General features: G+C 38.1%; 4 protein-coding genes and 1 pseudogene across 7 annotated transcripts in view; 3 read left to right on the top strand and 2 right to left on the bottom strand.

Annotated features, from left to right (window-relative positions):
• The window catches only part of HSP90B1 (heat shock protein 90 beta family member 1), a 16,191-nt gene extending 924 nt beyond the window's left edge, over positions 1–15,267 (top strand). The window contains exons 2-18 of the mRNA XM_063075452.1: positions 161–263; positions 1,073–1,214; positions 1,739–1,855; positions 2,908–3,239; positions 6,234–6,345; positions 6,573–6,689; positions 7,483–7,599; positions 9,376–9,513; positions 9,596–9,673; positions 9,799–9,864; positions 10,512–10,781; positions 11,046–11,291; positions 11,702–11,838; positions 13,292–13,370; positions 13,464–13,619; positions 13,977–14,099; positions 14,970–15,267. Coding sequence (XP_062931522.1) covers positions 161–263; positions 1,073–1,214; positions 1,739–1,855; positions 2,908–3,239; positions 6,234–6,345; positions 6,573–6,689; positions 7,483–7,599; positions 9,376–9,513; positions 9,596–9,673; positions 9,799–9,864; positions 10,512–10,781; positions 11,046–11,291; positions 11,702–11,838; positions 13,292–13,370; positions 13,464–13,619; positions 13,977–14,099; positions 14,970–14,999 — 2,363 coding nt within the window. The 3' untranslated portion in view covers positions 15,000–15,267. The remainder of the gene's footprint in view (positions 1–160; positions 264–1,072; positions 1,215–1,738; positions 1,856–2,907; positions 3,240–6,233; positions 6,346–6,572; positions 6,690–7,482; positions 7,600–9,375; positions 9,514–9,595; positions 9,674–9,798; positions 9,865–10,511; positions 10,782–11,045; positions 11,292–11,701; positions 11,839–13,291; positions 13,371–13,463; positions 13,620–13,976; positions 14,100–14,969) is intronic.
• A 16,721-nt stretch (positions 15,268–31,988) lies between these two features.
• Positions 31,989–101,887, top strand: TDG (thymine DNA glycosylase). 3 transcript variants are annotated; one of them, XM_063075229.1, is made up of 10 exons: positions 31,989–32,200; positions 46,310–46,452; positions 48,640–48,881; positions 49,858–49,927; positions 51,074–51,209; positions 51,409–51,491; positions 51,572–51,666; positions 54,618–54,789; positions 55,387–55,512; positions 101,801–101,887. In XM_063075229.1, exons 1-10 carry the CDS (start codon positions 32,178–32,180, stop codon positions 101,806–101,808), a joined length of 1,098 nt encoding a protein of 365 aa, XP_062931299.1. In that variant the 5' UTR covers positions 31,989–32,177; the 3' UTR covers positions 101,809–101,887. The 3 variants fall into 3 exon arrangements, with proteins under 3 accessions (XP_062931299.1, XP_062931298.1, XP_062931297.1); XM_063075228.1 differs by lacking the exon at positions 101,801–101,887 and adding an exon at positions 55,933–57,825; XM_063075227.1 differs by lacking the exon at positions 101,801–101,887 and adding an exon at positions 55,930–57,825.
• On the bottom strand, positions 40,107–40,796 carry LOC134360916 (ferritin light chain-like; annotated as a pseudogene).
• On the bottom strand, positions 58,822–75,644 carry GLT8D2 (glycosyltransferase 8 domain containing 2). Of its 2 annotated transcripts, none has more exons than XM_063076150.1 (9): positions 75,626–75,644; positions 73,252–73,344; positions 68,393–68,579; positions 64,933–65,050; positions 63,679–63,763; positions 62,950–63,062; positions 60,869–61,035; positions 59,941–60,053; positions 58,822–58,991 (listed from the first exon to the last, which is right to left on the bottom strand). In XM_063076150.1, exons 1-9 carry the CDS (start codon positions 75,642–75,644, stop codon positions 58,822–58,824), a joined length of 1,065 nt encoding a protein of 354 aa, XP_062932220.1. The 2 variants fall into 2 exon arrangements, with proteins under 2 accessions (XP_062932220.1, XP_062932221.1); XM_063076151.1 differs by having other exon boundaries at positions 68,393–68,564.
• Positions 101,888–105,425: 3,538 nt separating the features above from the next.
• HCFC2 (host cell factor C2) lies at positions 105,426–143,742 on the top strand. Its single transcript, XM_063075136.1, has 15 exons — positions 105,426–105,602; positions 107,086–107,234; positions 108,400–108,560; positions 117,571–117,779; positions 118,555–118,639; positions 120,249–120,355; positions 120,466–120,654; positions 125,602–125,769; positions 126,312–126,364; positions 131,054–131,231; positions 134,335–134,538; positions 135,196–135,269; positions 137,200–137,337; positions 139,043–139,228; positions 140,102–143,742. Exons 1-15 carry the CDS (start codon positions 105,440–105,442, stop codon positions 140,414–140,416), a joined length of 2,379 nt encoding a protein of 792 aa, XP_062931206.1. The 5' UTR covers positions 105,426–105,439; the 3' UTR covers positions 140,417–143,742.
• The last annotated feature ends 437 nt before the right edge of the window (positions 143,743–144,179 follow it).

Raw genomic sequence — 144,179 nt, 5'->3', positions numbered from 1 at the left:
AAACTTGAAAAAGAAATATACTGACTTGAGTTTACTAAAGTTGGACATAATTACCAACCGAATTTTGCAACCCCTACCCTTGCCCTGTTTGATCACACTGCTTCTGAGAAGTAAGGAAGCAACAAGTTTAAAACTTTCCCGGTGTGAAATCTTCCTTCAGGGTCGGTCAGAGCTGATGATGAAGTCGATGTGGATGGAACCGTAGAAGAGGATCTGGGTAAAAGTAGAGAAGGCTCGAGGACAGATGATGAAGTAGTACAGAGGTTTGTGTTCATTTGAAACTAAACAGATAAGTCCTGTGAACGCTGTGGGATATAGTGGCTCCTTTTGTATTTAAAGGTCCAGATAAAGTGTAGCACCCCATATTTAAATACCAAAAAAATGATCAGAAAATGTGAGGGGTAGCTAGTTATGTGCATACAGATGGATCTCCTAACTTGTTCCTAGAAATGACTGATAAAAATTGAATGAATTCCTTTGAAAACTATTTTGATAACTACATTATTGCAGAATACTAGTGTCATAAACTAAGACCTTAGAAAAGACTCAGTTGGTTTTGAACTCGTAAAGTGTGTACACTTAATAATTTAAATAATCAGATTTCTGTCAGTTGAGCAGTGTTTTAAAATTTGGCCTCTTAGGACTTAGTGACAGTTCTGAAGTTCTTACCATGGAGCATAAATGAGCATGTCTTTGCTTTTTAGCAGAAAAAAGTTGGGTTTACCTTTTTGGCAATTTTAAGAGCCAAGTATTTCCAACTCAATATTAAAGGTAGCCTACTGTGGTAAAATAATAATGTAATGGTATATTAATAGTATTTTATAAAGATTTCAATTTTACCCTTAAAACCTCAAGACAATCTGGAGAGGCCACTTGTGCTTTCATCACAGAGCCTGCGGGGGGCAGTGGGGGAGGCGCTGGCTTGTGCAAGAGGGGGGATCCGAACCCTTGATCTTGGTATTATAACAACAAACTCGAACCAACTGAGCTAACCAGCCAGCCCCAGAGCCTGTATTTTTGAAGGGAACTAAGTAAGCAATGCAGTATTTGCTTATCTAACTGATTTTCTTAGAGAGGAAGAAGCTATTCAGTTGGATGGATTAAATGCATCGCAAATAAGAGAACTTAGAGAGAAATCTGAAAAGTTTGCCTTCCAAGCTGAAGTTAACAGGATGATGAAACTTATCATCAATTCGTTGTATAAAAATAAAGAGGTAAGCAACATGTGGTTAGAATAATATTTTGTCTCTGTATGGTGGCATACTTGTTTACTTCCATAGTAAACTAAGTAAATTTAAGTAACTTAGTAATTTCAAGTAAGTAGTTAGCCAAGTTTAAAAACCTGGTATGTACGAGAATTGCTACTAGGTACCTCTAGGGGTGGGGGTAATATTAGACTTTTTCTTTTTTCCTCTGCCTTCCAAGTATGTTCATGGCCTGCTAAATAGTTGAGAATCTTAATGGCATTCATACAAACTAAACCTCATGTATCGCATACCCAAAGATCAGTGTTACTCCTTTTACCGGTTCAGGTATCCTTATAGTTACTACAGTCCTTTGTGTAAGGAGATGTACCTCCTTTTGCTAAGAGAGTAAAGCCACCCCTATACCTAAGTCTTATTCTTTAACAAGTGTTTTTTTAAGGTATAGAAGGGAAATAAAATGGCTTCGACATTAAATTCAGTGTCTTATGTATCTTGAAGCTAATCTAAGTATATTAAATCTGGCTTCCATTTAGATTTTCCTGAGAGAACTGATTTCAAATGCTTCTGACGCCTTAGATAAGATAAGGCTAATATCACTGACAGATGAAAATGCTCTTTCTGGAAATGAGGAACTAACAGTCAAAATTAAGGTAAGCTGAAGACTTTTTTTTTTTCTTTTCTCTTTTAAAGAAAAACTTTACCTATCAGTCAAGTTAGGGTAGGTTATGCTGCATTGACAAGTAACCCCCAAGTCTCAGTAACTTAACTCAGGAGTCAAACTGTGGCCTTTGGGCCAATCTGATTTTGCCTGTTTTTATAAATAAAGTTGTATTGGAACACAGCCATGCGCCCCCCCCGCCCCCATTTATTTGTATATTGTCTCTGAGTATTTGTGTGCTACAGTGGCAGAACTGAGTCATTGTGACAGACTGTGTGGCTCACAAAGCCTGAAATATTTACTGTCTGGCCTTTTTCAGAAAAAGTTTGCCAACCCCTCCCTGGCTTATGTTGTCAGTCAGACTGCCTGTGGCCTTTGCTCTCCCTCATCCTTATGCCAGGACACAGGCTGATTGAGCAGCTTTCTGGAATATAGCTGGTTGCCATAGTGCAGAGAGAGCTCAGAGGGTCTCACACCAATTAAAGGCTCAATCCTAGATGCCGCACTCAAAACTCCCACTTGCGACTCATTAGCCAGAACTAGTCACATGACCTTACCCACCCATAAATGGAGGAAATACAATCCTACTATGTTCCTGGAAGGCAGAGAGACAGGAGAACATTAATGGTCACCACAGATTTGAAATACAAGAATTAGTCAAGTTGAGTCCTTTTGTTTTCTATCAAAGAAATAAGAAAGCCATAAAATTTCATTCTTTTTTTTTTCATTCAAAACGTGTTTTGTTTTATTTAGGTTAATCTCTGCCTTTTGACATTTAGATCAGTCTCTGCCCATTTTGTACTGATACTTTCTCAAATACACCAAGCTTTAAAATATTCTTTAGAAAGAAAGATACTTGTACTTTAAGATGTGTACTTTCCGAAAAGGCCATAAAATACTACATAGAGGAAAATAGCTCAGTTTTGTTTTCTATATTGGAATTGATGTGGCCCAAAGCTGATAGTTACTCAGTATATAGCTCAGTATTTGCTTGGCATAATGTATTAAGCAAGTATAACTATCTGGTTTTCATCTTGGTTTTAGTGCGACAAGGAAAAGAACCTGCTGCATGTCACAGACACCGGTGTAGGAATGACCAGAGAAGAGTTGGTTAAAAACCTGGGTACCATAGCCAAATCTGGAACAAGCGAGTTTTTAAATAAAATGACTGAGGCACAAGAAGATGGCCAGTCAACTTCTGAATTGATTGGCCAGTTTGGTGTTGGTTTCTATTCTGCCTTCCTTGTAGCAGATAAGGTTATTGTTACATCAAAACACAACAACGATACCCAGCACATCTGGGAATCTGACTCCAATGAATTTTCTGTAATTGCTGACCCAAGAGGAAACACTCTAGGACGGGGAACGACAATTACGTGAGTATTACTGATTCCTAATAAGAATGAAGTTATAATGAGTATCTTGACTCTAGTTCTGGCTCTCTGAGCAAATGGCTTATTCTGGACCTTAATTTTTTTGCCTATAAGATGAGGAAATTGAACTGTTCTCATCACTTGAAGAAATATTTGAGGACATGCAAAGGACCAGGCACAAGGGGTTGTAATTGCTGCTGCGCATGGACAGCATTAAGTAGGAAGTATTCGCATTCCCAGGGAAGAAGGCAGATTGGAGGCTTCACAGAAGAGAGATGGCTTGGTCAGTCTTCAGGTTAGAAAAGTAGTTTATGTCTGTGGAGCATCATGGATAAAGGCACAGAGGCACAGCATGTTCACAGGATTAAAAGAATTCTTCTCAATAGGTGGCAGTTAAAGATTTCTGAAGGTGGTGTAGAGAATGGCAGGACTGGATGGGAGGAGACCCATTGAAAATATTCAAGATCTGGTAGTAACCGGGGTTGGAGTGGGTTGGAGAGAACAAGTAGAGATAAAGTGCTTAAAGAAACTTAATGACAGTTGTGTAAGCTCTTCGGAAGAAAGTGTGTCATTTGGGGATAGTTACAAATTACTGAGTTCAGATTAGGATTCCTCTTAAACCAGTAACTATTGCTTATATAGATGAGACAGATCTTATACCCAGTAGCTCTTGGTGCTTGTAGCACTGTGAAGTAGAATAGCTTTTTGTCTTTTTTTTTTTTTTTTTTCCGTCTTAGAGATGAAATTCCATTTCAGAGGTCAGTTGACTTGCCCAGTCCTGTCAAGTGAGTAAGATAATGTGCTTACAGGACTGGCTGCTTAGTTCATTTAGTTATAGCACGGTGTTAAATAACACCAAGGTCACAGGTTTGGATCCCCATACCAGCCAGCCACCAAAAAAAAAAATGTGCCTACAGCCTCAGTTTTTCTACTTCAGTCTTAAGTTTTTTCAACATTAAGGGGTTTTAAGTATTCAAGTAGGAAAGAAGCATATACCTATCATTTTGGCCAATTTTCTTCATCCCAGAGGGTAACGTTTCCTGTCTTCACAGATGTTCCTTTAATGAAGATTAGATGACTGCATTTAAGTAATTTTGCTAATTTATGGTTCCTAATTTACTTTTGCGTGCCTTTGTTATTAACATTCACATCTGCAGATCTTATTAGGAGGCATCAGTAAGAGTTATACCCCAGTGCCCTCTCTGTTTATGACACTGTGCTGGATGTTAGAGGAGGGTAGGTAAATTGTTCCTACAGAAAGAGACAGAAAATGGTGTCCAAAGAGGTGTTTTATGTTTTAGGGTGCTAAGAGATGGGTGGGATTATCTGGATATAAACCCCATGAAAGCAAACATTTCATTGGCTACTCCATTTCCAGATCCTAACACTTGACTGGCAGGTATCTATGAATAAGGGTAATGGGTATAGTTTCATGCAGATAGTATGGGTGGTTTGATCAGTAAATGAAACTTTACAACCAGTTCTGCTTTCCCTGGGCAAAACAACTGTTTTCCTTAAAGTTCTCCCACCCCCTACCATTCACTCATCAGATGCTCATTTGAATGCCTATTACATGCTAGCTAGGTTTAGGGCTACAGTGGAGAATAAGATAGATGAAGTCCTAGCTTTCACACAGGGCTCATTCTAGTGAGGGGTGAAAAAAAAACATGAAGTAATTTCACAGCAACAGTTGCAAGAAAGGAAGCTAAGGGACACCTCCCTATTTCAGAGAATGGGACTCGGAAAGCCTTTCTAGAATAGTTCTGTTAAACACCAAGGTCAAGGGTTCAGATCCCTGTACCAGCCAGCCGCCAAAAAAATAAATAAAATAGTTCTGTTAGGTTCAGATATTTTAGGCAGCAAATGTGGCATGTTTGAAGTTCCAGAAGCAAGAGGGTATGACCTGTTTGAGGAACTGAAAGTCCAGAAAGGCAAAGGAAAAAGGAGAGAAAGCCAGGTGACAGGGTCAAGGTCCTGCCTCATTATATGACTTCGTCTTATATTTGACCATAACAGAAGCATCAGACAATTCGGTTTTATACCACTTCTGTTCCTACCCTAAATTAGCTACTACTGTACCTTTATGAGATTTTGTGTGGATTAAATGAGATCATAAAATTATCATTTGATAAATGCTAACTGATATAATTACTTCTGTCCTTCCTACTACAGTGAGAGAGGTGTTCTACATTTTTTCCTAAAGCTGGTCCCTCTGCTTCTGTTCTATTGTGTCATCCTGCCTCCTCGGAGACTAAGTATAAATTAATCCCTTTCCTATCTTTTAATTCTTTCCCCCAGTGTCTGAATGTTCAGGTCCCTGGCAGGGAGGAAAGGAAGGCAGGTAGTGCTATGCCCCTTCTGCTGTCTGGCATGTGCTCTTTCTTCTCTACAGTTGAGCCACCAGCACATGTGACTATTAAATACTTGGAATGTGATAGTGCAACTATGAAACTGAGCTTTAAATTTTGTTTAAGTAGTCATGTGACTGGTGGCTCCCATTTTCGGTAGTGCAGATATGAACAATAATGTTAATTTTCTAGTTTTTAAGGAACATGTTTTTACTAATTAGGAATTTCTATAGTGTTATCTACAGTAATAATTTATTTCCAGCATAACAGTAAAAGCTATGAGAATGCATATAATTCCATTTCTCTTCAGAATATTTCAGTGCTTTCTCACCTTGAGATATGAAAAAACCCAAAATATTCAGAAGGTTGGGAATATTTTCATTTTCTATATGAAATTAAGGGTATTCTCTACTTGAGGGAATGCAGGGGAGACTCTTCCTTTTACCATACCCATATGATACCCATACGTGGTATATTTAGCTCACAAGTCCTTACTAGTAATAAAGAGTTCTTAACTTGAATAATAGGGACATCTTGGGTTACACAGAACTGCTGGCTGTTGTTCCTATTATCATAAAGGTATTTAGACAAATTTATAATCAAATCTTCTAAACCTTGGCTGTCTCTAAATGTCTTATTTTTCTTGCAGCCTTGTCTTAAAAGAAGAAGCATCTGATTACCTTGAATTGGATACAATTAAAAATCTCGTCAAAAAATATTCACAGTTTATAAACTTTCCTATTTATGTATGGAGCAGCAAGGTAAATCTATATTGATAAAATTTATATGTAGTATCTTGTCACAAACTGAAATGTTCAACATTAAAAGAATGAAAGTAAAATATGGTTCTTCCAGTTAAGGATACTCTTGGGGTTTTCTTACTAAAGACCTGTTAATTTGAGCTGTGATGTTATTATATATCCTGTAGACAAAATCAGAACTATTAAATAAATGAGTTTAACCATAATTCTACTTTCAACTTCAAAAGACTGAAACTGTTGAGGAGCCCATGGAAGAAGAAGCAGCAAAAGAAGAAAAAGAAGAATCCGATGATGAAGCTGCAGTAGAAGAAGAAGAAGAAGAAAAGAAACCAAAAACTAAAAAAGTAAGTTTGGTTCATCTCCCCACTTAAATTATTTAGAATACGTAAGAGAAAACATGAAAATGCAGGTATGCACAGGGTGATTTAAGGTATGCTTCAGTTCTTAAAGTTCTACTTTTTCCAGGTGGTAAGTCCATACGCCCAGCTTTAAAAACAAGGCCTTAGAGTGTGTGCGTGTGCGTGTGCGTGTGCGTGCGCACGCGTGATCCGCTAGAAAGTTTTAAGTAGCAAACAGGTCATTTTTATGAAAAGTTTTCTGACTTCTATATATTGCCTAGGACTGCAGCTTACATGTTGAATTTTGAAGTCTTAAAAAGCGTTCTGCATCCTCTTGTCCTTTTATGATGTAGGGATTATCATTTAAGAAATAGTTCTCTGGCTTGCTCAGGTAGCAGAGTAAGTAGAAGAAGAGTAAGGTGGTGGTTGTTGTGGTGTGTTTATTATAAAATGTTGGATTTCTTTTAAGTCGTGACATAGGAATTTATATGTGTCTTTCTAAATTCAAAACAAATATTTTCAAGAAACATTTTAGCTAGTTAAAAATAACAATGAAGAAAAAACCTAATTGGATTTTTATAGGTTATTGTCCAGTTGCCTTTTTGTATTAAATATTGGCTTTAAATATTGAGAGAAACACTTTGCTTTTAAATTTTTGATCCACTTGGCAGGAACCACACTAGGTAACAGGTATCCTTTGGTGCTTCACGTATCCTTTCGAAGTCTACTGAAGTTGGGGTTACTGCTAGGATAACTATCGATGACGGCTGAGAGGCTAATCAAATACTATACACTTCAGGTTGAAAAAACTGTCTGGGATTGGGAACTTATGAATGACATCAAACCGATATGGCAGAGACCATCAAAAGAAGTAGAAGAAGATGAATACAAAGCTTTCTACAAATCGTTTTCAAAGGTAAATATTATTTTAGAATTCCCTGGCTTCAGGTTATTAATAAGTAGACAAAGTATACTGTTTGTTTAGTTCAATATGGTATGTGACCATGAGTGAGATGGTTCATCTTCATCTTTCCTAATAAGATTCAAAAAAAAGAACTGTAGGACAACCAGAATATGTCTGGTTCTAGGAGTGTAGATGAAATAGTCATGTTTCAAACTAAAATATAATTTATTGACTTAATCACAATTAAAATCATGTTTAAATTTTACATGAAACTTTCGGATTAGTGTCTCACTAGACCGATTGGTTTTCACTTAAGTTGAATTATTACACTCATCAGTACTTCAAAATTGCAGTGGTTATTAGAATCAGTGCTAGCTGTTAGTTAATGTGACAGTGAAACATTACAAATTCAAAAATGTTTTAAGACAGATCTGTGACTTTCAAAACACAATTGGTTTTCTTTTTAATCCTGTGTATTTTCTTTGTATGTGTGTGTTTTAAATTATTCTGAGGAGTCTATAGGCTTCACCAGTTTGCCACGGGGGGTCTGTTACAAAAAAAGATTAAGAACCACCTACATAGGTAGATGTTTGATTTCCACCTCATAACCCATTAAACATGAAATCTTGTTAGTGAATGGTTTATATGGCTTGCTTACAAAATCAAACATTTTATTGTGAGGTCATAGGCCTAAGAATAATTACTAAATCTGTGTTTCCTTTAAAGCCTGTCTTTTTTCTTTTACTGATCCCTTCCTGTAACTCTTAAGGATCTAAAACTAGCATTGACTAAGGTTGTTTCAAGTTAATGTTTCCCCAAACAGTGTTTTGTACAATTGTAGAGTACTGTAATAGACTTAGCATAGCTAGATAAAACTTAATTCTATGACTGTATTTGTTCTTTACTCTTTATACCATATCGTTTAAGTTTCAACTCTTGAAACTTTCCCTTGTTTCTGTCTTCCCTTTTTTCCATGAATTCTAAAGTCCTAGCATATATAAACTTACTTTGCCGTAGGGCAACTATATTAAAAAGATAATATGAAAAGTGATTTTTAGTTTTTTAGAAGGCACATTTAGAAACTGGAACAGGTGAAGTCAATTTTACTAGTATAATTTATTTAACCCAGCATACCTCAAGTAGTATTGTTTCAACATGTAATCAATATAAAAATTAATAACGAGATATTTTACATTTTTAAAAAAAATCTGTCTTCAAAATGCATTTTACCCTTAACTGCACATTTTAATTCTGACTAGCCACATGTGGGTGGGTACAGTAATGGATAATACAGATCTAAGGAATTCCTCACTTTATGCTTTATAGGTATTTACATACCTCTTTATATATACTGCTAGAGACCAAATTCCACATTAAGAAGTCTGTTCTTGAGTGTTCTTTGTATATAGTACAACACTACACTCATGAAATGTATATAATTTCGTCACCTAGACAGGCTGGTGGTGGTTCTGTCCTGTTTGCTGGCACGTATGGAATCTGTTCTTATTCATCCTTCTCCAAGTTTAGGAGATCCAGTAATGTTATGACAGTTATCATCAAAACAACCATATCTAGCCAATTAAAATTGCAATATTAGTCATTTCTTCTTCTCTCCATGCTACTCCCACCCTTTTCTTTCTTTCTTTCTTTTTTTTTTTTTTTTTTGTAAAGGAACTTTTTTGTTAGTTAAATGGTAAACTGAATGTGTATCAAGTAGTAAATTGCTTGGCCTTTGCACAGCTTTTTTTCCTGTGCCTTTTGAATGACTGAGATACCGACTTTCCATAGGAACGTGATGACCCTATGGCTTACATTCACTTTACTGCTGAGGGGGAAGTAACCTTCAAATCAATTTTATTCGTACCCACGTCTGCTCCTCGTGGTCTGTTTGACGAATATGGATCTAAAAAGAGTGATTACATTAAGGTAGGTGTTTAAGTAGTATAAACTGAGTTTAAAATTTCAAAGTTATAATTTCCAGGAAGTGACATTTTTGGTCTCTTTTTAGCTATATGTGCGCCGAGTATTCATCACAGACGACTTCCATGATATGATGCCTAAGTACCTTAATTTTATCAAGGGTGTTGTAAGTATCTGAAGATTGGGGGAAGTGGGTGGCATTGGGGTCTGACAGTTTTGTTTTCTGTTTGTTTGGCTTTGCTTTTTTCCAGTGTTTTTATTGCTTACCGAACTTTCTTTTGCCATCCCAAGGTGGACTCTGATGATCTCCCCTTGAATGTTTCCCGTGAGACTCTTCAGCAACATAAACTGCTTAAAGTGAGTGTCTCTGCAAAGAGACTGGCCGCTTTGCCCGTTGGTGGGGATTCAGAGGACAGGTTCCATTAGTGGAATGACGAGAGTTTGAGTCTAATCCTTGACTATTCAAATGAAGAACTTCCTTTCACTCTGGGATTATCAAAGCCTAAGAATCTGATTCTTTTTCTCACAACATTTAATAATAAAATTTCAAACATAAAGAAAAGTTGAAAGAATTATACAGTGACACCCATATATGCCCACTACCTGGTCTGTGATTAACTTTCTGTCAATTCAGGTTTTATCACATAGCCACCCATTTATCAAACCTTTCATTAAATCTTTTCCCTCCATAATTAGAAGCCTCTTCAGCTTTTAAATTTAAAAGACTTTGAAAGTAGCCTATTCACTTTATGTAGATCCTAGAAAGGAGAATTTGAGTTCTAAATTTAGAATATAAACATTAAAAGCAATCTTGTGACTATTTCCACTGACAACTTTTTTTCTTTAGCTCAGTCTGACATAGGAATGCTCCACCATTCCCTGCCCCTTGCTTAATGGCACTGATGATGCCCTGTCTTTATATCTTTCAACACTACTCCCCTGGTACCTTACATTCTCAAAAGTTTGAGATCAACTTCTCTAATCAGTTATTTAATTTTGCTTAGGTGATCAGGAAGAAGCTTGTCCGTAAAACTCTGGACATGATCAAGAAGATTGCTGATGAGAAATACAATGATACTTTTTGGAAAGAATTTGGTACCAACATCAAGCTTGGTGTGATTGAAGACCACTCAAATCGAACACGTCTTGCTAAACTTCTTAGATTCCAGTCTTCTCATCATTCAACTGATCTTACAAGTCTAGACCAGTATGTGGAAAGAATGAAGGAAAAACAGGACAAAATCTACTTCATGGCTGGGTCCAGCAGAAAAGAGGTAAGATGAACTCCAACTGTCACGGATCCTCATATGTAGCTGGAAATTTATAACCAACTCTTAAGGAAGAAAGGAAAACTTAATTGTGTGACTAGAGTAGTTATGAGGCCTAGTCAGTCATTGATAGGAAAGTCACTATATTCTCTGCACCTCTTAATTCTTCACCTGTAAAATGGAGTTGTTAGTACTGTATAAACATAGCTACCCGAATGAACACATATGCAAAGGCTAGACTAGGAAAACTCACTTCCCTTAATTTTGTAGGCTGAATCTTCTCCATTTGTTGAGCGACTTCTGAAAAAGGGCTATGAAGTTATTTACCTCACAGAACCTGTGGATGAATACTGCATTCAGGCCCTTCCTGAGTTTGATGGGAAGAGGTTTCAGAATGTTGCCAAGGAAGGAGTGAAGTTTGATGAAAGTGAGAAAACAAAAGAGAGTCGTGAAGCAGTTGAGAAAGAATTTGAGCCTCTTCTCAACTGGATGAAGGACAAAGCCCTTAAGGACAAGGTATGCTTTCGAAAATCATAAATTGATAAAATTTTAGCACCTGTATTTAAGAAAAAATTATTTTGTCAACAAATTAAACTGCTTTACTTTACCCCAATATAATTCAATTATTAGGAGGAAGAACTTAAAACTTAATGAAAATTTTCTGTAGTTTAATATGGCTTTTGTAATAACTTTTTACAGGTTAATTTTAAGTTTTATATGTTTTTAAAAGTTTGCATTTATTTCTGACTGAAGAATTCAGATTATTAAATGACGATCTCCTTAGAATTCCTAAGCCTGAATGAAAGCTTATGACCTACCCCTATGTTTATGATTTCAAGTGACAAAGTCTTTGTTGAAATACAATTACTGAATGACCTTACCTATTGATATTAATACATATGTAATTTTTTACTTATTATCCTAAGATTGAAAAGGCTGTGGTATCTCAGCGACTTACAGAGTCTCCGTGTGCTCTTGTGGCCAGCCAGTACGGGTGGTCTGGCAACATGGAAAGAATCATGAAAGCTCAAGCATACCAGACTGGAAAGGACATCTCTACAAAGTAAGCATCCTCAGGAAAGCCCCTGCCAGGGTGTTAACTCGTTCAACCTTCCTTTAGGAGATAATATCAGATTCTATACAAAGACTAATTTTGTATTTTAAGTATCCACCACCATCTACTATAGATTAGGTAGACAACAAGTTTACAAAGGGATTCCTCCCTATATTAAAGGGCTTTGACTCCCGATTTTATTTTATAGTGTTTTATATACAAAGAGAAATTTTCTTCATTTGTTACATATATTATCTTTACTTTTGCCTTAGATTATTTATATGCTTGGCCTGGTATCTGGGCTTATTTTACATTTTTAAATATTAATAGTTACACATGAGGTTAATGACAGTAACATTTCTCAAATGAGTTAAGTTCTCCCTCCACACACACCCAGTGCATTAAATTATAGGTACCCAAACAGTATGTCCCACAAAATAAAGGGTAAAGGATCTGCAGTTAAGTATTTGAACTCAAGGGCCAAGTACTAGAGGTACAGTGGGTCTTCAGTACTCTTTATTTTCAAGAAATATAATATTTCAAGTTTATATTTCAATGTTACAGCAATGGCCTTGAAAATGACTTCTTCCCTGCTTTTATTTTGTTACATCTGGAATATCTTTCTGATTTACTACATAGTCATCATCCTTTTTTTCCTAAAGCCTTGCTTAAGGAATCTGAGAACAGTGTTCTGTTTATCTTATACCCCATTGTAACAGTGGAGTAGCCATTCAAAACATGTCTACATATCAATTTAAATGAATGATTAATTAACAGGTAGTTACCTTCCGTTAGACATTTGAGCTCTTACTGTGTCCATACCCTAATGCTCAAGGGCACAAAAAGCTCCTGTCTTTGTGACACTCAAACTAGTCAGGATGACAGGAAGACATAATCTAAACCCTACAGAGATAACAGGTATATGAGGATAGGGATAGATGTGGTTCCTCCCTGTCAATTTGAAGCTATAGGAGGGGAATAGTCACAACGAACAGTAAAAGGCTAAAGATTATGAAAGTATATTCAGAATGCACTGAGAATTGAGCTCAGATAAAAGAAGTTAATTTTAATTAATTTAATTAAAAGAACTTAATTTTTCTTGGAACCATATTGGCGAAGGCATCACAGAGAAGGTGTTATTTGAGGAGCAGCACTCAGGCTGCAGAGACTTTTCAGAACTCAGAGGGAGACAGAGCTATAATTAAGGACAAACAAGACATTAAATCAGTTCATCCACTCAGCTGTGCCCTAGGTAATTGGAGCTCATCAGTAAATAAAATACTTCCCTTTATTTCATCTTTTCATCCAACCATGCCCAACCCCCTTTAAAAGGGAGCAAATGTAAGAACATCTTGATTTTTTTCAAAGCGTATTCTCTGTAATTATGAAAGTTAGAATAAGGGAAATGTATGAACCCTAAAATTGATATGTTTTGTTAATGCTCATTTTTCTTCCTTAATAGTTATTATGCCAGTCAGAAAAAAACATTTGAAATTAATCCCAGACATCCACTGATCAGAGACATGCTTCGACGAATTAAGGTGAATAATATTACAGCCATCATCTTACTTGTTTTTTAATTTGAAAACTTTGTATCTTTTAATATTAATCAAGTGCAACTTCTTTCATCTCAGGAAGATGAAGATGACAAAACAGTTTTGGATCTTGCTGTGGTTCTGTTTGAAACAGCAACACTTCGGTCGGGGTATCTTTTACCAGACACTAAAGCATATGGAGATAGAATAGAAAGAATGCTTCGCCTCAGTTTAAACATTGACCCTGATGCAAAGGTTTGTATCTCCAGCCTTCTCACCTAGTCTGGCTTTCTTTTTCTTTCTTTCAGAATAGGCTTCTCATGATTAAACAATGTGACTCTTAGAAGTTTGCCTAGTTTCTACTTTTTGGAATAATTTATTGAATGTTTGAGTCCCTGTAGTGTCAGGTACTGCACTAGAAATTAGTGACAAATTCTCCTTTTATTCCTCTTTCCTTTTTTGCCTGCGTTAGCTTGACCGTTAACTCTAATTAGAGGATTTACTCTGGTTCGGAAAGAATAGAAGTGATGTTAATTACGATATTATACATTTAAACGAGCAAAGGGAAAAATAGATCCAAGGCATTAACAGGCTCATAAATGTTGCCCTTAGGTGGAAGAAGAACCCGAAGAAGAACCTGAAGAAACAACAGATGACACAACAGAAGACACAGAGCAAGACGAAGAAGAAGAAATGGATGTAGGAATGGATGAAGACGAAGAAGACACAGCAAAGGTATATCCAATCAGGAATGGGGCTTAGGGCCGGCCCATGGCTCACTCAGGAGAGCCTGGTGCTGACAACACCAAGTCAAGGGCTAAGATCCCCTTACCAGTCACCTTTAAAAAAAAGGGGGGGGGGCCGACCCCGTGGCGCACTTGGGAGAGTGCGGCGCTGGGAGCGCAACAGTGCTCCCGCCGCAGGTTCGGATCCTATGTAAGGATGGCCGGTGCGCTCGCGGTGCGGCCGGTCACAAAAAGACAGAAAAAAAAAAAAAAAAAACAGGGCTTAGGGCTGGCTGGTTAAGCTCTGTTGGTTGGAGCACAGCCTTGTAATACCAAGGTCACAGGTTCAGATCCCCAAACCGGCCAGCCACCAAAAAAAAAGGAAAAAAAAGGGCTTGCTTTTTTAGTTCTTACGAAATTGAGTGGAGTTTTGGTTATGGCAAAGTTAGGATGTATAATTTACAGAAGTCAAACTGTGAGTCTTAGAGAAATCTGCGTAAAATTAAGATTCTAATATCAAATTCCAAAGTTTAAGCAAATCATTTTGTCCTTTAAAAAGTATGTGATCCTCTTCCTTTATTTTAGCCAACCATTCTTGTTGTTTAACAGATTTTTCCTGAGCCCACAATATTTCTATATTCTGTGCTACTTGCTTCTGCCTTACTGTATAACAATATTAGGCTATTTTAAATTGATTGTGTTCAAGGGCCATTGATCTTGTGAGTTCTAGATTGTTTTGAACATAAACAAGATCATGACTACAGCAGAAATACTGGAAATAGGCTGGGCCCATTTAAATTGTTTGTTCTGTAAATGAACTTTCTTTAAGCTAGTATATTTTTCTTCTAGATTTTAATATTTGATTTTCCTGTTTCCACAGAAATCTACAGCTGAAAAAGATGAATTGTAAATTATACTCTCACCATTTGGATCCTGTGTGGAGAGGGAATGTGAAATTTAAGTCATTTCTTTTGGGAGAGACTTGTTTTGGATGCTCCCCCCAGCCCCCATCTCCTCCTGCACTGTAAAATGTTGGGATTGTGGGTCACAGGAAGAAGTGGGTTTTTTAGTTGAATTTTTTTTTAACATTCCTCATGAATGTAAATTTGTACTATTTAACTGACTATTCTTGGTGTAAAATCTTGTCATGTGTATAAAAATAAAAAAGATCCCAAATACCTGTTGTCTTGCCTGTGTTTTCATAACAGATTGCCTAGAACTACCTGATACTTGGCTGATTTATTTTCTTAATTTTTTTTTTAATCATTTGTCTTGGGTTCTTTTCTCTACAGATGTGACTTATGCTTATAGAAGAAAAGTTTTCTTTTAAAGTCAAAGGTTTTAGTTGAAAAACCAAAGATTTTTTAAAATTGTCCATAGGGAGAAGAGATTATCTTATAGACGAATTCCACAATGTAGATAACTCGCCTTCTAGAGCTTAATCTTCCTCTCCTTTTTCAGTGTGGGCTAAACTTAGTGACTCCTTTCTAAAGAATAGTGTATGGAAAGGAAAAAAAATACTAACTTTACAGTGGAGAATCCTGGCAAACATTACCTTAACCAAGTGATTGAGGTTCTTATCACCGGTGATGTCCTGTATGCCCCGATAAGATGTGATGAGAGGGGTACTGCACCTGTGATATTCTTTTCAAAAACCCATAACATCAACCTAATGAGAAAAACAGACAAACCTAGAATGTGTTCTAGTATTCTTCAAAAGTTTCAAGGTCATGAAAAACAAGGGAAGACTGAGAAGTAGCCACAGATAGCAGGAGACAGGATGCATGACAACTAAATGCAATGTGGTATCCTGGATTGGATCCTAGAACAGAAAGAGGACTTTAAATGGAAAAACTGGTGAAATCCAAATAAGGTCTGTAATTGGAAGTAATGTACCAGGACCAGTATTGGTTTCTTAATTTTGATATACGTACGTCATGGTAATTTAAGAAGACAACATTCACAGAAATGGTGCTGGGTGTACGAGAACTCTAACTGGTTTTTCTGTAAATATAACCCTAACTCCAAAATTGTTATCTTTCAAAAATATTACCCATAATCCTACCACAGAGATAATCGTAGGCACTGAGTGATGACCCTCGTTGAGCTATCGTTATATTTCTTTTGAAATGTGCTCTTGCTCATGGGAAAAACAATTTTCCTAATTTCACAAGTCTTAACAGCCATCCAAAATGGTAGTCTAATTTTTTTTACTGTCGGCTAGGGAGAGAGATGTCTTGTTCAGTTACATATTCAAAGATTATGTATTAAGGGCCGGCCCGTGGCTCACTTGGTAGAGTGCGGTGCTGATAACACCAAGGCCACGGGTTCGGATCCTATATAGGGATGGCCGGTTTGCTCACTGGCTGAGCGTGGTGCTGACAACACCAAGCCAAGGGTTGAGATCCCCTTACCGGTCATCTTTAAAAAAAAAAAAAAAAAAAAAACAGATTATGTATTAGAAAATTCTGTGAAACCTAATTTATGTACTATAAAGTTTTACTACAGACTTCATAATTTTCCCCATATTCTAGTACTATACCCTATTATGGGGTTTTGTTTATTGTTGGCTTTTTCTCTCCTATCTTAAATATTTTTCTAAGATTAGTTTGCAAATCACTTCGACGTTTCCAGCTTCCCTGCTTGAATGTACATCTTAAAAATCTGCCATGCTTCTTTTCCCATTATAAGAGAATGGCAGCTCAGTCACAGAAAAGCATGCTATAATTAAGATATATCCTTTCATGATACCGTGTTAGGTTAGTTGTGAAGTTTGTTTCCAGTTTTTTGGCCACTATGATTTACCATTTTTAATAAATATGGTGTCATACTCCTAGAAGTCAAAGCCATCAGATTGCATTGAACTAGTGACATCAGACAGTTTTGCTCCTCAGAATCCTACAATTACATATTTCTAAATTTCCACTGTTTCCAGCATGAAGCAGAAAATGTATATTCCCTCAGTTTTTGGTAAAAGCAAGCAGCTCTGTCATACATATCTTGCACAGAAACTGTTCAAATGGCCCAATTACCAAACTGATCTATCTTGGGCTTTTTCTTTTTTTAATTAAAAAACAGCTCTATTAAGGAATAATCTATTATTTTTGGTTGTGTGTGTGTGTGTGTGTGTGTGCGTGTGTGTGTGTGTGTGTGTGTGTGTCTCGCTCTCTCTCTCTCTCTCTCTCTCTCTCTCTCACAGATTTGGTTCTCCAGGAAGAACTGGGATGGACTTCAGTACATAGGATGTTTAAGGAAATGGGATTGAGCAGAAGGAGAAGCTGAGCTGCAACGCCAGTCCAAAGACAACGTCAGTAAACCCCAGGGAGTTGTGGAACTAAAACTCTGGCCCATCAGAGTTGCACAAATACCCCAGTATCATGCCAAAGCGGCCACCTAGATCAGTCATTGGCTATGGGCCCCTTCAGAAGGCGTGGCTTTGAGCAAGGCCACTGTTGTAGCTGAGACAATGCTTGCAGGAGCCGACAACTGAAGACTGCTCACTGACCACATTCCTAGCGCTGAGGTGACAAGCATTTCCTTGGGGAATCTGGATGGTGCATTTCCTCGGCCACTGAGGTGTATGTTTTTCACAATGGGGGTCAACTTCAAAAAAGGAAGAAAATATGTGTCTCGGTAAAAATCACTTAAACCCAGAACTTTCTAAAATAAAGATGACATTTTTACTTTAGCTAGATTTTTAATATTATTAAATTTATTTCTTACCTTCATGAAGTCATTATCTAGTAAAAGACTTGGGTTCAAGCCATGTCTCTTTCCCTCAGTAGCCAGACCGTTTACTCTGTACCTGTAAAAGGAAGGTATGGGCATGCTTCTAAAGTATGGTCCACTGCATTCATCCATGGCACGAGGGTCCTCCCTTTGTGCACAAACTGGCCCTGAGGGGCAGGTCCTTTCTTCACACAAAAAGTGAGCAAAGCCCCAGCCCTGCATTCTGGAACTTGATCACTGGTATCTGTAAAACGCATTATCAAAGCTCATCAATTTGGTGTTCATATACTAATTAGTGGAGAACTAGAACTTGGAAATACCAGTTTAGCAATGAGAAATTAAAACTCCACTTAGAAAATTCAACTGATGAAACTAGTTCAGATTTAAAATCATTTTATTTGTTTAATTTTTTAATTATTTTTTTTTTAAAGATGACCGACCAGTAAGGGGATCTTAACCTTTGACCTTGGTGTTGTCAGCACCACGCTCTACCAAGTAAGCCACGGGCCAGCCCTAAAATCATTTTATTGTTTATTCATACTAAATCAAGACAACCTACAAAGTATCCTTCCTGAAACCTTTGGGAATTTCAACTGTTGGAGGAAGTTAGGCACCTAGACTTGAATTACTGAATCAGTATTTTGGAAACCAGTTTCTAATTCCGTTCATTAAAAAAAAAAAAAAAAAACATTGTCAAACTTCTAGTCTAATATGCTTCACCATTTGTAGAGTACACAACTTTTTTCAAGAACAAAGTATTCAATCATGATGACAACTGTGAAATTTGATCCAGAGAAGGTAAGTCTCATGCACAAGGTCACAGTAAATAAAATAGCAGCCAACAGCAAGCAGTCTCAACTCAAAATTCCATCTTCTGCCTTAGAATCTCGGCCCTTGCACCAGGGTGGGCTCACATTCATTTGTCACGGACAGATCAGATATACTCTCTGTGCTAGAAGCATCTGCTAAGGTACCAAGTGACATAGAAGTGGGAAACAAAATTTTAAATGTTGTATATAGGGCTGGAAATAAGCCATTTCATTTAGCTGTTTTATATTGATAAACTGAAAAGAGCATTGACTATGGAGAGTGATGGATTTTGGCTGTGTTGTCCCCTCCAAAACTCATGTGGAAATTTGATCTCCAACGTGGCAGTGCTGGAAACTGATTGAGTCATGGGGGCGGATCCCTCATGAATGGATTAATGGTCTCCCAGGGGGAGGGGGTATAAATGAGTGAGTTCTCGCTCTATTAGTTCCAGTGAGAGCTCGTTGCTTAAAAAGACCCTGGCACCTTCTCTCTCTCTCTCTTGCCTCCTCTCGCCATGCGATCTGCTTGTACCTGCCGGCTGCCTGCCACTTTCCACCATGAGTAGAAGCAGCCTGAGGCCCGTGCCAGATGCAGCTGTCCCAGAATCGTAAGCCAAATAAACCTCTTTTCCTTATAAGTTACCCAGTCTCGGGTATTCTGTTATAGCAACACAAAACATACTAAAACAGAAAGTAAAACAAAAGTTTGGCTTGCATTTGATTTGATATTTAAGATTTCAACATTGACCACAAAGATCCATGTCATGTAGCAACTTGCTAACTGGCTAAGAAAGTCAGCCTAGACATCACCTTTAAGAATGCAGAATTCTGAAAAATTTCTTGTGGAAAAAGCCCCAAACAGAAAGTGAACTGCTCTATAGATTACTTTTGACCTGTATCTATAGACTCAGAAAAGGGTTGAAATGTTTGTATTTGTTTCCTAGGGCTACCATAACAAAGTACTACTAATCAGGTGGCTTAAAACAACGGAAATTTATTCTCTCATAGTTCTGGAGGCTACAAATTTGACCGGGTATCAGCAGGGCCATGTTCTGAGGCTATGGGTAGAATCCTTCCTCACCTTTTCCTAGCTTCTGGTGTTGGCCCTCAGTCCTTGGTGTTCCTTGGTTGGCAGCTGCTTCACTCCAATCAATGCCTTTGTTGTCACATATATTCTCCCTGTGTGTCTGTGTCTTTACATGACATTTTCTTCTTATAAAGACAAGTCATATTGATTAGGGCCCACCCTAAGGACCTCATCTGAACTTCGTTACATTTGCAAAGACCCTATTTTCAAATAAAGTCATATTCACAGGTACTGTTAATACAGTTAACAGTTAGGACTTCAACATCTTTTTAGGGAACACAATTCAACCCATACAATATTCATTTAAGTTCTTTAGTTATTTTTAAATATGTTTTATAAGAAAAATTAAATGCCAATTTTACTTTGGTTTCTTAAATTTGGAGGGTTTCTCAAATTTGGGGATAAGGAACTTGTGACAGACCAAGTCACAAATATTATAATTTTGTTATGTACACAATTCCAAAAGAATTTCAAACTTTAAATATTTTAACTTAATACAGTTTAGTACAAATAGTACTTTCCAATATTTAGACAAATATTAACTTGACACCATAAGTATTGTCAATATCACTTTTATTATGCTTAATTTATAATTCCCACTTGCTATTATACTCAGGCATATTCATAGAAGTAAACCAGAATTATAACAGCAGAGGACAGTGCAAATACTCTTATCTCACATAACAGTCAAGACTAAATATTTTCCCAACCACATTCAAGGAGCTGATGATATGCATTTTGGCAGTTTTCAAGAGAATTGTTGGTCAAACCATAATTAAATTTCAATGTATCAGTTAATATCGAATGAGCAGCTCCTCTTGTAGTTATATTGGATTAGGTGCTTACAGAGAAGCAAGTAGTTAGACTCAATAAATTTAAAAAGCACATATTTAAGATGTAATATTATTCACAGAAATCTTGGCATAGTTATATTACAAAGTTTCTACTGCGGAGAAATTGGAGGTTCCTGTTGTCTCTCTTTCAGCCCCAAAAGCTCTGTTCTGAGTTCTCCAGGCTTTGGTGGAATTTCAGGTATTGTCTACAAACAACAAAACAAAAACATAATGTCAGTGCTTTCTTGGACTGTAACTTAACATGACCTGAAAAACTTTAAAGAGTAAAGAAGAACAAAAAGTCCCCTACTTCCTACTCAATGAGAACCTCTGCTTGACCTAAGTCCCTTTCAACCCTCTATTTATTTGATTCTATCTTCGTGGCAATGTCTTAAGTACTCCAGGACTCACAGAGGGAGAGTTTGCATCAATGTCAATTGACAGACTCACAAATTTGAATAAAAGTTTCCACATTTGGAAATTCATTACTGCACTACTCACTATTTACTGACTCTCCACATGTGCCTGGCATAGGAAATACGTTTAAGGAATTAATTCCTTTATTCAAAAATAGTAAGTGCCTATTATGTGCAAAGCATGAAGAAGTAAGCAACAATATACAAAATTCCTGCCTTTAAGGAAGGTGGTCAGGAAAGGCATGAGAAGGTGATTTTTTTTTTGGTAATAGCATTATCAAGATATAATTTACATAGTATATCATTTGCCCACTTAAAATGTACAATTCAATGGCTTTTAGTATATTCTCAGAGTTGTGTGCCGATCACAATAAATTTTAGAACATTCTCATCACGCCCAAATCATCATACCCCATACCTGTTAGGAGTCACCTCATTTCCATACAACCCTCTCCACCACCCCTCCAGCCCTAGGCAACTATTAGTCTTCTTTTTGTCAAGACAGACTTGTCTACTTTGGACATTTCATATTAATGGAATCATATAATACGTGGTCCTTCATGAATGGCTGCTTTCATGTAGCATGTTTTCAAGGCTCATCCATGTTCCAATATCTCCACATCCTTGACAATATTTGTTATTATCTCTTTTATTATTGCCATGATAGTGGGTATAAAGGGGTATCTCATTGTGATTCTGATTTGCGTTTCTCTGATGGCTAATGATGCTGAACATCTTTTCATGTGCTTAATGGCTGAGAAGCAGACTTCTGAACAAAGGCATGAGGGAGAAAGGAGCCAGCCACACAGTTTTCTAGGAGGGTTTCAGGTTGATGGAACCACAAGTGCAGAGGACCTGAGGCAGCAATGTGTCTTCCTGTCCGAGGAAAAGCAAGGTTGTCAGTACAGCTGATACAAAGTATTCAAGGAGAAGTTAAGAGGAGACAATGTCAGAGGAAAAAGGGGATGTGGGGAGATAAAGTTTTAGTGGCTTTTACTCTGAAACGGGAGTTTTGAGAAGAGTGACATGACTTGACTTAAGTGTAAAAAGATGACAGCGTAGCTTTGTTGAGAAGAGACGGTAGGGGGGCAAAAGTGGAAGGCGGAAGACAGGTCAGAAAGCTACTGCTGTAATTGAGGTGAGAGATGTCTGACTGAAAGTGGCTTGAACTGGGTAGCCGCAATGGAGACAGTGAGAAGTGGTCAGCATCTGGATGTACTTTTCAGATTAATCCAGTGGGATCTGCTGATATGTGCAATATGAAAGAGAAACTAAGGATGATTACTAGGTTTCAGCCTGAACAACTAGAGTAGTTGTCTCTTTTGCTATTCTAATGTGTTGAGCCGAACAACTAGAACAAAGCACCCTTCACAGTTCTTCCTTAAGACAACACAGAGCACAAGCCCTAGGCAGCCATCATCGCTCCTCTGCTCTGAACTCTACCCAGACTTTTTAGCTGTCAAGACTGAATGACTTGTGCTCAGGCTTTCTTACAAAAACAAGTGGTTGGTGGTTGTTGCTATAGTGACAGTAATTGCTGCAACAATACCAAAAGATATAGGTAAAGAACATAAATTCCCCAAATGTTAATAAAGCACACAGCATCCTACACACAGCCAATCATCCTGGCCTTCACCCATCCCTACAGCAGTGCCCCACAGCCAATGTCACCACCCAGACTGAGGTGGTCTGAGACCCTTCAGTATGGCCCCTAGTAGAGACTTCACGCTGCCTCCTCTCCAGGTACAGGTAGCTGCTGGTAACAACCCTTACACACTCCCAATTATAATGAGATGAGTGAATCAAAAGGTCAATTATCAGGGTCAAATCCCACACATTCCTTCTTTTGTAAGGCCCAACTGATGTCTATTCCTGCACAAGCTAGAGCCTAAACTGCATTTCTGCGGAAAGTTCTTGCCGCTTTCTATCTCCACTAGGTATCCTTGATCCTTCACTAGAACCCTTAAAAGATAAGCAGACTGAAGTGGTAAGAAAGAGCTGATGCTGCCTTGTCTGTACAAAAACTAGATATCACCTAACTGTCAACAGAGGACTGATTAAATATGAAATACAATGCAATGGTTAGAAAGAAGAAAGACTATTAATATAAACAAATGTCTATTCATGTAGATCTTAACTAAAACAAGCAAGTTGCAGACAAATGTATATTTACTCCTATTTACATGGGGAGAAACATTCCACAAACCATGTGTGTGTGTTTCACATGCATGCAATCAACAACAGTAAAGAGTCTGGAAGGATATACACCAACCAATAGCTGGTAGTTATGTATGGGGAGTAGACTGAAGAAAGGGTATTGTAAGTGAGAAGATTTTCCTTCAGATCCTTAAGACAATGCCTCATTAAGCCATATGACTTTGGAAAACCATCTTCACTCTTCCAAACCTCAGTTGCTTCATCTGAAAACACCTCTAAAATTGTAGTGACAATTCACCGAAATTAGAAACACAAATGGTTGGCTCTCTGCAAGTGTTACCTGTCCAGGCAGAGTCCAAGCAGAAATGACTGCTTCCTGCACTGTGTTCCAAACCACTCTACTCATACCTGTAGTAGAACAGCAGTCATAATCCTTTGCATCATACCTTCTCACTTCCACCTCCCCAAGACAACAATTCCTGAAAAGCACCTTTAATTCCCAGTTCCTAATTCAATGAATGTTTATTAAAATTAACTTAAATTTCTTCTTCCTTTGAATACCTATATTCACGCATTCTTCATTCAACAAATATTTATTGGGCATCTACTGCATTCCAATTTTTCCAAGGGATTGAAGTACAAGAGTGAACCAGACACAGTGCATTCCTGGAGCTTACATTCTAGTGGAGCAAAACGACAAAGAATAAGTAAACAGACAAAGAAATAAAAATAATTGCATTTTTTTTTTTTTTTTTAAATCGCGAACTACAACAAGTGCTCTATGGAAACAAAGGACTAAAACCAAGTAGGAGAGGAGGAATCCTTTGGGAGCTGGCCAAAGGGCCCTCTTTGCTGGAAGGGATACTTGAGCAAAGACTTAAAGTTTTGAAGAAGGAAACCAAGCCAGGATGTGGTAGAAAAGTATGCCAAGGAGAAGGAAAAGAATGGCCTCGAGGCGGGGATAGGTTTGAAGAGTTTGAGAAACAGCAAGGAAGCCGGTGTGGCTGCAACAGTGGGAACAAGGGAGTGGTAGGAGATGGGCCAGCGGGGGGTAGCGGCGATCGTGTAAAACCTCACAGGCCATGCACTGCTCTAGACCCAAGGGAATGCCATCAAAAGATTTTAGGCCCAGGGCCGACGTGATCCTAATTTCCTTCTGCTGTGTGGAGAATGCAGTGGTCCAGGAGCGAGAAATGGGCACCCCTCCCCCGCCACACCCCGAACTCACCAGGTCGGGCCGGTAGTACCTGTGCACCGCCTCCGCGCCCGCGAACATGGCCAGGAGGCTGGCCGCCAACATTTTCAGGTAGGTGGATAAGGGCACGCCCGCGGGCATGGTCGGCCGGCTGCGCGGGGAGGGAAGGGGCAGGGTCAGAAGGTGCCCAGCTAGCAACTAATCCGCGTCGGGCCTGGGGCGCTCCACTCAGCGCTGGGAACAAGCCACACAGCAGCAGAGCGGGACGGTGGGGGGTCACTTGAGTTCTCTTCCATCCCCGCGTCTCGGCTTCCTCATCTACGACACGAGGGAAAGGACAAGCCCAGCCCTCCCTCGCTCATGAGTGTGGGACGCTGGACCTACAGACGTTAAAGGCAGCGCTTGCTGAGCAAGCGGAAGGCCGACACCGGAGGGTCTCCCCGCGCCCTTTCCACCAATAGGAGGGGAGGAACTCCAGACCGCAGTCCCCCCATACCCCCGGAGACGCGACCCGGGGAAAATAATGTACCGAGAAGTGCACGGGCGCTGGGTAGAGGCGGAAGTGGGTTCAGGGGCCCGCGCGGACGGCGGGCGGGTCGGACCGGAAGTGGAGGGGCTGGGGGTGCACCGGACAGCAAAGCTGAGGCACTGCCGGCGCCGGCGCAGGCACGTCACCCGGGACAGTTGGGACGCCGGGAGGGAGCCGGCCGATCTCGCTCTCTCTCTCTCTCTTTTTTTTTTTTTTTTTAAAACAATTCCAACACCTTTCCCATCCCTAGGCTTCTAGCGCCTCATCACACTACCTGTAGTTGGTTTTTCCCGGCAGAGTCTCGGTCTCGGCTCCTAATTATTGCGTCATTTGTCCTGTCCCACACACACAGGAAATTTCACGCGTTTACACCTTTTAGGAGAGGTGGAGATTCGCACACGGAGCATTTGCGTGCTGTTACGTGAGATCATCCTCCAGAAAGTGAAGTGAAAAGCACTCAGTGTCCTTGTGCCAGGCGTCCTTTGATACTAGAAATAGAGCAACACCCAGACAGCTATGCCGTTGTGCTGTGGTGTTACTGGGAAAGAGGAAACCTGAAATCGACACTATTTAATCTATACATTTTTAGATTGTTTGATTGTAGGTTGATTTTTGTTAAACTAAATATTAGTGCAAGACAATTCTGAAGGATTAAGGTTGTATAGCGCGAGTCATGATACACTCATATTTTCAATTTTATGGACGTATACTTAAAATAAATGCACATATTTAAAGTATACAATTTGATGCGGTTTGACATATGTGTATACCCGTGAAACCATTACCACAATGAAGATAATGAACATATCCAGTACCTTCAAAAGTTTCTCTGTGCTTTTTAATCACTTCCTCCTACACTGCCTTATTCCCTGAGTAATTGCTGACCTGCTTTCTGTCACTATAGATTAATTGCCTTTTCTAGAATGTTATATAAATGGAATGTATAGTATGTACTATTTGGGGTCTGGCTTATTTCATGCAGTAGTTATTTTGAGATTCATCCACATGGTTGCGTGTATCAGTAGTTCACTCCTTTTTATTGCTGAGTATGTTTATGCCACAAATGGTTTCTCCATTCACTTGTTGGTGGACACTTGGGTTGTTTCCAGTTGCTGGCTAATAGAAATAAAGCTGCTATGACCAGTAAAGTATATGAGAAAGACTTGCATACAAGTCTTTGTGAACATATGTATATTAGTCTGTTTCTGTTGCTTATAACAGAATACTTGATATTGAGTACTTCATAAAGGAACAAAGTTTATTTTTTACATTTCTGGAGGCTGGGAGGTCTGAAGTCCAGGGAACACTTCTGGTGAGGGCCTTGATCTCCGTGATGACTCTATAGCAACACAAGGTATCACACGGCAAGAGTGGGAGCTAACCTTCTCATGTGATCTCCTTTTAAAAGCCATCAGAAGCATGCCCATTACTCCATTAAAGGATTGATCTGTTCACCAGGGCACAGTGCTCACAAGCTAATCACTTCTTAAAGGCCCCACCTTTCAAATACCATAATTGGATTTCCATCCTCTTAACACCATTATAATGGAGATCAAGTTTCCAGTACATAAACTTTTGGGAGACACATTTAGCCCATAGCAATATGCTTCCATTTCTTATTGAGTACAGACCAAGAAGAAAAATGGCTGGAGCATATGGTAGGTGTATGCTTAACTTTTTAAGAAATCAACAAACTGTTTTCCTACGTAGTTGTACAATTTTGCTTTTCCAACAACAGTGTATGAGAGCTCCAGTTCCTCCACGTCCTCTCTAACACTTGCTCTAGTCTAGTCTGTCTTTTTAATTCTAGCCATTCTGATAGGTGGGTAATGGTTTCCCATTTTGGTTTTAATTTATATTTCCCTCATGATTAATAATTCATATAAGTACCACGCGCTAACCGATTGCGCCACTGGAGCTTCAATAATTCATATATCCATATGCAAAACAAAACAAAACGAACTCGGACCCATACCTCATACCACATAAAAAAAATCAAAACGGGGCCGAGCCCGTGGCGCACTTGGTAGAGTGCTGCGCTGGCAGCGCGGCCACGCTCCCGCCGCAGGTTCGGATCCTATATAGGATTGACCAGTGCACTCACTGGCTGATGTGCCGGTCACGAAAAAACGACAAAAAAAAAAAAAAAAAAAAAATCAAAATGGATCATAGACTTTTGTATGCTTGTATTTCCATGTACTAAATATTTTCCTTGGTAAAGTATCTTTTCACCAGATCTTTTGCTCATTTTTAAATTGGGTTGTTTTCTTATGAGTTTTGAATGTTCTTTATGTATTCTGGATACAAGTCCCTTATCAGACATGATTTGCAAATATTTACTCCCAATCTATAGCTTGTCTTTTTTCTTTTCCTCAATAGTCGTTTGTAGAACAAAAGTTTTTAATTTTAATGAAGTCCAATTTATCAATTTTCTCTTTTATGGATCATGCTTTTGGTATTGTATTTAAGAAATCTAACCCAGGGTCATTAAGATTTTCTTTTATATTTTCTTCTAGAAGTTTTATAATTTTAGGTTTTACATTTAAGTCTATGATCCTTTTTTTAAAAAAATAATGTGAGTTATGGGTCCAAGTTTTTTTGTTTTGTTTTTGCATATGAATATCTGAATTACCTTTGCAGCTTTCTTGAAAATCAGCTGATCAGTTGTCCGTGTATGTATATGTCTATTTCTGGAATCTATTCTGTTTCACTAATATATTTGTCTCTCTTGATGCCTATACCATGCTGCCTTGATTACTGTAGCCATATAATATTTCTTAAATCAGGTAGTGCTAGCCTTCCAATTTTGTTCTTTTTTAAGATGTGTTTTGGCTAGTCTAGATCTTTGCATTTCCATATTAATTTTAGAATCATCTTGTCAATTTCTATCCAGAAAAAAGCCCACCTGGATTTTGATTGCCATCATATTGAATCTATAGACATCTAACAGTATTTGGTCTTCTGATCCATGAATACAGTATATTTCTCCATTTATTTGGTTCTTAATTTCAGCAATGATTTTCAGTTTTCAGTATACAGATCTTGCACATCTTTTGTCAGATCCATCACTAAATATTTCATATTTTTTGATGCTATCGTGAATGGTATTTTTAAAATTCTTGTTAGTATGTAGAATACAACTGGTTTTCCTACATTGATGTTTTATCTTCCAACTTTGCTACTCTCATTTATTAGTTGTAGTACCTTTTTTGTAGATCCCGTAGGATTTTTGATGTAAACCAGTATGTGAACTATGAATAAAGACAGTAGGTTTTTTTAATAGATGTCATTTATCAATCTTGAGGAAGTTCCTGTTGTAGATTGATTGAATTGTGTCCCTCGAAGTTCATATACTAGAAGCTTAATACCCACTGTAAATGCTGAGGTTGGGAAATCCTATTATGCCTTGAAGAGGTGATTAGATTGTACGACCCTGCCAGAATGAATGGATTAATAATGGTGGTCAGGGGCGTGGCTCTGAGAGCTTTAAAAAAAGAGCACATGAGAGGGTAGATTGGTCATAATCCTTTTTACGTATTGTTAGATTCAATTTGATAAATTTCGTTCAGAATTTTTATATCTATATTCATGATAGACATTGGTCTGTAGTTTCTTATAATGTTTTTGTCCACTTCTGGTAACAGGGTAAGGTTGGCCTCATAGAATGAGTTGGAAAATATTCCTTCCTCTTTAATATTCTGGAAGAGCTTCACAGGATTGGTTTCATTTCTTCCTTAAATGTCTGGTAGTTCACCAGTGAACCCAGCTGTATCTGGAGTTTTCTTTGTGGAAAGGTTTTTAACTACAAATTCAGTTTCTTTAATAAATGTATTCAAGTTATCGATCCATCCTCGAGTAAGTTTAGTAGTTTGTATATTTAAGGAATTTGTCCATTTCATCAAATTTGTTGAATTTATAGAAATAAAGTTCTTCAAAAATATTTATTATCCTTTTAATATATGTAGAATATGTAATTATGTCATTTTTTTCATTTTCATATATTGTGTCTTCTCTCCTTTTTTCTGTTAAGCCTGTTCAGCCTTTTTTTCTGTTGAACATGAAAATGGTGAAGCAATTGCACCAAAGTGGTTTATCAATTTCATTGATCTTCCCTAAGTATAAGCTTTGATGGTACTGATTTTTCTCTATTGTTTTTCTGCTTTCTGTATCACTGGCCTTACATTCAATATTTATTATTTCTTTTACTTTCGCTTACTTTGAATTTAATTTGCTCTTCATATTCTAGTTTCTTAAGGTGGAAGCTGGAGCCATTAATTTGAGAACTTTCTTCTTCTCTAATGTAGACATTTAGTGCTATAAATGTATGATGACCAGCACTTTGGGCTTTGAATATCTTTCTTGCTGAAATCTTTCTGCCTCCTCACACTATTCACTAAATACATAAGGCTCACATGCAGCCCTGAGAGGGTAGATTCTGGAGCCAGACTGCTCTGGCAATAATGTTGACACTGCCACTTAATAACTGTGTAACCTTGCACAAACTATTTGACCTCTGTATATCAGTTTCCTTGTCTGTAAAATGTAGATATTAATAGTAGCTACCTGTGATGGTTACTTTAGCCATGGTGCCCAGCTGTGTGATCAAACATTATCATGGATGTTACTGTGAGGGTGTTTTTGGATGAGAATAATGTTTAAGTGGGCAGACTCTGAGTAAAACAGATTCCCCTCCATAATGTGGATGAGCCTCATCCAATCGGTTGAAGGAATTCTCCAGCAGATGGGCTTTGGCCTTGAACTACATGCCATGGACTAAATGGTTATGTCCCCCAAAAATTCATATGTTGAAACTTGATTATCAATATGATGGTATTAGATGAGACCTTTGGGAGGTGATTAGGTCATCCCTTTTGGGATGAGATTAGTACCCTTATAAAAGAGGCCCCAGAGAGCTCCCTGGCCTCTTTCACCATGTGAGGACACAGCTAGAAGGCACTGTCTATGAACCAGAAAGCAGGCCATCACCAGACACTCAATCTGCAGGTGCCTTGATCTTGGACTTCACAGCCTCCAAAACTGTGAGAAATAAATTTCTATTTTTTATAAGCCACCCGCTTTATAGTATTTTGCTATAGCAGCCTGAACAAACTAAGACACAACAACATTGGCTCATAGGGTTATCCTGAGGATTAAATGAATTAATACATGCAAAGCATTTAGAGCAGTCTGTGCACATATTAAACACTCAGTAAATGTCAGCTGCTGTAATTACTATCATCACCATCATCACCACCATTATTATTATTCTGAACATAACTACTGTCTTTAGCACCCATTCTCCTTGTTGCTGTAAGCTACTCGTCTCCAAGGCCCCCATATTCAGTAGGGACACTGGCACCCACATATGGATGAAAATCTGCAGTTTGAAAAACCCTGTAGCAAACCTTGTTGACAAGATATAACTGACTGGCATAACATTAGCTAAGAAGGAAGCCAGCTTACTAGGTTTCTGAAAGGGAGAGGAGGCATTAGGAGGAAAAGAAAGAAAAACAAGATGAGATGACTTGGCCCTTCTTTTGTCATTGTCCTATCATTTGTCCTATCACACAAAGTCTCTCTGAAGTACAGGCACATTTGGCAAAGCTAGGAGAGGGACACTTCTGGTGGGCCAGGCTGTCTTCTAGACTCAGATTCAGGGTGGTGAGAGATACTGATGGGATAGAAGCCACTTTGCTGCAATTGCTTCACTATTTTCAGGTTCAATGTCCTGTTCCCCAACAACCCCTCCCATAATCTTCCTTTTGCAAAGCAGAACTGAGCAGAGGCCCCAGAAGCACAGTACCTTACAGTGAGGGAGATTCTTGCTGCCCGGGGGTAAGGTGAAAACGTCCCAAGAAAATTTTGTAGCTCTTTATACACACTTTCAGTCACCTGAATTCTCTCTCTGAAATACCGGAGGCAAGCCACTTTCTTTAGAAGTTTTCTAGACTGTGGTCCTAAATCATTAGCAAAATCATTAGAGAAAGAGGATGGACTTTTGTTCACTCATTCTATAAATATTCACTAAATATTTAACCATTTGCCAGGGTCTGAGTGGTACCGACTAATGGGCAAAGTATACATAAAAAATTCTATAAAGTTTTAAAGTATTAAAAGTTTATGTGAACTCTAAGCAATTGGCGCTGGCCAGTTAGCTCAGCTGGTTAGAGCATTGTGTTATAACACCAAGGTCAACGGTTCAGATCCTTGTTCTAGCCTACCACCAAACAAAACAAAACAAAACAAAAACTTTAAGCAATTGACTTAATACAAATCTTTCTGTATTTACCCACGGAAGCCTTTTCCTGGATCCCAGAATGAAGATAACATGGAGCACAGAGCCACAGCTATCTCCCAGCTCATGTCACATCAGTGAGGAATAAACCTTCGTTGCTGTAAGCCACTGAGGGGTTGGAGTCATTTGTTATCCCTGGCATAAACTAGACAAAACTAATACAGAAGCCATGTTTTTCATCATGCAAGCTATAAAGAATCAGAAAAGCCTGTCTCCAGTAATAGTCATTTAAAGAGTCCTTGTACAAACACCAGTGACAGAAGTTGAGAACTAATGAAAGAAAAAGAAAAAACTATAAGAACCATTGAGCAATGAAAGAGGGATTAGTCTATAAGGTTATGAGGAGGAGGTGATGCTTGACTGGCAAGTAGTATCATAGACTTCAAACGTTAATATTTTCACAATACGAAGTAGACAATAGTTTATGTAGAGCTTCACATTTCACAAAGCAGTTTTAAAATCACCCTAGGCCTCTACTCCCAGGTTTTCCATCCCAAAGTCTCTTCTTTCCCCCACATCACATTAAGTACCTGATAATACAACACACTGTTTTTAATCAGGATAAAATTTGGGGTGGGAAGGACTGGACAATGCTGATTAGCATAATCTCCCCACCCACACAGCACCCCCAAAGGCATACCACTCGTCCCTCCGGGGGGACAAAGGCTGACGTCAGCCGACCCCCTCCCCATTTTGTCCTCCGCCCTTCCCGACAGGGCTAGCAGTGGAATTGCGGAAACTCGAAGAGAGGGCGAGCGTGATTGGTGGGGCCGCCGTCACGTGACGATCACTACGTGCATTGGCCTCGGAGGAGCCGGAAGTGCCCCGCGGAAGGGGTGCTCTTGGTGGGGTCCGGGTGTGGGAAGGAGTTAGAGACTTGGGGGAGGAGCCTGGGGCCCAGCTGCTGTCCTGGCCCTGCCAACAATCGGGCCCAAGACTCTGGTCCCGTAGTGTCGCCGTCCATACGCCGCTGTACTACAGAGACCAGTCGCCCGTCTGCCTGGCAGGAGAAGCCGCCCGCGGAAGCGGCCTCGGAGAATGGAAGCGGAGAACGCGGGCAGGTAGGCCGAGGCAGGCCGCCGCCCCACCCTCACGCCCCTCCCGGCGGGCGAGTGCGCACACGCAGGGGTCTTTAAATACCGCGGCCCGAGCACAAAGGCCGGGGCCGCGCGTGCGCACCGCGGGGCTGGGTGGGCCCCTCCTCACCACGCGGGCGGCCGGGGCAGCGCCGAGGGGCGCCGTGTGCGGCTGGACCCGTCTTTTAGTTCTCCTGATAACCTGCTGGCTTTAGAATATATTTGCAAGCAGTCAGCAGTCTCTGGTTAATATCTCTTTCCAGATGTCGTTCTTGGCCACATTTCCCTTCACCCTCCATTACCGTGCAAAGAGCTGTAGAGATCGAGTGTCACATGTATCCAGCTCCAGTTTTCACTTTAAAGTTAGTAGATTTACTGTGGCTTCTCCAAAAGTTTACCAAAAGCAATGTTAAGGGTCACACGATAGATAATATCTCTATGGGAATATGTATAACACTCTTCGACAAGTCAATCTAAAAATTGTCTTTGAGGGCCGGCCCTGTGGCTCACTCAGGAGAGAGCGGCGCTCTAGCGCCGAGGCCGCGGGTTCGGATCCTATATAGGGATGGCCGGTGCGCTCACTGGCTGAGCGTGGTGCGGACCACACTGTGCCGAGGGTTGCGATCCCCTTACCAGTCGAACAAAAAAGAAAAATTGTCTTTGAGTTTTCCAGTGGTTTGGGGGACGATCTTAAGAATCAGTGTCCTTTGGGAGTGTTAGATAAGTTAAGAGAAAGGTTTGCAAAAACAGAGATTTAGAGATTTGAACTCCTGGCAGAAAGCTAAATGAGAAAAGTAGATGTGATGACAGAATCCTTAAAAAGAAAAGGAGTGATGGTTTACATTGAGATAAAATACTATTAAATCTAACTAAGAGTTATCCTGACTCTGAGTGGCCAATGGATGCTGAACTTAAGCAAGACACGACACTTCTATGAATCTGCTTATGTCTGTTAAAAAAGGATATCTCGAATTTGGTTCTGACATGCTGCAAATTGGTGTTGTCTGGATAGGACAAGGGCTACTGCGAGGCTAATGTCTCAAATCCTACTCACAGCGCCAGTTGTCTAGCTCTTAACCCTGTTCATGATGCCAGTTGTAAAGTTAGGTGACCACGCTAGTTGTCACGGCTCTTTTACCTGCTGGTAATCCTGCACCGACTGAGTCGATTGTTGAGCTCGGACTCAATTCACAAGCCCATTCACAGACTGGGTCACAAACCCTTCACATGCCAGGCTGGATCACCAAACCCCTTCACGCAGGCGTATAAGCTAGGCAACCAGCCACATAGTCCTTGGAAGCCGCAGGTCTAGAAAAACATGGCCGTGCAGGGTGGGCACCCGAGGCAGTAAAACATCAGCCAAAGTGGCACCACCTTGCAGGCATACTTACTCCACCCACACACATACAATGTTTACGGAACCACCCTGAACTGGCTCTGAGGCGAGGGGAGCCTGACCATATTGTTCCATTTTTCCAACAATCCACCCCTTCAGGGTCCCTTGCCGTATGATCTACGTGTTCAGAATCTTCCGCAATGTTCCCTTAGCAAGGGTAAATGACCCTTACATTTACATAACCTATTGTCTGTTCAGTATGCCATAAGGCTTGCAGGTCTGTCCTTTTAACTGTCAGCTGCATATGTCCAGTTAGTAGTAACCATTGGTGTGATCCTCCATGCAAATCATGTAGTCATACCGATGGGCAGTTCAGTGCATATTCAGCAGGCCGATATGTTGATTACATGGCTCTGGTGTAGTGCCTGCAGCCAGAACACTACAGGCGAAAAGACAGGAGAGTTATTGGTACCAATAGGGGAAGTTCTCGCCCCTCTGGTAAGATACATGCCAGTTTGCCATCCTGAGAAATTGCAGGAGTAGGTATCTTACCTGGCTTATGATACCATACTTTATCTGCTAACACTGTTGGATCTGTAGGGTCTACATGTAACAGTATAGGGGGACTCATAATTGGCCATAATGATAATACAAATGTGCCCTTTGGAATAGAGCACTCATCTGTTCCAGGCCATGTCACCTTTACTCAAGGAGGCCAGGTACTTGTCACCCAAGGTGAAACTTGCAAGCCTTCCTCTAATCCTTTTCCCTAAGGTCCTATTAAACCTACCCGGAATATATGGGGTCTTTTATTCTGCAAGGCCATTCCCATTGTACTGTCTGTCCCTGTTGCAAACAGGTTGGGGCCAGTAAGAGAATATTTCTATTCTTGCCATATCCTGGCTTCAAAAGCTTATCTTTAGTGGTAATTTGCAGCTGTATAGGTGCTGCAGCTGTGTGCGACAGAGCTTCCACTGGGGAGTCCGCCCTTGCAGGGTCTCTCGTTTAGAATTCTGACTGTTGGCCATAATTGCCGTGCCCTCCCCTTCAGGGATGGGGGTTGGGTAGATAGCCTTAGTCCCTTTTTTAAAAGGCCTTCGTACATTCAATCATTCCCGCTGCCTGGGGATAATATGGCACATGTAACTTCCACTGAATGGAAAACTGTAGCATCCACCTCCATGGGTAATGGTTGTGTCAAAGTTTCCTCCACAACCTCTGCTAGGCCTAGCACAGTTTGCAGCTCTTTGGACAGAGGACTCATTGACACAGTGCTCCTTTGTTCTATATATGCTCCCCATTTAGACAAAGTGGGAGTCTGAGCTATACCTCTTTGAGAGTTGGTTGCCCATGTGTGCAGCCAACCTATTATGGGGTATGTCATCCTTACTAGGACTTTGGCAGTTCCTGTGATAGCTTCAGTGGCTATCAAGGCAGAATACACAACTGCTAACTGCTTTTCTATTAGGGTGTAGCGCGCTTCAGCACCCTTCCTGAGCTGAGACCAGAATCCTACAGGTGTGCAGAATCAGTCTTGTCTCTGCCTCAAATCCCATCCTAACCCCTCCTGGGTTATATGTATGTCTAACTCAAATGGCTTAGTGGGGTCTGTCACTTGTAAAGCTTGTACTTGCTATATTGCCTTTTTCGTAGCCCAGTAAGCTTATTCTACTTCCTCAGTCCAATCCCAGAGGGCTCCTTTCTCTGTCAATGCATATAGTGAGCATGCCATTTGGGCCATTTGGGGTACAAAAGCTCTCCAATACCCCAAAAGTCCCAAATATGTCTGTAGCTGAGCCACTGTTGTGGGTCGAGCGTATGCCTATATCTTATCTGTAATAGTTTCTGGGATGAACCTCATCTTACCCGACCAGACCACTCCCAGGAATTTGACTGACAGCCCAGGTCCTTGCACTTTGGCTGTGTTCACGGCCCAACCACATTGTTCCAAGTGATTTAGCAGCATTGGAGCTGCCTGGGTTAAATCTGCAAGAGAATCAAGGGTTAGTAACACATCATCAGTATAGTGAAACATTGTAACCGTGCTGGGCCTAGTCCACTTGGGTAGGTCCCCAGCCACCAAACCATGACAGATGGTTGGGCTATGCAGATAACCTTAGGGCAATACTTGAAAGGTCCACTGTCTTCCTTCCCACATGAAAGCGAACTGATCTTGGCTATCAGCTGAGATTGGAATGGAGAAAAAAGCATTTGCAAGGCCCAATACATAATGATAAGTTCCCAGCTGAGTCATCAGCTGATCCATCAAGTCATGAACTGAAGGCACAGCTGCATGCAAAGGAGGCACTACTTTGTTCAGTACTCAATAATTTACAGTCATTCTCCAGGTACCATCAGGCTTTTTCACTGGCCATACCGGAGCATTAAATGGGCTTTGAGCCAGACGAACTCTAATTCCAATATAGTAGCACTTATCTCTGCATGTCCTCCTGGTAGGCGATACTGCTTTTCATTAACTACACGTCTTGGCTTGGCTAACACCTGTGGGTCATGTTTAGCATATCCTCGTAACACAGGCTTTACTGTCTGTATTTGCAGCCGAAATTCTCCAACTGTTGTTTGCAGGTGCAAACCATAAAGTACATCTGTTCCCAAGATGTATTCAGCTACGGGAGATACATATACAGTATATACACGAGGAGGTAATCTTCCTATGCCCAATGGCAGTGACACAGCTTTGACCTCAGTAGTATGTTTTCCATAGCCATCTATACGAACTGTGGTCCCTGGAAACTTATCTGCATTGCCATATATCAGGCTACATTCTGCACCTGTATTCACCAATGCCAAAACACACTGCACATTCGTCCTCGACCAATATATTACCAGTTTAGCATGAGGCCTCTGGTCCTTGCCTGCCCCCAAAAGACGAGTACCTTGGCCTGCTCCCTAATCAGAATGGAACAGTTCATCCGCCTCCTCGGGGACAACCAAAAAGTCCTTTAAATCCACTGAGCATACCTTGCTACCTGTTTCCCAATGTTTGGTGAAACACTGTTCAGGGCGCAATTGCTGCCACAAGACAAACAGGACTGCATTTGGCTGCCGGTCAATTTTCTTTTTATCAACCCCTGCTGCAAGCAAGTCAAGCCACATCTGCTTATGGCTAGTCTTGCTTGGTCCCTCTGGGATAAAATACCGAGTACTTCTTGAGGGTTTGGTCTTAGCCACCTTTTGGACCCCTTTTGCTTGTCTTCTATCCTCTACTTCACCCAAGCCAGATATCATGGTCATTATCTCATGTATAGGATGACCAATGTATGGGGCCAGTATGGCTATCAGCAACCCAAAGGACATTGATGGGGCATTTCACAGCACTATGTCTCTCATGCTGCCTGTAAAGTTCTCATCGTCCGGGCCACGAGTGTTCACATTAAACATGGACTGCCACATCCCCAGCTCTCAAATGATTTGGACCAGCTCAGCATACATTTGCCATTTACTAACAATCTTGGGCAATTCTCCAGCATTTGCCCACACGGTTCAGGCAGGTGCGTTCACCCAGTCCATCAAGGAGTGATTACCTCATCCAGGTGCATATCTGTGTCTATTTTGCAGCCGTTACCTCAGGGATGGGTGCAAGGTGATGGAAGCCAGTTTCTCCACCTCCTCACCAGAGCACATTTCACTATCCACCCATAGGTCTCATAACAGCAACAGCCAAGCAGCCAGGGTCTCCCCATGTTTCTGCCTGAACTGTCTCCCCAAGTCAACCAGTTCAACCTGGGTATACAGGACATAGGTAGTGAACTGGGTCACCTGTGGATCACCCACCAGTTGTCCGTCCAGTCCCATAAGCTGCTTGTGCCTCAATTTCTCATGCACAACAGGTTGTGCCTGGAGATGCTTGGTTTCCCCCAATTCACCATTGGGTTGGTCGTCTTCCCTGGTGTGAGGGGCAGGACTGGCCAGTTGCTGCACATTGTCCTCCAGGACATTTATCCATGCTTCCAACGACTCTGCTTTTTGCCTCGAATCTGCCAGTAGCTGCACATCATCTCCTAACAACTCTGCTTTCTGCTTCAGCTTTCAATCAGTTTGCAGCAGAGTGAGCAAAAGCCAGGCTCCGGTCAGCAGAAAAGTGGCCACCGGGCACCACACACTCAAAGACAGCCACATTTCTTCCCCCTCCCAAGGGATTTTCTGCCGTAGTACCTGGTCTATGCTGCCTTCCAGTACAGTGTGCAGCACAGGTCCGGGTCAACAGAAAGGTGGCCATAGGGCACAGCATATTTACAAATAGCTACATTTCCTCCTTCTTCCAAGGGCTTTCAGCTCCTGTATCTGCTCAGAGTCCTGTCGAAGGCTACGCAAAATGTGGTGTAATCCTGCTCAACTACACCAATTTGTCGGGCATAATCCTGCCGACTACACCAATTTGTCTGGCTACAACAAGGGCTACTGCGAGGCTAATGTCTCGAATTTTGCTCACAGCTCCAGTTGTCTATCTCTTAACCCTGTTCATGATGCCAATTGTAAAACTAGGTGACCATGCTAGTTGTCGTGGCTCTTTTACCTGCCAGTAATCCTGCACCGACTGGGCCAATTGTCGAGCTCGGGCTGGGTCTGGAGCTCCCAGACCCCTCAAGCCCATCCACAGACTGGGTCACAAACCCTTCACACGCCAGGCTGGGTCACCAGACACCTTCACACAGGTCTATAAGCTAGGCAACCAGCCACACAGTCCTTGGAAGCCACAGGTCTGGAAAAACATGGCTGCGCAGGGTGGGCGCCCAAGGCAGTAAAACACCAGCCAAAGTGGCGCCACCTTGCAGGCGCACTTACTCCACCCACACACATAAGATGTTTACGGAACCACCCTGAACCGGCTCTGAAGTGAGGGGAGCCTGACCAAATTGTTCCATTTTCCCAACAGGTGTTAATGTGGAAAGGGTGTACTTAACCAAAATAGTCTTAGCTTTTAGGAAAAGAGATATATGTAAAGTGTGTGCTTTATCCTGACTTTGTGGATCAAATCCTAGAATAAAGTACTGTACACTTCTTTCCTAAAAGAACTATAAAAGTAAGGCATTCACTAGAACTTGTGGAAATCTCTGCTACCCTTGTGATCTTACTTCAGTGCAGAATTAAAACCTGGGCAAAGCCTATCATCAAATGAACTACACATTATAAGACTTTATTCAGTGTCTTATAGCAAAATAATTTGATTCTGGTACACTGTTTAGCTCCAAGCTGTGACTTACATTGTCATAACTTCATTTATAGGTGTATATTCCATTTTTTGATTTTTTTGTTTGCAAAGCTTTCACCTTCAGGACATATGGAAAATTCTGTGTAATATTCTAAAGAGTTTATTCTTGGGGGTTCTGAAATGACTCAGCTCCAGGTAATCCTGAGAAAGTGAATTCTCTGTTATACTTGACTTTGTGCTAATCAAGGAATGGAATTATGGGTATAATAAATTTACTTTTTATTTTTAGAAGATTAATTTCAAAACATTCAAAAAAATTCCATGGATATAGACTCTTTTAAAAAGGGAAAATAGTTCAAGAGTCTTAAAAAGCCCTTACAGTCTAAAACAGAGAGGGGAAAAAAGTGAAAACTAGTATGTTTCCACTGAGCTCAAGCATGAAAAGGACATTTACCAAAGATGGAAAGTAGGATGCCAAATGAAAAATGACTGGAAGAGAGTGACATGGACCACTAGGAATACAGAAATACAGACAGGAAAGGTTAACCTTCAGATGAGATCAGGCTTTCTAGAAATGTTAAAGAACCCAGGAAGGACTGTTTTAATGAGATCTGAACAATGAAAAGGAAAAAAAGTTTTAAGTTTTCTGCCCAGTCCACTGGCACAGTGTCAGTACACAGAAAATGTAAGTACTTAGTTCTGATTTTGATTTTTCATCTCTTGTGTTAAGGAAGGTGATTATCAGACTAGAAATGGCAGAACAAATGTTTGAAAGAGATTTAAAGCTCAAGATCAATGATCACATTTAAGAGAACTTTTAGCTGCTCTAACAGAAAACATATGTCCTGGCCTGGATGAGTTGTATTTCAAAAGAGAGGCCAGATTACAGCAGTCTTTGAGGACTTGTAGAGAACAGTGCAGGGCCTGAAGTCTGGAAATAATCACATGGGTCTCTGTTCTTTCCAAAGGTAGAGTCTGTCCTCTATAGACATTGATTCTAAACAAAATTTTTACTTAGCATTGGTTACTGAGCATTTTTAAAAGGAACTCGTGACTACTAGGCTACAGTATAAGTTCAGAAAAAGGCAAGACCTATACAGTATTAGTTAGCATCAGGGGGATGTTGACAGGAGGTACCTAAAATTGTCTTTTATTATTATTATTATTATTATTATTATTATTGTAGATTTACTAAATTTTGTTTTTTAGGTTTTTGGGGTTTTTTTCCTGCAAAAAGTTTATTTCCATTTGGTCCAAGGCTTGGGAGAGGGCTCCAGGGTGGTTAAAAGCTGCCTAGTGCCTAGAGCATGAGGCTCAGGCAGAAGTCCTTCTACCAGAAGGTGCAGAAAGACCCATTAAAGGCTGCTGGGCTCTGGCAGCTCCTAGTCGTGCTTGACGGTGAGCCTTTTGAAGAGATATTCACCCAGCCTGTCCTTGGTGCAGGCCAGCCTGAGGAAATTAGTCAGGTGGTCGCCCGTCGTCAGGTGGACTCTCCTGGAGATCACAGAGGTGGGAATCTGTGTGGGCAGAACCGAGAGTGTGAAGATCCAGAAGGGCCTAGTTCAAGTTGTTCTCCAGGGCCATGGCGGATTCTGGGTCATCCAGGGTTTCACCCCACTCATCTTGAGACCATTTCTGCACATCCTGGAAGAGGGCACAGCCGCCACACTGGTTCAGCATCTTCAGGAGATGCTGGGCACCAACTTGCAGAAGAAGTGGCCCACAGCCCCTAGAGCCACATTGTCGTGGTTGAAATAGAAGCTGAGGGAGGAGTAGAGGTAGGAGGCCTACAGATGCAGATTGATCAGGCACTTAACAGTGGTCTCCACCTCGGTGGAATAATTCTGATGAATCTGGGAGCTAATGGTTGGTTGTCAGTATGGAGCTAACCACAAAAAAAAAACGGTATTCATTGGTCATTGAAGCAGAAGGTGACCGAGAAGATGTTCTCAGAGGTCATGAATCAAGAAGACGTTGGAGGGTGGTTGGAAGCTGGAAAAGAGGGAGTCCCTGGGTGTGTTCCGTCCAAACACTGTTGAAGTAAGAGATCTGCGGGACCTCTGGGCAGGCATGCTGCCAAGTGTTTTACATATGCCAATTAATGTAATCCTCATAACCAATGAATTAGGTGCTGTAATTCCCATTTTACAGACGTGGAAGCTGGAGGATAAAGAGGTTAAGGAACTTGCCCACAGAGCTAGTAAATGGCAGAGCCCAAAACTGAATACAAGTGGTCTGGCTTCTGTCTGCCTCCCTCGCTAACAACTGCCATACTGCTTTTCTTTGTGTGCAAAATGAAGCTGGACTGATGGCAGTCCAGTTGGGTGAAATAAAAAGCTGGTTTCCTACTGGAAGAATGAAGGGTAGACTAAAGAGTGTTCTATACTGATATGCCATGAAGTTCTAGCCCCAACTTTGTGCTTTTTAACATTTTAACAACTTCAAGGTGCTGATGGCATGGGGTTTGTGGAATAGACAGATTGAATTAGAGCCCACCTAAATCCTGACTGGCTGGAATGGTGAATCATCTTTTATAAAAGGAGGCACAATCCTGTACTCAGGTACAGAAAAGTCAATGGTAAAGTGTGGGATGAGGGAGAAGTAATATAAGGGCAGTTTTCATAGATGGTAAACCAGTATGAATCAACAGTATAATGCAGGTGCCAGTAAAGCTAATGTATTGTGTTCTGTATTTTGTCTCAAGAATGAGGCAGTTGATAGCCGTGCTCGGTTTCAGTCTGATGAGGCTCTGGAGTATTTTGTTGATTCTGAGCACCAAAAAATAACCAAATAGTGAAGAAACTTGAAATCATATTGTAATGAGGAATAGTTAAATGAACTGGGGTCTCTGTCTTATTTTAATCTTTGTATTCACAGTTTCTAGTAGACTGTGCACATGGTGAATACACACTTAGCAGTATCAAATGCAGTCTTGTAATAGTTATGCAGTCCATCATAGTTTATATAACTAGCCCCCTTTAGGCAAGCATTTAGATTATGTAGCACTTACTGTTTTGAAAGTATTCAGGATTATATATGCTTAAGTGAAGATAATAAAACATATTCAGGAAATAGCAATTTATCCCACTGTTAGGTATATACCCAAAGGAATTGAAATCAGTATGCCAAAGAGATGTCCACACCCCAAGTTCATTGCAGCATTATTCACAATAGCCAGTATATGGAAACAACCTAAGTGTCTATCAGTGGATGAATGGATTTTTAAAATGTGATATATATACACAATAGAATACTATCCTGCCTTTAAAAAGCAAAACAAACAAACAAAAAACCCAGAAAATTCTGTGATTTGTCACAACATGGATGAACCTAGAGGACATTATGCTAAGTGAAATAAGCCGGACAGAGAGACAAAAACCATATGATCTCACTTAAATGCAGAATTTTAAAAAGTTGAACTCATAGAAATAGAGTAGAATGGTGGTTACTAGATGCTGAGGGCAAGGGAAGCAGGCTGGACAGGGAAAGGGGAGACACTGGTCAATGGGTAAAAAGTTACAGTTACAAGGAATAAGTTCTGGGTTCTGTTGCACATTTCGGTGACTACAGGTTTTCTTTGTTTCCAATTTTTTTCCCCATACTATAACAATGTATATTTTAAAATAGTTAAAAGAGAGGATTTTAAATGTTCTCATCACAAAGAAATGATAAATATTTGGGCTGGCTTGGTTAGAGTGTGGTGCTGATAACACCGAGGTCAAGAGTTCAGATCCCTGTATCTGCCAGCCACCTCCTTCCCCCCAAAAAACAAAGAAATGATAAATATTTTAGGGTGATAAGTATGCTAACTAGCCTGATTTGATCATTCCACAATAGATACATGTATCACATGTATCAAGACATCACATTGCACCCCATATAGTTATTTGTCAATTAAAAATAAAACTTAAAAAATAAAAAAATTTTTAAAAAGAAAATAGCAACTTAAATCCTTAAAATAGCATAAAATAACTGAAGATTAAAGAAGTTAGAGTCATTAATTTTAGAGAAACCCTTAAATATTTAGTTTTTTGAAATCCAACATATCTGAATTAACTAGACTTCTTAACTCTGTGTGTCGGGGGGGGGGGGGTGTTTTGAGAAAGATTGTCAGAAAATACAGTTCATCAATTTCAGACAGCTATGAAAACCAATCTTGTGAGAACTGTAGTTCAGCAGAACAGGCATGCAAATGGAGGCTGGGAGAGAAGAAGGGGTAAACTGCAGGAAAAGGAGAGAGGTAGGGCAGAACAGAGGTAGTGCAGAACAGAACAGGGGACACACGTAAATGATGGGAGAAAAGTGAACACAGGGAAGTGAAAGCTTCATTATGTTTGTAAGTTTGGTATTAGGGAGTTATAGAAAATAAAATATCTTCGGGGTCTGTTCTGAGTCTAGACACATATAGTCCTGTTTTCTGCACGTTCTCAATGTATGTCGAAATCACTGAATCTAACCACTCATTTTCATGGTGAAGGACTGGAAGCTGGAGAGGAAGAATGACTTGACTCATTGCTCTTTGTTGCTATCCCTCTCCTAGAGAGTTATTGTTCAGAAACATTGTAGAATTCTGAATTATGAAGTGACAAATATAAATGCAACAAATGTATTTAAGAAATATTTTCATGCTGAGATTAAAACAGGTTTATGCTGCTTACAAATTTAGCTATTATTAAAAAAATTAAATTATTCAGAACTCTTTCATTTCCTAGCATTCAAGTTCATGAGGTTTTTGTGTAGATATAATGCTTTTTTCTGCCAAATAATAAGAATGTTGTAATCCATCCTCTTTTGTTCTGGCTGTTAGAAAGCTGTTGAGATGACCGGGCTAAATTTAACATTCAAAGATAGTAGATCACCTTAGAACTAACACATTCTGTTTTCCATAGCTTTATTTTTATTTTTCTGTACTAACTTATCGTAAAGTGCCACAGATTGTTTTTAGAAAGATGAGGAGGTTCGTCATTATTATAGATACGTTTCTGGGTTCTTTTTTCAAAATTGATACATATCTCTAAGTACAAAAGTTCAGATTCTTTTTCTTCATTATGTTTTACTTTTTATTCAGCCAACTGTGATTTCTAGAATTTTGATTTTTGGTTTCTGAGTCCCAGAATTTCTGAAGATGCTTAATGATCCCTAATTATACTAAGGTAGCCATAATTTATAAAATTTTTTTAAAGTGGAGAATCCTTTTTTAGTGTGAATGGTATCTACCGAATTTGTGTATTTTAAATTTGGATTTTGTGAAGTGCTCAAAGTGGGACACATCCAAGAAACTCTGAAAGTGGTAGCAAGAAACATGGGGGAGAGTAGTAGATAGATTGCCTTCCTGACCATGTGACAGACTAAGAACTCCTGCATTCTTTTGGCCACTCATTCATTGTGACCGTGTCTTTACTTGTATATATTCAAATTAAAGGAGCTAGTAGCATTTCAGGTAAAATGCCATTACCCACAATCAAAAGTTGCAGCCCGTTTTATCAGAATTTCCACGGGTTAACTGCTAAAGATCTCTTGATCTAACCTAGCCATATCCAACTCCTCACTAGAATATTTAAATCATAAACACATAACAACCAATATTCTAACAATTTATTGAAAAGAGCTGCTAATAGTATTAAAGAGAAGAAGTGTGGAAAACGGGACATTTTTTCTGCCAGGCAGGTTTCTAAGCACTTCATTTCTCTTTGTTTTTACATTTTAACTTCTAGTCCCTGTGTACATAGTTTCCCCATGTGCAGCCTTAGTTTACAGTACTGTTTTGTATTCTTTTACACTTTAAAATACATATTAAATTTTCTGCTTTTATATAATATCAATAAATTTAATTTTTAATAGATAATATTTTCTCATGTTAATGTACTATAGTTTACTAAATCGTTGTATCATCTTTATTTTTTTAATAATCTGAGAACAATATATTTAAAGAAATGAAACTTTTAAGATATTGTATAATATTTTTCTCACTAATTCTTAACCTTTTCTTTACCAGCTTACCCTTAAAGACAGCTTGAAGTCAAAAATGCCTCTCCAGTGGTTTGTCCATTGGGATTGTGCCCCTGTTTATCTTTGAGCATCCAGCATTCTGGCCTAGCCACCCACAAGTAGTCCATAACCCTGTGTCTCCCTAAGCCATTTAAGCTTATCCAGGGAATGCTTTATTGCCCCTTTTTTTCCCTTAACCATTTTATTGAGATAATGATTTACATACTACAGAGTTCATCCATTTAAAGTGTCCTCATTTTCCTTTTTGATCTCTGCTTTCTGGGCTCCCTACTCTCTTTCTCTGCAAGTCGTGGAGGAAGAAAACTAATAAGTTAGAGTGTCTTGTCACAGAAAACATGACCTTTCTCTACAAATAGTAAACTGTACTTTTCCATTTTATTTCCTAGTGTTTTTTTTCCTCCTGTATGACATTATTTGGCATTAGCTATAATTTGAGTTTCATCAATATGTGATCGCTCCCCTAACTTTGTGCTGATGGCAACAGCTTGAGCTAGTGGCTTAAGGTCATCAGAAATGTTTTTTTGAAATTGTTTTCTTTGAAGGCCTACGTGGCTTTACTTTGAACAGAGTTTAGATCGTGTTCAGAAGAGAAGTTTAGAGGGTTTTTTTCTTTTATAAACTCAACAGCTATTTACAAAATATCTGCTTCTAGTTTCTATTTAGTGGCTATCTTAGCCTTTTTATGCTGCTGGATAATTTATAAGTGGTAGAAGTTTATTTGGCACATGGTTCTGGAGGCTAGGAAGTCCAAGATCGAAGGGCTACATCAGGTGAGGGCCTTCTTGCTGCGTCCTAACATAATGGAAGGCATCACGTGGTGAGAGAGAGACAGACAGACAGATAGACAGAAAAAGACACAGGGAGAGGGCCTAACTCATCCTTTTATCAGACCCCACTCCTGCAATAACCTAATCCTGCGATAATGGCATTAATCTATGAGGCTCTGCCCTTATGACCTAATTACCTCTTAAAGGTCCCATCCCTCAGTAGTATTGCATTGGATATTAGGTTTCCAACACATGAATTTGAGAGAACACGTTCAAACCATAGCAGTGACAAACCCCCCAAAATACCACCAACAACAAAATAACAAATCTAGTGAAAAAATAAGTAAATAGGCAAAGAAGCCAAAAGAGAACCTTAAGTTAGATTGGAGGGGCTCTTTGTGACAAAATGATTACTGAACATAGGGAACAAATTGTATTTGTGAACATTTGAACCCTGTATGGTTGACAGGCCTTTCAAGTCTATCTACTAAAAAATTCCCATGATCCCATTTCAGAGAAAATACAGACTGACTTGACAGGACTGGTAAGTTTTATTGGTGACACATCTTATCATTAAACAGTATGAGAATTAATGTTTGGCAAATAAGCACTCAGTAAAGGTTGGGCGAATGTGTGCATACAAGAATAGATCCTCCTCCTCTCTCTCCTTCCCTATTTACTCTAAGTAAATATTACAGTCTGGTTACAGAATGTTTGGATCCTGAAGATATTTTTTTTCAGCTGATCATTTAAACTTACATTTGGGTAATTTTATTGTTATTGTATCTTATACTTAATTTTTCTTTCAGCTATTCCCTTCAGCAAGCTCAAGCTTTTTATACCTTTCCATTTCATCAAATGACAGCTGAAGCTCCTAGGATGGCGGTTATAAATGAACAGCAAATGCCAGCAGAAGTTCCAGCCCCAGCTCCTGCTCAAGAACCTGTACAAGGTATTTTTCACCATGATAGTTTAGAAAATTAGATATTGGATCAGCCAACTTATGAAAGAAAGGGCTTTATGATGAATTTTAGATCCATTTTAGTGTTAAAAAATGTAATCCACTTTTTAAGTATTTAGTATGTGCTGAGCACTGTGATAGTTTCTGGGGAATAAAAGAACATGGATCCTGTCTTCAGATATCTTACAACCTAATAGAGGAAATTAATAAGTGAACACATTATACCTCAGCGTACTAAGTGGTAAAGAGGTACACAGGATGAATGCTCTGAGTTTGTGAGGTTGGCACCTAACTTGGACGGAGGGTTCAGAGGCAGCTTCTCAGAGCAAGGAAACAATACCAGAGCTCTGAAATTCCAAGGGTAAGGAGACTTCATCCCATGAAGAACAGAGTGGGTAGGGTTCCAGGCTGAGGGAGCAGCATGCGCCAAGGCACAGACATGAAGAAGCATGACACAGTAAAAAAACAGTGATTCTGTTCACAGGAGTCTGGAATATAGCAAGGAAATGGTGAGAGATGAGGCTGGATGGGGGTAGTTGAGGCTTGTTTTTTATCCTAGAGAATGTCTATTCTGTCCCAAAGGCAATAGGGAGTTGTTGAAAGAATGTAAGCAAAGTACTGATTTAAGTAGATTGGCATTTTAAAAAATCAGTCTGGAAATATTATAGAGGATAGACTGGGTGATAGAGAGCAAGGCAGAAGTTGGAGGCAAGGAGTAGATTAGATTCTATTTGAATAAACTGGGGAAGAGATGAGGAGAACATGAAGGGCTGGAGAAAGACAGAATTAGGAAATACTCAGGAGGTAGAATTACCCAGCCATGGTTAATGGATTTCATGTGGGGGCTGAGGAAGAAAGAGGTGTCTGGAAGTAACTCCCAGGGTTCTGGCGTAGGTAGTTGATTGAAGGAAGCACCATTCACAAAGACAGCGATTTAAAAGAGTAGGAGAGTAGATTTTGGGGGGGGGGGGGGGCGGTGGAGAGAAGGTAATGATTTTCTCCAGTGTCACAGTATTTCTGTGAGAAATGTGTTCAGAATTTCGTTTAAGATTCCAGGAACACACCTAACTCCAATGCATTGGAGATACCTCCTGTACTTGTCTCTACCACGTTTCTGGACAGGGAGCACTAGGACTTGTCACCACTAGGACAAGCCAGTGGTGGTGGATCCCTTGGCACAGGGAGTGGCTAAAGCAGTATGAGGCAGTAGTGATGAAGGACTACCTTGATTCTGCCAGACTTGGTGGGGGACATCAAAGAAGAGTAGAACAGGGTATGGGCCTGAGAAATTAGGAGAGATGTTAAAGAATTAAGGGTCAGAAACCAAGGCTTCCTATTGGGTAATTTGGTCAGAAGTTCTCAACCAAGTGTGATTTTGCCCCACGAGGGACATCTGGCAGTGTCTGGAGACATTTTTGATTATCATAACTGGCAGACTGTTACTAACATCTAATAGGTAGAGGCCAGGGATGCTGCTGTTAAATGTTCTATAATGTGCAAAACAGCCTCCCACAACAAAAAATTATCCATCCTAAAATATCAATAGTGCAGAGGTTGAGAAACTCTGCTTTAGGTCCTGAGATCGGATCCCTAGTCTTACCTTTTGATAAATACTGCCAGCCCATATATTTCACCCTCAGCACCTCTGAATTCACCTCTGTCACTGTGAGTAGATCAGAATATACCTCACAATCTCTAAAACAAGCCCATGAACCATTTGAGGTTTCTCTACTACTGGAAATTATGGAGAAATTGAGTTAAAATGTTTCCCTTCCTTCCTGTTTTTCTATTTATTCTTACATTTGTTTACTTTATTATTTATGTATTTATATTTAGAATTCTTATAAAATGGTATGTAGATACTTTGTATCCCCAGGGAGGCCAAGATGCCAAATAAGATTGTGTGGAAAATCAATCTATGAGTATCATGTGAGTTTCTTCCCAAGAACAGCTTGCAGGGGAGGGAAAGTGTGGGGTAGGGCCTGCATGAACCTAGTTCTAGGGTCAAAGAAGGGGAAGATATTGCAGAGGAGATTGGTGTTGGGCAATATAATAATGTAGTTTTGGGGAGATAGGTCAAAAGGTAACTTTTTCATAGGCTGACTTTTCTGGGAAAGCTGCTAAAGTTTCTAAGTTAAGGTTTTCTTCATCTATATTATGGAAATCATTGTGTTTCAGAGGCTCCAAAGGGAAGGAAAAGAAAACCCAGAGCAACAGAACCAAAAAAACCAGTGGAACCCAAAAAACCTGCTGAGCCAAAAAAATCTGGCAAGTCCACAAAATCAAAAGAAAAGCAAGAAAAAATTACAGACACATTTAAAGTAAAAAGAAAAGTAGACCGTTTTAATGGTGTTTCAGAAGCTGAACTTTTGACCAAGACTCTCCCTGATATTTTGACCTTCAATCTGGACATTGTGATTGTAAGAATTTTTGTCCTTGTTTGATTTTATAAATAGCATTGGTAGATTAGCTTAACAGTTGTCCTTGCAAATAGCATTTTGCTGAAAATCATTTCTAAGAATCCCTTTAGTGGTAAATGGTGTCACCCTGATGAGGTTGTATTATATGGGAGTGCTCTGAGGGTGGGCTCCAGATTGGGGCTGTTTGGGTTCAAATCCTGTCACAAAGTATAATCTTGGACAAGCCTTAATCTTTCTAAACACCAGTTTCCTGACTGATGAGACAGAAGTGTGATACTAATACCTCCCTCACGGGTTGCAAGAAATAATCCACATGAATCACTTAGATTGCTCGATACCTATGAGTACTCCATAAATGATAGCACTGATTTTGAACTTCTATTTTTGTCAGTAACTGTAAGAAACATCAGCATGTGAACAACTGTGTAGGTGATGTAGAGTAAGGTATATGTTGGGAGTGAGAACCAGACTTGGGCTCAGACTGATTGATTGCTCTAGGACCTCCCTCTTTCCAGACTGAAGGCAGCCTGGTTGGGTGAGGCTATGGGGGCTGGAGTCATGAGGGAATGAATCTGGTTTGTAAAAACCGCAGCAAGGGCCGGCCCATGGCTCACTCGGGAGAGTGCGGTGCTGATAACACCAAGGCCAAGGGTTCAGATCCTTATATAGGTGGCCGGTTAGCTCACTTGGGAGAACGTGGTGCTGACAACACCAAGTCAAGGGCTAAGATCCCCTTACCAGTCATCTTTAAAAAAAAAAAAAAAAACGACAACAAAACCTTTAATGTAAAGGAAATCTCTTTCCTCCTTGTGGAATACTTTGTTAATCAAGAGTAGTAATCAATCAATGGTATTGCTTATGATAATAGATTAAATTTGTATTTTAATCAATTCAATTTTGTCTACCACTTCTTTATAGAAGCCCTAGGCTTTAGCCCTACTTTTTGAGACTAAAATTTATATTATTTTGTTTGTAGATCGGTATAAACCCAGGACTAATGGCTGCTTACAAAGGGCATCATTACCCTGGGCCTGGAAACCATTTTTGTAAGTGATTACTTTTTTTATTAATTTATTTTCAAATTAGATATCTTTGTTAATAGGTTTTTTAAAACCAATTATGTTTTTAAAAAGAGAGACTGTGTGTACATATACATTCATGTTTCATGTTTTCTCTTTGTGTGTGTGTGTGCGTGAAAATAAGGGTTTGAAATTATATGCCACTGTTAACATTTTGTTGTATGAGAATGGACAGGCATGAAAAAGAATAGTTTCTCTGTTCGAATTGTTTTCAATAAGTTTTACTTCTTTTTTTAAATGATTTTTTTAAAATTGTCATCTACAGACATTAGTAACATTAATATATCTTTGTGGCAGTGCAGATGGTATACTGACTTTTCCAGATTTCTGTTGATCTTATTTCCTAAGAGTGATGAAAGCGTTGATCATTGGCAATCAAGTTGTAATAGTTATGAAATGCTGCAACTGGAGACATTCTCTACAGATACTTTGTATCTAGCTGAAAACAGTTGTAAAGACCCTCATACTATTAGAGTGACATTTAAAACCAAGTATAACTACTGTCAATTGTTGATTTATATATAAAGTCGTCTTACATATAAATTGTCTTAACACAGCATAGCAGAATAATGCATGCAGTAGGCCCTCAGGAAATATTAGTTGATTATTTAAGTAACATTAAAAGCATTTAGGGCAAATGATAATGCATTTTTGGAACTAATAACATACTGTCTTCATTATTTAAAAAAAAATTTTGTAGGAAAATTTGAACTTTTAGATTTTTCCTGTGTCAGGGTGTTTGAGTGTTTTTAGTCTATTGGTGTATGTTTATCTGTGAGGTATTCCGGGGATGGGGAATGGTATCATCAATTATTATGTACTGAGTAGCTATGTATTCTCAGAGAGGCATTTACCTTAACCCACTGTGAAAAGGAGGTACTAATAGTATAAGACAATTGTGATGATTAAGTCAGAGAATCTTATGAAAAGGGCTTAGCATTGTACCCAACACATAGTATAGTAATTGCTCAATATAGTATTTGACCTATGTTAGAATTTTTAATTATCCTAAGTCCTTTTTTTTTTTTTTAATTTCAAGAATAGAATGTAGCAAAAACTACATTCTAAAACCTTTGACATTCTGCAGAAATCAACTGAACTCTTTTTTCACAGGGAAGTGCCTGTTTATGTCAGGGCTAAGCGAGGTCCAACTGAGTCATATGGATGACCACACTTTACCAGGGAAGTATGGTATTGGATTTACCAATATGGTGGAAAGGACGACTCCAGGCAGCAAAGACCTTTCCAGGTAATTACATAACACTTATTTTTATGGATTGGAACCTTGACCATGATGTGCCTCATAAACTCCAGGAGCATCGTATATATCTAGTTCAAGCTGAGCTCAACAAATATGTTTTATGCTCTTTCATTGGGAGCTGCCTGAATTTAGTAAATTACAAATATTGCTGTATTTATTTTTTGACTACTTTTTAATTCAATTTTAGTAAAGAATTTCGTGAAGGAGGACGTATTCTAGTACAGAAATTACAGAAATATCAGCCACGAATAGCAGTGTTTAATGGAAAATGTAAGAATTACTTTTTAAATTTTATCTTTTTTCTTTTCCAACATTATGGGCAATGTAAATAAGTTTGTATTTCATTTCAGGTATTTATGAAATTTTTAGTAAAGAAGTTTTTGGAGTAAAGGTTAAGAACTTGGAATTTGGGCTTCAACCCCATAAGATCCCAGACACAGAAACTGTAAGTCCTTAAAATTGCATTTTGTAAGGAAGCTAAATATGAAATTTTTTTTCTAGCTAATTTTCCTACCTATCGTAATGTCATGAAAAAAAAAAAACCCACACTAACTGTATTTTGTTGAATAATATCTGCATTGCAACTTGAACTAATCGTTGCAAATTAATTCAGATACTGTTAAAGTATTTTTAGAAAGAGCAACATTTGTCAGCTAAATGTTTTAATGATGCTGTGTTATTCAGCTAAAATATTAAGAGGAACTGGCTCACATACTACTTTCAAAATAAATTTAATGGCATATACTTGTCAAATTCATATGGTTTAGCCCTTGTACTCAGTTGTGAAACAAACATGTAAATGTAGGCATGATCCTGATTAGTAAAACATATTGCCCCATTTATATATCTTAGCCCAACTTCATTTTAGAGCTATGTAAATAATACATCCAAAACAAGCATCCAGCCAACCTAACTGACATTTGGTACTAGTGTCTTATAGACAAAGTCATCATGAAGTAACATAGTGGTTCTTAAACTATCATTTCAGCAGGGCTTCTGCAGATATTTGGTTCCAATTTTGCTTCTTAAATATAGTTTTATGTTTTGTTCACAACTTTAAAAAACATTTTAAGTGATGGAAAAGCCAGTGTTTTTGTGGAGACCTCAGAATAAAGTTTCTGCCACCTACATGCATTTGAACTTCTTTTAAAAATTTCTTCTGTTTTTACCTTATTATAAATATGCAGTTGGTGAGTTAGGTTGTAGCACTGGTATTTCTTTAAATGGAGGCCCACCTTTATTTACTTGGGCAGTGAGTTTACTACTTCCTATAGTGTACGGCATCATTGTTTGTTAAATGCCAGACACAGGCATGCCTCAGAGGTGCAATAATAATTGAAGTTGGATCATATCATATTAGGTAGTTTTAGCTTTTATACAAAAACACTTTAAAAAGTTTGTGAGAAAATGGAATTAAGAGATAATACGAATCTTTTCATGAATTTTTGAAGACCTCTCAATGAGCTGTGAATGCATTTATTTTTAAAAATTTATTCTTTATCGCGAAATATTAACTGTTACTGATGTTAGTAATTCAGCTTTGAAACAAACAAAAGAAAATCTCCTTTTTCAAGTTTCTGAATCATTTTAATTGAAGAATATCTTGAGATTGGAAAATGTGCTATTACAAAATCTGATAACATTTGCACCTACGTATCTTTATGAATCAGGATTTTTTCTAAAAGTTCCATAACCAAAATAAATAAATAATGTGTTTTTTCCTGTAATACATGATATGGAGGCCAATTAAATAATTGCAACAAATATCCATAATCCATCAGCCTCACTCTATTTATTTCTGCTTTTTGAAGGACAGTTTGTTACCATCAACCAAAATGATAAATGCAAATGTCTTTTCCTCTAGCTATTTTATTTCTAGGAATTTATCTGCAGATATATGTAGTCATACATATTTGAAATTAAATATGTGCAAGGTTTTTCACTACAGCGTATGATAGCAAAAGATTGGAAACAACCTAAATATCCACTGTTGGGCTCTGGTTAAATAAATTATGAAGGTTCTACCTGGCTATAAAGAAAGGAAGCTCTTTTTACTCCGTATTGATACAGAATTACCTCTGAGATACATTGTTGAATGAAAACAAAGCAAGGTGAAGGACAGGGAGTAGAGCATGTTACCATTTGTATGTTTTTAAAAAGGGGTGAGGGAGGAAAAAAACTATATATATATGCATATAAACACACACACACACACACACTCTCACACACTCACACACACACACACACACACACATACACATACAAGGGTGCTTCAAAAAGTTCATGGAAAAATGGAATTAAAAGATAATACAAATCCTGCTGTAGTTTTTATGTCCCCCTAAGCTCATGTTGTAGTTTGATCTCCATTGTAACATGTTAGGAGGGTGGGAAATCTGACTATGATATTTGAAATGTGGGACCTTTAAAAGGTGATTGGATTATGAGTACTATGCCCTCGTGAATGGATTGATCCATTCATGGATTAACAGGTTATCAGGGAATAGACTGGTGGCTTTGTTTTTGTTTGTTTTTTTTTTTTTAAAGATGACCAGTAAGGGGATCTTAACCCTTGACTTGGTATTGTCAGCACCAAGCTCACCCAGTGAGCAAACCGGCCATCCCTATATAGGGATCCGAACCCTTGGCCTTGGTGTTATCAGCACCGCACTCTCCCGAGTGAGCCACGGGCCGGCCCAGACTGGTGGCTTTATAAGGAGAGCAAGTGAGCACGTTGATGGCTCTTGCTCAGCCCTCACTATGTGACAACCTGTGTTGCCATTGAAACTCTGTAGAGAGTTTCCACCAAGAAAGCCCTCACCAGATGTGTCTCCTGGACGTTGGCCTTTCCAGCTTCTAAAACCGTAAGAAATAATAATCTTTTCTTTATAAATTACCCAGTTGCAGATATTCTTTTATGAACAATGGAATATTCATGAAAGGTATACTAGTCCGTTTTCTGTTATGAAAACTCTTATCTGGACACATTTGATTATTATTCATGGAGTACCTATAGAACTGTCAATATTGATTGCCCTTGGATAAGCGAACTAGGTAGATAGAGAGAGAGTTAAGAAGGAAGACTTCATTATATACTCATATGCCCTTCCATCCCTTTTGAATTGCAAACCATATATTTGCTATTAAAAAGAAAAGATTGTTAGTTGATAGATGAACACTGGGGAGAGTAGGCCTCATTGTATTTTAATTATTAACTTTGTAATAAGTAAATATTATAGATTGAACTTAAACACAACTACTTTTATTGATTTTACATATATTTGTATGTGGTAAAATATCAAGTTATTAACCCAAATAAAGATAAATTTTCTAATGTCAGTATGAGTGGATTCAATAGAATTGTAAGATTTCTGAAACTGTACAATTTTATGATTCTAGCTCTGCTATGTTATGCCATCATCCAGTGCAAGATGTGCTCAGTTTCCTCGAGCCCAGGACAAAGTTCATTACTACATTAAGCTGAAGGACTTAAGAGATCAGTTGAAAGGCATCGAACAAAACACAGATGTTCAAGAGGTGCAATATACATTTGACCTACAGCTTGCCCAAGGTATGTCACTGTCATCACAATTTTTATTCATTTTGTGTTACATTACAGGAAGTATATTGTGGCTTTAAAAACAGGAGAAAAGAAAAATATATTTGCAGTGATAGTGCTCTGATAATGGATATTAGTCATTGTTTTTTTGTTTTTTTTAAAAAGATGACCGGTAAGGGGATCTTAACCCTTGACTTGGTGTTGTCAGCACCACGCTCACCCAGTAAGCAACCGGCCATCCCTATGTGGGATCCGAACCCGTGGCCTTGGTGTTATCAGCACCACACTCTCCCGAGTGAGCCACAGGCCAGCCCATTAGTCATTGTTAAAATCTCTTTTTACCAAGGTCTTCTATCTACTCTGGGCATTACTGCAAACATTGAGGATCTAAGAAACATTGTACCCTGCCTAAAATTAAATATAATAGGTTTTCCCAGTTGTTATGAGTTAATTTAGTATATGCTACAAAGAACTTAAAAGATTATAGCAAAAGGTGCATCTCAGTATATATTAATACGCAAGAAAAGGATTATTCATGATTTCTGAATAAAGCTATTTTCAAAATTGTTGTACAGAATCAGTTTTAAATCTTTTTTACTTTCCTGACAGAGGATGCAAAGAAGATGGCTGTTAAGGAAGAAAAATATGATCCAGGTTATGAAGCAGCTTATGGTGGTGCTTATCTTGAAAATCCGTGCAATAGTGAACCTTGCAGCTTCTCTTCTAATGGGCCAAGTATGTTCCCCTCCATTTGTGTGTCCTTTTCAAAGACTTGGTTGAGTCAGGATCGGGGGAAAAATTTAATAGAAAGAGAATTAATTATTGAAGAATGGGAATGGCAATATAAAAATTTATTTAGTAACTAATAGTGAAAATTTGATGGTTATTTGATGTTTAACTACACAGGTGTTTACAGCTCATTTTCTTTTAAGTCATAGACTCTAAGCCATCCTAGTTGCATTTTCCTTCTTTAATAAAAAATGAGGATTTATCAGTAGTACATCTGAAAATAAGACAGAAACTTATAATTATATTCAAGAAGCTTGCTTAACAACTTTAATAATAGTTTTCTTTCACTAACTCTTAAAAACTACTAATTTGATCATTTATAACTTCTAAATAGAATAAACTAGCATTCTTGTCCCCTCCTAGCAGCCGACGGTGCAGGGTTAAGAGGAGAATCAACTTTCAGTGACATTCCAAATGGGCAGTGGATGACCCAGTCATTTACAGACCAGATTGCTTCCTTTAATAATCATTGTGGAATGCAAGAACAGGAAGAAGGAAACCATGCTTAAGAATGGTGTTTCTCAGCTCTGCTTAAATGCTGCAGTTTTAATGCAGTTGTCAAGAAGTAGAACCTCAGTTTGCTAACTGAAGTATTTTATTAGTATTTTACCCTAGTGGTGTAATTATAATACAATTATATAATATAAGTGTGTGGTAGAATCAACTGTATGACCCCAAGTGGTTTGGAAGGAAAAAGTAGGGGTTTTTGTATATGAGTTTTTGTATCTGAATTAACCATCATTCCAGCTTTTTATATACTGTATTTCGTTTATGAAAAAATTAATTTTTCTTTTGGGAGTCACTTTTTATCTGTAATTTTAAAATACAACAGTCTGAATATTTATAGTTGATTCTTAACTGTGCATAAACCTAGATATACCATTATCTCTTTTATGCCTAAGAAAGGCATGCAAATAAGAATTACCACTGGTAAAGAGGCAGATTTGTTGATTTTCATATATGAAGTTAACCCTCAACGGAGTCTCATTGTTAGTTTTTAGTGGTGTTAAATGGGCTCCCTGAATCATATTCACAAAAACCTCTTTGCTTTACCAGTGATGCGTGTTTGTGAGAGGTGCTTAGTAGTAAAAATGTAGAGTATGGCCTTGCAGTAGCAAGCAGGCCTTATCTGACAGGGCATTGAGCCCTGGCTTTGGCCTCTTTGCCCCTGTGTGTTAATCCTCTAGTAGGCAGAAACTGTTCTCCTGGGATGATAGGTTCCAGATAATGCAGTAGACCTTTTACATTTTGTTACTCATATATGTTTTACTTGAGAAATATAAATTTGACAGGGAAGGAACAGAATTTCTCTGTCGATATTTATTACCATTCTGATTTTATCCTCCTTGACTTTAAGGATGTGACGTGTAAAGTGATAAGAAATGGACTTTCAAAAGGCTGAGCAACAAAATGCTGGAGGTGTTTGATAATCTTATTTAAACTGGTGCTTTATGTAAATGAGATGTGCTTAAATAAATAATACAGAATTTTTCTTGCTAGGTAAACCTAATAAGCCAATAATTTTAAATATTCTTTCTCTGGATTGTTGCTGTTTGTTACTGTGGACTCAGTGAACCTCATAGAAAGGTTGGTTTGAAGTATGTACCTTCGTGATTTTCTAATGCGTTTTCCATGGTGCTACAAGAAGTCCAGATTTCTAGGTCTGGAAGATATTAAAGTTAGGTATTCAGAAATGCCATTTGCATTCACTCTTGATCACCTCTCAATATTCTGATTTCATACATACCCAGGGAGCATGCTGTTTTTTCAATATGAAATATTTATGAGGTTTTTTTCTTCCTCAGGAGGTTATATGGGCTGTTCTTTTTATATTAAGAGAAACAAATTCTTGTTCTGAATCTAAACATGCTTTTTAGCTGTGGAAATGATGGATTTTATTTTCCTTAAGTCTAGGTCAAGCTGTGTAAAAGTCATTCATGTTATTTAAATGATGCACTGTACTGCTGTTTACATGGATGTTTTGTGCGGGTGCTTTGAAGTGCCTTGCATCAGGGATTAGGAGCAATTTAATTATTTTTTCATGGGACTATGTAAAGCATGTAACTAGGTATTGCTTTGGTATATAATTATTGTATGTTTACAGTAGAATTTTTATTTGAGTGGGGAAAACACCCTTTAAATTATGACAGACACTCAGTAGAGAATGAGTTTGAGATTTTCCAAGCATACAATAATGGTGTTTTTCATTAAACATGACAGATGAGTAGTAAATGTTGATAGACTTTGTACATGACAGATGAGACTTTTTCAATGAATAATATTGAAAGATTTTTAAATGCATTTGAAAGTCTGATAGTTTTTACAATAAAAAATATTAAGAATGATTATTCTTAAGTTACAGGCTTTTTCTGTAGCAAGACTTAATGGTAGTCTTTCCTCCTTTAAACTTTTTTTTTTTTAAATTATTGTCATTTAATTGATTGTACATATCTGTGGGGTACAGTGTCAAATATCCATACCTGTGTGCAATATTGGTGCTCAAATCAGGATAATTAGTATATTCAGCATTACACAATGTAATTGTTTTTTGTGGCCCTTTACCAAGTTCTCACTAACTCCGCCTCCCCCTTTCCCACTTCTGGTGGCCTCAGTTCTGTTCCTCCCTTTTGGAAGTTCAACGAATTATTGTGATTGTTGTTTCTTTCTTTCCTTCATTTATTTATTTATTTTTTTAGCCCCTGCATAAGAGTAAAAACTCGTATTTCTCTTTCTGTGCCTGGCTTATTCCCCCTTTAAAGTTGATATCAGTTTACCTTCTATTATATTTAACACGTAGAATAATATACATGATGGAAATCATAAAATTCTATGAATATTTTATTTTTTCAGACATTCATGTTTTAAATGTGTAATAGTTTTGTAAAAGACAAGATTGGCAACCTGTTAAAATAATACCTGCATGTGAAAACACATTTAGAAATTTAAAAACATTGTGGATATAATTGTCATTCAGTGTTAAGCAAATTGATTGTTGATATCTAGCTGTGTTTATTTCTTTCCAACAACACATTTCACACACACAATCTTGATTTTCATAATTACCACTTGTACTTAAAGAAGTAAATCAATACCTGTATGGTCCAAGGTACAATTTGCACACAATAGTTTTTGTTTTTTATATTGCAGATCATACATATGTATCAAAGGTACTGTTAATAAAGAACAGTGTTATAGTAGGCTACAAAGGGACAATTCCACATTTTATACAGGGACTATTTTAAATGATGAGTTATATCAGCTATTGTGATTGAGTTTAAAGATCCCTGCAGGGTCAGGAACAAACCAGCTTTCCCATAAGTCGTTGTGAACACTGGGGAAGTCCCAAGGTTTATGTCTTCCATTCCAGTGGAGTAATTTGGCTTCCTGCAGAAAATGCTCCGAATATCTGGCATGTGGACTCCAGCCTTCATTGTGTTTAGAGGAAAATAATAAGCTTGTTAGAGAATAAAATTTTTATATTAAAAATTGAATGTAAGTTCATAGTTAAAAAAAAAATAAGCCAATCAAAGGGTTAATTAAGAATTTTCCACCCACTCCAAATCTCTATAGCAACCACTGGTAGAGTCTCTCATGAATTCTAGTAATATTCTACCTGTATACCTGTATGTTACATGTTTTTTGAAAGAAAGCTAGTAAGATGAAATAGAGCATACCTGCTACTATATCTTGCCTTTTTTTGTTTTTTATTTTATTTCATTTATTTCTTTATACCTTGCCTTTTTATTTTTTTAATTGTAACAAAGTTGATAGTATATATCTGTGGGGTACAGTGTTGAACATCAATACTTGTGTGCAACATGTGATGCTCACATCAGAATAATTGTTATATTCAATAATATACTTACCCAAGATCGTGTGAAGTTGGGATTCCAATTCATACCCTAGAGCCTGCACTCGTGTAGTGAATAAAACACTTGTCAAGGGACTCATAGTACACAGTCAGTAAACAGTTACTTTGTTTACTGACTTTGCTTTGTTTACAGCTTTTTAAGTTCATCATAAGTCATTATGCTACTTCATTTGGTTTTGTCCCCTGTAGGCTACTGCAAGAGGGCAATAAAAGCATGTGAAATAGTTTTGACAGTGAAAGTTCTATCTTTACAATAGTTAATGTTTATGAGCACATATACTAAGTATTAGTCTAATAGCTTTTCATGAATTCCTGCAAACACACCCTCAGGTATCTAAGAATATCTGCTGCATTTGCAGAATCTGAGCACTGAGGGTTAAGTAACTTGTCCACGGTCACCTAGAGGATTTGAGTTGAGGAACCTGAGGAACACACTCTCCTCACCACGGTGCTCACTGGGTCTATAAAGTGTACATTTGCATTGTTTTTTGGAAAATACTTACCCAGGTGCCTTATGTGCCACAGGGGGTTGATTGTGGTGTATTTCCCATGGAACACAATCAGCATTGGGGAGGTGGCCACCCCTCCTCCCAGGGAGCTGCTGTAGAGATTTTCCCTAAGCAATACAACAGAAAAGCAATATTTGGCCTGGAGCCCCCACAAATACAAATAAAATAGAATCTAATACTTTAAAAAGATCTAAGACCTTCTCACTATACAAATAAGAATTGTGACCTCTTATTTTTACCTTTTAGTTTTTGGAAATTGTCAGACCTACACAAAATTATGAAAATACCATAAACTCCTATATATCTAGATGCACAGTGTTAATATTTTGCCATTTTAACTCTCAGACTTTTTATGGTAGGCATAGAAGATCAAATTCTGATTCTACATTATTTAGAATAACTACTCACAAATTCAAGACTATGATGGTATTAAAACATCCAGATTAAAAAGACTGATGGGAAATACAATGACATGATAATAATGGTTGGTGTTACAATTGTTTTTATTTTCTCTATTTTAAGACTTCCATAATTAAAAATTATAAATTCTTAAAAACCAATCTTAAAAACCAAAGTTGACTTTATAAAATAATTCTGAAAAAAAAAATCTATGTGAGAAGGAGAAACCCAACTAAGATAAATGAAGATTTTCAGTGCAAAAGGTTCAAGTTATATTATTAAACAGCTTATTAGGAAAATATATGACAAGTTCCTTATTCCACAGGATCTCAATTCCTCTGATTTATATCATTTGAAGAAAGATTTTCATCTGCTGCCCTCTTTTCTTTCTCAAGTGCCTCCGTAAGAAAATTTGACCTAAGATGTCTGTGAACTATTTCTAACCACTGAACTATGCATAGAAAATTAATTGAATAATTTTGTTCCCAAGTATGGAAGAAATGGTAGAGAGGTCAACACATACTCCACATTTTTTTGCATCCATTTCTCCAATTGTTTGGTGATGTGCTGGTGCTTCCATTCCGTTATGTTGGCAACAATCACACCAGGATTGAAAGAGCAGGTGCTGGGGCTGATGCCAAGGTCTTTTATAGTCTTCTTCCGGTAGTCCAGATAGCCCATGTATGTATTCTGTAAAGAAACAGGACACGCATGCTTTTGACCAATGGATCTTTTGTTTCTTAAAGCCATTGTGCGGCATCTCTGGGTTTCTTCCTGTGACACTGGCCACTTCCTAGTTTCCTTTGCTGGTTTCCCCTCATTTCTCCAATCTCTAAATGCTGAGTGCCCCCAGTCCTCCAGTCCCAGCACCTGTTCCTTTCTTTAATGCTAACTCCATACATAGCCCCACTCAGTCTCATGACTATAAACACCATCCATCTGACCTCTCCTCAGGACTTCCAGCTCCATCTGCCAAATCAGTGTCTCCTTTTGAATGCTTACTAAGGCCAACCACTTCTCCTGCCTCTACTGCTATCTTCCTTTTCCAGACCTTAATTACCACTCATTGGATCTCTGCAAGTTCCTCCTAACCAGTGTCCCTACTTCCACCCTATTAGCCCTATTCTGTCTCTATGTCACTCATCTCCTCAAAGCCCCTCCAATGGCTTCCCCTGTCACTCAGAGTAAAACCTAGAGTTCCAAAATGGGCTGCCATGCCCTATACCAGCTGGCCCCCCACTACCTCTCCAACTCCTATTATTTTCACACTTGATCCCTCTGCCACACTGACCACCTTTAATACACCAGACACACCTCTGCCTCAGGACCTTTGCATTTGCTACTGCCTCTTCTTGGAATGTTTTCCCTCCTAAATATCTGTATAAGTGGTTCCCTCTGTTCTTTCAAGTGTAGACTCAAACACCACCATCTCAGTGGAGGCTTCCCTGACCACCCTATTTAAAATACAACCCTGATCCTCTGTTAAATATTTTACTTGTCTGTCTCTTCCTAAGAATGTAAGCTACACAAAGGCAGGAATTTTAGTTTTGCTTATGTATTATCAGTACCTAAAACAGTGTCAGGCCCATAGGAAGCACTCAGTAAGTCATCGAATGAATGCAGTGTGAGGCAGGACTTATTCTTTCCCCCACACAGACTGTCATAATCCACCTCAGTGTGATGCTGTCAGATACGACACAGGAGTAATGGGAATACTTGAGCACTTTCTGTGTGCCAGGCACTGCTCTAAGAACTTCACATGCATTACTTCATTAATTGCACGTAATAATTTTCCACGTATTAACTATTGAATTCTCACAATAACTCTACGGTGAAGTACTATTATTACCTCTGTTTGGCAAATGGGGAGAAAACAATTGGCTAAGTAACTTGCCCAAGGTCATAAAACTACTAAGTGCTAGCATCAAGATTTTGACAAAATTGGGTCTGGCTTTAAAGCGCCTTAAATGTCACCCACATAAAATTATTTGCTAGAACTTTTTTTGAAGAACAGCATTCAGCTCTTAATACCACCTTGTATTTCGAAGCTATTACTGTGGTTCCAGCATTATGTACAGATTTAAATTTCCCATTTCCACTAGGGTAAGATCTTTACCCTTAAACAAAATCAATATTTTCCATCCCTGAAATTTTAGAAAAAGCAATGGTCAAATCTCTGAAAATAGAACCAAAGGTTCAGCGAGTCTCTCACAGAAAACTCTTATGCCATCTCTGACGTAGAGTATGGTTATGCACGACCGAGACAACAACTGTCATTTCCGAAGCATTTACTACAGGCTGGGCACTTTGACATCACGTTATTTCATTACAGCTCACATAAACACAATAAAACAAACATTATGGATGCCTTGTTTCAGATAAGGAAAGCGAGACTTCGCAGGGTTAAAGTAACTCGCCCCAGAGTTGGTAAAGAATGGAGTTGGGATATGAATAAATCCCAGACCCTGTGCTGTTCTGCCTTTCAGCAGTCCAGACGGGCTGTTAGGGTTTTCAAGGTGTAGATTACATTCATTTTAAGTTGCCGGGGAGGAGAAGGGGCCGGAGCAGCAGGAGAAGGTAGGGTTTCCGAGACAGCATGCCCACCTGCAGCCCCACAAGTCTGTTCATGTCCTGAACAGAGGGCAAATCGCAGTCATCTGAGAAAGCTGCTGCGTGGCCCAGGGCCAGGGTCGTGTCATACAGTTCTTGGATATCACCTGAATTTAGAAACACCAGCAGTTAAAATATAGCATTTGATTTAGAGCTAGATAGAGCCTTAGAGCTTAAACATTTCCTGACCTTGTCATGAGAGAAGAGTATAAATCCCTGATTTTGAGTGGTTTGGCAATTTAAGAATAGCCTGTGCTAATTTAGAAAGCCACTTGATAAGTTCAGATCAGCATTGGTCAAATTTCTTTATTTCTGTTGCTGCATAGGTACCACACCAATGCTTAGCCTATTTGCAGGTGGAAGAAAGAGAACACAACATTTAAACAATAAAACTTAGCTCACTCCTGAGAATGTCATCAGTGACACTATTTCTTACATTTTAGGGATTCAGAGACAGGAAATTTGTTGCAGACTGACAGAGAGTGGCCCCCAGAAAGTCAACTGGATTGTCCAGGGAAATATCAACCTCTGATTTAAAAATATTCCCAAATTCTCAACCAAAAAAAAAAAAAAAAAAAATTCCCAAATTCACAACAATACTATACCCACAACTTTGACAAGCAGTCAGAATTACCGGGCAACTAGCTATTCGGAAAATGAAGAGAGTCATTCTACTTATCAGCTGCTCCTTTTCCAAGTGTTCTTGGCAGCCAGCGAGTGTACCTTGTACAATGACATCATCGTCCAAATAGATGACTTTCTCGTGTTGGTGGATAAGCAAAGGGAGATAAAATCGAACAAAGTTCAGCTGTTAAAACGACAAAAGAAATGATGGTGGGGAAGCAGCACACAGCTCATTCTTTTAGGGGTACTGGAGAGTCGGCTTTGACCAGGGCCTCAGCTCAGCTCCAGGTTTGGAACAGAATAAAACTACAGAGATGCCTCACCCAAGCCCTGGTACTCGACCTATCTGGGTCCCGGGTCTAAAACCAGCACTGGCAGATCAGCAATTCTAGATCCTGCCCCGCTACTGCTGAGGCTGTTGCCACTTTCATCTCTGTGAACCGCTGCAGTGGGAGCACAGAGCTTCCCCAGTCAATCTTTTTGGGCACAAATTGCCTGCCTTCCTATACACTCGGTAATTTTGATAACTGTCAACTAAATCAACCTTAAAGACATATACACACACACATACAAATGCACATGCACACATGTCATCCCCAAAACATGCTCAACCTTGAACCAGAAAAAGGTCAGAGAAGCATGAGCTGTGAGTGGGAGTTTTAAAGTTTCCTTAGTGACAACACTGTTTCATCCAAAGTCCCAACTCAGCTCACACTGATAATAAATATCTGGAATTGGGGAAAGATCATAAACAGAGGACTTTAGAATCTAGTAAATTTTCAAGAGTGGATTTAAGTAACAATTATATGTAGAAGGTGGCTGCAGTTTTTTACAAAACTGTCATCAAAAACATCACTCTGTGCAGGAGAGGGTCCCTTTTGTGAGAACTCTTAAAATACCTTAAGATTTCCAATGCTAGGAAAAAAGTTGATGTCTCCTGAAAATATTTTCTTAGTCAATACTATGAAGTATATAATCCATCCTGCTACTGTTTTTCCTTAGCTGCTAGGATACTGAGAGCTAAATTTCATGTACAGTCACAGTACATACAACAGCCTATGGATTTGGCATATTTTGTCCTGGCCTCTCTACCCGGCCCACCCCCAGCTCCCACCCCACACACATATCCACACACATAAATGCATCCTACGTTTTATATGCTTCATTTCTTCCCCCAATAGCTTCATTATCTTAAGTAAACCATTTTAAATCCTTTCTGGAGCAGGTGGTTTATAAATTATAAATAAGCAGAGTTTGGTGGAGATCTAATAGTGCATCCCGGGGGCTAGTGCTCCATACTGAGCAAGGGTGTCACCAAGGACTGTCCCCAGCATGCACATGACTCCTACTCACAGGCTGGAGCAGTTCAGGCCTCGATGAGTCTGGTCTGATCTTCCCTTTGAGAACCATAGGGTTGAATTCCACGATTTTGAAGTTTATCTCTCTCAGTTTGGAATGTTCAATCCATTTTCTAAAGAGATGAAAAAAAACCCTCTAGCACACACTTCAAATCTTTCCTCAATTTGCCTATTGCCTCAGGGTCAATCTGTTTTCTTCTTAGCAAGTTAAAAATAAAATGTGTGTAAACGTAGTAGAGTCTATAAATCTTTGTTTTTTTTCCCATCTGGTCTGACTTCAAATCTTTCCTTCTCTCTCTCTCTCCCCCCCCGCCGCCCCCCACAACTCTTTCTTCAAAGGAAATGAAGCAAAATAGTAATAACCAAATATCTCCCCAGATCCAAATAATCTCCCCAGGAAACTGGAAGAACAAAAAGTGTTTTGTTTTGTTTTTTTTTCATCTTTTTTGTGACCTGCACTCAGCCAGTGAGTGCACCGGCCATTCCCAGATAGGATCTGAACCTGCGGTGGGAACGTCGCTGCGCTCCCAGCGCCGCACTCTCCCGAGTGCGCCACGGGCTCGGCCCTTGTTTTGTTTTCTTATAAAGTAATATCTGTGGTTGCTGGTACGATCTTTGCCATGTGCTAATAGCTCTGAAAGGTTATGAAGCAGGACACTCTGAACCTTCAACTTCTAAGTCATTTTTACTCTGTGGTTTTGACTCCAGGGATGATTTTAATTTATCTTTGTCTCTTTGACTCCATCTCTCAATCTTCCCCATCTGTCCTCATTTCCCATCTCTCCTCTTCTTTCCCCTGTCCTCTCTCCTTCCATTTTCTCAGACTTTCAGAACTTCTATCTTCTATCTAATTCATAATGAGATTCTTGGTATAAATAATCTCAAAATAAAATTTCCAGTGACTAAAGCCACATATGGTAGCTTTTGTGGTTGATTAAAAATCAACAAAATAATTAAATTTGAACACAATTTAGATCTGCAAGATTTGACTCATAAAAATCGGTTATGTCAGTGAGAAAAAGACAGGTAACCCAACAGGAAAATGGGCAAGAGACTCGAACACACATTTCCAAACAGCCACGAAATGTGTGGGAAAAGTGCTGAGGAAACCTCAAACGAACACCACAGTGAGATACCACCGGACACCCAGCGGAATGGCAAAATTAAAAAGACTGATTATACCAAGTGGTGGTAAGGATGTAGTGGTTGTTCATGAGTCTGTTCCGTGGTGATTCACTAAACTGTACGTTGGATTTCTACACTTTTGTTCTTGTGTTCTACTTCAATGAGAAGAGTTTTAAAAATATTTAAATAGGGGGTGGAGTGGGGTGGAGAGTAGACGACAGCTAAGAACTGAGAAACAGCCCCCTCCAAATGTCATGAAGTCATGAAGCTCATGCCCTTTGTTAAGTACAAGTCCTGACTCAGAACATGCTACACATGCCTGCCTTTTGCCTTTGGCTGTCTGGTTTTCATACCCATGCATAGTTAAAGGGTTGTTAATGGCAGGCTAAGTGAACGATCAGCAACAATAAATGATAAGAAAAGTGAGAAATGAGATAGAAAACCTAGAAAGCGTATATAAGCCCTCAAAAATCACAGCAGCCAAGGGCCATTTAGATTAGGAGCAAATATCTTACAGATCCCAGTACCTCCTGATGGTGCCATCCCCAAAAAATTTCATTATAAAAGCTGTACATAAGTACATTCTTCTTATGAATGATGAAATAACACTAAAACCACCTTGAACTTCCCTTCATCAGTGCCCTCCCCAATTCCTCCATCCTGCCCAGAGATAGTCAGTGTTAACAGTTTGGTATCTTTCCAGTTCTGTTTCTTTACGTAATCACACATATGTACACATACACATTGACAGTTAGGGGGTTTTAATTTTTATAAAGTGGATCATACTGTATGAGTTGTATTGCAGCTTGCTTCTTCCACTTAACAATATGCCTTGGGGGTCGTCTGTGTCAGTACATACAGATTGTCTCCTTTCTTTTTTAATAGCTGGATCATATTCCATAGTTCATTTAAATATTTTTCCATTGAGGGACATTTAAGCACGTTGCAGTTTTTTTACTAGTTCAGATAATGCTGAAATTAATCTTGTGCATATATTTTGGTAATATATACTAGAATTTTTGTAGCACAAATTCCTAGCAATGGAAATAAGTCTGGTGAGTCAAATTATATACACATATAACAGTTTAGAGATTGCCACATTACCCTCTCAAAAATGCTTTACCAATTTATGCAGTGTACATTGTATAAACAAGGAATAAGCATGTCCATTTCCCTGCACTGAATAGTGTTGGGCTATTTAATTTTTGCCAGTGTGATGTGTGAAATATTATATGTCACTCGTGAAATGTTTTAATTCACATTTTTAAACAATGGGAATTTTTGTTTGTTTGTTGTGGGGTTTTTTGGAGGCTAATTGGTATGGAAATCTGAACCCATGACCTTGGTGTTATAACACTGCACTCTAAGGGAATATGTTTTAATTAGCATTTTCCTATTAGTAACATAGAACATCTTTTCATGTTTGTTGACCATTTGTATTTTTTTCTTCTGTGAATTGTCTGTTCATATCCTGTGCTCATTTGTCTACTAGATGCTTGTATTTAAAATTATTTTTGTTACAATTCTTTATTTTGGATAGTAATCTTTTGTCTATAATACATGTTGGTAATATTTTCTCCTAATCGATTACGTGACTAATTTTACTTATTGTGTTTTTCATTATTCAAAAGTTTTTAAATGTTATGCAGCCAAATCTGTCAGTTTTTCCTTATGACTTGGGGGCTCAGGGAGGCACTTTTCATACCAAGATTATACAATTGTCCCATATTTTTATAATTTAAATTTTGACTTTATTTTCCCTTAATCTAACTCCAGTTTACTTTTTAGTGTGGTATATGATAGGAAAAAAATCAGTTCACAAATTATAATATATAAATTATATGTTTGCAGTTCAAAAATTATAATTAGTGATGATTCTGAGCCATATTAAAATGGTTATGTTAATATTTTCTCATGTTAAGAAAGCAGAGAAAAGAGGCTGGCCAGTTATCTGAGTTGGTTAGAGTGCGGTATTGTAACAACAAGGTCAAGGGTTCAGAGGCCTGTACTGGACAGCTGCCAAAAAAAAGAAAGAAAGCAGAGAAAAGATAAACAATTTTAGAAAGAAAGCCTTTTTATATAACCTTCTTAGGTTGGGGGTTCTTTAGTTCATTAGATAATTCACTTCTGCGTAATGATGCACCGCCCTACCAGATCAATGAGGCTTTGTTGAAATTTCCTTAGCTAGGCAACACATGTGTCAGGTCGGGGTATCCCCTCATTGATTCTAATGACAGTTATCAATCTGAAAAGGAAGGGAATCCATTTAAAGAAAGATAAGGAAGATTAAAAGAAAGTAGAAATCCCCAAACCTGTAGTACACAAATTACCGTATTCGAGACAGAGTATTCCGGAGTCCAACTACATAGAACAAAATGTTGGCGTCCGTGTTGCTGTAGACGCTGTTGATGGCAGCCATAGCAGCACCCATCCTCCCTGCCGCTGCACAGATCACCACAGGAATCTCCTCTTCCGTTTCTTCAGGAGTCTCAGAGTCATCATCTGGAAACATTAAAATCAGTGGCTTGGAACATGAAGGAATTTCACAGCAGAACCAGTTTAATTCGTCTTCCACACTCCTGGGGGAAGATAGGATAGTGTGGAAGAGACTGCTGATTATTCTCCAAGATCCAGTTTCTCCTTCTTCCCTTAGAATTTAGGAATTTTAGGTGGCACATAGCCACCCACTAGGACTATTTTTATCCCAGACTCCCTTGCAGATCTCGGTGATCAAGTTCTGACCAATGAGCAAGTCATGTGTACAACTACTGCATCTGCCCTTCAAAGGAGTGCTTACCCTCCCCTTCACCTGTCCCCCTTCCCAAGGGCTGGAATGTTGCTGTGAGGGCAGGAGTTAGAGCAGCCATCCTGGCCCACAAGATGGAAGCTACCTAATGAGGACGCCAAAACATTAGACAGAAGGAGACTTGATCTGGATGACTGTGGAACTGATGCATCGGACCTTCACTTGAGAGAGAAAATAAACTTCTATTTTGTTTAAGTCACTATTATTTTGGAGCTTTCTTACAGAAGCCAATCAGATAGCCTAACACACACATATGGTTGAAAAATGTATGAAGAATTGAAAAGCCTTAATTGATTCAACAGTCCTCAACTCTTCCCTGAATCAGAATATTTACCTTGCCTACACTGCTGTAAAATATACTGCTTGTGATTTTCCTTCCCCTATCCTCTTCTATTTAGTTAAGTTTTTCAAATGCTGGCAGCAAGAGAAAAGAAGTATGACAGAGCATGACTAATACACAAGATGAATAATTGATTATTCTGTTGAGCATTGGAAAGTTATAAAATATCAATGCCATAATATCATACTTTGGTACCACAATACAACTTCCAGGTGTGAAGAATAACAATTATTAGTGTGTATTTCTTGAAAAAAAAAGATTCAAGCAAAAAAAGAAAAAGAAAAAACTATCAGTATGTAGAGTATCCACTATGAAATGCCCATCGGATTTTTACTTACAGCACCTTCTCACTTTTTACAGATACATTTTTGCAAAACCTCTATCACTCAGGCCCATGTTGTCTCATATCTCAGTGCCTTTGCACATGCTGTTCCTGATGCCCAGAATGCTTTTTCCATCCTTTCTTTCATGACTTTTACATATTTATTCCAAATGCAGTACAGACATCAGATCCTCTGGGAAGCCGTTAACAGCTCCCAGCACAGATTGCCATCCCTTGTCTATATCTGTATCCTTGCTTGTGGTTGGATTTATCACCTGCGTTGCGATTTATTTGATAGCATGTCTTTCCTTTCTTATTACACTAGGAGCTCTGTGAGGGCAAAGATAGTATCTTGTTCATCTCTGTATTCTCTGCATCTATCCCAGTGCCTGGCACATGGTAGAGTCTCAGTACATTTTGGACAGATAGATGAGTTTATTAGATACCTCTATGTAAGCACTTACCACACTGCCCTGGAAGAATCCATTTCTGTGTCTGTCCCCTCCACTAGACTGTAAGCTCATTATATTATCCCCACTGTGTCTGGCACCTTAGAAGCACTTAATGAAAGTTTGCTAAAATGAACTAAACTGTACTGATGGATTAGAGAACCAGGCCTTGGAGGGTTGGATCATGGGCTATTCCCAGGGGCAAAGAGAAGGAGGGGTTGAAAAGCTGGGGCAGTGCCTGGCTGCCAGGCTCAGTATAGGCCTTCAGCAGCCAGCAGGTAGCATGAGGTAGGAGGAAGGTACACCGTGAAAGAGGGGGCACCCTAGGAGAAGGTCAACAAGTGTACAGCTCTGCTGCAGACACATCACACTGCCACACATCTTCAGAGCCTCTGCCAGTCAGAGAAGCTGGGAGCTAACTTAAGCCAAAAATACCACTTTCTGCCAAGAAGTTTCCCCTGGACGTTATACCAACTGGTGCCCGAGCCATCCCATTAAAAGGTTTGGCTATGGGAAGCCATCTGGAGTCTAACAAAACTAGAAAACATCATAATGATGGCAGAACGGATTGGAAATAATAGTGACTTAGTCCATTCCCACAAGCAGCTCTTACCAAACTATGCCGATTCCTAGAAGAGGTAAAATGTCTGCTCTCCCAATGCCAAAACTCAGAATGCTCTTTCAAATAAGGATTGTTTTAGCCAAATATATTAACTTGCCTTGCCCCAAACGGCACAGAAGTGAATCACCAGCAGGCTATTAACAAGGAACTTACCAGGAAACTCCATGGAATGTCATTACCAGGAGATTACACAGAATGGCACCATGCTTTCCTTCACTATAGGACTTCACAGGGCCTCTGGACATTAACTGATAACATGTGTTCTTTGCATTAATTCTTTTAAAATTATAAAGATTAATATGTACTTCTTGAAAAAATTTCAGCCCAAACATCAGAGTATCTGGCAAATTGTGACTGTTTTCTACAGACCTCTGCACTCCCATTCCAAGGGTAATCTCTGTTATCAGTGTAGTGTGTGTCCCCCAAACCCTCCTTCATGTAAATACTAAAGGATATATAACACACACAATATTATTTTAAAACCGAAATGGATACTTTTCATGCTCTTCTGAACCTTGCTTTTCCAACTTATACCACAGATGTCTTTTCATGTCAACACTCCACTCCTTTAAAATGTATTTTATAACATTGATTCTTTTTCATTTTAACACTGAATGTGATTTTTTTTAAATGTGATCTTGGATCCGTTCATGTGGCACAAACACTTTGTTTATTTGTATTTAGCTAATTAGTCAGTCAGGATGTGCATTTCCCTGCAGTTGTTTTAACAGCTGTTACAAAACTTATCCATCTCTTTCCACGGAAAAAGGAGTCTGCAGTGGGATTAGTGACCAAATGTGTTGGTTTATAGGCAGGGAAACGTGACAAGTAAAAAGCCAGAAGTTGAGATGACATTGACCTTGTATGACTTCCTTTCTGTCTCTATCTTTTAAAACAGTTTATTGAGGTATAATTTAGATACTGTTATAGACTAAATTGTGTCCCCCCAAACTTCACATATTAAAGTCCTAACTACCCAGTAACTCAGGATGTGACAGTATTTGGATATAGGGCCTTTAAAGAGGCAGTTGTTAAAATGAAGGTGTTAGGGTGGGACACTAACCCAATAGGACTGGTATCCTAATAAAAAGAGGAGGAGACACAAGGGAAGCATGCACAGAGAAAAGGCCATGCGAGGACACAGCAAGACAAGGAGAGAGGCCTCAGGAGAAACTAACCCTACAGGCACCTAGATCTTGAGCTTCCACTTCTAGAATTGTGAGGAAATAAATTTCTATTGTTTTAGCCACCTAGTCTGTGGTATTTTGTTTTGGAAGCCCTAGAAAACTAGTACAGATTTCTTTAACCCCATTGTAAGTGTACAGTTCGATAATTTTTAGTAGAGTTCTACAACCATGACCATAGTCTAATTTTAGAACACTCCCATCACCCTGAAAACTTCCCTTGAGCCAGTGTGCAGTCAACCCACTCCCACTCCCAGCTCTGATCTGCTGTCTCCACAGATTTGACTTTTCTAGAAATTTTATATAAATGGAATTGAATGATATGTGGTCTTTCGGGTCTGGCCTCTTTCATTTAGCATAATGTTTTTGATGTTCATCCATTTTGTAGCTTATATCCACTTACGGATATACTATATTCTGTTTATCCATTCGCTAGTTAATGTACATGTGGATTATTTCCAATATGGGGCTACTATGAATAATGCCCAATGAACATTCATTGTGTGAAAATCATTCTGTTTCCACATGCTCCCGACGTTCATGTAGACCAGATTATATGAGTACATGTTTTAAATTATTTTTCAATGAATTTTTTTAATTTAAAAAAAATAACCACAAAGAAATGTCAGCTTTGTGTGAGCAGGGACATTGTTTTGTTTTGTTCACCATTGTATCTCTAATGTCTGGCTTGAAAAAAAATTAAAATGTGTGGAATAAATGTATGTAACACACCAAAATATTAACTTTGTGTTTGTCTGATACAGCTACAGGTAATATTTTTCTCTTCTGTGCTTTCCAGAAATGAGTATATTTGCTTGACCAATATAAGAAGTAAATTAATTAAAAAATTTATTAAACACACTAATGGCACTTCTTAATTTTTGTGGGGCTTGCCTTTTGTGTGTTTGGGGGTTGCAAAGGTGCCGTCTCACACAATTCACCCCTGAAAAGGGAAAGTGGGCTCTCAGTGCAGCTGGAGGAGGACATGGGGTCAGTGAAGGATCATTTTTAAGTTGAGAGTTATGAGGTTGGTTGTACACTGATGTGAATGAACCAGCAGAGAGAGGAGAGAGAAGGCAATTTTCAGTAATTCTCAAAATTATTGTGAAGCTCCAAAGGGATGAGATGTTGTTCACTCAAAGTGTGATCCAAGAACCAACAGCATCAGCATCAACTGGGAGCTTATCAGAATCACAGATTCTCGGGCCTCACCTCATACCTACTGACTCTAAACCTCTTGGGTGGGGCCCAGTACTGTGTTTTAACAAGCCTTCCATGTGAATCTTACTTATGCTAAAGTTTGAATAGCACTGATCATTCTAGAGCACAACTGAAACGTTGGCCTTAGGTGGATATTCTACAAGCAGGTCCTTGGCAGCTGACCAAATTGTCTCTGATCCCAGCTGTTGAAAAGACCTCAAGAAACACATTCATATCCCATCTTGATGGATTCCATGCCTGCTTACCTGCTTCATTCTTGAGCACAGTGCCTTTGTGAACTTTCTTATACAGAATCCCACAAAGAGTCACAATCAGAAGGAACAGCAACACCTGATTAACTGAAATAAGAATAGAAACACATTAAAGTTCAACTTATCAACCTGAAATCATGTGGAAAAGTTTAGAACAGCAGTATGAGCAGAAACCTTCAGAGTGGTGGTCTGGGATTTTTCTTTAAGCAGATAGCATATGGAGTGAAGAGTTAACCTGGGCCACTGTTGTTGCTTAAGTATAGACCGAGGTAGCACAAGGAAGATCTGGGGCTAAACTCAGGCAGTCTGACGGTGGAGGCTGCAACCTTAATCATTACATGATGCTGCCTTTGAAGCTATTTTCTGTGCATGAATATTTGGTTTCAAATAATATTTATATAATGTTTATTATGAGACACTACTAATTATGAGTACATGTTCTTAGCCATTATAATGCAGTTGTTTCTCAATTCAACCACTGGTCAAGGATGATGTGCAGAAAATTCTTGCCCTGGGTAAAAGATTAGAAGACCCCAATTCCTCTTCCAGGTCTAAGCCTCCAGGACCATCTATTCAAGATCAGTGATGCTTGCCCTTGGGATCTGCTGAGAAGTAGAGTGGTGCAGGACAGTGTTTTCTTGAGTATGAAACACGTGAGATGATTGAGGAAGTTCACGCTCGTAGCATTAAGTAATATTAAATCACAGTGTGAGAAAGTCAGTCTTTCTGATTTCATGTGCAGGCAGGCTACAAAAGCTACCCAGAACTAAATAACATTAGTCTAATTATATATACTTTTACAGTCACCTTCTTTTTATGATAGAAGATAATTCTTTTTCCATCTAAGGTGAGGAGAAAAACTTTCTATTATAAAGCACACTAGGGGGCTGGCCAGTTAGCTTTGTATGTTAGAGTGTGATGCTAACACCAAGGTCCAGGGTTCAATCCTTTTACTGACCAGCCATCAAAAATTTTTTTTTTAAATATAAAGTACACTTATAAATTTTTTTAATGAGTCAATTTAAAGAAATTATTAAGTAATACATAGGACAGAAGGAACATAGATGATGAAAAATTGAGCAGATGGTACATTGCCATATGAGATGCACACCTGCCTGAAGTTTGGAAAACATTGGTAGAAGGCGAAAGGGTGGGGATTTGAAGCCAAACTCAAACCTCATTTCTACCACCTCCTAGCTGTGTAGCCTTTGACAAGTTATTTAACTTCTCTGAACCTTGGTGTGCTCATCTGCTAAGTGGGAATTGTAATGATAAGCATTATCTCACATTGTTGTTTTGAGAGTTTAGCAATGCAGTCCCAATAAAGACTTTATAAATGTTACTTATGATTTATTTTTATGCATCAAGATACTTAATTTATTGGCCTCGTACTGATTTGTTTCTGGCCCCTAGGTCTTTGCATTCTTATTTGTGAAAGAAAGGAGTTAGAGTCCCCACGTATGCCCGAAACTACATGCTGAGACTCAACGATTCTATCTTGCTAACATCCAGGTCCCCCCTGACTTTCTGAGTTATCGGATTCAGCCAGAGACAACCAGATACTAGACTCGGTTTAAAACAAAACTGTAGAGAAACAGAAGATAAGAGACAAAGTTCTGTAGTTTATCAATAGGCCCGAGCAATATTCACCTGCCACAGTCAATTTGGGGAGGTGGCTCGATGTCCATTACCATCTGACCCTTTCAACTGTGCTGTTTACTACTGACATAGGGGTTGTCAGCTAAAATTAGTTATTTGTGTATGGTGGCTGGCCAGTACGGGATCCAATCCCTTGACCTTGATGTTAAAAATTTTTTTTAGTGTAAGTATATTTCATGCAACATTTGGGACATACTTATAAAAAAATTATTTGCTGTTTATGTGAAATTCAAATTAAACCGGATGTCCTGTGTTTTCATTTGCTAAATCCGGCAACTCTACTGTGAGTGGAACAGTAACACGATCAGGTTACTATGTTTCCCCCCAAACTCACAAACTATTGGATTTAAAATCAGGGGCAATCCCAACTTTTGACAGGTCTGAAGATTTGAGGTGACTCTTTAAGGACAAGAATACAAAATTACAAATGCTAAATTAGACATGAACATGAATACTTATTTAGAATGAGAAAATAAATTGTATTTGCAAGTTTTATAGAAATATACAATCTCTCTCATGATTAGCTCACTTCTGATCAAAACTAACAACTTCCCACAGGAATCATCTGAAACAATGATGCCAAAAACTGCCTGTGGGAAAAATATCCATGAAAATCAAAGATTAAAAAAAAAAATCCAAGCTTTGGCATTAAAACAGTCCTCCAAAATATCTGTTTTTTAATCACTATTTTCAAAAATTGTAATCTTACTTTTTCGTAACAGAGCCATGTGTGTTCACGTGGGTAAGAACCGTTACCTGTGGATTAAAGAATAAAATTTTGTTTAAAAGAGAATCAACTCAAAAGTCATCAAGTGTTAAGGACTATGTCTTCTTTGAACATCTGATGTATTGTGAAGTGTATAATCATTCTTTGCTGTTCCAAATCTAGAATTTTGGAAACTAAATATTTTTTAATTGTATAGCCCACCTCTTCACAAGTGATTCCTCTGGCTGAACAAACCTTACAAAGTGTTCCCAAGAGTTAACCTTTTGTCTTCAGGTTTTTGGTTTTTTACCTTCTCCAAAAAGCCCCATCAGCCTTGGAACAGCAGAGCAGATGGCACTAACTGGAAGAAGTCTAACATAAGAATGTCTCGTTGATCTAAAATATAAACCCCATGCCTAATCTTTTTTTATTTTTAAAATTTATTTATTATTATTTTTTTCTTTTTTTAATTCTAATATATTTTTGCAGAGCAGTTGGGGGAGGGGGAGGAGAAGAGGGGGATGGGATGGGAGGAAGAGGAAGGGGGGGAGGACATGGTCGAGGCCCATGGCACCCCCTCGTTCCAACAGGGGAGCCTGGGGGGCTTCTGGCGGTGGCTTGGTTGTGGTTTGGCTGGATGTGGACTTCCGGCAGGCATGGCTGAAGCCCTCAATCCCCCCACCACCCTAGCTCAGGGGCCCAGGGCACTTCCAGTGCATGCCTAATCTTTCTGCTGTCATAACTTCATTCCTTTGATAAGGAAGTTTTACATCTTCAGAAATCCCTTGTAGAAATACTGAGAGAGGCACACTTTACACTCAGTTCAATTGTTCATTCATTTAATGTTTGTTGAGATCCTACAAAAGCCTGACACTGTGCTACCTCCTGGGGATGCACGGATGAAGAAAACAGTCCTGGTCCCTATCTTCATGGAGCTCTCACTCCAGTGGGAAAACAAATATTAAAACATAGCAAATAAAATAATTAGGTTATGGTAAGAACTATGAAGGAAACAGAGGAGGTGTTGGGATAAAAACAACCAGGAGTAGGGAGTGCATCAGGAAGAAAAATCAGGAAAAGCCTCGCTGAGGAGATGGCATCTGATGGGGAGGCAGAGCAGGAGCCAGTCAAATGGAGAGCATACAGAGGAGCATTCCAGGCAAAGGGGACAGTAAGTGCAAAGGCCCTGTGGCTGGAAAGAGCTCTGAGTATTCTAGGAACTGCAAGAAGGTTGATGTGGCTGACCAAGGAAGAGACTGGCTGGAAGGGGCTGGAGACATAAAAGGGGCCAGATACTGTTGTGCATGGAGAGGAGTTTAGATTTTAAGTGCATTTTACTTCCTCCATCAGTCTTTGCCTTCATTAAATCCCTAAAGCAATGTTTTTCAAAATTCTGATGCTGAAAGAGAGTGAATATCAACATCACCCACAGTGAGCTCAAATATCTTTCAAGTTTCTTGTTTTACCCTCAAATTCATGTGAACCACGCAAGAATGTAGAAGTGGAGAAAGAATTACTCCTTCAACTGCTGGCAAGTTCCCCTCTGGGAGAAAACTGTTTTTGTAAAGGAAGCAAGCTCTTTTGAGCATAGGTACAATGGCGGGGTGAGAGCAGGAGAAACCTAAATGGGTCTGAATAAACGAAGAACCATAATCCTGAGATCTGGCCAGCTGCAGCCCAAGAAGAAATGTTATGTGAGGCAAAAAAAGATTCCATGGCAGGGACTGTCACTCACCCATGAGATCCTTCCCTGTGGCAGATGGGCCCCAGGAACTTTTCAAGAACTGGGATGTCCAATACTCAGTCTACAACCTTCTGCCATGCTCTGCACCTTCTAATCCCACTCCACCTCCACACTGCTCTTCCCCCTGACCCAAAGACACCTATAAATGTGTCTAAGGGAGATCAGTGGGAGGCTGTGTATCCCCTTTCTGGACATGCAGGACAGAGGAGAGAGCAACTGAGATAGAAAGCCCCGGGGCACTGGAAATGAGCAGTAAGCCATCAGGAATTTGCAGGAATTTTGGAGGGGACATTGACTAGGGGAAAGGTGAGCCAATTTTACATGAATTTCCAAATCTATGGCAGATGGCAGGGGTCTTAATCTTTTCTGTGTTATGAGTCTCTTGGCAGTCTAGTAAAGCCCATAGAATCCTTTCCAGAATAATGTTTTTAAAAGCTTTTTAAAAACCCAATGTTGTATTATAAAAAAAACCAATGACCCCCCCCCCCAACACACACACAACCAGGCACACTGCTAATGCCTCAGGGCCCTGCCCCGGGGACCTGGGGCCTGGAGCGGGGACTGGATTCCCCTCCACACACAACCAGGCACACCACCAGTGCCAAGGAGCATGCCCAAAACCACCTCCATGTGGGTGGCCCACCACAGCCATCAAGTAACCACGACTGCCACAAACGTGGTTAGGTATCACAACCACCATGCAGATGGTCTGCCAGCCACTGGAGTGCATTGACACAAGGAGAGTCACCAGCAGAGATAAAGGAAAGAAGAGGATGTCTCTCTCCACAAAGCCCATTCCAGAGTGACAGAAGAAGCATCTGCTCTAAGATAATATTGAGGGACTTGAATACACCTCTCAGCGTTGGACAGATCATCTAGACAACAAATCAACAGAGTAACCATTACTCTTTCAGAAGGAGAGAAGAAATCTAGGGTTATCAGTGGTGGGAGGGGGGAGGGAGTGGGGATCAGGAGAGATTGGACAAGGAGCATAAAGAATAAGTACAATTTGTAACAATATATATGCTAGTAATATTGATTTGATCAACATATGTCAACGTTGAATCCCCAAAATATGTATAATCAACTATGACTCAATTAAAAAAAAAAAAGAAAGAAAACCAATGACAAAATTTTAAAGAAAATAAAGGTATCAGAATATTGGGGGGAAAAAAACAGATTGGTGATATAGCAATATATGTGCTTCTTTATTAAGTAATAAGACCTATTAGAAGGTATAATAATTATAATTTGAAGTGGTGATAAGCTTAAAAAATTGTGAGATATCTGTAACAAGTATAAGGTAATATGAAAATATCTGATTTCTACTGTGACGAAGTCATAGGTACTGCAGTTACCACCATTACTACTACTGTGATTTGTTGTCTGCAATCACAAGAAAAGAAAATGCTCAATTTCAATGAGAGGTTAGTGAAAATAAAGCTATAATCTTTTTTCTCATCTAAGTACATGAAACCCTTTGAAATTTACCCAGTGGACCCTTTGAGGGTCTGTGCATTCCAGATTAAAGGTTAGAACCCCGGGCTGGGTTGACTCAACTGACATATGGGTTAAGATGCCATAGGAAAGTGATGTTTTAAGTGTTTTGCCATCTAGAAAAACTGTTGCTCTGGAAATATTTGCCAGAATTTTGTTCTGTGGCTTTCTGTAGCCCAGGGCTCACACCAAGATGAGAAATTGGTCCCAGGAAAATGTCAGCAGAGGGGCAAGCTGACTCTCAGCGTGACAGTAAGGGGTGGGGAACACAAATGGAAAAAGAAAGAGAGCCCTCAAAGGAAGCCTATAGGAATGCCAGAGACAGACTTGGGAGAAGATGTGCCTGTTTGGCATTGCTGTACACGGTTCAAAGTCATTAATACACCCACCATCTCACAACTTCATAAAGCCCGATGTCGAAAGGCCCTCCTGCCTCTGTATTGAAAGTTACAGATAACAAAGGGGGAGACGAGGACACAAAACAGAGGGAGACTTTTTCATCAATATTCTTGCAGGGCTTATCTTGAATATATTTAATAACCAGTATGGCCTTCAGCACTGATCAGTCAAAATGGGTACCAAGCTCTAAGTGGCTGGCACAGACCCACTGGCGTGTTCTGACTAATAAAGAGCAGCTTTGGCACCTACAGAATGTCAAATCATATGAATGTATTATCAATTCAAAGAAATCAACAGAGAGTCAAGTACTGGAGATTCTACACACACCCACACCCTCACGTACAATGCATTACCTTCTGATAAGCAAAGAGAGCCACAAACTGTCACACCATCAGCCATTCTCATATTCTATCAGGCCAACTTTTTATATGGAGTCCTTGGCTTTGCATGAGACAAATTAAAGGCAGATTCCAAGAGGCCTATCAAATAGATGTTTTCCAGGAAAACTTCATTTAATATAAGAGGCCAACTGCTTCTTCAGAGAATAAAGAATAGGCCTTATGAGAACTATTCTTCTGCCAAGGTATTTGATGCATGCTGACAAGGTAATTTCTTTGTGGTCTCCTGGGTTTCCGTAAATTTCCTACTGCAAACTTCCATAATCAGAAAGAGCGCTTCACCCAGGGAAACACAAATGGTGCCATAAATTAAACATTCAGTGGACCTGTTTTTGTTTTTGTTTTAAGTAGGCTTCCTTCCTGTAACATATTTACTAAAAGCATATTATCAAATCAGCTTCAAAATTTGACCTGCTGACTTTTAAATTTCAAGAAATTTACGAACATTAGAATTCTCCTTTTTGACTGTACGGTTCTATGACCTTTAACACATGCATAGATTCTTGAGCCACCCCAAATGGGATAGAGGACCATTCCAACACACCCAAAGAATTCCCTTGTGCTGCCCTTTTGTAGTTAGATCCTTCCCAACAACCTCGCCCTTGGCAACCACTGATCTGTTTTCTGTCTCTAAAGTTTTGCCTTTTCCAGAATGTCATAAAATGGAATCATAAGGTACATAATCTTTCAAGATTCTCTTCTTTCACTTAGCACAATTCATTCATACTTAATGTTGTGTGTATTAAGGGTTCATACCTTTTCATTGTGAATAGTATCCCATTGTATAGGTATATCACTGTTCATTCATCCATTCACCCATTGAAGGACATCTGGGTTGTTTCCAGTGTTTTGTGATTATGAATAATACTCAGTGAATACTAGTTTATAGGTATTTGTGTGAATATAAAGGTAAATACCTAGAAGAGGCATTGCTGGGTCGTTTGGCAGATACTTTCCCCCAGTACCTGGCTTGTCTTTTCATTCTTTTAACAGTGAATTTTGCAGAGCAAAAGTTTTAATTTTGATTATGCCAGATTTATCAAGTTTTTTCTTTTATGGATCATGCTTTGATGATAAGAACTTTTGGCCTAACCCAAGGTCATGATTAGTTTCTCCTATGTTTTCTTCTGAGAATTTTATAGTTTTACATTTTACATTTACATTTTGAATTTATCTTTGTATATGGCATGAGGCATAACTTAAACTTTATCATTTAGCATATGGATATCCAGTTGTTCCAGAACCATTTGTTGAAAAGACTGTCCTTTCCATGGTATTGATTTTTTAGAAATATTTTATAACAATTTTTGGGTGTCTAAAGGGGACTTGAGATCTGGCAAGAAGTTTGAATCTAGAGGATTAAATGTTATCCTAAAGAAGAGAGAGAGAGATAAACACAGATCTTGGATTCTCTCCTACATTTTCTACAAAACGGATTATAGATCTGGATAGCCATCAGTGGCTAAAAAGTGAGTCATATTATCATATAAAGATTCAATAATGTTCCCATAGTGGTTCCAGGATCAAGGAGGTAAGAAAAGGGCTGATTCATCATGAAAAAGTTTCAAACACTTCCCCAAATTCAAATCCTATCTTTGCACTATATTCTGGAGTATTTTATTTATACTCTGAAATCAAGAAAGCTAACAATCTCTCTGTTCTCAAAATATACCTGTTACAACTCTGCTTCCTCGTTTTCCCAGTTTACAATTTATCTATGGATATGCTTCTTACAATACCTTAGATAGTCATTCGTAGAAGCAGTGGTCATTAGGAGAAGCATAGGATAGCAGGGCAGGTTTGGTGAAAAAATAAAGTTCACCATTAGATAAGAATTTTAGATGATAAAATTTATTTTAGTCTAGAAGTCTAAAATTAATTTTGTCACATTTATATGTTCATTTTCTTTATGACATTTGCCAATCATCCTAGGAGCTGGAAACTGACATCTTTCGTTGTAAAAAAAGAAACATTGATTTGCCATAAAGAACAATTTGTCTTGAAAACTCAAAGTTTATTTTAAAATTAAGTTGATCCTTCTTAATTATGGTCCTTCAAAGGAGTTCTGAACTTTACATTTGACTGAAGGCTGCAGACAGCAAACAGGGAATTATTATTCCTTTAGAAACTAGCAACATGACAGAGACAGCCTGCGGGAGGCAAGCAGGAAAGGCGGGCTATCATAGCACCCCAGGGTTTCATGAACCAAAGTGTTGTGAGAATTTGTTGGCAGTGATCTAGGGAAACTCTTCAACAGAGATTTGATTCAAGTATTTAATTCACTGTAAGCAACCAGCTACAATGTCCCTTTTATTTTCCAGATCTAGACTGCACAACCAGGAGCTCTGAGTGCATCTGCAGAGATTCTTCTCTTCCCCTCTTGCATCTGGGGAAGAGTTGGGTCCAAGTAGCACATTACTTAGGATTCTTTTGAGATAGGGTTCCAGGTGAATTTTATCCATTTATGATTTTAGGTGAAATGCATTCATCTAACTTTCTGGAATAATGTAAACCTAGAACGGTCTACACAGGTCCCCTCATCCCCCTCCATGAAGCAAGCCATCTAGTGCCATGAAGAGAACGAGAGGAAGACCAGAGGGAAGTTGAGCTCTGAGTCCCTGAGGCAAGCCCCTCCCTAGGCCCACCACCTGGGTGGCGCTTTCTGAGTTTCAAAAGAAATCCCAAACGGGAAGACGCAGAAACTTACTGAGGGCACTAAAGTAAGCTTGGTTAGAAGGTAGGCGCTGGAATCAGACATACCCGGGTTCCAATCCTAGCTCTACCATATATAAATTTCCCCTTGGAATCTTAAGATTCCCCACCTATAATATGACTATAATACCATTTTGCAACCACTATGTTAGTAACTAATTCAAGCAAAAAACCTCAATGAATCTGCAAATGATTGGATGAAAGGTTGTTAGGGAACAGAAAATTCACAGTCTCAAAGTATCACTCCAAAGATTAGTTATTAATTACAGAAGAAATTTCTTATTAATTATAATGGAGAAACCCATTTTAACAAAGTGATCACATTTAACGTCCGCAGTAGTGGAACAAATTGAAATCCTGTGCATTGAGATGTGATAAACACCAATGTGTTCCTGCCAATAATAAGTAACCCGATTCTGTCATGGATGAGGTCACAGTCAAATCTAAATTGTGGTTCGTTCTGAAGAACTGCTGTGGACTCTTCAAACATGTCAATTTCATGAAGGAAAAACAAAAGGCTGTGAATTCTTGTAGAGACTTGACAATGAAATGAAATGTGTGAACCTTGATTGCATCTTGGACCAAACGTTTAAAAACAGCTATAAGTTTATAACTGGGAAAATATTATTGTATCAATGTTAAATATCCTGAGTGGATGATTGTGGTGTGGTTATATAGGAATATGTCATTGATCAAGAGATTGCAGCCAGGCGTGGAGGGGAGGGAGAGATTGGAACAATCAAATGTAGCAAGTGGTTGAGCCAGTAAGTAGGTGTTCATTGCACTCTTGGACTGTTCTGCAAATTTAAATTTTTTCTAAATAAAAACTTGGGGAAAATGAGCATAATAATGAGGTTTTGTGAGGATTAAATGTAATAATGCATGTAAAGCTCTTGTAACAGTACTTGGCAAACAGTAAGAGCCTCATTAATATGGGCCATTATGATTGTGTGATCCTAGGGAATTCATTTTGCCTTTCTATGTCTGTTTCCTCATCATTACGACTGAGCCACACAATCCCATCAGATCTAGCATTCTAGGATTTTATATGAATCTGCCTTCAAAAAGTGATTGGGATCAGGAGAATCAATATTGTCAAAATGTCGATACAACCAAAGGGATCTACAGATTCAAAGCAATCCCTATCAAAATTCCAATGGCATTTTTCACAGAAATAAAAAAAAAAAAGTCCTAAAATTCATATGAAACCTCAAAAGGCCTTAAACAGCTAAACAATCTTGACCGAAAAGAACAAAGCTGGAGGCATCCTGCCTGATTTCAAGTATATTATAAAACCGTAGTAATCAAACCAGCATGGTATTGGCATAAAAACAGACACATAGACCAAAGGAACAGAATACAGAGCCCAGAAATAAACCCACATATTTACAGTCAGCTAATCTTCCACAAAGGCACTAAGAATACACAATGGTGTTGGAAAAACTGGATATTCATACATAAAAAATTAAAATTGAATCTTTATCTTACACCATATACAAAAATCAACTCAAATTGGATTAAATATTAAAACATAAAATGTGAAAGTAAAACTAGAAGAAAATGGGGAAACATTCCATGGCATTGGTATTGGCACCAATTTTTTTAATATGACACCAAAACCACGGGCAACAAAAGCAAAACAAATGAGTGGGACTACATCAAATTAAAAAGTTTCTGCACAGCAAAGAAACAGTCAGTGAAATGAAAAGGCAACCCACAGAACAGAAGAAATTATTTGCAAACCATACATTCAATAGGGATTGATATCCAAAACATATAAGGAACTTGTACAATTTAAAAGGAGAAAACCAAATAACCTGATTAAAAAATGGGCAAAGGACCTGAATAGATATTTCTCAAAGGAAGACATACAAATGGCCAAAAGGTCTATGAATAGGTGCTCAGCATCACCTGTCATCAGGGAAATGCAAATCAAAACCACAATGAGACATCATCTCATATCTGCTAGGATAGCTATTATCAAAAAATCAACAGATACAAAATGTTGGTGAAGATATGGAGAAAAGGGAACCCTTATACCTTGTTGGTAGGAATATACATTAGTGCAGCCATTATGGAAAACAGTATGGAGGTTTCTCACAAAATTAAAAATGGAATTCCTATATGATCCAGCAATTCTACTTCTGGGTATATATCCAAAGGAAATCATATCAGTGTCTCGAAGAGATTTCTGCACCCCCATGTTCATTGCAGCTTTATCCACAATAACCAAGATATGGAAACAACCTAATGTCCATTAAATACAGATGAATAGATAAAGAAAATGTGATATGTATGTATTGTGTGTGTATATACATATACACACATATATACACAGTATATATACAGTAGCATATATCCGCGCATATATATATATAGTCATGCACCACACAATATTTCAATGAAGGACCATATATATGATGGTGATCCCATAAGATTAAAATACTGTATTTTTCTGTATCTTTTCTATATTCACATATGTTTAGATACACAAATACCATTGTATTACAATTACCTACAGTACTGTGTCCAGTAACACACTGTACAAATTTTTAGCCTAGGAACAGTAGGCTATACCATACAGCCTAGATGTGTAGTAGGCTATACCATCGAGGTTTGCGTAAGTGTGCTCTATGCTGCTTGCAGAACAAAATAGCCTAATAATGTATTTCTCAGAGGATACTCCCATCGTTAAGTGATGTGTTACTCTCTCTCTCCCTCCCTCTACACACGCATACACACACACATACATGCACACATGGAATATTATTCAGCATTAAAAAGGAAGGAAATTCTGCCATTTGGAACAACATGGATGAATCTGGAAAACACTATGCTAAGTAAAAATAAGCCAGACACAGAAAGAGAAATACTGCATAATCTCACTTGTATGTGGAGTCTAAAAAAGTAGAACTCAGAAACAGAGTAGAAGGGTGGTTAACAGTGGTTAGGGGACTGGGGGAAATGCAGAAATGTTTGTCAAAGGATACAAACTTGCAGTTATAAGATAAGCAAGGTCTGGAGACCTAATATACAGCACAGTGCCTATAGTTAATAATAATGTATTATATACTTGAAATCTGCTAAGAGAGTAGATCTTAAGAGTTCTCACCACACAAAAAAAGAGGTAACTGTATGAGGTGATGGATATGTTAATTAGCTTAATTGTGGTAATCATTTTACAATGTGTTTATCAAGACTTCACACCTTGAATATATACAATTTTTATTTGTCAGTTATATCTCAATAAAACTGAAAAAAACCTAATTTTAAGAACTAAAATTTCATTGAAATGTTTTTAGCAATCACTTTCTACCACTTTAGTTATTTAAAAAATATTTATAAAAATATGGGTGCTTCCTTAAAAATCATTTATGCCTGCAGAATTGCTATCTTTGATAAAAGGATCTAAGTTCACTTACTGTCATTCTAATGAATCAGGTTAGCTTACATCTCCTTGAAATAAAAAATAACATACTGAAAAAATGAGCATCCATTTTCCAAGTACTATTAGGAGACTTGACTGTCTAGTGTACTTTTAGCTTTTTAGATTTTGTATTGTTACTTTACTGGCTGTAAATTTGTAAGTATGGAGTTCTTTTACTAAATATGAGCATAAACAGGGATGTTTTCTGGCAAGGAGTTAGAAATTTTGCTATTAGAATGTAAACATGGATTTAACTAGTTAAAAATGCTAAAAAAGGGATAAGGGCCCAACCCACGACATGAAGGTAACTGGGATGGCTCTCTTGGCATTGCATTTATTCATTCATCCATTCATTCAAGAACATTTATTGAGCCTCTACTAATATACCAGGCACTGGAGATTGAAAGGTAAATTCCCCAGTTAGTCCACATTTGGGGAAAGGAAAAGGAGGACACACATAAATTTACAATGACAATGCAGCATGCTAAGATGCCTTAGTAGATGTAAGCATAGGGTGTTGTTCCGGCCACGGAAGAGGGGCACCTGACCCAGATCAGGTCAGGGAAGGCTCCTTGTCTCTACCAACCTGCACCAAAATACTCCATTAGTGCCTGTGTTTCCTAGAAGTCAAGCTCCTGAGGACAGAACTACATGTCAATCATTTCTGTACTTCCAGTTCTTGGTAGTGCAGCAGTCTTGATGACTGGCTAATTCAGCAGCTCTTCCCATCCTTTTCTCCCTTGCCCATTTTCACAAGAGAGGAAAATCAAAATACAGACTTTACCAGACTAAAGTGAAAGTCCAGTAGGGACATCTGGGAAAGCTTTTGCTTTCTGGAGAAAATGGCAACTCCCCCTTCTTCCTGCCTTGTATGACGCCATAATGGCTGGAGCTGGGCAGCTACCTTGAGACTATGAGGGAGAGGTCGAGAGCTGCACAGAATGGGCAGTCCTGAATCATCGCACACCTGCATCAATGCCATCGATGCCCTCCTCCTCTAGACTTCCTGTTATGTGAGAAAAATAAACCCATGTATGTTGAAGATGCTGTAAATCAGTGTTTCCAGTACTTGAAGTCAAAAGCATTCCAATAGATTAAGTAGGTGCTCTAGAAATGTTTGTAGAACTGAACTCCTGGATATAAGTTGATTGTGTGGAATTGGCAGAGGGGTCAGAGTTGTAAAGAAGTAGAAAACTGATGAGAGAAGTCAGGAACAGAAAGCTGGAGTGAATGAACATATAGGGTAAGAGGCAGAGACCTGGGGCCAAGAGAAACCGGAGTGTCTGGGGCAGAGCCTGGGAGAGCATCTTCTGGGTTGACAAGGTTCTTGCATGCAAGGAAATGCGCCATAGGATGCATTTCTAATCAGGGTCGAGGCATGGGTGCATGAGAGGTGCAGGCTACCTGGTCACTGTCTCCTCCTTCACCCACTTCCCACACGTGGCTCACAGCACTGTGCACTTGCCCGCTTTTCCCCACCTTTCTCACTGCTCATTCTCAGTAGCTCCTATCTCCTCAGCTTCTAAAGGTTTGAACACCTGTGCACACAGTCCTTCATTTCTTCTCTTCTCTCTCTAAACTCCCTCCTTAGGAAAATTCATCCTGTTGCATGGCTTTGAGTACTATTTATATGCTGACAACTCCCAAATTTCTGTCTCCAGCCCAGATCTCTCATACAGGTTCCAGACTCTCAAATCCAACTGGCCACTTGGCATCTCCACTTGAAAGCATCCACGTGTCCAAAACTGAGCTCCTGATATTTCCCTAAAACACGCACGTCCCTAATCTTCCCCAACTCAGTTAATAGCAACTCCATTTTTCTAACTGCTGCAGCAAAAAAATAAACTAGGTGTTATCCTTGACCGTAGTCTCTCATTCCTCACATATGGACTGACATCAAATCCATAGTCTGTTTCTCATTCCTCACATATGGACTGACACCAAATCCTATCAGTTCTGGAATTTTCACAGCCTCCAGTGCCTTCACCCTGGCTCTATCACCATCATCCTCTGACTTTATTATTCTGCTTTTGTCTGCCTTCAGTTGATTTTATAATGAAGCAGCCAGAGTGTGCCTGGTATGAGTCAGCTTATGCTATTCTCTGTTCAAAACCCTCCCAGGCCTTCCTGTCTGTCTCAGAGTAAAAGCCAAAGTCCTTTCAGTGTCCTCCCACAAGATCTCACACGATCACATGGGCCTCCCGGCCAGACCTAGTCCTGCCTCAGAGCCTTTCCATTTGCTGTTCCCTCATCTGGAATGCTCTTCCCAGATATCCACGTGACTTGCTCCTTCTCTTCCCTCAGACTCTTAGTCAAACTCCCCTAACCCAACAATTCCTGTATTTCATCTCTTCGACAACTACCACCACCCAACACATTGCCTCCTTTATCACTGGTTTATTGCCTGCTCTCTAAACGACAGACTATAAACTCCATGAAGGCACGGAATTTTGTCTGTTTTGTTCATCGCCATATACCCAGCACCTAGGCAAGTGCCTGGCAACATAAGTCCTCAAAATATATTTATGGACTGAAGGGATGAAGTTGCATATCTCTCCTCTAGGAAGTTGCATATCTCTCAAACCTCATATGTTCACAACTGAAATCAACACCTCCTCCTATGGAAACTCCTCCTCTGGGATTCTCTGAGCATCCTCTTCAACTTCTCCCTCCTAAGTTCTCATTCAGTCACTGATTCCTACTAATCATACCTCCTTAGTGTTTCTTCAATCTACCTCCTTTCTAAATTCACCCTATCTCATCTCACCCACTTATTGACTCTGCAATAACCTCCCGCCTGGCCTTCCTCCCTCTAGACTTCCCTCTGTTATTCCAAAGTTTTCTTTTACAGTTTGGTTTTATATTTTTGGTTTTCTTACCCTTGATTAGCCCCAGTCCACCCCCACTACCTCTTTATTTTTCATGACATTAATTTTTTAAAGTCTACAAGCCAGTGTCTTGTAGAATTGTACTGAATGACTTAAAAAACCCTGAGCATCCCTTTCCTGCTGAAAGCCCCTCACTGGAAACCCACTATTGAAAAGTTAAAGTCTGAGCTTCTTAGGGCTCTCGGTGTTAAGTCTCCTGCCCATGCTGAACTGTTCCACATTTAGTCTCCACCACCTCCTTCAGGAAGCCTCACGTAATTACCCTGCCTCAGTGCTCCCCTGATGTCCTCTCCTGTCCCTAACCCTGCCCTCACCACACTGTTTTCTAATATTGTGTGTGCTTGTCCCCTCCACTAGACCATGAGATGACTGAGGACAGGGACTGTGGCTTACCTACCTCTGTTGGCCTGGCCTGCCCCAATGAAACTCATAAATGTATGTGGAATGAACGAGAAAGAGGAGAGAGGCAAAAAAAAGGAAGAGGCCCTTGTTCTGCTCTTCAGTCCCAAGGAGAAAGGGTTAGAACGCGGTTCACTAAGGAAGAAAGCCAGAAGGAGGGGAACTGTTGATGGTCCCATTCCAGGAATCAAAGCAGGGAGCCCTGGTCTTCTTAACAGCTTTCTGTTACCATCACAACAGGGAGCCCCAGGACGGTGTCCCTTGCACCTTTGCAAGCTTTCCAAGGCTCAGCGACTTCTGGGTGGCGATTTCCCCATAGTAATGAATAGTCAAGCTATTAGCATGAAAGAGCCTGTAGGCCTATGTTTAGGACAGCCAGAGAGGTAGAGCTAGGAGTCACTTCACAGCAGTGTTTGAAAGAGGAATTCCCTAAGCAGGGCACTGGATGATAGCATCTTCAAAAACAGGAGGCAAGAAGGCTAGGAAGAAAAGGATAGCTCAGAGAGTTGGTCTGAACCTGTGAAGAGGCTGGTAAGTCTTAAAACAGGGCCTTGAAGACCTTGCACAGGGAGCTGGTTTACCAGATGCCAGAGTTTGGGCCTGTGGCCAAACCTGGAAAAAATGTTTTGAGACCTGGCAGTGGCTAAGGGAATTAGCTGTGCCTTGGAAGAAAAGGCACAAGTGGGAACAACTCTTTAGAAAAATACTCCAAAAATCAGAGCCACTAAGTTTCAGTTTACATGCTAACTCTGATCAGTTGGTAGGGGCTTTCAGAATTGCTAAATTGAGAGGAAATCTAAAGCCATCATCAGACTTGGTTAAAAAAAAAAAAAAATTTTGCGACTGATTAATCACATCTGCCATGGGTACAGGTAGGGAGAAATAGGAAAGGACCTGGGAATCAAAAGGGAAGATAAAAGGGTGGCTCCTAAAAGGTGCTGTTGAATAACTTCAATATGAGAAGCTGTGTACATTAGTGGAACTATCATGGGCTTTGTCACTGGACAGAGCTGACTTTGAATCCCAGTTCTGCTCCATTTATTACCTGAGTAATGTTGGGCAACTTACAAAACCCCTTCTGTAAAATGGGATTGTTCTGCAAATTAAATAAAATAACGTAATTTAATAGGTAACACTTACTTAGCAATTTCTATGTGCCAGGCATTGTTCTAAGACCTTTACAAATATTAATTGATTTGGTTATCACAGCAACCCTATAAGGTTATTATCCCCAGTATACTGACTAGGAAACTGAGAGTCAGAAAAGTTCAGAGATCTGCCATGAGTCACACAACACAGCCAGGATTTACACCCAGGTGGTCTGGCCCTGAGTTCACATTCTTAACCACCTTAATAACTACCAGAGTCCACCACTTTCTACTGCTATGATTGCTGTCACCACGTGTCAAGTAACTAACATAAACTCTATGATTTAACTTGATAAGACTTGCATCCTTGGATATTCACCAGGGGAGGTATGAAGTATGATGTCCATAAAAGGAACCACACTGGAAACAAGTATGTCCAGAATAGGATAGCCCAGAGTGCGCTCCAAGAAATGCTAATTAATGTTTTGTGATAAAATTGTTCCAGAGTCAACTGTTTGGGAGCCATAGCATTAAACAACCTTAAGCAGATTTCTCTACTGAGGACTTCTCAAGATCTTTAAAACGTTATTATGCCTTGAGATCTCTGAGAGCATGATATAGTTCACAGAGCATATTTTCCCCCTTGAAACTTTGTTCTTCAGAACATTCTTTGGAAAATGCTGAAATAAAAGAAGCACTTAGAATCATGTTCCTTGGGAACTAGATATGAAAACTATGAGGGCTCTCGCTTAATGAACATGTCTTTCTCTCAGCAAGGAAAGAGGAAGAGCAAAGAAGAAATAAAGAGAGCCAGAGTGGAAACAGAGAGGTGACTGAAGGGAGGAGGGAAGAAAGCGGGGTTCTGCTGAGACATATGTGAAGATATGAGGAACATGTGGATGACTCGACTGTCAGAGGGAACACTATGTCAAAAGCAGGGGTGTTGCCAAATGCAGGATGTGTGGTCACTTTTGTCACTACCACTTCCATCATCAGCATCACCAGAGAAGCTAACCTTTCCTCACACCTCACTACTTTGCAGACTGTGTATTATGCTCTTCATTGATATTATCTCATTTAATTCTCACTTTACAGATGAGGAAATAGAGGCACATGCAAGTTAAATAATTCACCCAGAGTCAAACTTATAAAGCATATAAGAGGCAGCACGTAGATTCAATCCTGCGAGTCTCACCGCACAGCCCCTGCTCTCACTGCTGCATTGCACAGCTCTACTTCTAACTGCATTAGAGAGAGGACTAGAATTCCATTATGTAATATGAAAAGGATATCATACAGAAATGCAACACCAAAACACTTGGAAGAGAAGGAAAAGACAAAAACCCACCAACCCACCTGCATCACTTTGGATATTTGGCTGCACGGAGTCAAACTAACTAAAGTACTGATTTTTTCCACAACACATTCAGATGTTTAGATACCATCGTATTTTCTTTCTGCCTCTTTTTTACTCTTGTGTTCACCATCCCTTCTTATGTCTTAAATTACATGTCAGGCTTATCCAATGTATCACGCTAGCTCATAAAGTAAACATGACATTTTTTGAATGTTAAAAAGCATTTTTAACCCGAACACTGTGACTACTGTATTTACAATAAGCCTCACTTAGATTTCCACAACTTCCAGTTCTTTTATTGGGAATGGAGGCCCTCAGAACAACTTCCTAAGATAGATTCCAAAAACATGAATCACAACTCAATCAAATCATTTGTGGCTCAGAAACATATCTGCATTAAATGTTAGCATTTATCCATGTTTTATCTGACTGTTGATTTTTATGCCTGAAATCTGATGCAAATTGTAAATCATACTATTTGGGGGGTTCAGGAGGAATAAACCCAGGTCTGGAAAATCAGTTCAGGATGTGAAAAACTTGCACATCGAGTATCCTTGATTTGCTGCTATGGAAAAAAAAGGTTCCGTTGGAATGCTACAAACACAGTTTGTAGCTTCTGAAGGCAGTTTGTGCAAGACAGCCTGACACCTCTGATTTACTTTCTTGAATCTGTAGCAAAATAAAGGACTGCTGCGGACAGGCCAGGGTAAGATGGAAAGACTGCACACTGCTTGTAAATGTCTCTATTTACCTGGTGAATCGTGAGGGTAGGGCTTTGGGCTCCTCCGTCCAGAAGAGCTGCAGGGCAGAGCATTCAATTCGTGGCTGACTCTGAGCTGCTGCCCTTCGTGCTGCTTCGGCTGCTTCTAAGATCCCATTGGAAAGCCCAGCGGGCTGGAGAGCCCCAAGGCCAACATTACGTTTCCAAGAGACTATTCCTCCCCCACCCACACCCCCTTTGCTTGCGTTGACTTTGGAGCAGCTTGGGTTTCCTCCACCCCTGCGCGAAGCAGCCGGGAATCCAGTTGTTGCGTTGGCAGAGTGAGGCAGGCAGGCACTGAAACCACTTCCAGATGTGCTCGGCTGGCCGGCTCAGATCGGCCAGACTTCCTCTCGCAGCCTCGTCCAGCGGTCTGCGTGCACATCATGTTAAAAACAAGGCTGCTCTGGGGGAAGAGATTCAAAGAGAAGAGCAAATGCTTGGAGGATGAATTTCTACCACATGTTGGGTCTAAAGTAAACTTTGAAAGCGGAGAAATGAAAGATAACGTTCATACTGATTTTGAGAATCTTCACAGCCACTAGCTTCTCCTGAAATCTCCTGGTCATCAAAATGCTGCCGTCCCCAAATCGAAACCCAGATAACAAATGTGGTCTCATTCTACCAAGACAATGATAATGACAAAGGTTTCAAGATGGAGTGTTTTGTGACCAAACACGGAGACGAATCAGGCAAAGTACTGACACCAACAGCAAACTGTGCTGTTCTGTATTTTTGCCATTAATTCTCAGAAACCCAAGAAATGGTGCCAGCATTTTGCCTGAGGTCATGGAATTTATTTCTGCAATGGCCCTTATCCCTAGGTCCTTTAAGGAAATAAGAATCCCTTGCTTACTGCCTCTTTCCAATGTGGTGCCTTCTAGCAGAAATATTATACAAGCCACACTATAATTTTAAATTTTCTAGTGGCTGCATTAAGAAAAGTACAAAGAGGTAAAACTTATTTTTTAGTGATATATTTTATTTTACCCAATATACACAAAATATTACTATTTCAACACACAATCAATATAAAACATTCTTTTTTAAAAAAACTAAGTCTTTGAAATCTGGTGTGTTTTCTACTTGCAGCACGTCTCAATTCCAATGCTAAATTTCATCAGAAACACTTGATATGTATTTAGATTTCATAAAATTTATAGTTGAAAAACTAGATTTATTTACTCAGATTGTTCTAAATGTACTTAAAAGTTTTCTAGTAACTGAATTGAGTATCCGTTTTTCAATTTAATTAAAATTAAGTAAAATTTTAAATTCAGTTCCTCATTTTACTAGTCATAATTTAAGTAGTCAATAGCCAATGTGGCTAGTGGCTACTGTATTGAACAATGCTGTTCTAAAGCATTTAGTGGGGGGGGTTTCAGACTTGAACTTGGAGAGAGAGAGTATCCTGAATATCTTCCATTTGTGTAGAACTTTGAAGATTGCCAAAGCACCTTCCCATCTTCTATTTCATTTTGTTCTCACAACATTTCTGTTAGGTAAGTTGAGCAGCTGTTATTTGCCCCAATTTGCAGTCAAGTAAATTGAAGCTTTGCAAGTTGAAGTCCAACTTCCCAAAGCAAGTTAGTAATGAAGCTAGGACTGAAATTCCTATTCAGTACTTCTCAACTGTTTCCTTCTCCTGAGGCATGTCAAATACTACAATGTTTTTGCTGCAACAGTAGGGTTAAACTGCACTCACAGTCTTCAGTTGGTCACCCTTCAAAATCGAGTTGCCATTTGTGTTAGAATTATTGACTACCCTGACAGCATTCCCTTATAAACTCCTATCCTAAAGCCCTCACACAATCCAGCAAACATGTCCTTTTCCTTTGGAGCAGGCTTGACATTATGCTATTCCTCTTCTCTCTGGGCAAGCTGTAGCCTATTTTAAACTATAACTCCACTCAATGCTTTAGCTAACAGACAAGTTGTAAGGTATTTATTTGTATAAACCCTATCACTATTTTATTATAAAAAAAATTAATATAACTGCACACAAAAAAAATTACACCAAAATTGTAGAAAAATAAACATAAAATTATAATTTTTATACAGGTGTTATGGAAATACAAGTAATTTTCATTTCATTTTATTTCATTTAAGAACAATGTATTTCATGTTTCTGTCCAGTGGGATCTATTATCAGATTGAACTCATTCTGAAAACCACTCTTCTCACCAAAAGCCAGAAAAATACCATTCTTCCCTGAAATGGGAAGAGCAAGTTTTTGGGTTTTTTAAAATTTTTATTGAATCAAAATCGATTATACACATTTTTGGGGTTGAACATTGAGATATGTTGATCAAATCAATATTACTAGCAAATATATTGTTACAAATCGCACTTATTCTTTATGCCCCTTGTCCAGTCTCTCCTCCTCCCACTCCCCCCCCACCACTGATAACCCTAGATTTCTTCTCTCCTTCTGAAAGAGTAATGGTTACTCTGTTGATTTGTTGCCTAATGATATATCCAATACTGAGAGGTGTGTTCAGGTCCCCCAATATTATCTTAGAGCAGATGCTTCTTCTATCACTTTGGAATGGGCTTTGTGGAGAGAGACATCATCTTCTTTTCTTTGGTCTCTGCTGGTGACTCTCCTTGTGTCAATGCACTCCAGTGGCTGGAAGACCATCTGTATAGTGGTTGTGGTGGTTGTGGCGTGTAGTCGCTTTTGCAGTAGCTGTGGTTACTGTGGTGGCTGTGGTGGGCCACCCACATGGAGGTAATGTTTCCAGCATGCTCCTTGGCACTGGTGGTGTGCCTGGTTGTGGGAAGGGGGTCTGGTCCGCAGCTCCATACCTCAGGTCCCTGGGCAGGCCTTGAGGCATTGGCAGTGTGCCCGGGCTGGAACTAATTTTTTGTCCTTTGCTTACTTCTAAAATGGGGTAACTTCCTGTGGGGATCAGTACTTGAGCTGTGTGATTTAGCTAAATTGCTGCTTTGCTGCTGATTCCCTAGGGAATGCTTTTTGTGCAGCTCAGGTTTTAATGGTTGACTTATAGGTACTTCTGGCTCTCCAGAGACCCGGTGCGCCTAGGTTGTATAGAAACTCTGATCTGAGTCTTTTCATCAAACTGCACCCCATGCAATTCTGTATTCCTGGCCAGTCTCCTCTGTATGGTCCTTCACTGATTGGGGTGCTGGTCAGCTGTCCTTGCTGTGCCTCAGTGTTCCCCTGGTGGGCCCATATCCCCTACTGCCCATACTCCACACACTTCCCATGGGAAGGGCCATGTGCAGGTCCATGGTGATGACTCACCAGCTCTTTTTCTTCAGTTATTGTGGCCTCTTGCTCCTATGTGGCTCCACAGGAATCCTATTAGTGGTCTTGCTGGCCTGGGGGCCACCAAGGCCATCTTCTCCCCTGCTGCCTCCAAGCAACTTCATCCGAAGGGCACAGCTGCGGCTTTTGCTGGCTCCTGCTCCGTGCACTGAGCAGCTCCAGCCTTAACATGGCTGTGGCACGAAATGGTTGGAGCGGTTTTTTCTTCTCTCATCATGGCTTCTCTCACCTTCATTCACTCCATAGGTCTCTCCTCCTCTTCCCCTGAGCTCTAGTGGCCCAAGCTTGGCTGTTGTTGCCTTTTTATAGTTGTAAATTGGTTGATTTGTGGGAGAGAGTAACGCTGGGGACTGTCTATTCTGCCATTTTGACTGGAAGCCCAGGTATTTATCTTTGGTTGTGGCAAAGATACATTTTATGTATTGATCACCTCTGGGAAGTCAGCACAGGGTACTATGCTCCAAGTGCTCCTGCTCCAGTGCTTATTGCACACACCTAAGCAAAAGTAAGATCAACATTTCCTGGCTCAGGGTTTGCCACTACCCTTCCAGAATTATGTGCTGTCAGGTGAAGCAGGACAGTCCCTCAGACATGTTCCAAGATGTCATGGTGGACAGCATCCTGAGCCAATGCCTGCCCAGTCCAGTTTTCTCCAAAGATCATGTCATCTTCTCCTTTGCATCTCTCATCCACCTAACAGAATGCCTGATTCAGTGTAAGAGCTGTTGAATAAGTGGGTTCACAGAGGATGACAACCAAAGCCCCCCAAGAGGGAGACACAAAATTGAGATAATAATTACATTGTTTTCACAGACCCTGCCTGCTCTTTATATTAACTTTGATGTGGACCCGAATCTCTCTGGTCATTGTTCTTTGTACACTTTCTCCATGACCCCTATTGTCTCTGACTCCAGCTTCTTTCTCCTTTACTCCTGCATACCATGCTCTAAGGGCACAAGAGACTTGTTATCTATGATCTAGATTTGCACGTTGCATGCACAGATTCTTCCCTGGAAAGACATGAGAAAAGAATGAGACACAGGATATAAGTGACACTCTAACAATCCAGTGGCTACCAGCATGGGCTCTGGAGGTAGACAGACCTAGTTTCAGCTGTTATTTAACAAGTTACTGTAGGTCTCACCTTCGGTTTCCTTATCTATTAAGTGGGAAAACCTTTTGTGAGGATTAAAAGACATCATACATTGTAAAGTACTCAGTAAGGGCTCAACAAATGAAAGTTGCTGTTTAACAATAATAACATTTAATTGAAATTTAATTATAATATTTAATTGATTTGATTTCATAATATTTAATTGAATATTTAATTTTAAATTTAAATATTTGAATATTTAACTGACAAAGATATATTCAAGGTGTACAATATGACGATTTCATATACATATACATGGTGTAATTATTACCACAATCAAATTAATTAACATGTTCATCACCAGCCATGATGTATGTTAAATCTCCAGAACTCATTCATCTTATAACTGAAAGTTTGTACCCTTTGACCAACATCTACCCATGTCCCCCACCCCCTAGGCCCTGGCAACTACCATTTTATTTTCTGCTCCTATAGGTTTGACTTTTTTAGATTCCATACATAAGTAAAATCATATAGTATTTGTCTTTCTGTGTCTGGCTTATTTCACTTAGTATTATGTCTTCCAGGTTCACCCATGTTGTTGCAAATGACAGGACTTCCTTCTTTTCTACGGCTGAATAATATTCCATTGAATACAGTATATGTACACGATTTCCTTATCCATTCATCTACAGACACTTAGGTTGTTTCCATAGCTTGGCTATCATGAATAATACTGCAACAAACACGGGGATGCAATCTCTCTGAGATATTGATTTCATTCCCTTTGGATATATGCCCAGAAATGGGATTGCTGTATCATAGGGTAGTTCTATTTTTAATTTTTTGAAGAATTTTCATACTGTTTTCCATAATAATTGTGCCAATTTTATTATTGTTGAATAAGGAAGCTCCAAGGTGTGAACTAGGGAAAGAGTTGTAACAGTGATTTTTAAGTCCAAATGTGTTAAAAGGTGTTGGAAATATTGCTTTTGGCCTACTTAGTAACTTTTCTCTGCTTCCTTCCTTCTAATAGAAACACTTTTATTTGGGGCAGAAATGTGCCTAGTTAAAAGTACAGCAGTCCTCCCTTCTCCTTGGGGGATACATTTCAAGACCTCCAGTGGATGCCTGAAACTGTGGATAGTACCAAGTTTAATTTATAAATTGGGCACAGTAAGAGACTAATAGCAATAACTACTAATAAAATAGAACAATTATAACAACATACTGTAATAAAAATTATGTGAATATCTTACTGTACTATATTCACCTATTTTGGAGCTACAGTTGACCACAGGTAACTGAAACTGCAGGAAGGAAACTGCAGATAAGGGCGACTACAGTACTCACCTCCTTAGATGTCCTGCAGCTAGAGTGGCATGTGAGCAGAAGTCTGCTGTCTGGGATATCTTAGAAAGCTATTGTTTTCCTGGCAAAGAGCTGTTTGGTGTCCTTTGTCATTTCTTCCTGTCTGAAATCCAACCTTGCTGCCTGGAGGTGGAGTAGCTGCCTTGAAGCCCTGGGGATAGAAGGTCACATTGTGCTGTTGCATGTGGCCACATGACTGTATAGAGACTCCAGAGTTGAATCAGCCACAGATCTGGCAGGACACAGATGGCTCACTCCAGTAGGGTAATGGTAGAGACTTTTTAAAAAGACACTATTTCAAAAGGTGTAGTCAGTGTTAGGAAAACATGATTAAGAGATGGCACCTTGGGGTTAGCAATAGCAGGGAGCCATTACCACTGCTAGCCCTGAAGGGCAAGGGGAGAGAGCAGATTTATGGAGAGGGCTGCCCAATGAGAGCAGCTCTTCTGTTGGGATACAGCCCACCTGTGACGGTCTACACAAATGGGACCAGGAGGCGAATTATCCCAACTTGACAATCTCCTATTGGTGGTGCCTCTCACTGGCCAAAATCAACTGGAAGTCAAAGGGCAAGGGAGCTCAAGTGATATAATCCATTTAGGTCAGCCTCTCAAGACACTGAGCAGGTTGAAGAAGAGTGGAGAGTAGATGTGTACAAGCAAATGGAAAATATCCTTGTATAATGTGAATAGGGTCTCCCAGCATTGTGTCATTCAGCAGTCTGGCACATGCTGAATGTGACACAGAGCAAGAACACAGGAGGAGCCTGAGTCCCTGCTGGTCTTGAGGTTCACCATAGCAGCTGTGAACTAACTAGTCATGGTACATCTTGTTATGTGAGGAAACTAAATCCCTATGTGGTTAAGTCACTTTGGTGAGGTTTAGTTACACACCTGAGTGCAATCCTATGTGATACACTTAAATTTCACATGCATTTTAAATTTGTGGTATCATTTGTCAACAGCATGGGTATCTGAGTCATTATTATTCCATGTTTATCCTTATAACAGTTGAAAGTCAAATGTTCATCATTTCTTTTTGCCAACTGCACCTGCCTTGGCTGACTGTATTGCTTTTAGATAAGGTTGCAGATAAAATCTATTAAGGCTGATAAAGGAGGCTGGAAGGAAAGGAAGAAGCATTCTGTTGTAGCAGATAAATCACTGCACTGGATCAGGCTGACAAGCCTCTTTATTGCCTTTGTCTTCCATGGCTGGGCTCCCAGATCACACACATCGGCAGGAATTACAACAGCAACCTCAATTCCCTCTCCTCTTCTTGGTGGGGTTCAGTTGTGGGCTCTTCTCTGCTATCCCCTGAGCTGCAGCAATTGTTCCCGCACCTAAGTCTCTGCATCTGGCTTCCCTCTCTCCCATATGCTCTAATTGATTTTCTTCCTTGGCTCTTGTGCCCAGTTCCCTGTTCTGGTAACTGGGTTAGTTTCTACCTGGCCTACAGCCCTGCCTTGCTCTTGCCAGATGACCTCTCCATGCCTTGGCCACAGCTCTGGCAAAGATCCATGGCTGGAGCCCTGCAATATGTGAACAGACCTCTCACACGCCATCTGTTTCCTTCATCTCAGAAACAGTGCCAGCCCAGGCTCTCTGTTTTGAGTTCTGCCCACCTGCTAGCACTCCTCAAAACCTCTTCTCAGACTTCTGCCAATAATCCCTTGGCCTGAGCCCTCAATTGAGATTAAGGTATCCCTTGGACATTGCAGTTTAAACTCTTGGCTGAAAACACAGCACTGTCTGCCACCTCTAGCACCAGTCCCTTGCTCTAGGGCTGACTCCTCAGTGGCCTGTAGCTCTGGAGAAAAAGTAGACATAATAGTAACACAATGAAAATGATGATGATGATGATGATTGATAGAAATAAAACATTTACTACTTACTAAATGGTAACTCCATGCCAGGCACTGCATAAGTACAGCATAATCCTTGCTTTGCATGGCACCAGCACAAATTTCAATTACCACTGTTTAGATAAATAACATCAGTCCCCCAACAACACAGTTCAAATTTCAGTTACCATAGTATAATAACTGTGAACAGTTGCATAAATACAATCTTTGCTGCTAGGTTTTCAGTCCACAAAATTACTACGCAAATAGCAGACGCACACCATGATAAGGGACCTAGCACATCACTTCACAGTCCATCGATGATTAGTCACTGGACATCTGCTGTTCAGTTTATGCACAGACAGCAAAGCATGTAGTTGTGTTGCCTCCTTATCTCCAAGTGACATTTACAAAAATGGATAATAGAACTTGCTAATAAAAAGAAAAGTGAAAAAAAGAAACAAAAAGTGATGATGGTGGAAGTATGTTTAAATCAAAGGTCAATGGAGTTATAGAAGAAATGGGTAGCCATGGGAATGTTGACACTTCCACTGTTCAACTCCAGGTGAGCAGCCAGAAGAACTTAGCAAAGGTGAGGAAATGAGCATAAGTGAGGAAAGAGGTTGTGGCGAAAAGGATGAAGATGTTCCAGAGGAAGTAACATGTGCAAGAAATTTACCTTAAAGGAACTCTCAAAGATATTGCATGACATTGAAAGCACAAAGAATAAGATATGGGAAGTTGACCCAAACTTAGAAAGGATTGTGATAATTTGCCTCAGCATAGAAAAGATGCTCACTCCCTATAGTAAGTTATATGACAAGAAGGTAAGCAATGTCCAAGCTACTCACAATAAGCTTTATACAAAGAAATAAAACACATTAATTCTCAATATTTCCAATGTTTTATAGTATAATAAATAAATATTAGGTTTACTAATTTTTTCATTTCCCTATACATTTCTAACCAATAATATTTTGACAAAAGTTTATAAATATCACAAAATCATTGTAATTTTCCCATTGATAATGAAGATCAGTTTACAGGGTTTTAGCTTGCATGATCATTTTTATAAATCTGCATTATATGCAAAATGAAGACTGCCTTAAGTTTACATGTATTAACTCATTTAATCTTCAAAATATCTCTAAGAAATAGATTCTGTAATTAAATGCATTTTATAGACAAAGAATCTGGGGTTAAAAGACGATAAATAATTTGACTAAGGCAACACAGCTGGTAAATGGTCAAACCTACTGGATCCTAAAGCCAATGATCTGAACCTCTGTGCTATATAGTGAGTTCAGGTCTATGACTCTGATGGGTCAGAAAGGAGACAAAGTAGTGAGAGATAAAGGTACCTTCCCCAACATATACTTCAAAAGACTAGAGTAGCACTGTCCAAGGGAGCTTTCTGCTTTCTATAATACAGTAGTCCCCCCTTATCCACAGGGGATATGTTCCAAGACCCCCAGTGGATGTCTGAAATTGCGGATAGTACCAAACCCCATATATACCATGTTTTTCTGATCTGATAGCAGAGCCAGTTACTAAGTGACTAATGGGTGGGTAGCTGTACAGTGTGGATATGCTTGTACGAAGGGATGATTTACATCCAGGGCAGGATGGTGTGGGATAGTGTGAGATTTCATCACACTACTTAGAACAGCAAGCAATTTAAAACTTATGAATTATTTCTGGAATTTCCCACTTAATATTTTCAGACTGCTGTTGACTGCAGGTAAGTATAACCATGGAGAGTGAAACCATAGATAAGGGAGGACTATGTATATATATAGAATATATATTTATATAATCTATAATCTGTACTATAGAATATACATATTCAACGATAGTATACATGTAAATATACAGTGTATTTCAGAATTCTCCTTTTCTTGATCCTCTAGGGTCTTGATCCATCAAGTTTCAACTCTTCCTGAGGCAGGCCTGGTTGATTATTTCAACCAACTGTCATTTCCAACCTTCTCCCTGCCTGCCTGTCATTATTGAGGCTGGGGAAAAGAAGAAAACCTCAAACAAATCGACAACCACTTCCCCAGACTACTATACCCACCTTCCTTGCAAGATGACCCCTAGTGTCTGCTCTGGTCTTTCTCGGTCACAGAATCTTGACTATTAGCAGAGTACATGGCCACTCTAAATAAAAACTACATTTTCTCAAACCTTCTCCAACTTGCTGTGGGCTGTGACTAAATACTGACTTACAAGATGTAAGCAGAAGTAATGTGTATAATTCCAGAATGTGTTCTGTAGGAGGACACATTCCTTTCCCTTATTCTTTTCTGCTGGCTGGAATGTAGATGTGATAGCTAGAGCTGGAGCATCCATCTTGAACCATGTGGTGGATGGAGCCTAAGTTCCCGAGAACTTAGCAAAGGAGAGCTGTCATGCTAGCTTTGGACTGCAACCTCCAAAATTCATTTACATGGAAAACATGTAAACATAAACTTTAAAAGCTGCTAGTATTTTGGCATTTCTGTCACTACAGTTAACATAATCTTAATATACCAAACGATCCAGTTCTGACCAATGAAACTTAAGGGCAAGTATGTTGGGTGGCTTCTGGGCAAGATGCTATTCCTCCTTGTGAGAGGAGAGTTCTATCTCCCCATCCTGGCCCTCCTCCTGCTTCCTGCTTTTCAGCATGGCTGTGTGAGAACACAATGTCCAGAGCTGCACCAGCCTTCTTATGATCATAAAGGATAGGTCAAGAGAAATTCAGAGCCATTAACCCAGAACTGTGACACCAATGAGCTGCTGAACTAACCCTGGACATACCTCCCTCTGATTTCTTGTGCAACTCAATTAAGAACTTTACCATTTAGCCCCTAGGGGTTGGCTATTCTGCTACTTGCGGAAGAAAGCATTTCCAGATGACACATTCTCTATTGCTCCTCTACTCTTTTCTTTTCAACTGGATCCTTCTTCTGGGCCTACCATCATGCTCAAGTCTTACCATCCAAAATAATAGCAACATACACCGTATCCATCTTTCTCCTCCAGCCACTATTCTTCTTTTCCTTTCATGGCCAAGTCTCTGTAAAGGGTAGACTATACATGTTATCTGCACTTTCTTGCTTGTTATTCATTATTTGATACTCTCTGGCATCCCCACCCTCCCACTCCACCATGTAGTAATCTAGGCCACTAATAACCTCCTAATTTGCAAATCCAACCGATGCTTCTTCATCCTCTTCTTACTTAAACTGTCTATGGCTTTCGGCTTTGATAACCACTTCCACCCCTGTGAAACCCCCTGCGCCTGTGGCTTCTTCGACAACACCCTCACCCAGTTCCCTTTTGACCTCTCTGACTACTCATTCTCCATTTCTTTCATGAGTGCCTCCCCTGTCTACCTCCTACATATTGGCTTCTTCAGGGCACTATTCGCTCTCCCTCTTCCCTTCCCTTTCTCCTCTCTCCTCCTAGGTCGTTGCTTCCATTCCTGTAATTTCAAAATTGAAGGGAGCTTTCTTGAGAATCAGGGACCTATTTTAGACTCTTCACTTAAAGAAAGATGAGTCAAAGCTGCTCTGGTAAAGTATCTTTCCCATTGGATTAAGCACTTTGTCATAGATTGAACTGTGTCCCCACAAAAGTTTTATTTTTTATTTGAAGATCAATAGTATGTTTGCAACTTTTAATTTTTCCCTTAATCTTTTGCTATAAGGGCATTAGAAAAAACTACCATTTAAGCACTAAACTCTCAGAACAAGTACAATCATTTAGATAGATACTTGGGGTTTTATGAAAAACCAACTTTTCCAGTTTTGTTTCAGATCCGTAAAAACTTTATAACAGAAACATTTAAGAGTTCATGTTATGCATGTGACAAAGAAAAATATTAATACATAAACACTCATGGCCTCTTTTCTTTGTTCACAGATATCGTCCCCTCCCTTTCCAAATTCGCTTTGGACATATTATGAAATCAGGGTGACAATCAGCTAGAGGGAGAATTTAAGAATCAGAAGCTGGGATGAATAGTGAGAATTCCTTTTTAAAAAGGTAGAGAATTATCTCTCAAAAGAAAGCTTAGGTGGATGAGAAGGTAGAGAAGCGTGCTTAGGTTTGAGGGAGTTGAGGGGAGGGTGAGCTAGGTATATGAGAGGAATTGAAAATGATAAGAGATGAGGGAAGACACTTTAGGAAGTTTGCTGTACACTGTGTGTATTCCCCATTTAGTACGTTCTTCGGAATCTGAGGTAGAGATTTAAATTGCTTTCAATTGTTCCCTCTCCCCCCGCTGGATTTGTATCTCTTTTATTTCATTTTTTCAAGATAAATTGTATTATGAATATTCAAGGTATACAACATGATGTTACGGGACACATGCAGATAGCAAAAAGGTTACAATAGTGAACAAATTAACATATCCATCATCTTACAATAGTTCCCCATTTGTGTGTGTGTGTGTGTGTGTGTGTGGCAAAAATAGCTAAAATGTACTCATTTACCATGAATCCCATATACAGCACAATTTTATTACCTAACACAAGCAGCTTTATGATTGGGCCTTATCAAGGGCTGCTTATGACTGCTATCGGAGGCCGTGTGTACAATGGTTAGGGCTGGGGACCCTGGACTCAGAAGCCCTGTGTTTGAACCCTGCCCCCAATCCTTTTCCTAATCTTTCCTCTGAGGGTCCATGAGAGTATTACTTTCCTGCTCTATGCCTCATATCCGCATCCATGAAAGGGAGATAACCCGGACTGCTGGAAGGATTACATGAGTTAATGTCTGTAAGTTATTTTGCGCGGTGCCTGGCTATGGAAGGCCTCCCTCAGTTCTGAGCTAGTAAAAAAACCCCAGAAATCTACACGTAATCTTTCACCTGCTTAAGCCAAACAAACCCAGAACGCCTGTCGTGGCTCACCGTTCCTAAACGTCTTGGCAGGGCAGCCCCGAGCCCCGACCTCGATCTGTCTCTGCGGGCTTTGCTGCGACCTCCTCTCCCGCGGTGCTGGCCCGGCCGGTGAGCAGCGCCGGCTCAGCGCTCGCTCGCGGCCCAGGCCCCCCGCCGCATTCTCGGGCATCCTCTGCGCAGACAGACCTTCCCGGTCCCCTCCCTGCGCTCTCTCCACTTTGGACCGCTCTACTCGAGCTTTTCTCACGTTGTGTGTTGTAACCGTTGCAAGAGTCTGACTCTCCCGCACATCGCAGATGCTCAATTAAAGTGGACGGAAAGGAAAACGCAGTAGCTTCTCCCGAAAATACCAAACGGGAGGCTCCGGCTGGGGAGAGAAAACTCAGTCGGTAGCAAATGTCCTTCCACCCTGGGACGCGTTGCCACGGGTGCCGGCCGGCCACGTCGCCGGGGGCGGGGGCGGGGCTCCCCTGTCTGGACCTCCCCTCCCGCGCCCTCCCCTCTCCTCCCCGCAGCCTTCCAGCCGGCCCCCGGCGCCCGCGGTCACGTGACACCCCCCTTGGGCGCACAGCTGGAGGCGGGTCCCCGCCCTCTCCCGGGAGTTGGGGCGCTGGGGCGGGCGCGGTGCATTGTGGGCTGAGGGGCGGGGGTTGGGAAGATGGCGGCTCCCAGCCTCCTCAACTGGAGGCGGGTTTCCTCCTTCACGGGGCCGGTCCCCCGCGCCCGGCACGGACACCGGGCCGTGGCCATCCGGGAGCTGATGATCATCTTTGGCGGGGGCAACGAGGGCATCGCGGACGAGCTGCACGTCTACAATACCGGTAGGCGCGGCGGCGGCGGCTCGTGGGCCCCGCCTGCGGGAGCCGCGGAGGGGGAGGGGAGGCGAGGCGGCGGCCGCGGCCCTGACAGCTGTCACCGCCCGGTCACTGCTTCTACGGGCGGGCGGGCGGCGGGGAGCGTGGCTCGGCCGAGCAGCCCGGGTCCCGCAGCGTCCCGGACGGCAGTTCCGTTTCCCCGGCGCCCGCGGGCGGAACGGATCCGAGCGGGGCACGCCGGCCCTCAGGCAGCTCCTCAGGTCCTAGCCCCGCTGGCAGACGGAGGCGAGAGAGACGGTTTCCACCCGTCCGGGCCTCTCCCCGAAGTCTCGCCCACTCCGGGGTCCCCAGATCTCTCCCCTGTCAAAAATCAAAACCAGCACCAAACCAGAGCTCCTCCAGGCTTTCCCAGCTTTGCCCGCCTTCCTTCGGAGGAAGAGAATCTGGGGGATGAGGAGGGAGAACGAGAGGCCCTCTGGTCCTTTCACCCCACACACAGCCCGGTATCCGGCAGGTAGCGGTCAAGATGTCCCCCACTGGAGCTCTCTAAACCAGCGAGGAAGTGGTTCGTAGGTGAGATCGGCCTTGTCTGCACAGTTGGTGTGCTGTGTGCCGACGCTCAGCCGAGCGGCGCCCTTCTGCACCGGTCCTGGGAAAGGGGACTGTGTGTCACAGCTTGAGCACCACCGCCAAGCACAAGGGCCCCCGGTCAGGGAGGCCCTGTCTGACTGATCTCCGTGGAACAGCAAGGAGGTTGGAATTTCATTTTTCCCACTTGTAAATCCTCCAGCTCTCATGAGAAATCTCTTTCCTTGGTGTAAGGCTGATTACTGAATTTGGGGTCTACTTCATGACCAATAACTTTTCTGTGACCAAACAACTTAGTAGTCATTTTAAGGTTAACAAAACAGTGGACTCAGGTAAAAAAAAAAAAAAAAAAAAAAATTCACCTTCTTCTCCTCCTGGTCCCCCAGTATATAAAATTACAAAGTTATTTGACAATTTGGTAGTGTAAAAACCCTGGCATTGGAACAAATTAGACCTAGTTTGAATCTTGCTCTCTGCTGGTTGCCCAGGCTCAGTGTTAAAGTTACCAAATCTTTTTAAGTCTTAGATTTTTCACTTGTAGAATGGAGATGATACTCATCCAGCAAGGTGTTTGTAAGAATTAAATGGTATAGATCAGAGTTTTTCAAGAGCAGCACTATTGACATTTTGGGTTTGGTAATTCTTTGCGGGGGGGAGCTGCCCTGCACATATTGTAAGAGGTTTGGCATCATTCTTGGCTTCTACCCACTAAATGCCATTAGCACCTCACCCCCTCCAGTTGTGACTACTAAAACTGCCTCCAGACGTTGCCAAATGTCCCATGAGGGGCAAAATCATCCCCAGTTGGGAACCACTGACATAGGTGATACATATAAAGTAAATACAGTATGTGATAACCACTGTTTGTTATAATTGGTTTTAATTTTATTTTGGCAACTAGTTACAAATCAGTGGTTCCTACCAGCTGTTAGAGGAGACATCCCTCCAGGTTGTGCTGCCCATGGATTTGTCTGTGATGGTACCAGAATATTAGTATTTGGGGGAATGGTTGAATATGGAAGATACAGCAATGAGTTATATGAGTTACAAGTAAGTCTGTTTAAAATTTATTATTTTAATCTGAAGCTTTAATAGTGATATTGCTCATAATTCTCCAAAGGATTGCAAAATATTTAATTAACACATAAAATAATATAAGCTTCACATTTTATAGCTTCAAAGAAAGTGTTTTTATTTCACTTAAAAGCCAAAGTTTCTAATGTGAGTCTTTTCCAGGATACCCAGAGCAACATTTGTAACATCAAGATATCTGTTACTTAGCATCATTTGTAAATTATACTTGTATGTTTAGGTTTTTGTATTTTAGTGAAATAAATAGTTCTTCTACTTTAGCCTGTAACAGGAGCACCTGGAGGACGTGTGAAAACACAAATTGCTGGGTCCTGCCCGGGGAATTTGAGTCAGTAATGTCTGTAGTGGGGCCTGAGCATTTGCATTTTTACCAAGTTCCCAGCTAATGATGCTGATTCCCAGACCATACTTTGAAATCCACTGCCTCAGTGTTATAGAAACTGTTATCCTCACACTAATAATTACTTTTTTTTACCCTGGCAATACATACAAAAAAGGGGTAAGAGTTTCATATAACATTTCTAGATTTGACTCTCATTAAACAAGACTCATACCCCTAGTTGGCTTTTCTTCCTGATCTGTGCATATGTCCCCAAGGCTGTCATCTTGAGGGTATCTGCTAATTGGTAGATGTGTGTTAATACCTTTTTATAAATGACTCATTTTGAAAATAATTTCAGATAAAGAAAACACCTATGGCCAGGGCATAAGTTTTGGAGTTTGGTTTTTTAAATGAGCTTTATGTTTATGTAAAGTTTAAAGTATTTAGTATTCATGGATTACCTAATTTCAGAAAGTAAGAATACATAAATTACATTTAATCTTAAAGCTGTATATAACACAATTTTTCATTTGGAAAATACTTTAGAACTGTTAGTGTTTGTTATAATGAGCTTAGTTAGCCTTTGTGGAAATCTGTGAATGTAGAAAACTAACCTGAATTTCTGTTGGAACATATATTTTAATTCCAGAAGTTAGCTGCATACTTGTCATCTGCCCCAAAAGTGGCTTATTGGAGCCTTCTGATGGGATTTGGATTAAAATGTATTGGTATGATGTTGCATTATTGACAATATAGGAATGCTTTCTTCATTTTGCTTGAGTGTGTTTTTGCTTTTTTTAGGCAAGTCGTTGGTTATGGAAAAAAGTGAAACCCCACCCCCCTTCTTCTGGTTTACCTCCTTGTCCTAGGCTTGGACATAGCTTCTCTTTATATGGTAACAAATGCTATTTGTTTGGTGGCCTGGCAAATGAAAGTGAAGATTCAAACAATAATGTTCCCAGGTATGCTGACTCTTTTTCAGACCCAATAACTATTTTATAATTTAGATTAGGAATGTTTGATTTCTTCCATATTTATTATCAAAAGGGATGAAGCTTAGCCCTTTGCATTTAAACCTAACAGTGAACAAATTTGTATGTATTTGGGTTTTCTTTAGTTCTCGGAGTATATCTGTTTTCAGAACTATGTCTTTTCTAGTCAGAAATCATCTTATTAAATTAGTGTTAGTATAACTGCTTGTAGCAATATAATCATATATATTGAGCCAGAATGCTTTTTAGCTAGGTCATAAATGATAATGAAAAGTCACAGATGGTTATTTTAAAATTAGGTTCCTCTGGGAATTTGATGACAAAAGTCTGACTATAAAATGAAAGCCATCATTTCCACATTTCATACAAGAAGCTTTTAGAGTGGTTCACACTAGCAGATACTTTCTGAATCAATTCTTTCCAAACAGATTTAATCCACTGCCTCTTTTTTTTTTTTTGACACAGTGTTTTGATCATATTGTCATTATTGCCCAAGAGGCAGTTTTCTGATTCAGGGCTTATCATGTGTGTCCTTTAGAGCAAGTAATCTAAGCCTCTTTCCTTCACTGTAAAATGGGAGTGACTAAATACCTATCCTATAGTTTCATTGTGATGGCTAAATAAGATCATGGCTATAATTTTTTTTTTTAAAGATGACTGGTAAGGAGATCTTAACCCTTGACTTCGTGTTGTCAGCACCATGCTCTCCCAAGTGAGCTAACCGGCCATCCCATATAGGGATCCGAGCCCTTGGCCTTGGTGTTATCAGCACCGCACTCTCCCAAGTGAGCCATGGGCCGGCTCTATGGCTATAATTTTTAAAGCACTTTCAAGTTGCCATAATGTGTAGTATAGCAGTTGTTATCATCATCGTAATGTCTTTATACCTACATTAGATTGATGGTAGTGTCTTAGCTATTTTTTTCTTCAAACTTTAAAAAATAACAGATGTACTAAAACATCATAGAAAATTTGGAAAGTGGAGAAAAAGAAAAAAAATGATCCCATCACAGTAATCCAGATACTTTTACTTTTAGCACGTCTTTTTTCATTTTTCCATTAAACAGGCATTTAAATTAGTACTTGTAAAAATTCAAGAAATGAGAAAGTACTCACAAGATCACCTTCTGCAACATAGTCAAATACATATAATTTAATTTGATGTGTATCTTTTGGAACCTTTTTCATGTGATACATTGTATTAGTCAGCTTTCATTAGGATATTATTTATAACGGGGCAAGCTTCTCAGAATTATATTGCTTGAGGGGGCAAGGAGATACACGGGATGCTTTTTAAAGACTCTAACCAAAGCTAACATGTTCATTTCTGATTACATTTCACTGGTGAAAGCAAGTCATATGGCCAGGGCGAGAGTCAGTGGTCTAGGGGTATATACTCTGTTTCCTAGGAGAGAAGAATTGGGAATATTACCTGTTCCTCCACACAGACATATTTATTTTCTTTTATATGAGTGGTCTCTCTTTTTTTTCTTTGCAAATTTGAGTGTTTGCTTGTTTGTTTTGTTTTTGTTTTTGTTTTGTTTGTGGCTTTCCCCCCTTAACAATATATTTTCCTATGGCAGTAGATATAGATTGACCTTATTCTTTTTAAATGCTGAAAAGTAGTCTGAGTTATGTAAATTATTTAACCATTCCTCTACTGATAGACATTTAAATATTTCCTTTTTTTTCTGCTATTACAATCTTTGCACATGTGTGAATATTTCTGTAGGATCAACACTTGTAAGCGGTATCAGGGAGATCAAAGGATGTTTTAAAAGTTTGTTAAATGCTCCTGAAACAATCTCCAAAGTGACAGAACTAATTTATGCTCCCAGTGACAATGTATGAGTGCCTACACTCTTGGCAGTACTGAATTCTTTCACTCTTAATTTTTGCCAAACTAATCAATGAAATACGTGTTGTGGATTTATTTTAATTTTTTTAACGGAGAATGAGCTTCATAACTATGCTTGTTGAACATTTGCAGTTCCCTTGCTGAAACTGTTCATATATTTGTTCATTTTTCTTTTTTAAAAAATTGAAGTATACATCATTTAAGATAAAATTCATCCATTTCATATGTACAATTCAGTGATTTCTATTAAATTTGCATTGTTGTGCAACCATCACCACAATCCAGTTTTAAAACATTTCCATCACTCCAAAAAGAAAGTTTTTGTTCATTTATAGTCAGTCCCCATTTTCATCCTGATACCCCTAATCTACTTTGTCTCTATAGATTAGCCTTTTCTGGACATTTCATATAAATGTGATCTTCTGTGTCTGGCTTCCTTCACTTAGCATAATGTTTTTGAAGTTCATCCATATTGTAGCATGTATCAGATATTTCTGCCTTTTTATTGCAGAATAGTAGTACTCCATTACGTTTTTTTATCCATTCATCAGTTGAACATTTGGATTGTTTCCAGTTTTTGGCTTTTATGAATAATGCTGCTATGAACATTTGCATACAAGTCTTTGTATTAGACATGTTTTCATTTCTCTTGGTTAGCTAGTTAACAGTGGAATTGTTTGGTCACATGGTAAATTTATTTTTAAACTTCTTAAGAACTACCAAACTGTTTTCCAAAGTGACTGTACCATTTTACGTTCCCACAGCACAATATGAGGATTCTAATTTCTCCACATCCTGGGTAATACTTGTTATTGTCTCTCTTTTCGATTGTAGTCCTCCTAGTGGGTGTAAAGTGGTATCTCATTGTGGTTTTAATTTGTGTTTCTCTAATGACTAATGATATTGAGCATCTCTTCATGTGCTTTTTAGTGAAATTTCTATTCAAATATTTTGTCCATTTTGTAATTATTTTTTATTATTGAGTTGTAACAGTCCTTTATTCTGGATACGTTTTGGTTTTTGTTTTATTTTGATTTTTAATCTGTAATGTGATTTGCAAATTTTTTCAGCCTGTGGCTTGTCTTTTCATTATCTTAATGTCATTTTTTGAAGTGTAAAAGTTTTTAAGTTTTATAATTTTAAATTATCAATTTTTTAATGAATCATTCTTTTAGTGTCATATTTAAGAACTCTTTGCCTAACTCAAGATAATGAAGATTTGTTCCTATGTTTTCTTCGAAAAGTTTTATAGTTTTAGCTCTTACATTCATATCTATGGTTCATTTTGAGTTAATTTTTGCGTATGGGGTGAAGTGAGGATCTAAATTCATCTTTTTACCTGTGGATATCCAGATTTCCCAACACCAAAAGACTATCCTTTCCTCACTGAATTGTGTTGGCATCTTTGTTGAAAAATCAATTGACCATAAATGTGAGGGTTTATGTCTGAACTCTCAATTCTATTTCATTGACCTGTGTATCTACCTTTATGCCAATACAACACTGTCTTGATTACTATAGCTTTACAGTAAGTTTTGTAGTAAGAAATTGGAAGTTGTAAGTTCTCACATTTCATTGTTATTTTTCAACAGTGTTTTGGCTATTCTGGGTTCTTTGCATTTCTATCTAGATTCTAGGATCGGCTTGCCAATTTCTGCAAAAAGACCTCCTGGGATTTTGATAGGGATTTTGTTGAATATATGTCAGTTTGGGGAGAATTATCATCCTAATAATATTGAGTCCATCCAGTCCAGGAAAATGGAATGTCTCTGCATTTATTTAGACCTTTTAAAATTTCTCACAGCAATATTCTGTAGTTTTCAGTGTATAAGTTTGCTCTTTCTTATTTTGTTAAATTTATTCCTAAATTTTTAATTCCTTTTGATGACGTTGTGAGTGGGTTTGGTTTCTAAATTTCACTTTTGGATTGTTCATTGCTGGTATATAGAAATACAATTGGTTTTGTACATTTTTCTTGTATCCTGTGACCTTGCTGATTCATATACTATTTCTAATCATATTTTTATGGATTTCAGTTTTTCTTATTAGTTGATCCTTAGGAGTTCTGTATGTATTTTCTTTCATATGCTCCAAATATTTTTTTCCAAGTCCTGTCTTTGTGTTTTTCTTTTAAGGGTTTTCATTTTGGTTTTATCAAGTTTGATAATATTTTCTCTTATGGCTTTCTGGTTTTGTATCTTGCTTAGAAAGACTCTTCCAAAATTATAAAAAAATTAGTTTTCTATATTTTCTACTAGTACACTCAGTTTTGTTTTTATGTTTAGAACATTAATATATTTGGAATATACTTTTGTGACTAGTGTGAGGCTTTTTACTTCTTTTCCTAATAAATTTCCAATTCATCCAACACCATTTATTAAATAAGCCATTTTTTTCCCTATTGATTTGAAATTCCATCTCTTGTCATATCTTAATTCTTCTGTAAATGGGTCTTTTTCTAGGCTTTCTAGACCAGGTATTGCAAACCACACTCTATGGGCCAAATTTGGCCTCCTGCCTATTTTTGTTAATAAAGTTTTATTGGAATACAGCTATACCCATTCATTTTGTATGGTGTCTGGCTGTTTCTATGTTAAAGCAGCAGAGCTGAGTAGTTGTGACAGACTTTATGCTCTGCAGAGTCTAAAATATTTACTCTATGGCCCTTTACAGAAAGAGTTTGTAGACTCCTCTAAACTCTATTCTGTTTCATTAATACATTTACCTTTCTATCATTAATTGTGGCATTTGCTGTAGGTGTCAGGTATGTGCTTTTAATCAGATCAAGAAAATTTTCTTGAATTTCTAGTTCGCCAGTTTTTTTTCCCTCTATTTTTAATCAACAATGGATGTTGACATAGCTTAAATTTATTTCAGGTATGGAGATGAGCTTAATGTTTTTTCTCCTTTAACCCATGAATTTTGTGAATTATATTATTAGATTCTGAAATATGAGCTACTTCTCCATGAATATTCATAACCAATAAAAAAATCAATAAAATAAAAAAGAAATAGAAAAAAATGAATTATGAGCTCCCTTTTTTTTTTTTTTGTCTTTTTTCGTGACCGGCACTCAGCCAGTAAGTGCACCGGCCATTCCTATACAGGGTCCCAACCCACGGCGGGAGCGTCGCCGCGCACCCAGCGCGCCGTACCCTACCGAGTGCGCCACGGGCTTGGCCTATGAGCTTCCTTTTTATTCTTAGTTAAACCCCAGTTTATTGTTATAGAATTCTTTTTATATTTTGCTGAATTTACATTGCTGACATTTTTTTTTTTAATATTATTTGTATTCATTAGTGATTTGGCCTAAAATATCCTGATTTGAATATCAGGATAATGTTATCCCTGGGGACATAATCAGGGCTATATTATGAGTCTATGGGAAACTCTCCATCATTTATTATGCTTAAATAAAATAGTTCCTGGAATATTTAATAGAAACTTCCCATAATTTTCTGGGATTGGCGTATGTTAGGAATGATCTTTGATTGCCATTTCAATTTCTTTTACAGTTATTGATCTATTTACGTTTTCTACCTTTGTAACTTTTGGTAGTTTGTTTTCCTTGAAAATTCACCCATTTATCTAGATTTTAAAATTTATTGATAAAAGTTATAACACTTCTCTCTATATCTTTATTTGTATCTGCTGTTATATGTCTTTTCTCATTCCTAAATATTTGTGTTGTTTTCCTTTTTTCTTTTTCTTTCTTTCTTTTTTTTTCTTTTTTTTTTGTGACCAGTAAGGGGATCGTAACCCTTGGCTTGGTGTCATCCGCACCACGCTCAGTGAGCGCATTGGCCATCCCTATATAGGATCCCAACCCGCGGCCTCGGCGCTCCCAGCACTGCTGCGCTCTTGTTTTCCTTTTTTCTAATCAGACTTGCTAGAGGTTTATTATTTTATTGGTATTTTCAAATAACCATTTTTTAGTTTTATTGATTATTTTTCTTCTTAATTTTTCTTTAATTCTATTTCATTTCTATTTTCCTTTTTTCTAACTTCTTTTAAATTTCCAATAGTTTGAATGTTTTTTCTAACTTCTAATAATTTGACTGATTATTAATTCATTTATTTTCAGTGTTATTGCCTAATAAATGCTATACATTTTCCTCTGGTTATGGCTTTGGTGATATCCCCCAGGTTTTGATGTATAGTATTCTTATTGTCATTAATTTTTATTTTCTCTTTAATTTGGTATAATTTTTTGAAAATTTCCAAGTGGAAAGTTTTGTTATTATTGCTAATATCTAGTTTTATTATATTGTGATCAGAAAATGTGGTCTATGGAGGTGGTCTTTGTGTCTATTTCACAATCAGTTTTTGTGATTATTCCATAGGTGCTCATTAAGACTGTGAGTCTTTGTTTGGGTACAAGGTTTTTTATCTATTAAATCAATGTTTTAAATTTTTATTCAAAGTTTTTTTTTTATTTTGTGGGTCAAGGTTGTGTCAACTTTTGAGTTACCTGTTAAAATCTCCCAGCATGATTATGGACTTGGGTTTTGTTCCTTGTATATCTATTTTTCAACCTGTGTGCATCATTTAGTTGTAGTCTTATCTTTTGTAAATGGGACTAACAGCCAATATGAGCAGGTATAACATACTGGCTGATGTCTATTCTGATCAGTTTAAGCCTATGACATGTCAATTGTTAAGATCATCCTTGGGCCGGGCTGTGGCTCACTTGGGAGAGTATGGTGCTGATGACACCAAGGCCACGGGTTCAAATCCCTGTATAGGGATGGCCGGTTGGCTCATTTGGGAGAGCATGGTGCTGACAACACCAAGTCAAGGGTTAAGATCCCCTTACTGGTCATCTTTAAAAAAAAAAAAAAAAAGATCATCCTTGATTTTAATAGCTTATGGCTAAATTCAGTGTTCTTTTATTTTGTTTTCCCTGTGTGCCTCCCTGCCCCCCACCAGAGTCTTTATCTTATAATAGGAAAATGTTTTCCTGCCCTTTTATCTCATGTTTTCCATCTGCTCTGCATCCTTGTTGCTTTCCCCCTCTTTTCTTGCCTTTGCTAGATTTTTTAAAGTTATGATAAGTTTGAACATGTGTGTGTGTGTACATGCATGCATGTTTATATATCTGTCTGTGTGTATACACATTTATATAATTTTTATTTCCTGTTCTGTGAACTGTCAGTTTTATATCCTCTTATCTATGTCTATCAGATAGATATGATATTAGATATGATCAGTCATTATCTTAATTTTTTTTTTTTTTTTTTTTTTTGTCTTTTTCGTGACCGGTACTCAGCCTGTGAGTGCACCAGCCATTCCTATATAGGATCCGAACCTGTGGTGGGAGCGTCACCGCGCTCCGAGCGCTGCACTCTCCTGAGTGTGCCACGGGCTCGGCCCATTATCTTAATTTTTAAGAGCTCTTTACATTAAGAAAACATGATCTTTTTCTGTGATATGTACTCATTTTCTCTTTCAATTTGTCCTTTTTTCTTTTGACATTGTTTATGTGTTTTTTTTTTTAAACCATCCTATTAACTGCTTTCCATATACTATAGTTGGCTTATTTTTTCCTTTTCTTACTTTTTCTTGATTTATTGTTTTTCTTTGACTCTTTCTTTCCCTCTAGTGATTTGAAAGTTATGTGTGTTAATTCTATGCCTCCCTTAGTTGCTTGGAAATTAACATACACGTTTAAACTAAAAATGTCTTGTAATCCTTGGGAATAAATTACTGTCTTTACTTTTAGAATTCATTTGACTCCCTCCTTTTTCTATATGTTTCATATATCCTTGAATCTTATTCTGGGCTATAATAATGTTAAGAAATTAAGTTTTTATTAAGTGTTCCTTAGTGATTATTTAGACCTCACAACCACAGTTATGAACTTCAATTTAAAAATAACCATAAATAACTAGTTTTTTTGTACTCTTATCCAATGTATTCTATCTTGAATTTCTCTTTCTTTTTCCTAGAAAACATCCAAGAACCATTTTTTCCCAAAACAATTATGTAGCTAACTTTGAAGTTTTGTTCCTTTTTTTCTTTTGCTGGCTGGTACATGGATTGAACCCCAGAACTTGGTATTATCAGCACCACACTCTACTAAACTTTGAAATTTTATATGTCCTAATATATTTTAATTTTGCCTTTATACTTGAGTAATAATTGGTAGGAAATAGATCCTTACAAAAGTCATTTTGCTCAAAATTTCAAAAACATCCATGTCACAGATAAGAAATTTAATGCCAGTTTCTCAATTGTAGGGCATTGCTATGACATTATAGTGACTTTTTTTTTAAAGTTGCAAAGCATCATTTGTAGTATGCCTCGTTTATTCATATGTGGATATTCATAGAGATAGTTTTCTTAAAGTACATTTACCAAAATACTGTCAATAGTGATTGTTCTGGTTATCTAGTGCCATGTAATAAACTGCCCTAAAATTTAGTGATGCAGAATAACAACATTTTATTATGCTCATGGATTCTATGGGTCAGGAATTCAGACAGGATACAGTAGGGTGGCTAGATCCTCACATGAAAAGGCTTGAATGGTTACTTCCAGGTCTGATACCTCAACTGAGTTGGCTAAATGGTTCTGTCACCCATGGACTCAAATGGTTCTGTCACCAACTCCGACAGTGGTTTTGTGGGAGTTGGACTTCTTACAAGGTGGTTTAGGATTCCAAGAGTGAATGTTCTAGTGAAGCTGACTGCCTTCCATGACCCAGCCTCAAAAATCACATAGTGTCAGTTCACCATACCTTATTAGTCAAAGCAGTCACAAACCAGCCCAAATCAAGGGAGGGGACATAGATCCAACATCCTTATGAGAAGAGTATCAGAGGATTTGTGCACATATTTTAAAACAACCACAGTTGTCATTGATAAGAGTGTGGGCTAAATGATGTCAGGAATTTTTTTTTCTCTCTTCTCTTCACTACTTAGCCCCAGAAGAGTGCCTTCTACATAATAGTGTTTGATAAGTATGTTGAATGAATGAGTTCTAGGGTTTCTGCTCTCCTAATGCCTTTACATACTCCATGAATTTTTCACAGTAATCAATATTATCTTTATAAATAGAAATAAAAAACAAATAAAAGGTATAGATCATCTGAATGCTTTAATTTCTTCCATGATATCCTAGATATTTAAATGACTTTTACGAGTTGGAGCTACAGCATGGTTCTGGTGTTGTGGGTTGGAGCATTCCAATGACTAAAGGGATTGTGCCTTCTCCAAGAGAATCTCACACAGCTGTTATATATTGCAAAAAAGATTCTGGAAGTCCTAAAATGTATATTTTTGGTGGAATGTGTGGTGCTCGCCTAGATGACCTATGGCAACTTGACTTAGGTAAGCTTAATTTGATTCAGGCTCAGGAATTGGTTATGATTAATAAGGGCAAATTTTAAAATATTTTTGATTGCAGTATTTATTGAGTTTCACTTAGACTTATAACCAGCACTCATAGACCCAGGGGCAGCGGAGATGTGCTATGAATGATTGCTGATCAAGCAGGTTGAACACATGAATGTTTGACTTATGGTAGTAATTCGTCTGTGCTCCCTGTAAGTAGGGTCACCATATGTCCCACTTTGCCTGGGATGGTCTTGGTTTATGCTTATTGTCCATGTTATTATCAGTAGTACCCCCTTTCATGCTGAAAAGTGTCCCATTGGGGATGGTAACTTTTTAAATGGTTACCCTACATAAAGTAAATACAGCATTAGCAACGTTACTGCTGGTCAGTGAAAAACCCTTAGGTGGCTCTTTCTAAAGGGATCCTAGGAATGAATGATTGGAGGGTAGGTGTGCCTCTCACCTTTGTCTTCTACACAATTTGCTCTTATTTAAAATATTAAAATCCCTAAAATTGTTCTTAATTCAAAATTGGTGGCACCTTAAGCACACCTGTCCATTACAAATACTAATATTAAAGTATAAATAAATTTTGGATTGGCAGATTATGTCAGCTGGAAATGTGTAAGATGAAATTCAAATAACCGTTTTGAAACATTTTTGCTTCATTTCGATAAGTCCTTTTTTGTTTTATTTTTTTAAATTATGCAAGTTGAAGTAATTTGCTATTGTTAGATCAAGTGGCTAATATGATTATTTTTACTTTTAGAAACTATGTCATGGTCAAAACCAGAAACTAAAGGGACAGTGCCACTTCCAAGAAGCCTTCACACAGCCAGTGTTATAGGAAACAAGTATGGCTTTTTGTTTTTGTTTTTGCTTTTGCTTTTTTTAAAAAAAACAACTTAAGAAAGATGCACACAAAGAAAAGTGATGCTGCTAGTTTCTTGGAAATAGATTACTGCACTTAATAATGTTTGTGTGGAATGAAGCTAAAATTAATTTGTCTACAGAAGCTGAAATACTTAATATGCCATTTTCTTATGCTATATCTTTTACTTCTTTACATTCCTCCCAATGCCTTGAACAGAGTAGGCATTACATAAATGTAAGGCAGGGCATTGTCAAACTGAGCTGTCCTCTATCATCAGATTTGGCACACCTAATTCTTTCTTTTTACATATTTTGGTAGTGCTTGATTTGTACTCAGGCACATACTCTCAATAATTATACGTTAGATGGCAGTATAGAGTCATGGTTAGAGTACAGACTCTGTAACCAGATTGCCTGAATTCAAGTCTCACCTTTGGTATCTGTCTTGTATAACCTGGGGCAAGGAAACCTAATCCAACTATACCTCAGTTTCCTCATATATACAATGGGGATTAAATTGAAAACTACTTCACAAAGTTGTAATGAGAACTAAATGGATTAATACATGTAAAATGTTTAGAACAGTGCCTGGTATATTCAGAGCACTCCATAAAGGTTAGCTATTACTACCATCAGCAAGTTCCCTTATTTATGCAACACCCGGCCATGATTAGGAGTACTGTTTAAGTAGGATTTAATGAAGTATCTACTGGTGTAGGGATTTTACTTTAAATGTAATGTTTTAGGAAACTACCAGTTGTAATTTAGAACCTTACTAGTTCTTTTTTAAAAATAGCCTTGGGGCTGGCAAGTTAGTTGTTGATTAGAGCATAGCCTTATAACACCAAGATCATGAGTTTGGATCCCCATATGGCCAGCCACCAAAAAAATAAAAAAGAAAAGAAAAGAAAAATAGCCTCAAAACCAAACAAAATAGTCTTTACACTTAAACAAAATCTTATACATTTTTTAAAATAGCAGAGCCCTTTTATAAAATGAAGTTTTCCATCAAGACCCCAATATATAATAGAGAGAAAAATAGAGCTTCTGTGATTGGCTTGAGGTCACATGGTCCCTAAGCTCTGCCTGATGAGCCTTTTTCCTTCAACAGCCATTAGGTTTGTCTCAAGAACCCCTAGGGCCCTGAGGAACATAGTTTAAAGTTTTTTATTTAAGTAATATTGGTGACCAAAGTTATATGAAATTTAATCTTCTTTGGTTATTATATGCATACAATTCTAAATTTGACTTTGGATGTCAGAGATCATTTGAGTATCTTTGTGACTGAGGTACCTTTAGTATATTACAGGCAATACTGATTTTCAAATGTATTATAATTGAAACATTCCCCATTTTAAGTAATTTGCCAGAGAGAAATAATTTTGATTCTATAAATAAAATTATAAACTCTTGAAAGAAGACCGTTTTATTCAACTTATTCCTATTACCTTGAGAGTGATAAGTGAGTGAATAGTTCTGAAGCTTTGAGTCAACAATAAGAAAGAGAAGTCTATTTTTCGTAGCATTTCAAATCCAAAAAGTAAACTTAAATCAGCTACTTTATGTTCTTGTTTTTTTGTTTTTGTTCAGGATGTACATTTTTGGTGGATGGGTTCCACATAAGGGGGAAAATATTGAGACTTCACCTCATGATTGTGAATGGAGATGTACCAGTTCATTTTCTTACCTAAATCTGGGTGAGTCTTTTAAAAGTTACTCATTAAAATAAAATTTATTAATAAAATAACTTTTGTCATTTTTTGGTTTAAGAACCATAGATTAGTCAAGAGTATTTCTATATTTTTAGATACAGCAGAGTGGACCACCCTAGTATCAGATTCTCAAGAAGATAAAAAAAATTCAAGACCACGACCAAGAGCTGGACACTGTGCTGTTGCAATTGGCACTCGATTGTATTTTTGGAGTGGAAGAGATGGCTACAAAAAAGCCCTGAATAGTCAAGTTTGCTGCAAGGATCTTTGGTATCTTGATACTGGTAGGTAAGAGTATTTAACAAATAAAAATTTTCTTTTAGGTAAATGCTTAAATAATGTCTGTTCTTTGAGGCTTACCATATATGCCACTGCCTCTTTTTCCCATAATTAAAAATAAATGGAAGAAATAATATATGTAGATACTCCCCACTCCAGAGGAATATATTAATTCCCCTCTCTTTGAGTGTAAGCTGGATTTAGAGACTCCTTTTCAAAGAATAGAATATAGAAAGGGAAAAATAGTAGCTTTACAATGAAGAAACCTGGCAAGTACCACCGTCTTCAGGTGATCAAGATTAATATCACTAGTGATAAGTCATGTTGATATAATTTCCTCCCTGACATGATGTGATAAAAAGGTATTTCATTTCCATGGTACTCTTCCCCAAAATCCATAATCCCCCTTTAACCATGAGAAAATATCAGACAAACCCAAATTTAGGCACATTCTAGGCATTCTACAGAATATGTAAGCCATACTCTTCAAAAGTTTCAAAGTGATGCAAAACAAGGAAAGACTAAGAAATAGTAACAAATTGGAGGAGACTAAGGAGACATGATGACTAAATGCAATATGATATTCCAGGTTGGATCCTAGAACAGAAAAAGACATTAATTGAGAAACTGGTGAAATCTCAGTAGTCTGTAGTATAATTAATAGTATTACATCAATGGTAACTTCTTAGTTTTAACAAATATGTTAACATTAAGAGAAGCTGGGGAAAAGGGGAAGTTGGGGTCATGGGGTTATGGCAACACTGTACTATCTTTGCAACTTTTCTGTAAATCTAAAATTATTCCAAAATAAAAAGTGTTTTTAAAAAAAGTATGAGACCAAAAAATTTTTAAATGTGGAACTCACATTCATTTTCAATAAATATTTATAAACAATTGTGTAGCAGGAGTTGTTCTATACATTGAGTATACAGCAGTGAACAAGACCGATAATGTCCCTTTTCTCAAAGAACTTACATTCTGAGAGGGTGTGAGGGCAAGAGGATAACAAACAATAATCAAACAAATCAACAAAATAAGTTCAGTTTCTGGGAAGCATGTGAAGGCATGAGATAGTGATGGGAGCTGCTGGGAATGGGGACAAGGATGGCTGATTCCTTCAGAGTGGGTATTCAGAAAGGTCCTCTGTGGTGAGGTGGTATATGGGATGTGATCTGAGTGGTGAGACAACCATTTTCCTGCTGGGGGAAACTTTGCAAAACCTACCTATGTAAAAGGCTGGAGAAACCACTGCTGGAAGAATGAACAGCAAATACAAGAGCCCTGAGATGGGAGTACATGTTATGTTTGGGAACAGATTTGAGCTGAGTAAGCAAAAAGGAGAGTGTAGGAATGGAGGTTAAAGAGGTGAACACGTGACAGATCATGTATAGTCTTTAACGTCATGGTAGAGTTTAACTTATTTTTAAAGTCCAATGGTAAGTTATGTATTAGTTTGAAGTAGAGTTGTGGCATGATCTGATGTACGTTTTGGAATAGTCACTGGCAATTGTATGGGGAATGAATTTTGATACAAACATGGAAACAGGTTGGGAGGCTCTTGAGTAGTCAAAGAAGTGTCTTAGACTATATAGTGGTGACAAAATGGAGAAAGGGAGGAATGATTAAATTCAGGATATATTTCGGAGTTCTTATTGACAGAATTGGCTGATAAGTTGGGTGTGCAGGTGACAGAAAGAGAAGAATGGAGAATGAAGTTTTCAGCTTGAATAATTTACTGAGATGGGAAAGACTGAGAGGAAAATTAAGAATTCCATTTAGACCATGCTAATTTTGAAATTGGAAAATCAAATAGTTGAATTAATAAACAAGTCTGGAGGCCAGTAAAGAAATTAGATCTGGAGATGTAATATGTGTTGTTACATGAGAAAAGCAGATTATAAACCATACTTTTGACTCCAGTTTTTTTTTTAAGTGTATACGTGAAAACCTTGGTAGGATACACACCCAAGTATTATATGAGAGCAGAGATTATACATTCTCTTCAAAGTTTTTCTCTTATTTGTATTTTCTATGGTACAATGTATTGCTTTTGTAATGTAAAAATTTAATATTAAAATTAAGATTGTTGAAAAAATAATAGAACAACTAAGAGAGTAAATGCTTTCTATGAAAGAAGCACATACTAGCAAGCAGGAAAGAAATATAGATAATCCAGTTTACCGATTCGTCTTTGAAATTGGAAATTATTAACTAAAGTCTAAGGATAAGCTTCAGTCTCTGAAACTGGATGAAAAATGTGTATATATGAATTTTTCTCTGTAGGGAATATGTCACTTTAAGCAGACTCTCTGAGAGATCTGTGACTTAAAAAGGTTAAAACTAATTGGATCTGAATGGCCAGTTTTTCCATCAACCTTTTCATAAAAGGCTTTAGACACCAATATCCATCTAAATGTAATCATGGCACTATCATAAGGGCAAAATTCATATTTTGCTTTTCCTCTTGGTAAATTAGCGTCAGTTTGGGGGAGGGGAAATGTGGGAGCTCCCTATCTTGCCTTTTTTTCACTTTTAGTTAAACTTCATGTATGTGATAATATTTAAAAGAGTAATAGAATTCCATGGGGCTTTTATGAAAAAATAGTTCTTTGCTCCCACCTTTCCATCATTTTTCTTGCTTTACAAGCATCCATTTTCAACTCCATTAGATGATATCTCACATGAATATATTGTTACTTTGATTTTTTTTCAGTTTAAGTGTCACTTTCTACTATGGAAGCTAAGGATTTCTCTCTTTTTCCTTCTATTCCTCACCTCTTTCCCATACACCTCTACCTGCCATTCTCTTAATATGATTACACCGTAATTTTGTTACATGAGTATTCAGTATTTACATTATGACTTTATAAACACTATTCACAGTTGAGCCTTCCTTGCACAATTTTTTATTTGCCATGGAGTAATAATTGCCAATTTTGTTCATTGGTTGTAGATTTGTATGTGTTTACCACTGATTCAACCCATACGCTCTGTTATTTGTTTAAATCTTCTCTCATTATGGTTAGATGCATCAGATATTCTATCAAATTTCATCATCTTGAAGAAAGCTCTCCTGCTCCAATATGGGATGGTTGCCCTCTACAAATCTCACACAGCTATCATCCTGGAGTCTCCATCGTTTTCCTGGGGATATCTTTTGCCTCGCACCTGTGCTGGACTCCCTGTTTCCTGGATCCCATATTTTTCCTTTTCTTAGTTTACTTCCTCATTTTTTTGTGGAATACATCCCAGGAAAAGGGTGCATAAGTGATATGTTTATTTTTGAGATCTTGCATTGTTAGAAAATGTATTCAATCTTCCTTCTCACTTGACAGTTTGGATGGAAATAGAATTCTATATTGGAAATCATCATCCTTCAGAATTTTGAAAGCAATGTTCTGTTATATTCAAGCTTCCAGTATTTTTGTTGAGAAATCCAAACCACTTCTATTTTTGGTCCATTTGAGTATGACCTTTTTCCCTCCCCTCTCTGGAAGCTTTTGGGATTTTTTTCTTTGTTCCCACTGTTTTTAAATTTCATGCTGATAGGCTTTGTTGTGTATTTTCAATCCATTGTGCTGAATACTAAGTGGGCCCTTTCAGTCTGGAAACACATGTTCTTTAGTACTGGGGAATTTTCTTATTTATTTAATTGATTTGTACCCCTTTGTTTCCTCTATCCTCTCTTCAGGTAAATTCTATTATGTGGGGCATGTACAAGGGTACTTCAAAAAGTTTGTGGAAAAATAGAAGTAAAAGATAATATGAATCTTTCCGTGAACTTCTTGAAGTACGCTTGTACCTCCTGGATTTTATTGTCTGCTTTTGTTCAGGTCTGAGTTGACTTACTTTGAGAAACATAAATAAACTGGATTTTGAATAGGGTCAGGGAGGAATTTACATGGGAATAGTTGAAGGAACTAGGCTTAATTATCCTCTAAAACAGGGACATCAAATTTTTTTCTATAAAGGGCCAGATAGAAAATATTTTAGGCTTTGTAGGCCCTGTGGTCTCTATTGTAACTACTCAGCTCTGCTGTTGTAGCATGAAAGCAGCCATTGACAATACATATATAAATGAGTGTAGCTGTGTTTCTATAAAACTTTATTTACAAAAACAGGCATGGACTGGATCTGGTCCTTGGGCCGTAGTTTGCTGACCTATACTCTAAGGATACATATTTAAAAATTTAGATAGTAGTTAGACTTGTTCTGTAAGGGTGAATGACAGGATTATAGATTTCAACTCACTAGAATAAATTTTCTTATGTAACTGAAAAGATGGAATGTACTGCCTCTGAATTGTGAATTCCCCTATATGGTAGGTATACAAAGAAAAAGACAAAGATATTGTAGAAATAACCTCAATTCCCTTTTTCCAGCTTTAGAGTCTATGATTATTATTTGTTTTGGAAATGTTAGTGATATTTTATACCAAGGTAATTACATGTTTTGAGTAGTATAAGTCTCGATAACAGGGTATTAACTTCAGAAGAGTTATGTTTTTCCAAAATATGTCTAAGTCATCTTTGCTAAAATTAACAGTATTTCTAGCATGTATGTTATTGGCTGAAAATTAAAAAGATTAGAACTTTTAAAGAAGGTAAAAACAATGTAGCTATAACTTTATAATACTTGGCTGCCTGCCTTCTCCTCCGCCTTCTAGGATTAAACATTTTTTTCTGAATCTGAACTACTCAAGTAGTTTGGTACTGGATTATTTTGTTTGTAGATTTACTTATGTATGGAATTAAATAAATAAATAAAATCAGAACCCCAGACTATTTTCATTTGATCTACTATAGTTATTTATCTGAGTGAATTTTCCCTCTCCTGGTAAACAGATGAAATATTGATGATGTTTTCAAAGCTCCAGTTCACACAAATTATATAGGCAAACTGTTGATGCATTTGAAACTTAAATGATGTATGATATCAATATTGTTGTTTAGAGAAACCACCTGCACCATCTCAAGTACAGCTGATCAAAGCCACCACCAACTCTTTTCATGTCAAGTGGGATGAAGTGCCTACAGTTGAGGGCTATCTTTTGCAGTTGAATACAGACTTGCCATATCAAGCTGCCTCCTCAGATTCTTCAGCAGCACCAAATATGCAAGGTAAGATAATTTTCACACTTCGAGAAAGCATGTATGTGCATATGCTTTTAAAATATATACTGCAGAAAAGTCTGTGATTAGGTGTGGTATAAGAAATTTTATGGTATGATGGTCCATGCCTTGTAAATCAAACATGTTAAGTTTCAACTCTGAAGCTTGGCTGTCTTACCATTATGATGTAGTAGAACACATAGACATTTAGAATAGAATGTTTTTTCTGCAGTTCATTTTGATGCACTTTTCTTAATTTGATGTATTTTTTGACTTCAGCGGGTGGTTTTAATTCACTATCATAAATATTTCAACTTTTTTCAGAAGCATAACTAAACAGGCATGTAGAATGTAAAAGCAAATTTAATTTAACACATTCTTCCAGAGAGGATTTTTGGCAACTCTTAAGCAAACTTTTAGGAAAATATAAACTTTGATAAAGATACTACTTTGTAAACCTTTAATATGTAACATTAAAAAATATTTGATTGTGATATATTTTATTGAAGCTAATTAAGAGCATATTAGTTTGAACTTTCTCCTTCCTACAGGAGTCAGGATGGACCCTCACAGACAAGGCAGTAACAGCATGATTCCTAACTGTGTAAGTTAAAAAATTTGTGATGGCAAATTAATGTTTATGGTTATAGTCCTAATTTTTATTAAGATTTTTAGTATATTAGTCTAGGATGGGGTCCTTAACCCTGGCTGCACATCAGAATCATCTCTGGGATAAACAAACAAACAAATATACACCGATTCCCAAGCTGTTCCTCAGATCTACTGAAGCAAAATTTTTAGGATGATGCCCAGGCAGCTCTGTTTTAAAGAAAGCTTCACAGATCATTGTGATAGTAGCCTGAACTGAGCACTCCTGACGAAGAGAAGCCTAGCCTCATTACATAGCATCCGAGGCTAATCCATTATAATTTATACTTATATATCTATATTTTGACTTTTTAAAATATCACACACACACTTATTTAAAATTCCTAAAGATGTGCTTTAAAAATGTGTATGAAATATATTCTTTACTATGTATTTTGTTTATAAAAGAATATCAGTTGTTAAATTGAGTACCTGTGTATGTGAGTTTATTTCTTGTTTACAAAATGCTTCACAGTAGGTCTTTGTGGAGACTAATAAATAAGCTTCCTGAGATTCATTATTTTTATCTGGCAAACTGCTATCTATATTAGCAAACTCTTTTCAAGGAAAATGATGTAGGTATAGGCTCATGCTCTGAGCATAACTGAGGACCAATAATATACAGAAAAGGCTATAGTATGAGGAAGGGGAAGTTACAAGTAAAGCTTATACAGTTTATTTCTGAGTAGCTTTTTTATAATAGACATGGTATATTTGTTATATAAATACACATGTTATATGTTGACTGTATATATGTATGTGTGTGTGCATGTACCACAAAATTTAGATGGTACTATAAGACTTATGATGATAAACAATAGCTTCCTACCCTGTCCCTCCCTGCTCGTGATTCCTACTCCCTAGAAGCAACTACTTTCAACTATTGTAGCTTTCTTTTGGTGGCTATGTACTTCTAAATAAAATCCTTATGCTGCCACTTCTCAACTTTCTAATTTTAGATCAATTGTCTTCAATAATGGAAGATGAAGATTTGATGATCTCTTAAAATATTGTCTCATCTCCTCTTTTCGCCTTCCCACATCCTTAAAATACTTTTAGCTGAATTATGAATTGATGTTAACATTATGGTGGTGACATTCACAGATGAGTCATGTAGTGTCCTATGAACATTGTTCCTTTCTCATACAACTTTGTTTTTCCTGGCATTGTTAACAGCCTCACTTTATCACTTGCTTAGTTTCCTACTTGCCTATCATTAATTCATACTTAAATTCTCCAACAAAATTATAAAACTTCTTCTCAAAATATTCAAACGTATAAGATAGTTTCCTCTCCTCCCCTCCCCCACACCTTCTCTTGGAACTATCCCTCCTGGAGCTCTCTGCCTTCATGCTCTGGTCTGTAAAGGTCTGTTCTGGTTCTTCTCTAGCCTGCTACACAGCTGTCATTTTAGAATTTCCATTTGCTTCATATTAGGAATTTCTTTAATCTCTTTCCTGTATTGCTCATGTTTCTTTTCTTTTCTTTTCTGACCGGTAAGGGGATCGCAACACTCAGCACAATGTTGTCTGCACCACGCTCAGCCAGTGAGCGCACCGGCCATCCCTATAAGGATCCGAACCTGTGGCCTCTGCGCTACTAGCACCACACTCTCCCGAGTGAGCCACGGGGCCAGCCCTGCCCATGTTTCTTGACCTCTTTTCTTCCTCTTTCTTGGTGTTTTCCCTTATTTTGTTGCAATACTCCCTCCAGTAGTTTCCTGAGAAATGACTTACGAAAGGTAAACTTTTTGACATCTTGCTTATCTGAAAATGTCTTCACATTTCTATTCATATTTGACTGACAATTTGGCTGGGGTATAGAATTCTATATTGGAAACTTTTCCCTCAGAAACTTAAAGGTATTTTTCTAGTACCTTTTAGCATTCAGTGTTGCTATTGAGAAGTCCGATGCCACCTGGATTCCTAATCCTTTTTATGTGATTTAGTTTTTTCTTTTTATCCCCTGTTTCTGAAATTTCCACAATGATGTGCCTTAGGGTGTATGTCTCCATTTGTTGTGCTATACACTCAGTGGACCCCATTGTTCTGGAAACTCATGGCTTTCATTACTGATTATTTCTTCCCTCCATTTTCTCTGTTTTTTTAAACTCTTGTTGAATGATGGTCCTCCTGAACTAATCCTCCAATTTTACTTTTTATCTTCTATTTTCTCTTTCTGTCTGTTCTACTTTCTGAAAAAATTCATTTTATATTATAAGTCCTCTATCCAATTTTAAGTATATTCAACCACATTTTTAATTTCTAAAAACCTAATCTTATTCTTTATTTCTTTTATAGCATCCTTTTCTTGATTCATAAATATAATAGCTTCCCTTTTCAAGAGTTATGCTAATTTTTTTTTTTTTAATTTGGAGTTTTATGCTGCTGTCTGCAATATTTCTTTTTCTCAAACACCTTTTTATTTTTTAATTTGTTTTGATCTTGGGCTTTCATGTGAGAAACTGTCATCAAATGTCTGGTGATGTTTGGCTGTCCTTTCATGTTTAAAGTGAGGCTTTATAAAGGAACTTGGAAAGTCTATGCATGTGGGCATGGCTTGTTCACTAATAGACTTTAATGGAGGTGATTGGGTAGGGACCCACAAGTGTCAGTGTCTGTGCGTCTTTCTCTTAGACCAATTAGTTTCCTCTGAGAATTCTCCAACCTCTTGCCTGGGATTTATAAGCCTGGCTGTCAGAATTTTGGGAGCCTAGTAAGGGAGTGGGGTAGTGGCATGTCTCTCTTCAGCATGTAGACTTTTAACACAACTACCTCTCCCCCACCCTCACTTGAGGGACACTGTACTATAGTCTAGAGCTTCACATTTCAACCTTTCTACCTATTTCCCATCTTCAGTTAGAATAGGGGAGAGGAATTTTTCTGGCTTTGTGTGCTGGGAGAGCAGAGCTGGGGCCCCAACTCTTCTTATACAGACTTCCGTGTGACAGTCCCCCTGTGTTTACTTGCACTCTGCACCTCTGCTGCCACAGTACGTGATGCCTTCCTTGGGCCCTGTGGCATAAGCAGTTCACATCCTAGTAAGTTCCCCGCTAAGAGAAGGCTCTTAGCTCCTAGCTTTTTCTGCTTTACGTCTTATCTACTATTGTCTCTTCTCCCATTCTTATTCTTTATAAGTTTATACCATTCCTGAAACGTGTTTAATTTACTGTTTAACCAGAAATCTCAGGATTTATTTATTCTTCTTCTTTACTTTTCTAGTTAGATTGTATCTGATTTCTAAGCAAAGAGCACATTAGAGACACTATAATATGGAGCCACTGGAATGAAATAAATCTAAGTTCAAATTCTAGCTCTGCTACTTACTGGCTACCTGGCTGTAAGTGTGTTACAGTAGTCTCCCCCTTATACCCCAATGGATGCCTGAAACTGCAGATAGTACTGAACCTTATATATACTATGTTTTTCCATCTGATAAATGAGATGCTACTAAGTGACAGCATGGATAAACTAGACAAAGGGATGTGGGCAGAATGGAGCAGGGTGGCACAAGATTTAAAACTTATGAATTGTTTACTTCTGGAATTTTCCATTTAACATTTTTGTATCACAGTTGACCATGGGGAACTGAAACATGGAAAACAAAACTACTGAAAAGGGAGGACTACTATACTTAAGTTCTCTCTCATTTTCTTCATCAATAAACAAGGATCATATTATTCAACTTATAGAATTTTAGTGAAGAGTACATGAGATATAGAGTTTATAAATATGTAGCACAATGCCTGGCTTAATGGTTGTGGCTATCGACATCATCATCATCATCATTTGTTAACAGTAGCATCATCACCACAAATTAAGGTCAAGTTCAAGGCATGTTACGGACAAGTATCCTTAGAGCCGTTGGAAATTGTAAGTGTTGACAATAAAGGTGGAGATGGCAAAATAATAAAAAACAAGTAGTGAAAAGGAGCAGCACTATTGGAGTATTTGACTGATAGAACAGGTCACATTTATGGTTCAGTAGACCTATATATATCGCTATAGTAACTGATGTTCACATTGATGACTTGAATGATCAAAAAGTTTAAATATGTTCACTATGGTGTGCTGAAGAAGGCAAAGAAAAATCTAATTAGGAAGATTCCCACCCAAATATTTAATGATAAAGAATAATGATATGTATATGTATTAAATCTTCATGTCTATATGGAAAACAAAGTCATATAGAATAATTAATTCTCTTGAAGTTTCCAAATAACTGAAATTTTACTTTCAGGAGTCATTAGATTTTTAGTATACATGTCTGTCCTTTGTTAAGAAAATTTGACCAGAATGATATATTTAATAGCTTTGGGGTTCTCTCTGTTTACTTGTAATACTAGCTACCACTTATAAAAATGTAAATTTTTTTCCCTCAAAATATGCCCTCTGTCTCCTCTTCACAACTGGTCTTTTGAGCATGGAAATTAAGTGAAAAGAACTTGTTTTCTTAAGATTTTTTTTTTAAACTATTGTAAAACTTAAGAATAATCCTATAAAAAAAGAGAACATAATTTTTAAATGTTTTTATTTTGGTAAATTTATTTTCAAATGCATTTAAATTGTAAATTATTTTGTTTTTTACATGTATTTTTATTTCATGGAATATTGCTTGCTACAATAAACTATTTTATTTCTTGTAGATCAGTGATACAGTAAATAGTGCAAAAACTGAATATACAGTCATGAAAGGAACCTCACCGAAAACCAGACAAGACTTCAAAGCATTGACGGATTCTAATGCCATTTTACATTCATCTTCGACTTCTAATGCTTCTAATCATAATAGTTGTGTGGGGGATATGCTAAGGAAAAATGAAGGTATAAGGATGGTCTTTTAAATAAAACTAGAGCTTTTTATAGCATTGGTAGGGAATTTTAGTTATTGAAAATATAAATGTTACGTGGTTTTGATCCATTTTCCTAATAATAAAATATCTACTGTATTGAATTTAGTTAAAGTGATATTAAAATACTAAGTAAGCACTTATTTGAATAGTAATTATTAATTATGAGCTATGGAATTTAAATGAGGCAAGTTCTTATATTACATTTGAGGTTCACCAGTGTTTTCAGTGTCACTAATCGCATTACACTGTTTTATTTTCTCATCAGTTATAACTACCTGAAATTTTTATTTTGGGCAGTGATTTTTATCTGTCCTGTTGACCTCTATTTCCCCAGTACCCAGATCCATGCCTGGTAAACAGTAGTCACTTAGTAAATATTTGTTTAGCAAGTCACTGGATTATCCTAAGAAAGACAGTTCATTTATGAGAACTGTTGAATAGCCCATAGCATTCATGATACTTATATTTGAATATTCTGATGCCATTTGAGTTATATTAAGCATTGCCTCTGATTTCAGTATCTAAAATTATTTTATAAATCTCACTCTTGTATATCCCTGACATAGGAACATGTGACTTTATTTTTAATTTGAAAAAATCATGACAGCTGATATAATTCCTTTTCAATGATTCAAATTTAACAAGGTAAATATTCTTATTTCCATTTTTTAAATGAGTCCATGGTAGATAATAAAAATATTCAAAGAAAAAAATCTATAATTTTTCTCATTTCATTACTTGTGGAAGAAGATAGCTCTTTTGTTTTATTGACTTTCTGGTGTAAGAGAATCATTTGGTCATAATTATTAAAGCTTGGTCCTGGATTTCAATTTAAATTTCTTTCTTATCATGATTTTCTATATGTTTATACTACAAAGAAGTTTACACTCCGAAAATGAATATGAGCTTTGAGATTTCAGAATATTAATGTACCCTAAATCCTGCGTTGTAAGGTAGTTTGAATAAGATTAATACAACACAAATGGGAAAACCAGAGTGGTTATACAGTGACAGTGCCTGGCACATCACAGACATTCAAATGTGTCAACAAATGACTTTGCCGTCTCAGGTTAACAGGAAGAGTCTGGCTTTTTCACTGCAGTTTGGAGTAGCTGTTGAAGAGTATGATTTAAAAGTAGAGGAGTAATGCAATTAGATTTTTTTGAAAGAGCACGCTTGCCTCACCATCAGGAAGAACTATAGTAAGAAATGATTGGGAGCCTTGTTAGGGGTTCTTTTAGGTCTCCAGGAGATACATAGAGACTAAAGCAGTGGATGAGATGGAGAGGAGACAATATATCATTTAAGAGACTTTTTAAGTTGTGTCAATTAGATTTGGCAACTGGTTGGATATGAAAAATAAAAATGAGTTGAATCACACATTGTACACAGGAATTGATATTCAACTCTGAACCCCACAAATATGTATGAAATCAATTATGTTTCAATAAAAAAAAAAAAACTAGGTCAGAAACGCTCATGCTCAGGGAAAAAAATCAACCTGAAAGGGTAGTAAAATAAAAACAAACTAAAAAGTAAACAAGCAACTAAGGAAATTAAGACCAAAAAAAGTGAGTTGGACATGACTCCTGGTTTTTTGGGTTGGGCATCAACATAGGAAATATAGGAGCAAGAACAGATTTGGGGAAAAGATAGGTTCAACTTTGAATTTACTATTTTGAGGCACTTGAGGAATGTATTGGTAAAGATTTCGAATTGGCAGTTGGATACTTAGGTCTGGAGTCTAAGAGGCCGTCCTAGGCTGGAAATATAAATTTGGAAATTAAGAGTATCTAAAATGTAAGCTCCATAAAAGCAGGGACCTTGTTGATTTGCTTATTCCTAGATTTCCAGCACCTGCCAAGGTGCTGGGACACACATGTTTGAGAGGTGAGTGATTCGTGAATGATATTTAAAGGAAAGGGAAAACATGTAAAGGGAGAAAGGAAGAAGGCTTAGGGACACTGGTATTTAAAGTCATTTGAAGAAGAGAAGCCAACTAAAGAGTTTGAGAAGAGGCTCTTAGAGGAAAAAGACTGGTATATTTTTTTCCTCTATAGTGGGCATTGCAATTTGTGACTGTATGTTTATTTGTGTATGCATCACTGTCTACCACATGACTCTAAGTTCATGAGGCACGAACCAGGCCTGCTTTGTTTCACCTAAATTATAGAAACAAACACAAAGTCTGATAGAGAGTAGATTTTCAATATTGTGGAATGAATTAATATAAGTCATAGAAAGAAATAGTTTCAAAAAGGAATATGTGGTCAGCATTGTTTACATTGCAGAAAAGTAAAGTAAGTGAAAATTGAAAAATGTCCCTTATAAATCATTGATGTTTGCCAGAGCCATTTCACTAGAATAGTGTGCTAGAAACTGCATTCTGGGGAGGTCAAGGAAGTAGAAACTGCTCTGAAGGGAATTAGCAATAGGAGATGGTAATTGGAGGGGACTTGTGAGGTCAAGGAAGATGTGTGTTTGTTTGCCTCAGAGATTTGATGATTTTTATGAGCCAAGGGCCAAAAACTACTAAAGAAGAAGAATGTGAAAACCTTGAAGAGACAGGAATGATTGATGAATGAGGGTTCCAAAATATGGGGGAAGGAATCGGACCAAGAGCCCAGGAGGGTAGATTAAACTTCCTCAGGAGAGAAGTCAGCTCATTCTCTGACATGGAAAAGACAGGGAGGATGGGCACAATCATAAGTACATTTCTAGTTGGGGGCAGAAGGCAGAAAATGGAGGGAATTCATGCCTGATTACCTCTACTTTTTCCCCCGAAAATGGGAAGCAAAGCCATTTGATCTATGATTTAGTAGAGAGTTCAAGAACATTGATTCAATGTTTAGAATGAAAGAGGAAGCTGGAAGTTGGATATCCATTATGGATATAATGCACTTTATTTTTCTAAACATTTTATGCCTAATGGTGAATTCATACTAAGGCTGTTTGCAGTGCTCATATGTATGATTTTAAAACTGAAAGTACCAAGAATTATGACAGGAACTATTAGACATTATGACTATCTGTAGGTGTTATATTAATAATAGACCTTTTCTCTTTTATTTTAGGACCTCACACTTCAGCAAATGTAGGTGTTCTAAGTAGTTGCCTGGACTTAAGAACAGTAATCCCTGAAACTTCTGTATCCAGTACTGTTTCCAGCGCACTAGCTATGGTAACCCAGCAGACCATTAAAACTGAATCATCCAGTACAAATGGGGCAGTTGTTAAAGATGAAACTTCACTAACAACATTCAGTACCAAATCTGAAGGTTTGAAATGTGTTTCACATACTGTATTTTGAACCATTTATGTATATAAATTCATCAAACGTATTTGTCTTAGATGGGAATTGCATTTCGTGTTGGATTGAACCATATATAAACAGATTCAGCATCTCAATTAAAATCATTATATAAAATATTCTCTGCTACTTTTCATAAAATATTCAGATTAGCACACACTATCAAAATATGATCAGAATGTATCTTCTCTAACTTTCAATAAATTTAGCAAACTTTTTTTTCCTTTTTCTTAGAAAAGATTAGTTCTAGACTGCATTAACAATTCAGCAAGTTTGATTGATTTCTAATTTTGTAAATTCTTATTCTTTTGCAATAGGACTTACGTTTCCTCTTTGTTAAACATTCTCGAGTTGTAGCTAGTCATCAAACACTCATAAAGTGAACTTTATGAATTAGTTTGAGTTAAAGGGTTTATATTTCTAATTATTACGATTTTCTTCCTCTATTTTTTTTTCCAATTATTTTTTCATGGTAAAATACACATAACATCAAATTTACCATCTTAACCATTTTTAAGCATACAGTTGAGTGGTATTAAATATTTGTATATTTATGAATTATATTTTAATGTCTGTTTGATAAGTGATTATGTAAGTCTTATCTGATGAATTATTTAATTTTTAGTTGATGAAACATGTTCACTGCCTGCAACTAAGATCAGCCGTGTAGAGATGCATGCTGCAGCAATGCCATTTTCTGTAAGTACATGATCTGGTGATGATGCATGTTTACAGATGATTATGTGCTTTTAAATGCTGAGCAATTTCTAAATAAATTCATGAAAAGGTTTTCAGGTATCATTTAGTAATAAATTGACGTAAATTTAGAAATAAATGATTGAATAGGACAATATTCACAGTATAATGTTTAGTGAAAAAGTTGAATAAAAAATAATATATGTGCTGTGGTCCCAATTTTGTTAAAAAATACACACAATACAGGCACCCATTCACATCTGCACTAAAATGCTAGATGACTCTCTCTAGGTGTGGGGCCACAGGTAATTTTTATTTTCTTCTTTATGCTTTCTATATTTTTCTATAATGAAATGTGTTACTTTTAGAATCAAAAATATGTGTATGTGTGTATATATATATACATATGTGTGTGTACATATATATATACATATATGTGTGTATATATATGTAAATTATATTAATGCTTAAAACATAGGATATGTTATGGAACCTAAAACTTGGATGGCTCTATTGGTAGCTACGTAACAGGAGCACAACAGAATTTTGCAATATTGGGTTGTCATTCATGTAGGGTAGCCCAATAATCTCTGACATTGGGTTGTTTTATGGAAGGCCAAAATTGGTCTGTATGGCACCAAACTTAAAATGCTAGAAAGCCTTACAGATACACTGACTGTCTTAATAACTATAAAGATGATACATATGTGTATATACTTTTTGATTTTTTTATTAGTCATTTCAACTTTATTGCTATGAGCAAGAGTTTTTATTTGACATATTTACCATACAGAATCTTTAAGAACTGTCAATAGTTTTAGTTTTCTTTCAATCGTGATTTTATGGATTTGGATCATTATATACCTTTCTCAGTTTTCATCTTTCCAGAATGTTAAGTCCTAGTGTTCTTAGACGCTTCTCAGGGAAGGATTATTAAAATGAACTTGTTTTCTTTTGAATCTGTTTTGCGATGTATCAGCCAGAGTTATATTTGTTATTTCAGTTGGAGCCAGTTGTTTTATAAAAGTTGTTGAAGAGAGTTTTTACAACCTTAAAAAATGAAAACACGTTTAAAGCTATTCCTTTTTTTTAACTTTAAAGACTCTTCTAGTTAGCTCACTTTGTCATGTGTGATAGCCTAAATAACAAAAAATGTGAATTATAAGCATGTACCTCTGCTGTTATATATTTAAGACAGAAATAAATAACTGAAGTGCACATTTGTTTTGAGCTTCTGGAAACAGTGTCTCATTTATAAAGAAGATGGCTTTAAAAGGTTAGTTCCAGGGATAAGTATAATTCACTTATCACTAAAAGTAGCTTAAGGTAGAGGAAGTTTATTTGTTTTAAAGCAGGTTTAAAAATGTAAAACTGTTTAATCAACTCCTCTGTAGTATATACGAAATAAAGTATATTCAAACTGCATTTTAGTTTTGAACATTTTTTCTCCTTTTAGGTTTGGAGAATCACAGGTATTTCAAGTGCAAAGATCACTGAATTTCTGCTAGTTGGTTTTGAATCTAGAAATAAGCCAGCTTGGAATGAATTCTTCTTTATTTGCTCCTTTTGGAGCAAGTTGTAATATCACACCAAAGGGATTACATTTTCTGAGAGAGTCTCTGAAATGACAATGTTCTATAAAACAGCTGGCATTTTAACATGTCACTGATTGGAAAGCATGCTAACTCCAGCTAGGTTGATAGTACAGAGCTACTGACTTAGAGAATGCCTGTCACTCCCTGTGTTTGAATTGGCATCCCTGTTTCACTGTCAGTTGACCTAATCTGTTAAGACTTTATTTACGTATGAGCTGTTAATGTTGTGGTGTTTATCCGTATACCTACTTGTAGATCACTGCATGGATTTATTAAATCTTGAAATTTTTCATATGCTCAATAAGAGTCTTCATAAATTTTTCTTTCTCTGAAATTAGAAAGAGACTCCTTCAAATCCAGGGACAACAATGAAAGCAGTAGAACGACAATGGTGTGACGTGGGAATTTTTAAAAATAATACAGCTTTGGTGAGCCAGTTTTATTTGCTGCCAAAAGGAAAGCAAAACACCTCAAAGGTAGCTATTGATGTATTTTCTGCACTGATTTATAAGCCTCAAGAATGAGATTTTTTTTTTATAATCCTGATTCAGGTCACTTGAATGACTAAAATTGGGATCTGTCTTCAATCTATAATTGAGAATTCTATATACTTAGTTATTCTGTATTATTTGTTAAGGCTGTTTTTATAGCATATATCACAATCATGTCACTTAAAAGTCTTATACAATCACTGAGCTGAGTTTTGAGTAAAAAATCATATAATCTGACCAGCAGATAGGGATTTTTTAAAATATATGTAATTTTGTTACCCAGTGTGTTTAGAGAATAGAACATTTTTTTCTTATTGAGAGGTTTTTTAATTCTTGATATCACAATTAAAAAAATCTAAAAGCCCCATATAAAAATGAGACACATATATAAACACATTATAAGTATAATATATATAAAACCCTCTTAAGAATTATGAAATAGATAACAGCTCCAAAGCATATTGAAATAATTTTTTACTGGGGCCAGCCCATGGCTCATTTGGGAGAGTGGTGCTGATAACACCAAGGCTAAGGGTTCGGATCCCTGTATAGGGATGGCCAGTTAGCTCACTTGGGAGAGCGTGGTACAGACAACACCAAGTCAAGGGTTAAGATCCCCTTACTGGTCATCTTTAAAAAAAATAATAATAATTTTTTTTTTTTTCTGAGATGGAGAATTTCTGAGAGAATTTCCAGGGATATTCAAGATATACATTTTGAATCTCCTGAAGATATGTACAAATGGGGAATATATCATTTTTTATTATATTTTAGTTTCTCTACTATTACTTATGGTGTTCCTCTTTTTCATGATGAATGTTTCCAATTCCTGGCAAAAACAGAAATTCTGGTTAATTTGTTAGTATTGTGCATAATGAAATTTCTCACTGTAGTTGGATTTTATATATAAGGACATATTTAAACCTAATGGCATAGGAGTTACCTGATTTTTTCTAAAAGAAAAAAGGAACATAAAATATAGAGCCAGTAATTTGGGTTTGAATCACTAGTTCCAGCACTCAGCAGTGTGACCATGGCAAGTCACTTCTTTCACCCCTCTGAGACTTAGTTCCCTTGTCTATAAAATGGAGATGACATAGTTCCCTTAAATTAGAATAAATATGTAAAAATGTTTTGAAAGTTGTAGATCTTCCTATCTAGAGTATGTAATTATTTAATTTAATATTTATTCCATGTCTGCTGAATATTAATTTTTAAAAAATGCTCCGTACTACATGCAGTCACTCCTTTTCTGTCAAGCTTGCTTTCCTGTCTCTAAAGGGTATTGTTCCTGGCCAGACTATTATTTGACAGTAAATCTGAGATTTCTGCTCTAAGTTTACATGGGGATGGGATAGTGTTACTTTGTTTACAGTAGTCGTCAGTTTTTTTCTACCTTCATACTGTTCCTGTGCAGAATACCCTTATACTTCTCATTATAATCAGTAATTCTCAACTGGAAAGGGCACTTTTCCTCCAGATAAGAATCAATAATTTATGGGCTTAGTTGCTTTTGTACTAGAGGGTTCATTCCATGTGTGAGAGAGGGAAATAAATGTGAACTAGAACTTTAAAACATAGTTCATTTTTTAAAAGTTTTGTTGCTTAATGAAAATTAAATAATTTAAAAATTTTAATAATAAAAAATTAATTGTACTTTTTTTTTACTTTTGCATATATTACATTTTAGGTAGGAAATGCAGACGTACCTGACTACAGTTTACTTAAGAAACAAGATCTTGTTCCAGGCACAGGATACAGATTCAGGGTTGCTGCAATCAATGGTTGTGGAATAGGCCCTTTCAGCAAAATCAGTGAATTTAAAACTTGTATTCCTGGTTTTCCTGGAGCTCCTTCTGCAGTCAGAATTTCAAAGGTGAGACATCTGGTAAAGACTTGTTGATGATTTAAGTTACAGTAAAGAGTTTGTACATGAAATAAACTGTCAGTATAGAAACTCTTAGTATCTAATGAAATAAGAGATATCTAAAAGGAGTTTAAAAGTTTGAAAAATATTTTTTGCTAATTATTCATGATATTTTTAAGTACCAAATTTCAAGCAGAATAATAGTATCCAAATCACAGAAAAGCTGGGAAATCTGTTATGCTTCTTAATATTAGCATTGTTCTTATTGCTATAGAATCAGAAAGTTTGTTCTGGAGAATTTAATAGAACTCACAAAATTGGACTGTATTTCATCCTAAAGCCCTGAAATTGGATTAGATTTCATCCTAAGGTCCTGCTCCTCCTTAGAGAAGAAAAGGTCTAGAAAAATCTACTTTGGGGGATATTATAGGCAGACATTTAAGCCTAGTTGTGTTTTTGAAAAGTGAGCATGATGGTCAAAAGCCCCAAGTTCCACTAACTGAAATAATAATAAGGATGATAATGAGAGTCTGGTGTAGTGAGTAAAGGGAGTCTAATGAGAAATGATTAGGTTGGAGAGATAGAATGTATATATTATATAGGGCTTAGTGGGGGCATGGCATGAAATTTACATTTTACTTTAGAGTAACGGAAAACCATTAAAGAGCTTTAAAATGGGAAGAAGAAAGAGTGAGCATGATTTAAACATTGTAGATCCAATTAAGGTAGAGTTTTAAAAATCAGCAACAGAATATCTAATATCTAATGCAACTACTTTAGCAAAAAGGAGCATTTTGCGTTCTAAAGATAGACTCAACATAATAAGTGATAATACAGAAAACTTGAGAACCTTTACCTGTTTTTTTTTTCCCCCTCTTCAAGAATGTTGAAGGTATCCACCTTTCCTGGGAACCTCCAACTTCACCTTCTGGAAATATTTTGGAATATTCCGCCTACTTGGCTATCCGCACAGCACAGATACAAGATAATCCAAGTCAACTTGTATTTATGAGGATTTATTGTGGTCTTAAGACATCATGTATAGTAACTGCTGGGCAACTTGCAAATGCACATATTGATTACACATCCAGGCCTGCCATTGTGTTCAGGATATCAGCAAAGAATGAAAAGGGATATGGACCTGCTACACAAGTTCGATGGCTTCAAGGTAACAATAAGAAAGCACCTTTAAATTAAATTGTTTTCTACTGAAGCTATTGTGATGATGATTATTTATTAGCAACTAGTTATGAAGATTTGTCATTTAAAAGAGTATTCTCTAACTGTATTTCTAGCACTTATGAATTTGAGTTTGTAAGTTGTTCTTAAAATGTATTTGCTCATTCTAGACCCAAATAAAAATAGAAAAGAAGCAAAGACTCTCTGAAAATTAGTATATGGGTTCTTCCTTACAGGTATAGCTCTTTTCTAAAGAAAAATAGTAAAAGTAAGATAAAAGCTAAAAGGCTTTATTACCCCAATATCTTTTATAAAGGCTGTGTAACCCAGTCATCCTAGAGTTATTGAGATGATTCTAGTAACTGGCTGTTGTACACTTATGCTGTCTTACATAGTAAATGTTTTCTACATTGTAAATGCCCTCTATCGGAGTACACCCTCTAATTTTTTTCTATATTCTTTATTCAGTGGTCCTCTAACAACTATCTTCTATTGGATAATATGTGATACTAAGTTTAGTAGCCATTTGATTCTTTTCTTTATTTATAGTTAGCACAGAGCTTAAGAAATTTAAAAAGAAAGAGGCAAGTTCAGAAACTATGATTTTGAATTTTTATTATTTTCCAAGAATCATGGTAAAATACAAAAAGAATAATAAGTTTTCTTGATTCTTACAAGGCCGATATATGTATTTGTATTTGGCCAAAGCACTTAACTTAATCTGGCCCTCAGTTTCCTCATTAATCTATGAGGGAGTTAAAACAGTTAAACTTTAAGGTTGCTTTCAGCAGTAAAATTTTCTATTTTCATCAGAAGTGAAGTATATCTCTGAATATTTTCATCTGTCTTAATGGTTCTAACTTTGCTTTTGCTAAAATTAAAACCTTCATAATTTAAAATGCAAAATTAAACTATATGTCCTCCTCTTGCAGAAAGAAAGAAGCACCTTAACAGGACACAGGTTTTGAAATAGTGTTTTGAACATTTGTAAGATTTTTGTAAATGCTCTAAATGTTTTATTTTTGCATTGTTTTTACCTCGAAATTGTATAAACTTTTTTACAACTGAAATAAGCATTAGACAGCTAACTCAGGTTCCAGTACAACCTTAAAGATGCAGATAGGCATTATGAATACTGCTGCAGGTAATTTGTTTTAAACCTTTTAGGAATTTCATGGTTCCACTGCCTATTCAAATCTGGAATAAATATACAGAGCAATAATTGCAGAAAAGATATGTCAAACTAAGAGCTGCAATAACTGCAGGGGCACAGGTCTTTTTTTATACCACATAACCTTATGCCAGTTTAGGTTGACTGAGTAGCTATGTCCTCAAATTTCATGTATACCACCCCCAGCAAAGATGGATTTAATTGTGCAGAATTGATATATATATGTGTTCCAGTTACTAATTTAAAGTGTATAGAATATTTTAATATATAATTTTTGTAAAGAACTGGGATTTTTATACTACAGTATTTGTAATTAATGTGTCTCACTAATTAAGTTTCTCCTGAAGAAAATATGCAAACTGTTAGACACATAATGAGTAGTTTCCGAACTCTAAAGATAAAATAAATGCACTACTATGGTGTTGTTAGATTACCTTTTTTGTGGCTGTATGAATCCTTAATCTTTAAATGTGTACTTTACAAACAATGTTTACAAGGAGCTTCTCTGGTTTGTTATCCCAGCAACGCCCTTGGTGAGAGCTTCATTCTGCATTTGTTTAACTCATATGCTTTGCTTTTGGCATATGCTTGCTTTTTGCACTAGTAGAATTTTAACTTACCTCATTATTATGTTTGTAATCATTTGTATAGCTTCCATAATGTCTCTGATATAGGCTAAGCAAATACTTAACCAAAGTTAAAATAAATGGTAAGCAATTTTGCACATATTAAATGCTAGGGTTTGTTGTGTATATGTGTGTGCTTAGTTATAAAAAGAATAAGAATGGAAAGTTATAGCTAGTATATGTTTCAAGCCCAATTACTTTAATAACCTATTTGCTTAATTTAGAAAAAGTCTGGCTTTCAACCCCTTATTCTCTGCGTTAATTAACAATTTGCATCTTGAAGCACTTCTCTTAATGACAAGGAATAAGTTGATATTAAGCAAAGGATGTAATATTTGTTTGAATGTGCACATTTATACCTATTTAGTATTTGATTTAGTTTACTTTGCTTAAACACTTCTACTGCTCTAGACCAGGAGGTGAACATGAACCTGTGGTTCTAACATATAACTTACTTTTTAGAAGGAAGGGCAGTTTTTGTATAAAAGGGATTTGATAAAATAATAAACTTTTTTATTTGGGGAATTAGCCCAGATTCTGTTATTTGTTTGGCATTTGTACCTTAAGCACCAGTCATGTTTATAAGAGGTTGGTGACTGAAAGATGCCATTAAGAAATCTCTGTGGCTTTGACATTAATAGTTAATAAGAGATCTTAGAGCTGTGTGTTCATGAATAGAATAGATTATAGACTGGGGTAAATAACAAGCAAAGTGCATTTAGCTTCTTATGATTTGCACATTTTCTAAGCGAAGATCCCTTTCTGTAGCAATGGGCTATATCATGCAGATATTTTCCATAGGAGGGTTTACACTGAGTTAAATTACTTTCTTTACTTTTCCTAGTTGGATAAGCAATTCAGATGTAACAAGCCTTTGTGCCACAGTCTTCTTCCTGTGCTCTGCAACTTTGGTTCACATAAGTAGTAAAAATATTTTTGATGTTGCATGCTCCTACAATTATGTTTTCTAAAATATTATATTGGCTTCATTTTAGTTTAGTAAACTGTTTTGGCAATTTAACTAGAAATAGGGTATAAATAAACTGTTTTATCTGCATTTAAAAAAAATTGAAGTAATCCGATCGCATATATGAGGCACCCCTGCCCCATATCCCAATTATATAATCATCTATAGGAAGGTGAAACTGTTGAACCATTATTTCAAAGACCTGTAGACTAGCAAAAAATTCATTCTGATTAGATATATGGTCTACTATATTAAATATACTTTTATTTTTAAAAAGTATAGCACTTGTAACAAAAATCACTTGAACATTGGATATGAAGAGATTATTAGTATTTAAAATTATTATAGTCATCTGATCATAAATGTAGTAAATGGCAAAATAGACTTGGTCTTTGACAATTTAAGGTGTAAATGACTGTTGTGTTTTCCAAGACTGATTTTAGGCAGTTTTATGTATCATGTACCAATGATATGTAAAATAAAGCACCTTTTCTGCTACAAATAATTACAGGTGTTATTTATTTTGAACTACTGGAAAGAAAAATTAGTGATGGCAGAGTAAACGTGTAGAAATGTTGGTTTTATATCATTCATTTGAAATAATATAGGCAGTCTCTAAATTAAGAATGGATTGTATTTAAAAACATGTTTTAAAGTTAGTGGATTGTGGTTGGGAGTCATTTTCTCGTAGAAATGTAAAACTGTCTAACCCTCATTGTAGCTGAACCAATATGCTTAAAAGTTTTTAAGGCAGATGGCTCCAAGAAATAATCTAAACTTGTCATCTTTTTTTCATCTTCCACTTACTCTTAATTTTTTCCCTTTATGCTTTTCATCCTTTTTTAATTCACAGCAGCCAGGCTTCTGACCTGCTGCTGCATTGAGATGGCTCTAGCAAAGGTCAGGGATAACCTCCCATTTCCCAAAACCAGTGAACTCTTTTATCATACTTAATCTTGCCATTTGAAACTATCACTCACTCCCTTGGCACTTCCACATTTTTTTTGTCTGTGTTAC

Source organism: Cynocephalus volans, chromosome 12, assembly GCF_027409185.1.
Source record: "Cynocephalus volans isolate mCynVol1 chromosome 12, mCynVol1.pri, whole genome shotgun sequence".
In the NCBI taxonomy this organism is placed as follows: Eukaryota; Metazoa; Chordata; class Mammalia; order Dermoptera; family Cynocephalidae; genus Cynocephalus; species Cynocephalus volans.
This window is presented reverse-complemented; position numbering and strand designations above follow the sequence as displayed.

What these genes read in the sequence shown, in the direction of transcription:
- TDG (XM_063075227.1), top strand. Translation starts at nt 32,178, where the DNA reads ATGGAAGCGGAGAACGCGGGCAG. An exon ending in TGGGCCTGGAAACCATTTTT is followed by an intron (nt 49,928 to 51,073) that starts GTAAGTGATTAC and finishes CTTTTTTCACAG; the next exon opens with GGAAGTGCCTGTTTATGTCA. An exon ending in AGCAGTGTTTAATGGAAAAT is followed by an intron (nt 51,492 to 51,571) that starts GTAAGAATTACT and finishes ATTTCATTTCAG; the next exon opens with GTATTTATGAAATTTTTAGT.
- GLT8D2 (XM_063076150.1), bottom strand. An exon ending in GGCCTGAACTGCTCCAGCCT is followed by an intron (nt 63,764 to 64,932) that starts GTGAGTAGGAGT and finishes TCGTTTTAACAG; the next exon opens with CTGAACTTTGTTCGATTTTA. An exon ending in ACAGACTTGTGGGGCTGCAG is followed by an intron (nt 61,036 to 62,949) that starts GTGGGCATGCTG and finishes GTTTCTTTACAG; the next exon opens with AATACATACATGGGCTATCT.
- HCFC2 (XM_063075136.1), top strand. Translation starts at nt 105,440, where the DNA reads ATGGCGGCTCCCAGCCTCCTCAACTGGAGGCGGGTTTCCTCCTTCACG. An exon ending in GCTGCACGTCTACAATACCG is followed by an intron (nt 105,603 to 107,085) that starts GTAGGCGCGGCG and finishes TTTGGCAACTAG; the next exon opens with TTACAAATCAGTGGTTCCTA. An exon ending in CTGCAGCAATGCCATTTTCT is followed by an intron (nt 135,270 to 137,199) that starts GTAAGTACATGA and finishes CTCTGAAATTAG; the next exon opens with AAAGAGACTCCTTCAAATCC.